This window comes from Haliotis rufescens, unplaced genomic scaffold (assembly GCF_023055435.1).
Source record: "Haliotis rufescens isolate VD_foot unplaced genomic scaffold, xgHalRufe1.0.p SCAF_14, whole genome shotgun sequence".
NCBI lineage: Eukaryota > Metazoa > Mollusca > Gastropoda > Lepetellida > Haliotidae > Haliotis > Haliotis rufescens.
In genome coordinates this window covers 7105403-7249581 of record NW_025963824.1, presented here as the reverse complement: position 1 = coordinate 7249581, position 144179 = coordinate 7105403, and the positions used below count along the sequence as shown (strand labels likewise).

The window sequence follows — 144179 nt, the reverse complement described above, 5'->3', positions numbered from 1 at the left end:
TGACGAGCGAACGCTTTAACCACAAGGCGGCTCCATAGGTAACGCAGTCTTTCAGTGTGTTCTCCTCAGGAAAGTCAGTATGTTGATCAGAACATCGACCTGAAATGCTTTGTGCAACATTGAATGCTATGTATTGCTATTTTAAAGCATACGATATCCCATTTGTCCATGATGAATGTATTGCTATTTTAAAGTATACGATATCCCATTTGTCCATGATAAATGTATTGCTATTTTAAAGCATACGATATCCCATATGTCCATGATGAATGCATATAATAATGTTTTCCTTGTTGAGTTTTAACTCTTAAAGGCATACTAATTGTTTGATTGATGTTTGACTCTGCACAGAGCCATATCCCAGCTATATCACGGCCTGTAAATATTCGACGTTGGACCAGGCAATCCAGTGACTGACATCATGAGTAATGATTTACGCAATTAGGTTGAGATGACATGCATCAACAAAGCCCGACCACCTGATCCGGAACGGTACATGTAACACTATCGTCTCTAAATGATCCATTTTTTCAAAGGTGAACATTTTCCTAATCCTACCAGTTACAAATCGTATTTGTTTCTATACGTAAAAGGCGACTATGCTTGTCGTGAGAGGCGACTAACGGGATCGGGTGGTCAGGCTCGCTGACTTGGTTGATGCATGTTATCGTATCCCAATTGCGTGAATCGAGGTCAATCACTGGATTGTCTGGTTTAGACTCGATTATTTTCAGACCGTTGTCATATAGAGTGTGGTGTTAAACAACAAACAAACAAACACAAATCGTTTAAGCCCGGAAGATCGGTGGGTCGACCCCCTGGCCGCCCGATACCAAAAGACATTAACAGAAGGTACTTGGTATTAAAGGGATAGAAAGGAGTGGTCGGCTCGGAGTCAGTATACTGTGTCTGGGTTGGGTATTAATGTTAAGCTGGGCATCGTGGGTTAACAATACAGAAACAGCACTACTACAAGCAGCAACACACCCTCGTCTCGATATGAGTGCGACGTTAAGCCCCACTTCACTTCATCACACGCCACCGTTCAATGCAGCCAAGGTGCAGTTGGCAATGTGATCACCACCATGAGGTTCAAACGACGACGTGTGCCAACGGAAATGGACCGCCTCCGTGGTCTTGTGGTAGAGTGTCCGCCCGGAGAGCGGAAGGTCCGGGGTTCGATCCCGGGCCGCGTCATACAAAAAGACGTTAAAAGATTGTACTTGTTGTTACCCTGTCTGGCGCTCGGCATTAAGGGGCTAAAACAAGGACTGGTCGGCTCGGAGTCAGTATACTGTGTCTGAGTGGGGTATTCATGTTAAACTGCGGCATGGTATCTCAGTGAGCTAGCACTATAAATCGGCATCAGTCCGGACTAGTACAAGCAGCCACACACACACATACACGTACATGCACGTCGCTATATAAGTGCAATAATCTTGGACGCGACGTTAAACCCAATTTCACCTCACCTCACCTCACCTCACCAACGGAAATGGTCTTATTTTGCTTTGTTATTTACCTTTCATCTTTAGTATGTATATACCGAATAGAACAGGGATCATGCATCATGTTTTGATCTTGTACAAAAGCAATATTTGTAAAAGAATATACTTTTCTTATTTGATAACATCCAAGCTCATTTAAAACTCAAGTGTATATATCGATAGCTGCATACACGTCAGCATACAAGACTCGTGTTCGTTGAGTTAATCAAAGCGGTCGACGTTCGCCATCTGCGCCACTTTGGTCTTTTCCCCAAACAGTAAGCGTGCATCCCTTCATATGACTGACAGCTTGTCGAAAGAGTCATTTCACCTAAAATTCTTATTGATTATCTGCAAAACGTATTGCCCAGAGGGTTGGTATACAGTCGATCCCACACGTGTCTTTTGATATTTGATATATCATCAAGACAAGAGAATGATTATGTATTTGTTATACCAGATTATTCTTCATAATTATTAACAACTACTATTTATCAATTTAGATGATTACCTTGATGACCATCTTGAAATCAACTCGTGAGAAAATAACAAAATGCTTAAACTGAAAACTAATGAAAATGTTTTATAAGAGAAATAAGTTTAAAACAGAAACTTCTTTGTTGGATTTGAACATTAAACCCCATGCCACTTCTCAGGAAAACAGTGTCACCTCCAAAGATGTCGTGTGATGGATCTGTCAGCGTAAGTATCCAGTTTTGAATACTACTGCGTCAAGCCTACTCATGTATATCGGGATTGGATGGTCAGGCTCACTGGATCGATGCGCATGTCAATCACTGGATTGTCTGATCCCGACACGATTATTTACAGACCGCCGTCACATAGCTGGAATTGTTATTAAAACAACGAACAAATCTTATAAATTATCAGTCCCTAGGATAGCAAAGGATTTCCATTTTTCATCACCCGGTTTTATATCAGTTCTTTCTATATATTCCAACTGTGCGCTGCAGGATTTTCAATGCACTTCTACATCTCGGATATGTTCATACAAATCATGATTATTATTTTTATCTGCACCAATATTTTCCTTAATCAGGATTCCAAATAAAAACATATGTTGCAGCACACTCGGAAACATATCCGGTTTTTGTTGTTGAATCATCACCTATCCCCAGTTGCGTGGATTGCTCATGATGTTAATCACTGTATTGTCTGGTCCAGACTAGATTTATTTTCAACCCGTGAAGATCGTGGGGTAGAATAGGTCTTATGCAACCCATGCCTACCTTTAGAATACAGTGACACAAACTTAAAAAACACGTCATAATACCCAATGAGGTAAGTTTGAGAAAGAGCATGCAAAAGACACGGGGTGACCAATGCCCTGTGACGTCAGCCTAGCAACAAGGTTGCTGGGGTCAGTTGGTGCATGTAAGCTCCTCACATTGAAACATCATTCCTATGGGCATATTGAGTGAATTGTAAGAGTCATGTTTGGAGTTTTCATAAAAGTATTATCCAAAATAGCCTGCGGTCGCGCATTGTTTTACAAAGACCGGTTTAAAGTTAAAATGTTTTTCATTTGTTTTAGGTTACTGTGTCTGTTTTTCTTTGTAAAATTAATAAATTGGACTGTTATATGAATTTACTATGTATGTAATAATTTTTTTAAATGTATTTAGTGTTTATTATTTATATTTGTATTAGAATAGAATTTCCAAAAAAAAAATAAAAATTATCAAAACGTCTAAATAAATCATATTCTGTGTTAATTATTTAAATATACCTTTTTAAAAATTAACAACATTTTTTTAGGGAGGGGGGAGAAGTGTTTTATCAGGAGAGGGTGCTTGGTGGGTGCAGGGATTTTTTTTTTTTTTGATTGCTTGCATCAACGTGGTGATTGTTCACACAAATACCATACACTTACAAATGTGAATGAATTTAATTAAACATTCAACAAAAGTAATTGCATTGGCGTTTGGTAAATACCAATCATGGATCTGGACGTCGTTCAGTGGGTGGAGGTAGCAGCAAGAGGCGTGAAAGAAGCAGGCTGAAGTGGAATGGATACAGGTAAGTTTGAGAGCGGATTTTGACGGGAAACCTCTTGAAGAAAAGCATCAAACAAGTCTCCGCCATCCCAAGATAATTTCTCTCTCAAGATATGCTCATTGAGATACGATTCAAAGAGCGACTTGACTTCCATACTTATTCATGGATCGCTTTCACATGAAGCCAAGCACCTTCTATTGTATTTGTATGCGCACCTGTGATGGGGTCTCTGAAGTTCTCGGAGTGGTTGACAGTGGTTGGTTGGTTTGTTGTTTAGCGCCGCACTCAGCAATATTCCAGCTATGTGATGGCGGTCTGTAAATAATCGAGTCTGGACCAGAAAATCCAGTGATTGATAGACGGTTAGATGAGTATAACCCAGATCAGAATCAAGAGGATTGTATGCTTTCCAACAATCAGAAATGATAATTGAACCAGGTAAAATCCTCTGTTTGATTAATGGAATCAAAATGTCAATATCTCGGCGTTCTACTGGTACCATAAAAAATATTGTTTCGGGCCAATCTCTCAACACCTCCGAACACCCACTGGCCCTCAACATAATGACCTTTATGATATTTTCGTTTGCCAAACTTTGATTCCTCAATCTCAACAATAATGCCTGGCCCACCTATCTTTTCCATTCTCTGTAGACCGATTTATCACACACCTCCCGACAAAAGTTGTACCAGTCAGTAGTCGTTGACGAAGAAAAACCATACTCAGTTTGACAATCAAACTCTGAACAGTTCTGACACCAATGAAAAATCAATTTCAAACATTGAGCCATATTGATGCGAGCATCAGTGAACCAGCTTTTAGTTCGAATTGATTTATGACATTGATGCCTAACTCCATCAATCGTTCTACGACAAGTCCATCGAATGCCGTCACTACTCCGATGATTCCCAGTTTCCCTGGCAAGATACGTCGACCTCTTGCACACATCACAGGTGACATGGTTAGCGAGTAACCCACGATTCATGCACCGAGCTAAAGTAGCACGAATAGTAACAAATACGTGAAGCAACAACCAATCATAAGTTATGACCCGTGAAGCCCCCCCCCCCCCCCCCCCCCCCGCAAATCTCTCCCACATGAACTCACCCAAGTAGAGTCGGAACACTGCCTTCAGCCTTCCGTGGAAGTTCCCGGTCCATGTTCCTGATCCTCTGATCCTTACTCCCATGGTCCATGTTCTCCTTACTAACTCCCGTTAGGCACACTTTCTCTTCTATCACAAAATCCTCGAATTAAAAACGAATTATCCATTTATCCTGCCATCTTAAATTGTACGTGTTTGCTCTTTCACAATTCGGATCAACGTGACGCTTAGAATTTCCCGGGCCCGCGAACTTACAACCAACCAGAAATAGATTGACGTAACGCGGTTCCATGGTTACCCTTGTTTATGAATTTTTGGGAATATTTTTCAAGCTTCTGAATAAAATGAGTTGTGTCTTTTATATAACTCGGATATAGACTGACAAACTGTTTGATGTGTTCATCTACGAATTTGCTAATGTTCTCAGTAACTGTTCCATTCCCACTGATGATGGGGCGGGCCAGGTACTGTTCCGGGTGTGAGACATTTATGAATTTTGGGGAGCAAGTAAAATCTACCTGCTTTAGCATTCTCTGGAGTGAGTCCTGAGAAGACTTTGTGTGATATCTCCTCTTTGTACAGGAGATTAGTTAGTTCTGTAGTGACTAAATTAGAGTACTCCTCGGTTGGGTCGTACTGTAATTTACAATAGAATTTGGTATCAGAGAGTTTTCTTTCAGCTTCTCTAATATAGTCCGTAGTATTTTGAATTACTACTGCCGTGCCCTTGTCTGCCTCTTTGATGACAATTTCTTTGATATTTTAGGTAAGAAATGGCAGCAGTTTGGGCGCCGAAAGAAATCATTTGTGACTGCTTTGATAAATGATTCTAGTGTAGGATCATAATTATTTCGAGGTACCCATGTTCTTTTAGGCCCGAAAATTCTATCTAAATGCGCATCTTTATTTTGCGAATTGTTGGTATTTTCCAAATCATGAAAGAAATGGGCTAGTCTTAATTTTCTAAAAAAACTTTTTAGATCAGATAGTGTCTGACTCTTGTCTATAGTTTTGGGAGTGGGACTAAAAGTTAGTCCTTTGGTAAGTAGCTCTAATTCGCAGTTACTTAATTGGTGGTCAGAAAGATTGACAACAAAGCAATCTTCAATATTTTTATTTGAAGAGTTGTTGATGTTCAATGTTCAATTTGAGCAATTGGTTACAGAGATTGGGAGGTTGAGCAGAGTTGTTACTGTCCAAATGTTTGACTAGTAATTTAAGGGCTTTATTCAAGTCCTTGTTGTTGGTACTTCTATCATTACGCCGGCGGGTTGGCTGGTACCGGCGGGGAGGTGGTTGGCGCCGGTTGCAGCATTGGCTGCGGCTTCACCCTCTGCCTTACATCGAAGGGGTCTTCCTTAAGTGATGCTGTTTGTAAGGCGTTCAGTTTTTTATGTTGATTTTCAGACGCTTTCTATCATCTATCCCAATTGCGTGGATTGATGCTCATGATATTAATCACTGAATTGTCTGGTCCAGACTCAATTATTTACAGACCGCCGTCATATAGCTGGAATATTGCTGAGTGCAGCGTTAAACAACAAACCAACCAACCAAACCATGACTCTTTCTCGATGACAGCGTCAATGGCCGTCTTCGTAGTGTTGACCGAGGTTGGGTCAGCTTGGGCTTGGAACCGTTGATTAAGTTCAAGCACTGAAGTGTTCAGAGAGTTAATCTGTTTGGATAACAGCTCAATATGTGAGTGAGTATGGTTTTACGCCGCTTTTAGCAATGTTCCAGCAATATCACGGTGGGGGACACCAGAAATGGGCTTCACACATTGTACCCATGTCGGGAATCGAACCCAGGTCTTCGGCGTGACGAGCGAACGCTTTAACCACTAGGCTACCCGACCACCCCAGCTCAATATGTAGTTTAAAGAGATAAAAACTGCATTCTTTCACAGCTTGGTGGCTGTCTCTAAAGGGTAGGTGGCTTGAATAATAGGTGTGATTATTCTAAAGGTCTCAGGGATGATTTCTGCCTGAACACACGACTTGTAGAATTCTAATTGAACACTTAATCTGGCCAGCTTGCTATTGGCATTACGTAGGTCCCAATATAGAGGCATCAGGTTGTTTTGTTTTCTAACTTCTTGCAGATTTTGCAATTAGGTTCATCAATAAATACTACTATTTTACCACTGATTTGTGCTTTGGGTTCTGGGTAGGTTAAGGAGGCACGTACTCAAAGATCTTTCAGTGTTGGGGACACGGGTGGCCCAGTCGTCAAAGGCGCCGCGATTCGCTGTGCAGAGTTGCGTCCCTTGGGCACGCCAGAAACCTATGATTGTTAATCACGGTTCGCCCCGATTATGTTTCTAGGTTTGTCAGCACCATACCCGTGCTCGTGGGTTTCTCCTAAGTGGTAAACATCTGAGACCTGCATCACTTGGGGCTTTCCTCCCACATTAAGCTGATACGCCGTGATATAACTGGAATACTGTTAAAAGCTGTGTGAAACCCAAATCACTCACTCACTGACTACAGTCCTGTCACCCAAATCACTACCACTCACTACAGACCTGTCAACCAAATCACTACCACTCACTACAGACCTGTATGAACAAACCTGCTGTATGTACAGACCTCACTGAATGTTGTGGCTGTAGGTATCAGGTGTTGGGTCGTGTATGGGGACTCGTCTGTGAGTGACAACCGAGGTAGTGTCGTGGCTGAGAGGTATCAGGTTTTGGGTCGTGTATGGGGACTCATCTGTGCATGACCACCTAGGTAATGTCGTGGCTGTAAGGTATCAGGTGTAGGATTGTGTATGCAGACTTTATGCTTGAGTGACTGTTGAGACAATTTTCCCTTCTTTACAGATTTTGTTAAAGGTGGTAAAATAAGTTTTAACATCTCATTCAAGATTATTTCACTCACATACACACACACACACACACACACACACACACACACACACATATCTCTGAGTATGACTGCTTGTCAGTTATATAGTTCTAGCCCACTGAGATACCAGTTTAACATGGATACCCTATGACAGTGTACTCAATTGCGTGGATCGATGCTAGTCTTCAAAGCAGCGTTCACACTAGCCCATTTCCCAGTTTGCCTTCCAAGTTGTTTGTTTGTTGTTTAACGCCGTACTCAGCGATATTCCAACTAAATGACTCCGGTAAAATAATTGTAAATAATTGAGTCTAGACCAGACAATCCAGTGATTGACATCATGAGCATCGATCCACGCAATTGGCATACAATGACAAACATCATCAACCAAGTGAGTCTGACCACCCGATCCTGTTAAAGACAGGCATAGTCTTCTTCAACTACAAGCATCGGTTGCCGGATCTTCGTGGGTCTCATGCCCTGATGTAGCTGGAATAGTGTTCAAAGCAGCATTCAAAGCAACTCTATTACAATTTCTACCAGTGCCTATTCTGTCTTAAAAAAAGAGAATAACAAAATTGAAGCATTGTTGAAATACAATACAATGTTAAATATCTCTGAAATTAAGAAAATAACTTTTAATGAATCCTGATTTGTTAAATTTTAACTCACTAAATAACAAAACATTTCCCAGTTTGCCTTCCAAGTGTAACCCCAGGTAAACCTTGGAAATCTATTGACGCCATTGTCTATTGATTGAATCATGGACTGGTTCTAAATATAGCCTGTTCATTCAGGTAAGGTATTGCTTTAGTATTGCATCACATGAGGTTATCTTCAGAACAGGTGTGCAGCATTACAGGTACCTCCTTCTCATACTCAAAATAATGGAAAATACTCAGTTTTCAAATTTTAGAATGACTACTGTTGCACCATTAGGTGTTGTGTCCATTGTTTTGGCTGGTTGGTTTTCTCCATCTATCCTGTGTGTGTGCTGAGGTGGACGATTTGATTAAGCTGAGAGGCGAGTAAGCTGTTGTTTAGGGTTTTGGATTATTGTGTGAAGTGAATCGTTTTCATAGCGTTGTGTAAGCAGGTCAACACCACCCTCTGCGGGTGGGATGGATTCGACAAAATCAATATCGCCCCAGAGGAGGCTGCTAGTGTATACCCTGATCAATATACATGTATGTGTGAGAGTAAATATGTCCCACTGTAAATTTGTTCTGGGGGAATTGATTTACCAGAAGTATTGTTCCTGTACAGGTGAACATTATACCTGGGAAAGATCTTCAAAATTCTTCCCGTATATCTATGTACCGGTACCACCCAGACTTAGTGACTTGGTTGATGCTTTTCATCGTATGAGACCTGTGAAGATTCCGAGGTAGAATAGGTCTTCGGCAACCCATGTTTGCCGTAAAAGGCGACTAATAGGATCAGGTGGTCAGGCTTGTTGTCGTGGTTGATGCATGTCATCGATCCAAATTGCGTAGATCGATGCTTATGATATCAATCACTGGATTGTCTGGTCCAGATTCGATCATTGACAGAACGCTGTCATATAGCTGGAATATTGCTGAGTGCAGCGTTAAACAACAAACCAACTAACCAAAATCATCGTATGCATGGAAAGATGCTCTGAATGTCAATCACAGGATTGTCTGGTCCAGACTCGTTTGTTTACAGACCGCTGTCAAATAGCTGGAATATTGCCGAGTATGGTGTTGTTTGTTTGTTGTTTAACGCCGCACTCAGCAATATTTCAGCTTTATGACAGCGGCCTATAAATAATCGAGTCTTGACCAGACAATCCAGTGATTGACATGAGCATCGATCCCATAATTGGTTGGACCGCCTCCGTGGTCTTGTGGTAGAGCGTCCGCCCGGAGAGCGGAAGACCGGGGTTCGATCCCTGGCTGCGTCATACCAAAAGACGTTAAAAGATGGTACTTGTTGTTACCCTGTCTGGCGCTCGGCATTAAGGGGCTAAAACAAGGACTGGTCGGCTTGGAGTCAGTATACTGTGTCTGAGTGGGATATTCATGTTAAACTGTGGCATGATATCTCAGTGTGCTAGCACTATAAATCGGCATCAGTCCGGACTAGTACAAGCAGCCACACACATACACGTGCATGCACGTCGCTATATGAGTGCAATAATCTTGGACGCGACGTTAAACCCCATTTCACCTCACCTCACCTCACAATTGGTTGAATGAGTGAGTATGGATTTACGCCCCTTTTAGCAATATCACGGCGGGGGACACCAGAAATGGGGTTCACACATTGTACCCATGTCGGGAATCAAACCAGGGTCTTTGGCGTGACGAGCGAACACTTTAACCACTAGGCTACCCGACTGTCCCCCCCCACAATCGGGATATGATGACATGCATCAACCAAGTCAGTGAGGTTGACCTGCCGATCCCATTAGTCGCCTCTAACAACATGCATAGTCGCCTTTTACGGCAATCATGGGTTGCTGATGATCTATTCTACCCTGTGACTAACGGGACCATGTGGTCAGACTCGCTGACTTGGTTGATGCATGTCATCGTATTCCAATTTTGGGATCGATGCTCATGATGTCAATCACTGGAGTACGGCACTCAACAACAAACAAACAAAGGAGGCAAAAATGACAGACATTTTACAATGATTTCACTTTGTGTTTCAGCTGCCCTGGTGTGGGTAATCTAACATGACAATGCTGAGCTCCACCATGGGAAAATACACATTAAAGGTGAGACTTGTCTTAATTTCTTCTTTGAACTAGTTTCAGAACATTTCATATAATTAGTTCTCAGGTCAATAGCTCTTATGATATTTGAACCTTTGTTGTACCATTACTCACAATTTTCTTGGGGGCACGGATGGCCCAGTCGTCTAAGGCGCTGCGATTCGCTGTGCAGAGTTGCGTCCCTTGGGCACGCCAGAAACCTATGATTGTGGGTTCGAATCCAGGTTCACCCAGATTATGTTTCTAGGTTTGTCAGCACCATACCCGTGCTCGTGGGTTTCACCGAAGTGATAAACGTCTGAGACCTGCATCACTTTGGGCTTTCCTCCCACATTAAGCTGACACGTCGTGATATAACTGTAATACTGTTAAAAACTCACTCACTCACAATTTTCTTTTACTTGAAATGAAATTCAGTACATCAGACGTTAGTATCATAAAAATTAGATCTTAGTTCTCCCCCATTCAAATGTTTATCCAACGGAAGCGCGAGATAGGCGATATTTTGACGGAATCAGTCGTACAGCCCATAACTGTCATTTAGAATACCCTGTGTTAATGTTTTTGAGGTTGCATGGTTAGAAAACACATTCTGACTGTCACTTTCATGATCTGGTAAGCGACGTCTTGATTGGTCGAATGAAAGGTCGTTCTGGCGTGACCCATAATGGGATCTCCTGAGACCTTTGTTTAGTGATAGCGAGAACTAAGATCTGATCTTAATGAGATTGGCTCAGATTTTTTTGCGATATTTAAAATTTTGACATTTGCACTTTGATCATAGTGAAAGGTCCTTTAAGGTGATAACTCAGAGGTTTTTGTGCAAAATGTAAAATAAAATTTTGTGTCTGTGTCATTAGTAGTGGCGCAACACATGTCCCATTTTTCATTTGAGTTTTGTGAGCGATGGGTAGCCTTGTGGTTAAAGCGTTCGCCAGTCATGGCAAAGACCCGGGTTTGATTCAGGACCTACTTGGATACAATGTGTGAAACCCATTTCAGGTGTCCCCAGCCGTGAAATTGCTGGAATAAAGCTACAAGCGGCATAAAACCATACTCAATGACTCATTTGAGGTTTGAATCTGATTTTCAATATGACTGACATGTTCCAAAAAAACTCTTTTTGGCCATTACTTTTTGGCCATTGACATAATGAACATCGATCCACGCAATTGGGATCGATGACATGCATCAACCAAGTCAGCGAGCCTGACCATCCGATCCCGTTATGAGCATCCATCCATGCAATTGGTTTGGTTTGTTTGTTTGTTTGTTTGTTGTTTAACGCCGCACTCAGCAATATTCGAGCAATATGACGTTGGTCTGTAAATAATAGAGTCTGGACCAGACAATCCAGTGATTAATATCATGAGCATCGATCCACGCAATTGGGATCGATGACATGCATCAACCAAGTCGGCGAGTCTGACCACCCGATCCCGTAAGTCGCCTTTTACGATGGGATCGGGTGGTCAGGCTCGCTGACTTGGTTGATGCTTGTCTTCGATCCAAAATGAGTTTTAATGATATGAAGGTCAGGTGAAATAAAGAAGACAATAAAAGGGTGACATCCATTATTTTTATATTTTTGTAGAAAGAAAGAAATACTTATTTTATTTTAAAAGTGTGACATAATGGGACTATTAGTTAATCTAAAAACCAAGTAATTTATACTAAACCCCTCACATATGTAAACTGAACCCTGAAGATCCAAGTCAGAATAGGTCTTCAGCAACCCAAATCAACATACAAGATCAATGCCCATTATGTCAGATGCTGCATTGTCTGGTCCAGCGAGCGAGTGAGTGAGTTTGGTTTTAACCCTGCTTTTAACATTATTCATGTTATATCATGGCGTGTCAGCTTAATGTGGGAATAAAGCCCCAAGTGATGCAGGTCTCAGACATTTACCACTTCAGTGAAACCCACTAGCATGGGTTTAGTGCTGACAAACCTAGAAACATAATCGGGGCGAACCCATAATCATTGGTGCCTGGCGTGCCCAAGGGATGCAACTCTGCACAGCAAATCATGGCGCCTTAGACGACTGGGCCACCCATGTCCCCGGTCCATACTAGAATATTTACAGAGCTCTGTCATGGAGCTGGAATATTGCTTAGTTAATATTAAACAACTACCTATGCTTGTGGTAAATGGATCCGTTTTTTAGGCTTCGTGATTTGTCAATGTCATGTTATCTTATCCCAGTTGTGACCGCCTCCGTGGTCTTGTGGTAGAGCGTCTGCCCGGAGAGCGGAAGGTCCAGGGTTCGATCCCGGGCCGCGTCATACAAAAAGACGTTAAAAGATGGTACTTGTTGTTACCCTGTCTGGCGCTCGGCATTAAGGGGCTAAAACAAGGACTGGTCAGCTCGGAGTCAGTATACTGTGTCTGAGTGGGGTATTCATGTTAAACTGCGGCATGGTATCTCAGTGAGCTAGCACTATAAATCGGCATCAGTCTGGACTAGTACAAGCAGCCACACACACACATACACGTGCATGCACGTCGCTATATAAGTGCAATAATCTTGGACGCGACGTTAAACCCAATTTCACCTCACCTTATCCCAGTTGTGTGGATCGATGCACATGAAGATCCAGGGTAGAATATGTCATCAGCAACCCATTCTTGACGTAAAAGGCGCCTAACGGGATCGGGTGGTCAGACTCGCTGACTTGGTTGATGTATGTCATCGATTCCAATTGCGTGGATCGATGCTCATGATATTAATCACTGGATTGTCTGGTCCAGACTCGATTATTTACAGACCGCTGTCATATAGCTGGAATATTGCTGAGTGTGGTGTAAAACAAAAAACAAACCAACCAACAATGATCATGATGTAAGACACTCGATTTTCTGGTCCAGACACACATATTGACAGACTTCTGTCATATTGCTTGAATATTGTTGATTGACAAACCAAACTAACTTACTTACAACTGTGTGTTCATTTTCCAGGGAGTATTGGTGTTCCTGGCCCTTGTGGGGCTGGTGGTAGCACCAGCTTCTGTATCCCGTGGATACGGAACAATGTGTGTGGTGGAGGAAGACACAAACAGGGTGTTGATGCAGTATGACGTGATCATGTTCCAAGTACTGATGAGTCGATCATCTATCAGTCTAGAGCAGGAAGTATCACAAAGCTGGTCCAGAATCTCCACGTATGAAGAAGCATCAACACTGCTGAAGCTGCAGAGAAAGCTGGAAGGGGAGAATGTGTTGCAGACTCTCGTTGTCATCAATACACAACCCGAGTTGCTGAATAATGATCTCATACAGAGAGCTCTGTTAAAAGTTCAGACCACATTAGAAGAAGAAGAAGAATTGCTGGAAATGCACTTTGGAAAGAAAACATCACCAAGCAAACATGTTGTGCTGACAAGCGATGCCTTTCAGAGCCTCCGGACACAGCTTCAACGTTCAGCATCTGAAGCTGACGAGGATCAAACTCTGCATTCAGCAGAATCACCAAGCAAACTGGTTGAAGTCAGTGGTCAGTGTGAACCACAATTACAAAACCTGCTTGCAGCTTATGCACAAGCAAGATTGCTGGACCAACAATTACAACTGATGAAGGAAATGGTGAGAAAGTTCGATGGACCACTTGACTTTAACTCCAGAAATGAAGCATCACCAATAAGCAGGGTGGTATTGACAAAGGATGCGTTTCAAAGCCTTCTGAGACAACTAAAACTTGACACAACACCAGATGAAAAAGAAGATGATGAGTCATCTCAGAGTCTAGAGGTGGAAGTGTCCGGAAGCAAACTGGTTTTATCCGAAGACCAAACTGCATCACCTCTCATGCTTCAGAAAGAGATCTTTAGTAAAATGGTATCGCAAACTATGAATGCACTTCATGGACAATCAGGATTCCAGGACCAGCTGAAGATGCTTGAAGGAGTGCTGGACCAGAAATCACAACAGAGTCTAGAGAAGACGGAATCACCAAGCAAACTGATTGCCCCGGTAACATTCCAAAGACAGTTCCTCAGTAAAATGGTATCGCAAACTCTGGATGCACTTTATGGACAATCAGGATTCCAGGACCAGCTGAAGATGCTTGAAGGAGTGCTGGACCAGAAATCACAACAGAGTCTAGAGAAGACGGAATCACCAAGCAAACTGATTGCCCCGGTAACATTCCAAAGACAGTTCCTCAGTAAAATGGTATCGCAAACTCTGGATGCACTTTATGGACAATCAGGATTCCAGGACCAGCTGAAGATGCTTGAAGGAGTGCTGGACCAGAAATCACAACAGAGTCTAGAGAAGACGGAATCACCAAGCAAACTGATTGCCACGGTAACATTCCAAAGACAGTTCCTCAGTAAAATGGTATCGCAAACTCTGGATGCACTTTATGGACAATCAGGATTCCAGGACCAGCTGAAGATGCTTGAAGGAGTGCTGGACCAGAAATCACAACAGAGTCTAGAGAAGACGGAATCACCAAGCAAACTGATTGCCCCGGTAACATTCCAAAGACAGTTCCTCAGTAAAATGGTATCGCAAACTCTGGATGCACTTTATGGACAATCAGGATTCCAGGACCAGCTAAAAATGCTTGATGGAATGCTGGATCGGATGAAATACCCAAGGGAAGCTGCATTTCAGAGCTTTAATGATCTGCATCAGGATGTCTGGTTGAGTAGAGAGGTAAGATTTCTCTTTTATTTTTTTACTTTACAGAAATTTCCCAGATATTTGGGTGGTTAAATGAAATAAGACAAAAAATAAAGAAAGAGTTTTTCCTCTGAGATGGATAGGGTGAAATAAAGACAAATTAAAATGAAAGAAAACTTATTTTGTGGTATATATTTATGGAATTACCTTTATTCCCCTACTTTCAAATTAAAAAATGTATACTAGTATTTGTTTCAAAAAGTTTTATGGCCAGCCAGTCCATAAAGCAATGATTAATAAGGATCAGGGAAAAGAGAAATAGCCACATAATTAAAAAGACTTTTTTTCAAATATTGTTGTAATACTGCTGAAAAAATTAAAAAGTAAGTAAACATGAAGCATCACTCAAATTAGTTTTGTTGTGAAATATGAAAATAAAGCGAAGTGGTTCAACTAATGTTTACCGATAAGAATTCAAGTTCCTCGGTATGACATAACCACTTTTGCAGTCTTTTGGGAGAAACGGTAGCATACATGTGCCTTGAGAGGAGATAAGTGGCATAAATTTAGGAAACTCAGAAAAGTTCATTAAAATTTTGGTGAAGTTTTATTTCGACCAACGACTTGTTCATTTGAAAACCAACAATATTGTAAGTTCAGTTAACAAACTAAAAACATTGAGGAAATATATGCCATATGCTATGATAAGCTAACCATAATTTAATTTTCTCCAGGCAACAAGGGAGAGAACTGTGCAAGGACAGACTTCAGCTGCACAGAACAAGTCAAGTAAGTACTGCAGCGGTTTACCTGTCTTGGTTTAGGGCGGTCGGGTAGCCTAGTGGTTAAAGCGTTTGCTCGTCACGCCGAAGACCTGGGTTCGATTCCCGACATGGGTACAATGTTCGGAGCCTATTTCTGGTGTCCGTCGCTGTGATATTGCTGGAATATTGCTAAAAGCGGTGTAAAACCATACTCAGTCAGTGTCTTGGTTTAACTGGGCGGGGATTTATGTGGGATTTGGACGAAGTTCTCTTGCTAGACTGAGGCAGTTGGTATTATTTTCTGTGTTTCCCATTTCCCGCCACACCTGAATTTTTGTTACGACGTGAAGTAATATAAAGACTTTCCCTGCCACTGTTGAAATTTATGCCCCAATGTTACAAAAAGTCCTACAATTGCATACCATTTGTTTGTTGTTAAACGCTGCACTCAGCAATATTCCATCTATATGACAGAAGTCCAGCTGAAATAAGGACGTTGATCTAGTTGGCGATTTCGGGTTTGAATCAGTATGCTGGTCATTAGAGGGAAGTGAATGGATCAGACTCAGATCAGCATGACATCGTGTCCCAATTGCGTGGATTGATGATGATGTCAGTTAATGGATTGTCTGGTCCATTATTTACAGATCGGTGTCATTTAGCTGGAATATTGCTGACAACAAACAAATGAATCTGAAACTTCACATAAAAATGTCCCACCAATGATGACTCCAAAAATTTGTTAAAGGGTAATTTTTTATCTTGATTTTACCTTTGCATTTTGTCCATGCACACACACACACAAACACACACACATTAATTATCTGGCTGATCCTAGCTTGTCGTAAGAGTCGACTAATGGAATCGGGTGGTCAGGCTCGCTGACTTGGTAGATGTCTGTCATCATATCTCAATTGAGTGGACTGATGCTCATGAAGTCAACCACCGGATTGTCTTGTTCAGACTCGATTATTTACAGACCACCGTCATATAGCTGGAATATAAAAAAATGTTACAGTGCTGTTTTGAGTGCATAAGTAAAAAATAATTGTTAGAAAACAGTCTGGGAAAGTGGATGTTGACCTCACACACACACACACATCTCTGACATCACACATTTCTGGTAATACGACAGCTGCCCCCCCCCCCCCCCCCCCTCCAAACCACACACATGCATGTCACTATACAAATGCAGCTTCTCTTGAACATGACACATATCACCTCACCTCACCTCTTTTTCATTTGGGAGGCACAGGTGGCCCAGTCGTCTGAGGTGTCGCAAATCGCTGTGCAGAGTTGCGTCCCTTGGGCAGGCCAGAAACCTACATTTGTGTGTTCGAATCTCGGTTCGCCCTGATTATGCTTCTAGGCTCGTGTGTTTCACCGAAGTGGTAAACATCTGAGACCTGCATCACTTCGGGCTTTCCTCCCACATTAAGCTGACCCGCCGCGATGTAACATGAATAATGTTAAAAGCGACGTAAAACCCAACTCACTCACTCACTCTTTTTCATTTGAAATTATTCTTTCATTTCCAGCTTCCCTGGACAGCAAGTACAGAGAAACCCTACAAGCCGTCCAGCTCTACACAGACTCGTGCTATAAACGGTCCGGCAGCTTCTCTCAGAGGATGGCTGGGTTGGGGGGCTTGTGGCAAGACATAATAACCTACCATGTATTTAGTGCTGCTTATTCGAACCCGCACAAACTCCACAATAATGATCTCGAAATGTTGGCCATTTGGGTTGCTCTTAAACTATATGGTAAAGGCTGGCAAGGTATGAATATTGAAGCGTATTGCGATAATGAGTCAACCGTTAAATTACTTAATACATATTGTGACGACACATCTTTACATGGTAATACTAGGATTCGAAAACAGAGGAGCAGTAAAATTCAAACTTTTATTATTAATAAAATTAATGAAGAAGTATGTAAGTATAAATTTAGTTTATCTACTGTTCAAATTGGTGGGAAACAAAATTGTCGGGCCGATATGTTGTCAAGACGGGGAATTAAGGAGTTCGCATCTCATCTTCCGCGTGCTGCACGATATTGTGAATATGATGTTGTGGCAGAATTAAACTCCTTCGATCAAAGTCTCGAAAATTCAATTAAGACAATTTAATGAAGTGAGTGGTGGGCGAAAAAGTGGTTGGATGGATGTTTGCGTGTTTGTTTTTTGTTTCATGCCACAGTCAGCAATGTTTCAGCTTCTTGATTGACGGGGTTTGGACCAGATAATCTAGTGGTCGATATTGAGAGTGACGGTCCATACCGTCTTGGTACGATGACACAATTTCAACTAATAAAGCCCCATTCACACGGACACTTTTACTTACGTGAGTATATATACTTACATAAGTAAATTTACTTATGGTGGCATGTGAACGCATTTGCTTACGTGAGTAAACATACTCCAGGAGTAGAGAGGCATGAGTAAAAGTATATTTGCTACACCTGATGAGGTCTAGTAAAAGTATATTTACTCATAAGTATAAATGCTCCTTGAGTATTTCTGGTCATGTGAACAAATTCTCTATTTGCTTACATAAGCATATTAATTCCAAGATACTGATAATCAGGAAAATACAGCTGTAGTTCCTTGCAAAGAACATAACATGTTCATAAAATGTTTCGCGTGTCATGCGAAAGTTATTGATCCACAGTTTATCATCAAATGATTGTTTCCACCAGTGTTGAGAACGTTCTCTCTTCCACAGTTCTCTTTCCTGGCATAATCCTAAGACTAATCCTCTAATAAGAAAGTATGGAAAGTCTCTCTTTCGCCTCTGGTTGACTATCTTCGACAGCGACATGGCCTCAAATGATAAAAGTCCACAATTTATTAATGAAATGATGTTTACTTCTGCCGTGCATAAACTTCATGTGAACGCAATGTAAATATACTTTTGCGTACATGAGTAAATATACTCCATGAGTAAATTTGCTTATATGAGTAAAGTTTGTCCATGTGAATGGGGCTTAAGTCACCAAGACTGTCTGCCCTGATCCACATGGTCGTCCCTCACAACCGATACAGGTTCCTGGGGACCCAATCTCATTAAAATCAGATCTTAGTTCTCGCTACCGCTAAACTAAGATCTAAGGACATCCCATTACGGGTCACATCAGACCAACCTTGAGCAAACTTTGACCGACCAATGGAATGACCAATCAGAAGGCAGCTTTCTCATGCTTTACGGCACTAATTTCAAATTGGTGACTACGCTTTGAAACATTTTGACAAATTCTCATTTACAAATTTGAAACCTGAACCAAAAAAACATTCTGGAATGGCTAATAGATGGTCTAGATTGTAAGGATTCAGTCGTTAAACCCATAACTATTGTTCAGAATACCCTATGTGAAAAGTTTTCGGGGTTGCATGATTAGAAATCGCATTTCGACTGTCACTTTCATAATCTGGTAAGCGACGCTCTGATTGGTCGGATGAAAGGTCGTTCTGATGTGACCCCATATGGGATGTCTTCAGATCTTTGTTTAGTGGTAGCGAGAACTAAGGTCTGATTTCAATGAGATTGCTGCGGACCTAGTGTACCTGGAGTCTCAAGGGGTTATTGTTAGTGGGTGAATGCATTGGGTGTTGTTTGTGAGTGGGTGGGTGGTTGTCATAGGCGGCAACTAATGGAATCGGGTGGACAGGCTTGCGTGGACTGATGCTTATGACGTCAATCACTGGATTGTCTGGTCCAGCTGTTATATAGCTGGGGTATTGCTGACAAACAGTGGGTGGGTGTATTGTTTGCTACTGGGTGGTCGTATTGTTTGTGAGTTACTGGGTTGGTGTATTGTTTGTGAGTGGGTGGGTGGGTATATACTTTGTGTAAAAGTGGGTGGGTGTATTGTTTGTGAGTCACTGGGTGGGTGTACTGTTTGTGAGTCACTGGGTGAGTGTATTGTAAATGAGTGGGTAGGTATATTGTTAGTGAAAAAGTGGGTGGGTGTATTTTTTTGTGAGTGAGTAGGTTGGTGTATTGTTTTTGAGTCGTTGGATTTACCATTTAAGAATGGGTGGGTGGGATGATTTATGATTAGTGCTTTTGTGTGAGTGATTAAGTAGTTGAGATGTGTGTGTATGTTATTGGGCGTGTGTGTGAGAGAGAGTGAGCGATTTGGTGTGTACACAATATCAATAACATCAGCTATTTTATGTTGATACTATGCCTTTCCACCTGAAGAAATTAGAAGGTCGAATCAGGTGAGCAAGCCGCGACAGGTCAATCTAGTGGAAGGATGTGTGGGTTCTTGAGCCAGTCAGATGTCCTCATTTTAAAATAATTGGCTTCCTTCTTTCCCCCCTCCATTCGGAAATTTTGATTTGGAAATTCAAACATGACAAGGTTTAGAAAATATCCACATCATGGCACAGATGTCATGTTTTTTTAGGGTTTGGGCAATAAGGAAATCAGAATGCTAGTCTGCATACATACGATATGTTCTATCCAGACGATGGCGATCTGTAAATAATTGAATCTGGACCAGACAATCCAGTGATTGACATCAGCATCGATCCACGGTGTTTGGACCCGTGAAGATCCGGGGTAGAATAGGTCATCAGCAACCCATGCTTGTCGTAAAAGACGATTATGCTTGTTATCGATCCCAATTGCGTGGATCGATGATCATGATATCAATCACTGGATTGGCAGGTCCAGACTAGACTATTTACAGACCGACGTCATATAGATGTAATATTGCTGAGTGCGGCATAAAACAACAAACCAACCAACCAACCATGATGTTTGGATACAATGACACACAAAACCAAGTCACCAAGCCTGAGCACTCAATTCATTTAGTCAACTCTATCACAAGCATAGTTTGCTGGGAATCTATACCCATGGAGATTCCTTGGTGGACATGGTGGAATAGGTCTTCAGCAACCAATGCTTGCCGTAAAAGGTGACTATGCTTGTCGTAAAAGGCGACTTACGGGATCGGGTGGTCAGGCTCGCTGACTTGGTTGATGCATGTCGTCGATCCCAATTGCGTGGATCAATGTTCATGATATTAATCACTGGATTGTCTGGTCCAGACTCAATTTTTTTACAGACTGCCGTCATATAGCTGGAATATTGCTGAGTGCGGCATTAAACAACAAACCAACCAACCAACCATGACAAAGTTGGGAGACTGCTTTTGTTGTAATTGACTACCACCATTGCCGGTGCTGTTTTCATTGACGCCTACTTAAATATTATTACCACAAGAGATTTTTCTTCCACTGACTTCTAAGTAACTTTTTCAGTATTCTTTTGGCACAGAAGTTCAGGTCACGAGATGAGGAGAAACGTCAAAAATGTTTTTATTTACTTCATTAAACTTTGGACCCGTGAAGATCCGGGGTGGAATAGGTCTTCAGCAACCTAGTCTTGCCGTAAAAGGTGACTATGCTTGTCGTAAAAGACGACTAACAGGAACTGGTGGTCAGGCTCGCTGACATGGTTGATGCATGTCATCGTATCACAATTGCGTGGATCAATGCTCATGATGTCAATCACTGGATTGTCTGGTCCAGATTTGATTAGTTACAGACCGCTGGAATATTGCTGAGTGCGGTGTTAAACGACAAACAAACAAAACAAATTAAACTTAGTATATACCCTCTTTGTGATATCTGCTTGGAAAATGTCTTGGTCAAAGGTCAACATTTAGTTTTTTTGGTGAAACATGGTTATATCACGGTCAGTTTCTGAGACATGATTTCCCCCAAATCCCAGATAAATCCCTTTGTTTCTAAACATCAAAGTGGAGCAGAAATAATAGTATATTGTTTTCTTAACAAAGCAGTCATCAAAGAACAATGTTTCATGGATGCAGTCATAATATCTTTACCATATTGAGATACCTGTAAATATTGTAAATATTTGGCTGAATAAAAGAGTCATACCATTCACAGCAACTTCAACTCACAACTGATATAGAAGTAACAATCTGTATTCTCGTACAAATATAAGAAGCCCTGTGTGCCTAAAAAGCACGAAATGGATCTTCTGTTGGTGCCTTGCCTAACCCTAGCTTCCTCCCTTCATCACTGTACCAGGAGCACCTTGCCTTGCCCTAGCATCTTCCTTGAGACCTCATCCCTTCATTTCTGTACCAGGAGCACGTTGCCTTACCCTAGCTTTCTTCCTTGAGACCTCCTCCCTTCATCACTGTACCAGGAGCACCTTGCCTTACCCTAGCTTTCTCCCTTGAGACTTCCTCCCACACACAACATGACACATGTACTCAACACCTGAACATGACATGTGAACTTGACCGATCTCACCTGTAGAAAACACTTGTACATGACAACTCGTGAAAGTCCGGATCTTCGGGGTAGAATAGGTCCTCAGCAACCCATGCTTGTCGTAAAAGGTGACTATGCTTGTCGTAAAAAGCAACTAACGGGATCGGGTGGTCAGACTCGCTGACTCGGTTGATGCATGTCATCGGATCCCAATTGCCTGGATCGATGGTAATGATGTCAGTAACTGGATTGTCTGGTCCAGACTCGATTATTTAGAGGCCGCTGTCAAAGAGCTGGAATATTGCTGAGTGCGGCGTTATACAACAAACAAACAAACAATCTTTCAACACGACATCTGTACACGGGTGCTGAACATGCCGCCTGTAGTGAGTGAGTGAGTGAGTGAGTGAGTGAGTGAGTGAGTTTATGCTTTATGTCACATCGGCAATATTTCAGCCATATCGTAACGAGAAGTTATACAGTATTTATACATATATTTAAAACAAATAAATACCAGTCAGCGATGGACAGTAAAATTACCAGAATATCAGAGATTTAATGTTTTAAAACTAGCATACAACAATAAAAGATATCACTAAATAGTCATAAAAAGGGCTATAGATCGCCAGCATTTGAAGGTAGATCAACATGCTAGGGTCCATGGGGACTTACAGTACTTTTGCTACCTGCATGGACCCCAGCCGGATTAACATCATCCCCTCAGCTATTGGCGATTATTTCAAAATTTAGACACATTTCAATGAACATATATACTGCGATTAAAAACGTGGCTGAAATAAGTATACTTCGAAAGACGTGGTCTTACATATCCTCTCAGGGAGAAAACATCACGCCTGTACACGACACATGTACAGGACACCTGAATATGAAGCATGCACATGATACTTCCTCATAATCTGGAACTTGAGATTTGTAGACAACATATATATTTGACATTTTACATGGCACCTGTTCATGACATTGTTTTTAATACCTGTACATGACATTTTCCTATGGCACTTTTACAGGGAACGTCAAACAGAACTCGTCGTTGACTGTAGATTCCAAATCCAACACACTGCTGGGGTTTAAATTTGAATCGTTGCGCACTTGCACTTTAGGCCCTGCAAATCTTTTTTACCAAACCAGCAATCTTGCTTGATGACTTTGACCCCAAACAATGCAAAATATTCCGACTGTGTCATAATCATGCCTTTATGAAAAGACGTGCAAAAGTTTGGTAACAGTTGTACATTTATCCGAATTTCGCAATATTCAATGATACTAGATTCTTATTAAATCAATAGTATAAGATTGTGCTAAAAGTGCATGTTTCGCAATGTAATGGGGGAGGGGGGGGGGGGGGGGGGGGGGCTTGTCGTAAGAGGCAACTAACAACTAACGTCATCGGGTGCTCAGGCTCGCTGACTTGGTTGATGCATGTCATCGATCTCAATTGCGTGGATGGATGCTCATGATATTAATCACAGGATTGTCTGGTTCAGACTCGATTATTTACAGACCGCCGTCATATAGCTGGAATATTGCTGAGTGCGGCGTAAAACATCAAACCAAACCATTCACTCACTCATGTGTGAGACGTAACCATGATGCAAGTATGGGCAGTTAAGTGAAAATGGCTAATATGCACGTTTAAGACAGATAATGTGTTTTTTTTCTCCTGGGTATTTCAGAATTTGATATTAAATTACTAACGCATCATTACTTTCCTCAGGTCGAAATGTGAATGAATGAATGGAGCAAAAAGGTAAAGGTCAGGGTTCACAGTCAGCGAATCAAAAAGCCAGAATGACTGAAATGTGACAAGTGTACACATTGCAAATAAATAGAGGTTATCACGCTTGTGTGTTTGGGGATGGTAATAATATCCTGCACTAGGAATAAACATTGTATTTAGCGAGCCTTGTCAAAGGGAAGCTACTCTAACCCTAGTCAATGAGACGTCACGGCCACGTTCAGACGTTGACAGTCCGCCTGTTCTGTCATAAGTGCAGTCAGGTGTACACACAGCGACAAAACAAGGTAACAATTCAAACATATTTCGACGATTCAACTATTTTAATTTGTGGAAAAGGTTTCAAGCCGCAGAGGTCTACAAGCCAAGATATGGCTACTGATCCCGCTTGGCGAGGCCTAGTGTCCTCGGAAAATTGTTTCGAAATTTATATCTCCAAAGTTGCCAAAACTTATAAAATGCCTACATCACAGTTAGACACTGATTTTCAGTATATTAGACTGCTCTTTCGATAATGATAGCAATTATACCTGTAGTTTATCCAGATTCGCGATGGTTAATTCTGACTCGATTGCCGAATGATGAGGGCGACGCCATGTTTGTTTATAACACTGAAAGTAGTCCCTACTTGACCTTTGATATTTGCATCTCTATCCGTATATGACCCCAACGGATATCGTTTATATTCGTTGACTTTATCCTGCCGAGAAACCCACCAACCCACCCATTATATGATACCGACATATGTGTACCGATATGTTTTACCTCTTGGAGACCCAAGACCCGTGAAGATCCGGGGAAGAATAGGTCTTCAGCAACCCATGCTTCCTGTAAAAGGCGACTGTGCATGTCGTAATAAGCGACTAACAGGATCGGGTGGTCAGGCTCGCTGACTTGGTTGATACATGTCATCGTATTCCAATTGCGTGGATCGATGCTCATGATGTCAATCACTGAGTTGTCTGGTTCAGACTGGATTATATTAAACACCGCCGTCATATGGTTGGAAAAGTGCTGAGTCCGGCGTTAAAATATATTTACATCTTGGGTAAAAAAATAATATCCATTGGAAAGGGCATCATACATGACATTTCTCCCGAGCAGGTGCTCAACCTTAAACTTGTACAAGCATCTCTAGAACGTAAACAGACAGCCCATGCTCCCTGTGAAAGGTTTTATTCTTGTGCAAATCTCAAGCAGAAAAGGATAAATATTAATGGAAAGAAAAGTAATGATTGAGTTGGGTTTAACGCCGCTTTTAACATTATTACAGTTATATCACGGCGTGTCAGCTTAATGTGGGAGGAAAGCCCGAAGTGATGCAGGTCTCAGACGTTTACCACTTCGGTGAAACCCACGAGCACGGGTATGGTGCTGACAAACCTAGAAACATAATCGGGGCAAACCGGGATTCGAACCCACAATCATAGGTCTCTGGCGTGCCCAAGGGACGCAACTCTGCACAGCGAATCGCGAGAGAGCATTACCATGATTGCCGAGTAAGCCTTTGGATCAATGTTATCTCGCATAACATATGTATCCGGATGAAAAGTGTCCAAGCTCTTGTGCCACAGCTTTTACTAGACGTTGACACTTACACAACACTGCAATCATTGTGGATATGAAGGAGGGTATTCTTGCGTGACAACGATGGCAAGTCTTTTCCTGGACAGATTTGGTGATGTGATGAATCGCACTCTAGTAGGGCAGCCCATACTTTGAGTCATTTCGGACGAATTGCCACAGGCGATGTGACGAGAATCTATTGTGTAGGTTGAACAGCATCAAGAGTTCAGGATCGATATTAAGTCATCTTCCCGAGGTAAGAGAGTTAACTGACTTTAAAAGTCCAGTTTCCACCCTTGCCGAACTAAGCTGGAATTACTGGGCTGGATCGTAGCGCCACCAGTGGCTTTTAAGCAGTTATGTCCCTTCTAAGCCTACCAATCAGGTTCCACCTCTCGTATCGCTTGCGTTTGCTTCACACAAAATGGTGGCGCCCAGTCAGGACGATCTGCTCGATAATCAGGATCTATATTGTGATAAAACGGGTCTTACAACGCGTGATGCATCAAATCACGTGAGCACCTTGATTAGAAACATGAACAGATTTGGAAAATATCTGCTGACAACGAGTTGGCAGTGCACATGACTTGCAAATCCTGCAATCGATCGAAATCTGCACGACAGTTTAATAACCGGATTTCGATTTCTGTGCGCGATTTTGATTGGACTATGCATAGACTCGTTCGTCCAGCCCAAATGTTACTCCATAATACCAGCCTAGTTTGGCAAGGGTGGAAACTGGACTTTTATAGACAGTTAACTCTCTTGCCTCGGGAAGATGGTATTAAGCCTGTTTGTTAGCTTAATGTTTGAAACTGCATGGATTGCTGTGTTAACTGAGTGTTTCCATGAGTGGGTCGAGAGGCGGCGCCATCATCAGCAGAGTCCATAAGAGCAGTAAGTTGCACCCTTCAACAAAGGAGTCTGACTTCAGGTATGTATAATGATCCTTGTTCTAAATGAAACTAGCATAAAAACGAAAAGCACGACATGTTTAGCTGTACAGATGCTGGGGCTCTTCACAATCCTCCTTATCTTTCTCATCCTGATGAGAGGTATGATGGGAAGGACACCAACAAGGGGAAGTGCTGTGTCTGCTCTCGTCCAAGAAGGCAGTTCTTGAGGCAAATTAACACAGAATCTATGGGTTCTTTCAAGTTGAAGATCAGGAGATGTAGAGTTTCCCACACGCCCAGCTCTCTAGGAAGGACAACAGACAGAGCGTGTGAGGCCAGTCAGTGGATAAAGGTCACCATGGATACCTGTGTACATTAATCCAAAGATTGAACCTTTTCAGTTTGCTCAAAATGTCTTGAATGTGTCCAGTTGGGAGACCAATTTTTGATTGCATTCAGTACTGGTTGTGTTTGATTTTGAGTTTGTTTTGTTGATTTTGAGGATGGCCAGAATGAAATGTGTGCAATTTATATCTTTATGGTATTTGGAAATTTTTTGTCGATCATGAAGTTTTAAGGGTCGGCGACAGCATCATTTCTTCTGATTCTGGGCTAATCAGGTTGTTTTGAAACTTGGAATTGGAGCCTGTTGCTGATAAAGGTTTCCATGTTTTTACAAATATGTGAAGTTAACACGATGGTAATACTTGGATTAAGAAATGGTTTTGCCATTTCTTTGATGTACGTTATAATATGCATATACGATAACTAAATCTTCACAACTTCATTGTTTCTTCGCAATGAAATTGTTTCATGCCTACTAAAATTGGTTTACACATTTTTAAACTTTGGAAATCTCCGGAATGTATTTTTGAATTAAAATAAACTTGGTTTCCACTCCTGCTCAATGATGATCATTTCCATTTATTTAGCATGAATATATATGTCACATCCAACAGATACTAAGATTGTTAATCTTCTCAATTTATCCTGACGCTCATGGGAAATTATCTGTTCTACTATAGTTATTTCAGTAAAGTGAGGTTCGATTCCCCACATGGGTACATGTGTGAAGCCCATTGCTGGTGTTCCCCGCCGTGATATTGCTGGAATATTGCTAAAAGCGGTGTAAAATTACCATACTCACTCACTCAAAAAGGTAAAACTTAAAAATCTTTTTTATATTTTATACATGTTAATGGTTAATAACAGGCCATCGTTATATTACAATCACAAACTTAATTAATTTACAAATAATATATTCATTTCATTATCAGTTTCATCAACATGAACACAATTTGAAGCAAGATCAACTCAATTACCTTGGTCAATATTTTTCAAGATTGCTGTTGACAAGATACCAAGGGAATAATAGCATCTCTGACAGTGGTGGTTGTGTTGTTTCTAGCATGATACAGCTCCCGGTATGGTGAGTTGGCTGGTTCCCAGGATCCAGCAGGTCTCAGAGATTTGGTGATTCTCTGTGGATTATGAATATAAATAAAAATATAAATATTCTGATCAGTTCTAATTATCAATAATTCTTGTGAATACCTCACCTCTATCACATCAGTGCCATAAATTCCTGTTTATGCTGAGAACCACACTATAAATTTTTATAAATTTTCAACAGACGTCCACTACACTGCCAACATATCCATAGTTGTGAGGGAAACCCTATCCCTTGCCAGAGGCGCCACTGCGCATGCGCAAGGCGGGAATCTAGTCACTTCTTTCCTGTGTGTCCAGATGACAACAAGGAAAATATTTTGTTGCACATCCGTACACGTGATTGAGTTCCACACTTACAAAGCACATTAGATCTTCTCAAGCTTCATAGGCTACAAGCAGTGAGCAGTCTACAAGCAGAGAACGGGGGTATAAGAAGATCGGAAGTTCTAGTAAGTAATTAGTTAGAAACGTTTTGTGGGATGAGATCTTCATCTCAAGGACAGACACCCGTCTGTTCAGGCTGTGGGCAACACCAGATACCTGGTGACCCTCACCTCAGATGTCTATCATTCTAGCAACTGCACACAAAAGTCAAGGTGCAGCTATTGCGAGCCTCTGTCAAAGGAGAAAATTGACAAGCTCTACAAGGCATGTATCAACAATCCTGATTACAAAGATTACTAGCGCATCAAGTAAAAACAAGTGATTAAGCTCTTGGTGGCCATATTAATCACGTGGGTTACAAGCGAGTGTCGCGCGAGGGCGCCGTCTCACCTTATGAGGAGAAGAGACCCCGTCGCTCATCCCACTCTCCCAATAATGTTGAGGAGCAGATGCATTTTACCGGTCAAAGAGAAAGTGCCTCTAACTTGCATCCGGCAACGTCTGGTACGGTCGATCATCGAGTTTGGACAGAAACTAACGATTTTCACCCTCTGCCGCGTTCCCCCTTTAACTTAAATGAGTTCGGAATTCAATGTCTGTAATGATGTATAAAGCGTAAAAGCGCGAGTGTCGCGCGAGGGCGCCGTCTCACCTTATGAGAAGAGACCCCGTCGCTCATCCCACTCTCCCAATAATGTTGAGGAGCAGATGCATTTTGCCGGTCAAAGAGAAAGTGCCTCTAATTTGCATCCGGCAACGTCTGGTACGGTCGATCGTCGAGTTTGGACAGAAACTAACGATTTTCACTCTCTGCCGCGTTCCCCCTTTAACTTAAATGAGTTCACGGAAAAAATAACAAAATTCAATGTCTGTTATGATTGACGCACGCATGCAATCTATGACCCGGCTTGACCATACAGGGGTCGATCAGATTGATAAAAGCGCATGCAATCAATGTCTCCGGAAATCTCATATCCAAAAGAATCTGTCGCACAACCCGGGCTTGGCCAACAGGGGTCGATCACGAGATTCAAGAGACCTAAGGATCTCCCAATAAAGTTGAGGAGCAGATGTACCTCACAGGTTTTTAACTAAAGGGATTCGGAGAAATTAACCAACTCAATGTTGTAATTAAACTCTAAAAGAATTGATTGCACAAACCCGGCATGACCAAACGGGGATTGATAAGCACGAGATTAAGTGAGATATAAGGCTGAATATGGCAGTACTTCCTCATACAGCAAACAATGCAAGGCCTACGCTGTATCTGATTATTATGAGGACACAGGAGAACAAAAAAGAGATTACCTCCCTACCACGTACACCATAGGGCAGATCGTGAATCACGGACATTGCATCGTAGTATGCTCAGAAATACACACCATTCTCCCTCTAGCCATAAGATAGACGAACTGACAAAACTCGTGCTAATCAGGATAGAATTCCTAAGCATGCGCCATCTCATACTGCCACACAGTCCAGTTACACGGGCGGAGAAGCGAGGGAGATGTTACGTCACTATCACAGTTATAGAACACGTGATTCCCGCACGGCCAGTCGTAGATCAGACGACCGGGATTACGCTACCCTCAGCCATATGACCCAGTCTCAGCACAGCCCGAGTAGGGGGTGCGGATCTATTGCTAATACTGTTTTTTTTATACAGTGGGGATTCTACTACGGAGGTTAATTATAGACCAAATAATTATGCCATTAACATATCATTGCAGAACTCTATAAATCTAATCCCGCCCTTTAAAACAGATACAAGGACAAAATACAAGATGACCTTGTTAGAACGTGACGGGTAGGAGGTACCGGTCAGTTGATTCTAGAATTCCTTACCCTTCCCTGTTCGTCATATATTGATGACGTCATCAAGAATCGAATATTCATTAAATGCTACTTTCGGCACTTAATGTTAGACTGGGTATGCCTGCCATTAATAAGAGTGATTACACAAGTTGCCCCTGCGCACAGCAGCCGAGCATCGTTGAACTTTTCTACTAACGTCATACCCCGAACAATCAGAACGTAGGCCTACACTTAGACACCCCACGGAGATGACACTACAGCAGACCGGATTCATCAACAGCTCACTGGAACACATTCTGAAGATGCAGGAAGACCTTCAATCAGCAACCGGACTAACGTCAAGAAGCACAGTTCCTGCTAAAGATGATCATCCCACTTCGCAGAGGAGGAAGCAGAAGCAGTCCCCGAAGGGGATACCACCAGAAATGCCTTCAGACCCTACCGACATCACTTGCCCAATGGACAACGATTTAGAACTACAGAAGATCAAAGATACGACCACATCGAATCCAGTCGAACTAGCCGGTCTCACAGACATCGACCCAAGATTACACAAGTTCAGCAAGGGGCTATCAGCACCTTAAAAGAGTCAGAGACCACTCACGGGTTCTACTCCCCAGTATTCCAGGTACCTACGCTTTGCAGTCAACGGTCAGAGATACCAGTTCAGGGTACTACCATTCGGCATATCATTAGCCCCATGGTTATTCACCAGGATCACCAATCCCATCATCGGTTTGCGCCCATATAAGCTCATAAGGCTTCTCGTATATAGACGATTTCCTATTGGCCGATCAGGACAAGCGCAATTAGTTTAAACACAGTGTGCCTCACTACTAACACTCTTAGGTTTCCTGGTTCACCCTCTAAAACAGAGCTAGTACCCACACAGGCATCACCTACATAGGCGCAAGATTTTACTCAACAAGGGCATAGCAGCACCCCCAGAGGACAGATATGCAAGAGTAGAGCACATGATAACAAAGCCCAATCGATCAGGCCGTCAAGTCGAGACGCTGGTGGATGTCTCGCCTATGCCCGCTCACATCTATCCAAGATTTAACCTACAGAGGCACAAGGTCTCAGCCTTTACTGAAGGAGGTTACATGTTTATATGCCTTGGTGAACTCAGTGAGTTGCAAGATCGAAGTAAGACACATTCCGGGGAAGCTGAATATACTAGCAGATTACCTATCCCGGAAAAACAAGATAGTACCCACAGAATGGTCACTACATCCCGAGGTGTTCAAGTGGATAACCCAGATATGGGACACTCCAAACATAGATCTATTCGCCACATGTCTCAACAACAAACTACCAGTCTACGTCAGCCCAGTACCAGACCCACTAGCACTCCAAGTCGATGCGCTCTCCATGGAATGGAAGGGAATGTTTGCTTATGCATTCCCCCATGGGCTCTCCTAGACAGAGTACTGAAGAAAATAGAGGAAACGGACTGTGTCATAATTCTCATAGCCCCGGCTTGGCCCAAAAGGGCTTGGTTTCCGAGACTTCTACAACTCCTGCTAGAAGTACCGCTGAAACTCCCAGTACGTCACGACCTATTGAGACAACCAAAGACGGACATATTTTACGGCCGCCTCGATAACCTCCATCTTCACGCTTGGAAATTATCTCGCATAAGATGCAAGCCGCCGGTTACTCTAAATCAGCTGCACGAAGAGTGACTAGCTCATGGAGACCAGCCTCATCTGCCTTATATAATAACAGATGGGACAAGTTCGTCGAATGGAGAAGAGGGAAACAGTTACATGGAGATATAACGATACCTATAGTAGCCGAATTCTTGACCCATCTCAGAAACGACAAGAAATTACGACACGGCACTATCGAAGGATATAGATCAGCCCTGTCATCAGTATTACAACACGATGACCTATCTATAGGTACCCATCCAGTACTAAATCGACTTATGAAGTCTTTTGACCTGGAAGATATAAAAGTACCACGTACTTTTTCTAAATGGGATCTATCTATAGTATTGTCGGCATTGATGAAAGCACCGTATGAACCCATGGGTAGTGCGACATTACTATCAGTCTCCAAGAAAACTGCTTTTCTCTTAGCCATGGCTACGGCGGCTCGCGTGTCAGAACTACACGCTATTGATATCTCCACTGTAACCCATACCAAAGAATGGAAAGCAGTGTCGTTCAGATCCGTCCCTGAATTTATTGCCAAAAACCAGTCGTCAACCTTCGGCCAACTCGGACATCGGCAATACACAATACCAGCTCTAAGTAAAAGTGTGGACTTCCCGGATAGATTGCTTTGCCCCATAAGAGCCTTGAGATATTTTATCACAGCGACTCAACCCCACAGAAAGCAGAGAAAACGCCTATTTATCTCTTGCAAGCCCTCGTCTGAAAAGGACATCGCAAAGGGCACTGTAGCGGGATGGCTAAAAACAGTTACCACAGATAGCTATAAAACGGCACAAATCTCCACTCCGATTTGGGGTAGCTGCAGACCCCACGAAATCAGAGCACTGGCAACAAGCCTAGCCACATGGAATACTGCATCCATCGAACAAATCGTGGCCAGCTGCCAGTGGAAGTCCCAAAACACTTTTTCAAACTTTTACTTACGAGACATACAGACCGATCTAAATGGACTATACACTCTGGGGCCTTTGGTGGCCGCCCAGGTGATAGTTACCAAGTAAAGTAACCTGTTCCCTCCCTCTTCCAGGAAAGGGAAAAAAGAGGGGTGGGGGGGTGAAGATTTCAGAAGTACCTCAGGAACTCAGGGTAAGTTGTACTTTGCTACTGGACTGCGCTATTGAGTTAGTAAAACAGGGCAAATGTCAACACTGAAATCAGAGATCGAAGGATTAAGTGATATACGGTAATCTACATAATAGGAAGGTTAATGTACTACCACCGGAAGTGACGTCATAGGAGTCATCACACCGGAGAAACGTTAAGATACGTTAAATATCACTATCCAAAAGGGCATAACGGTAAACCACGTCATATGTGATACGGGAGAATAGTGACACCGGAAGTGACGGCACAGATGACGTCATCACCGGAAGTGACGTCACAGATGACGTCATCACAGGAAACGACGTCACTAAAAAGTCTAAGTATCACAAGGGAATATACATATACCCTTCACATGACGCCTTGAAAATTCTATACGTCTAAGTCTTGTAAGTAGACTATTAGACACATCCGTTTAAGACCCCTTTTGGCATATAATCCTTGGTTTTACCACTTCACTAGCCAAATATCTATGGGATGCTAGATACCAGAACCCGCCGGTCCCTCTGGTGTATACTGGCACTGATGTGATAGAGGTGAGGTATTCACAAGAATTATCAAACAATAGTTATCATTGTGAATAATTCTAAGAATACCACCTCTATCACATCAGGAATTAATCCCTCCCACCTCCCCAAATATCTGCATCTAGTTGATGAGAGTATGGGTTGAAAGAAGTGACTAGATTCCCGCCTTGCGCATGCGCAGTGGCGCCTCTGGCAAGGGATAGGGTTTCCCTCACAACTATGGATATGTTGGCAGTGTAGTGGACGTCTGTTGAAAATTTATAAAAATTTATAGTGTGGTTCTCAGCATAAACAGGAATTTATGGCACTGATGTGATAGAGGTGGTATTCTTAGAATTATTCACAATGATAACTATTGTTTGATGTTGGTTGGTTGGTTGGTTTGTTGTTTACCGCCGCACTCAGCAATATTCCAGCTATATGACGGCGGTCTGTAAATAATCGAGTCTGGACCAGACAATCCAGTGAGTGATATCATGAGCATCGATCCATGCAATTGGGATCGATGACATGCATCAACCAAGTCAGCGAGCCTGACCACCCGATCCCGTTAGTCGCCTCTTACGACGAGCAAACAATTATCGCCATTATCAAGGCACTGTACTTCTAATGTCCTTGACAAATATGACAACTAATAACTATTATTACTACTGAACTTGATGAACATTCCGAAACAACAATGCTCTGTGATGCTTTCTAAGCACTACAGCCATTGCACTTCAAATGGATATGCCATTTTCTGGGACCCGTGAAGATCCGGAGAAGAATAGATCTTCAGCAACCCATGCTTGCCGTAAAAGGCGACTATGCTTGTCGTAAAAGGCGACTAACGGGATCGGGTGGTCAGGCTCGCTGACTTGGTTGATGCATGTAATCGATCCCAATTGCGTGGATCGATGCTCATTATATCACTCACCGGATTGTCTGGTCCAGACTCGATTATTCATACAGACCGCCGTCATATAGCTGGACTATTGCTGAGTGCGGCGTTAAAGAACAAACCAACCAACCAAATGTATTCCCTGAAAACGGCACAGATCCGAAATATGAATAAATGACACTGCTTAATGTGGCGTTAAACAAAAAAAACTTACAAACAACATTCAATTGAGTAGATCGATGCTTAGGATGCAAATCACTGCATTGTCTGGTACAGACTCGATTTTTTTTACAGACCGTCTTCGTATAGCTGGAATATTGCCGAGAGCGGCGTTAAACAACAAACAAACAAACAAACAAACCTGCAATATGGCGCCGTTCTCTCTGTAAATGGCCACGAACATCATAACAACAAATGGGATGCAGGGTATGACGGCTAGTGTCCAGCCGATAGAAGCAGCATAGTCAGGATAGACATAGGTGCCATACGTCGGGGGCACGTATTTGGTCAGAGTGGAAATGAAAACAATCTGAAACATCCAAGTAATATATTTATCATAGACTTTATTAACATTTATCAAATAAGATATAGGCATGCCAAGTATTAACTTATGATTTCTTCGGTTTTAGGAGCGGTGAGGTAGAAAAGTGGTTAAAATGTTCGCTCGTCATTCCGGTGCGATTTCCCACATTCTGATTTCCACGCGTACAATGTGTGAAATACATCGGTATCGGAAAGACTCGGTCTTTGAAACAAAACACACTGGGTCTTTGAAACAACTCACACTGGGTCTTTGAAACAACACACACTCGGTTGTGAAAAACAAAAAAAAACTCGGTCTTTGAACAGCACACACTCGGTCTTTGAAACAACACACACTCTGCCTTTGAAACAACACACACTCGATCTTTGAAACAACACACACTCGATCTTTGAAACAACACACACTCGATCTTTGAAACAACACACACTCTGCCTTTGAAACAACACACACTCGATCTTTGAAACAACACACACTTGGTCTTTGAAACAACACCCACTCGATCTTTGAAACAACACACACTCTGCCTTTGAAACAACACCCACTCGATCTTTGAAACAACACACACTCGGTCTTTGAAACAACAGACGCGGGACTATTGTGGGATGTTTGTTTGTTTATTTGTTGTTTAAAGCCGCACACAGCAATATGACGGCGGTATGTAAACAATCGAGTCTGGAACAGTCAATCCAGTAATTGACATCATGAGCATCGATCCACACAATTGGAACACGATGACATGCATCAACCAAGTCAGCGAGCCTGACCACCCGATCCCGTTAGTCGCCTCTTACGACAAGCATTGTCGCCTTTTACGGCAGGGGTGGGTTGCTGAAGACCTATTCCACCCCGGATCTTCACGGGTCTACAACCAGTATAGGTTGCTGGGGACCTAGTGCACCTGGAGTCCCAAGGGTTATTGTTAGTGGGTGAATGCATTGGGTGCTGTTTGGGAGTGGGTGGGTGGTTGTCGTAGGGGGCAACCAATGGGATCAGGTGGACAGGCTTGCGTGGATTGCAAATGTATGAGTTTAACAATTCCGAATACACTTCTGGTCATGCTGGGGGGCACGGGTGGCCCAGTCGTCTAATTGATTCGCTGTGAAGAGTTGCGTCCCTTGGGCACGCCAGAAACCTATGATTGTGGGTTCGAATCCCGGTTCGCCCCGATTATGTTTCAAGGTTTGTCAGCACTATACCCGTGCTCGTGGGTTTCACCGAAGTGGTAAACGTCTGAGACCTGCATCACTTCGGGCTTTCCTCCCACATTAAGCTGACACGCCGTGATATAACTGGAATACTGCTAAAAGCGGCGTAAAACCCAACCCACTAACTCACTCTGGCCATGCTGAGACTCACCAGAAGGAGAGTGGGTGTGACATAACGCCATGTGAGTCTGAAGAACCACGGGACTGGTCTACCTATCATCAGCTCGATGTCTGCGCTGAGACGATTCACTCCTGATACAAATACAAGCACATCATGAAAGAAATAATCATTTGTAAATATATCATTGATATAACAAAATGTGTATGTGAAAAACATTGTAAGATCGCTGCGATAAAGAAAAGTATAAACATGCCAAACGAAATGAGAGTGAGTGAGTGTGTGAGTCTACGCTTTACGTCACATCCGTAATTTTTCAATTTTGACGAGTGTGAGTGAGTATGGTTTTACGCCGCTTTTAGCAATATTCCAGCAATATCACGGCGAGGGACACCAGAAATGGGCTTCACACATTGTACCCATGTCGGGAATCGAACCCGGGTCTTCGGCGTGACGAGCGAACGCTTTAACCACTAGGCTACCCGACCGCCCCATATCGTGACGAGAAATTATACATTATTTCTACATGTATCTGAACTAAATAAAAACCTGTCATCGATGGATAGTAAAATTACTAGAATGTCACAGATTAATATTTTAAACGAGCATACAACTATAAAAAAGATACCACTATATGAAACACTACAATAAAAACAGGCTATAGATCACCAGCAGCTGAAGGTAGATCACCATGCTAGGGTCCATGGGGACTTGAAGTACTTTTGCTACCTGCATGGACCCCAGCCGGACTTACATCATCCCCTCAGCTGTTGGCGATTATTGACAAATTTAGCCCAAATTAAAGGAACATATATACTACGATTAAAAACGTGGCAGAAATAAACATACTTTGAAAGACGTGGTCTTACATACCCTCTCAGGGGGACAATAATTTTATACTACTTCAACCCCCTTCGAGGATACATCCACTAATAATCTCAGTTATTGATTCATACTACCAATGATAAAAGTTATTCATTTATTTACAAAATATAGCAATCAAAATTTATGAATTAATTCAATTTCCTTTAAAAAAACAAGAATAAAATGAGTCTTTGAAAAAGACCTTCAAAATTTCTTATTTCAGTGTGCATTTCGCTGATCATGGTCGAGTTATGTAGCTGATTGCAAAATATATAAATTATATCACTGTATTACCCTGTATTGGTTGGTTGGTTGGGTTTTTTGTTAACGCCGCACTCAGCAATATTCCAGCTATATGACGGCGGTTTGTAAATAATCGAGTCTGGACCAGACAATCCAGTGATTGACATCATGAGCATCGATCCACCCAATTGGGATCGATGACATGCATCAACCAAGTCAGCGAACCTGACCACCCGATCCCGTTAGTCGCCTTTTACGACAAGCATAGTCGCCTTTTATGGCAAGCATATACTGCATTGGGTTTCTGACTACCCCGGGTAAACTTAGTTACCAGCTCATCTTCCAAACCCAAGTTTCAATCGGTTCTCTTCCAAACCTTGGTTTTGAAATGGGTCTATTCTAAACCTGCTTTGAGGTTTTACATTTCAATTGTGATACCTTGGTTTTACAGTTAACGTTTCATAAACTTGCCTCTTGGTTGTGAACACAATTCTTTAAGATGACTGGTTGAAATTTTTTCACATGAAATTTGCAGGTCGAGAATCGAACCTGCAACCTCACATATCGTGTTAAGTTTTGTAAACGACTGTTTTCCGGCTGAGCTACCGAAGCAGGTGATGAAAAGTTGTTTAATGTATCATGCCGTGACTCCAGTTAGTGCATGCTGAACGTGTGTTTTTTCTCTCGCACGCGTTTGGCGTATTGTTTCACGATAAGGTATGTCGATTTTTTCTGGTATTTCTTAGATTCAGACGGTTCATAAATTGGATAAAACACGCTTCCGAGGTTTTGGTTGAAAATGTAAAAACGCGAGCAAACGAAAAGCCAAAGGGATCGGTTTTACATTTTCAACCAAAACCTCGGAGGCGTATTTTATCCTATACATAAGGAATGTTGCGTCGTTTTGATTTGAAATACAAATATGTTAAGGAATAAAAAGTTTAAAAAAATAAAATTTCTGATCAAAGAGTCTTGAAAAGCTGACATTCTCAACACACTGCACGCAAACTCGATGCAGTGGTCGTTCAGGTAGCCTCTTCTTGAAAAAAACTTAGTCTGGGCCAATATGATATGACACTTTTATCATCATCATCATTATCATTATTATTATTGTTGTAGTTCAACAACGATGACGATTCTACTAATACTGATAGGAATAATAGCTATACCATATATCCACCCAAGTACGATGCATTCCAGAAATCCAGCAAAGATGAGGAATATGGAGGCAATATACCAGTCGGTCAGTTGAAACAGATACATCCCACCCTGAAACGACATTCGGAAGAAATCAACCAAAATTGTCAAGGCAGTATAGAAGCGATATTAAATTGTCGTTAATTTGTTCATATATTTCATAGAACGATCTACAATATTAATTCATCCACGCAATAAATCATATTCTTGTAAAGAAATAAACAACTGTTCAATGCAGACCTCAGTGGTGAATATAATTCCCATCAGAAAGGAGACGATGCAGTAACCAAGAGCAATAGAGCTTCTCCATTTCATCAGGAAGGGATACTCATCCAGGATGACAGATAAAGCAGTTTCAACCATTGAAAACTACAAAAGTAAAAAAAAAATCACTTTAGTTGCATTTTGTGCAAGTCAATAAAGGACAAGGGCCAAACACATTCAATTAAAGATACCATCAATCTATTTCATAATAATTAAAAACGCATCTGTGTATCTATCATGATGTGAGTGAGTGAGTTTGGTTTAACGCCGCTTTTAACAGTATTCCAGTTAAATCGCGGCGTGTCAGCTTAATGTGGGAGGAAAGCCCCAAGTGATGCAGGTCTCAGACGTTTACCACTTCGGTGAAACGCACGAGCACGGGTATGGTGCTGACAAACCTAGAAACATAATCGGGGCGAACCGGGATTCGAACCCTCAATAATAGGCCGAATCGCGGCGCCTTAGACGACTGGGCCACGCGTGCCCCCTATCTTGATGTAATTAGATGGGGAGGTGATCTCAACATCCACATATCATTTCATGCCGTTTCTTACTGCAGTTCGTAAAAGGCGACTATGCTTGTCGTAAGAGGCGATTAACGGGATCGGGTGGTCAGGCACGCTGACTTGGTTGATACATGTCATCTATCCCAATTGCGTGGATCGATGCTCATGATGTCAATCACTGGATTCTGTGGTCCAGACTCGATTATTTACAGACCGCCGTCATAAAGCTGGAATATTGCTGAGTGCGGCGTTAAACAACACACAAACAAACAAACTAACTGCAGTTCTCTCGCCCATGATTTGCTTGGACTTTAGCATTGTCATTCGAATCGGATTCAAAACGATGCTAGCAAATGGGCCCTCGTTATTTATTAAAATAATACTGAGATGTAAAACACTGGATACTTGAGAATTTAATTATTGATGTCAGAGATATGTCTCTTTACTCACCAGTGTATCCAATACCAACAACATGAGCATAAGAAAGAAGAGAAAACTCCATAGTTGAGGGACAGGAAATTGTGCCAAGGCTTCTGGGTAGACAACAAATCCTAACCCAGGGCCTGGAACAAATATTGATGTCATGGTTTGCATTGGAAGATGAATTAAAAGAAGCATTTATAGACAGTGTCCATCAATAATAGAAAAAAATCTCAATTTGTTTATCCCAAAAGGCGTAATCCCCTCTCAATGACATTACCAATTTGGTTGTGTGATATTGATAACTTGATTACCGTATTCGACGTAATAAGCGCCCCGCTCTAATAAGCGCCCACGGCGATATTTCTTAATATAATCAGCACCCCTTCCGATTTATCAATTTACAAAATATTTATTCATTCGCGTATAATATGCACTTGTGAGTTATATGCATCCTGGATTATGGGTAATTAAATTCTGGAAAAATATATATGTCGTATATAAACATTTCAGGCTGTCAGCATTAACCACGAAATTTATCTTTCAACTCTGTTTTTTTTCACCAAAATAATATTTTAATAAGAGCCTCCTATTTCTAATTTTGAGAGCGCCCTGGGCGCTTGTTACGTCGAATACAGTATGTGTTAGTCACAATTACCTGAAGCCGCAACCGCTGTGATTGGCACGCCTGCTTCATGGGCTATGAATCCAAGAACAGAGAAGACAACCAATCCGGCAAACAAACTGGTTCCTCCACAAACGAACGTACAGATGACTGCATTCCTTTCCAAAAATGTCAATATGTGATAGCCATAGGAACTAAAGTACTGGCAGTACGCCAAAGTTAATACTGTTTGAAGCCCTTCAATCAAGCATCGATGGTTTCATCTTAATCATTCTATATTTCTGTTGTATATATATTGAGTCTGCATTGATGAAGATCCGGGGTAGAATAAGTCTTCAGCAACCCATGCTTGCCGTAAAAGGCGTCTGTGCTTGTCGTAAGAGGCGGCTAACGGGATCGGGTGGTCAGCCTCGCTGACTTGGTTGAAGCATGTCATCGATCCAAATTGCGTTGATCGATGCTCACTGTATCAATCACTAGATTGTCTGGTCCAGACTCGATTATTTACAGACCGCCGTCATATAGTTGGAATATTGCTGAGTGCGACGTTAAACAACAGATCAACCAACCAACATTTAGTTATCAGCAAACAAAATACATAAGACTTGAAGCTAAAGGATGTGTCTGTCAACACAGGACACATTTTACCTGAGGCAATCAGCATGAAAGGTGTTGTAGCTAGCGAGTGTAATGACGCCTCCCCATCCTGGGCCAAGAGAGAAGAACACCTGAGCACAGGCTCCAAGCCATACCTGGATCGAAATAAAACCATTTTGCTTCACATTGGGGTCAATGACATGCATCAACCAAGTCAGCGAGCCTGACCAACCGATCCCGTTGGTCGCCTTTTACGCTAAGCATGGGTTGCTGAAGACCTATTCTACCCCGGAATCTTCACGGGTCGCAACTGGGATCAATGACATGAATCAACCAAGTCAGCGAGCCTGACCACCCGATCCCGTTATTCGCCTTTTACGACAAGCATAGTCACTTTTTACGGCAAGCATGGGTTGCTGAAGACCTATTCTACCCCGGAATCTTCACGGGTCGCAACTGGGATCAATGACATGAATCAACCAAGTCAGCGAGTCTGACCACCTGATCCCGTTAGTCGCCTTTTACGACAAGTATAGTCACCTTTTACGCTAAGCATCGGTTGCTGAAGACCTATTCTACCCCGGATCTTCACGGGTCGCAATTGGGATCAATGACATGAATCAACCAAGTCAGCGAGCCTGACCACCCGATCCCGTTAGCCGCCTTTTACGACAAGCATAGTCACTTTTTACGGGAAGCATGGGTTGCTGAAGACCTACTCTACCCCTCAATCTGGTCATGATCTCATAATACAATTTCGTAATGTAAGTTGTGTGTAATGCAACAATGTTCCAATCTATTCTTGCAGAGGTAGGACCATTTTTGACATTATTTATTGTTTGATATTTGTTAACGCTTTTGTTAACAGTTACAGTGATGACGGGCTATTGTGTTCAATGTACACCGCCCGACAGGAACGATGCCCGCATTGAGCCCCTTTGATTGACCATTGCTTACATTTGTGAATACTTTTGTTTCTAGTAAGTGAGTATGGTTTTACGCCGCTTTTAGCAATATCCCAGCAATATCACGGCGGGGGACACCAGAAATGGGCTTCACACATTGTACCCATGTCGGGAATCGAAACCAGGTCTTCGGCATGACGAGCGAACGCTTTGACCACTAGGCTACCCGACCGCCCCTACTTTGTTTCTAATGCATGTGCGTACATTAATAATTGAAAAGGATTGAGAAAACATTAATGTGAAATAAAAATATTTTGATATTACGTTTCGTAGAGTGACAACTTGTGACTGATTGAGTGGATTAGCCAAAGGTCGTACCATCAAGATGAATGTTGTGCTAAATCGCTCGGCTCCAAATTACAATAAGAGGTATCTAACTCTACAGTGGGACTACATCAAATTTCAAAACACAGTAGATTTATCTCCTAAATGATCAGCAATAAGTTGACTTAAAACACTGGTTAACCAAAGCTAGGCCACCTCATTGGGGATCATGGGGACTTACAGTACCTCTGCTTCCTGCATGATACCCTAGCAGGATTTACGTCATCACTTTAGCCACTGATGGTTGTGCACAATGCTAGCCAATATTAAAATAATACTCATCAATGAGTTGGCTTAAAAACACTGCTTGGTGATAGGAATTACATGTCACACGGGGGAAATCAGTTTACGATAATTTAACCTCCTGGGGAGAACCTTCAAAATCTCTGTTCATAAAAGCGTCACTTCAATTTTTAAAACAAGCAATTAGTTATTCATATACTTATTTATAATGTATGATACAGAACATTTCCTTTCATGATGAGGATGAGGTGCCCGCGCACATGGGAAAATCGCCAGCACACAAACTAGGTGCCTCACTCTGGCAGTGTGGGTTCGAATCCCGGGCGGGACTCAACTAAAAAGGTACGAGAATCTGTACTTTACTAAGAAAGTGTTATCCCAAATATAACATTTGTTTCTCCCATAGGGTAATCTCAACAATACTAAGTAGTTTTATAATTCATGTACATCAATCTGTTACCTTGCCCGTGAAGATCCGGGGTAGAATAGGTCTTCAGCAACCCATGTTTGCCGTTAAAGGCGACTTTGCTTTTCGTAAAAGGAGACTAACCGGATCGGGTGGTCAGGCTCGCTGACTTGGTTGATGCATGTCATCGATCCCAATTGCGTGGATCGATGATAATGATGTCAATCACTGGAATGTCTGGTCCAGACTCGATTATTTACAGACCGCCGTCATATAGCTGGAAGACTGCTGAGTGCGGCGTTAAACAACACACAAACCAAACCAACTGTACGTCAATGATTGCTAGCATGTCCCATTGAAATGACATGACTATGTCCTTTGGTGTATTCAGGGTTTTAATTGTGTTTTATGACATTTCCTTCGGCTTTTCAAGCCGTCAAAACAGCATCAAGAACTTATCATAATGTACCTGTATGTCCTGTAATTTGCTGAAGTCGGGGGTTAGGTAGAAGAGAGCACCGCTGGGTCCCCCTGGTAACGTCAAGCCACGGATAAGCAGGATGAAAAGGAAAATATACGGCAGTGTTGCTGTCACGTATACAACCTGCAAAAAGATGATGTTTACCAGAATTATTTTTGTGTCTTGATTTGTGAACACACGTGAGCCACACATGTGGTTCCTGAACAATCACCTTTCTGATATACAGTGAGCTTGTTCCGACGATCCATTTTGGTGAGGTGAGATGAAATGGGGTTTAACGTAGCGTCCAAGATTATTGCACTTATATAGCGACGTGCATGCACGTGTGTGTGTGGCTGCTTGTACTAGTCCCGACTGATGCCGATTTATAGTGCTAGCCCTATGAGATACCGTGCCGTAGTTTAACATGAATACCCCACTCAGACACAGTATACTGACTCCGAGCCGACCAGTCCTTGTTTTAGGCCCTTAATGCCGAGCGCCAGACAGGGTAACAACAAGTACCATCTTTTAACGTCTTTTGGTCTGACGCGGCCGGGGATCGAACCCCGGACCTTCCGCTCTCCGGGCGGACGCTTTACCACAAGACCACGGAGGCGGTCTGATCCATTTTGATAAGTATGGGAGCATGTAATGTTTGATTCTGACTAAAAGCATCATTTTCGATCAAATTGAAAAGAGAGTTCACACTTTCTATTTTTATTCTAATAATAATTATATACTGAACCGTTAAAGAAACGTCACCAAAGTAACATTGCATTAAAAGTTGTCATTTAAATATCTGGGTAATATTTGTCAAAGTTTCTACAATTTAACATCACTTTGTCCGAAAAAGGAAATTTGATCATAAAAAAACAAAGCAGATGACAATAAAGCCGATCGCCAAACGCAACACGGCAACGGCCATGGTAACCCGATGCACTGAGTTCCGTGCAAATTGAATTGTACACGCGTTCCCCCATTTCGTCATTCAACATTCATTCGGTATTGAATTGCTACCACATGCCAAGGTTGACAAGAAATCAGCGACACCAAGCCCTTTGACGATTGCATGCTGGACAAACCGCCCGGCAAGTAGCCAATGCATTTCAAGTCCACGTAAGGACCATATGCAGGCTGCAGCAACGGTACCAGACCACCAACACTACAGATGACCGACCACGTAGTGGAAGACCAAGGGTCACCACCTGACAGGATCGTCAGATTGAGCGAGAGTTTGATAAGATCGCTTTGTTACTGCTGTGGAAACTGCTCGACAGACCATGGGGATACACCAGCGACACATTGGCGCGGACACCGTGCGTCAAGATTGACGAGCAGACACCCCTACTGTCACAGGCAACGCCGAGGACCCATTCTGACACCACTTCATCGCCGGGGCTGTCTTCAGTGGGCAACACAGCACCAGTATTGGCGCCATCAGCAGTGGAGAAGAGTCCTCTTCTAACACGTGACCCGTTACTGTATCTCAACAGCAAATGGCCGGGGATCTGGCGACGCCGTGGGAAACGTTATTCGGATGCTTGTGTTGTTGAGACTCGTGGGGTGGTCCGAGCATCATGGTTTGGGGTGGAATCGGTCTTGCACAGAGGGTCGACCCTGTGGTCTTCCAGAACATCGGTCCAGGGTGTGGCAATTGTGTCACAGCAGCTCGGTACATTGATCAAGTCTTGAGACCACACGCCATACCTCATTTGGCACGTCGCCGCAACCACGAGTTTATGCATGATAACGCCCGTGCCCACACTGCGAGAGCAACAAGAGACCTCCTCCAGCAGAATGGCGTCAGAACCATGCAGTGGCCTGCCCTCAGTCCCGATTTAAATCCCAATTGAGCACCTGTGAGACGAGATTCAAAGAAGGCTAAATGACGTCTAACCAAGGCCGACAACTGCAGCTGAACTGCGTCAGGCGGTCCTCAAAGCGTGGGCTCAAGTGCCTGTGGCCTTCATCAACCGCCTCATCCATTCCATGTCATCAATGCAAATTGCGGAGACACGAAATACTGACTTGTGATGCCATTTTCTCAGCGACAAGTGTTGTCTTCCACTTTAGGAACATGTGACACTTTAATTTCACCCTTGATGATCAGTTTGGCCAAGTTTCATCTTTTTAATATGTCTCAAAGTATGTTTACAGTGCTTGGACAAATAAGGTTTCTCATATATCTATCCATGGTGACGTTTCTTTTGCGGTTGAGTATATCCTAAGATTGAAAACATCTCATCATTTTCGATCAAACTGAAATGACAGTTCACACTTTCTTTAATATAAATTACTTATCTGTTTTAAGATTGAAAACATCTCATGTTTATGTCAACAATTGTCTCACCTTTCCGACAGTCCTGACACCTTTAAAAACGCATCCAAAAATGAGAACCCATGAGGCCAAGAGACACAGTAGCAGCTCCCACTTGATGCTGCCCAGGTGTTCCAGGCCTGGGGTGATACCGAGGACCTTGTGTCTAAACACAGAAATCACCCCAGGTAGATTCCGCATTTTTCATCAATATCTACTATCAAATTAAGACCCGTGAAGATCCGGGGTAGAATAGGTCTTCAGCAACCCATGCTTATCGTAAAAGGCGACTATGCTTGTCGTAAGAGGCGACTAACGGGATCGGGTGGTCAGGATCGCTGGCTTGGTTGATGCATGTCATCGATCCCAGTTGCGATGTTTATGATGTAAATCACTGGATTGTCTGGTCCAGACTCGATTATTTATAGACCGCCGTCATATAGCTGGAATATTGTTGAGTGCGGCGTTAAACAACAAATAAACAAACCTATAATCGGCAATCAAAATGTACCTACTGCCAGAACTCTTCAGCTGCCGTGTGAGCTTGTGTTGAATTCTCCCACCCTCGGAAAGCAAAACCTCTGGTCCGGTTGATTGGTACCAGCGTGGAATTAATCTCGCTACCCTTCAACACTGTAGAGGTGATGGCTGCATATGAACAGTTGGTATTCGTTATGCCCATACCTTTCAAAGCCGATTGATGTCTGGTCCATACTCGATTATTTACTGCCCGCCGTCATATAGATGGTATAATGCTGATTGTGGCGTTTAAATGACAAACAAACAAATCAAACAAAAACAAAACTTTTTATCTTTTGATATTTGAAATTAACAAATCATGAGCAATGATGACTGCAAAAGGGGTGTCAATCATTGGATTGTCTGGTCCAGACTCTATTATTTACAGACCGCCGTCATATAGCTGGAATATGCTGAGTGCGGCGTTAAACAAGAAACAAACAAATTGCATGAAATTGTAACATCACTGGGACCGGGAAATGACGGTTTGGTTAACTTACTATTTTTCCTGGCGATGTATAAAGCCCGAAAATTATGTTGGTATATATCCTACCACTTGGTTCAAACGTAAATTTGTGATGTTAGTTATCATAATGTCCTTTGATGACATTACTAGCTATGATGTCTTAGTTTCCGTATACGGTGTCATATTAGGTTAGCTGAAACTTATTGGGCGAGGCGTGACACCGTATACGACAACTAAAGACACCATAACGAATTGATTATGCCGAAAAGTTTACACTCTGCGGTGTCCATATCGCACGTGTCATGTCAAAATGAACACTTGACACTTTCAACCCTACGTTGACGTGAAGGGTCAAAGGGAGACAACTCTTCAAACCTTAGAGGCCAAACCTTGTTGAAAATTTTAACTATAATCTTTATCAATAACGTCACGAACGTGATCTAAAAACATATTAATGTCCTTGCACATCATAACTAATGATAGTAAAACACAAAACAGTGTCACATAACGAATATCGATACCAGAATATCCATGTGAAACATGTGAGGTGGGTGTTGGAAAATCCAAGATGGCTGTTACTGACGGTATACGGTCTCATATTAGGTCGGTATCAACCATCTTGGATTTTTACTAACGGTATACGGGCTGGTCTGGGGTCAGTAGATCTGCTCTCTGATTGGTCAATCTCACTTTGAGGCATAATAAGTTTATTTATGGTGTAAATGTATAATATGTTCAAGCCACAATATTGCAAGCAGCACTCAGTATTTTGGCGGAGTCTCGATCGCGTTGATGACCTCCGTGAAAGGTCACAGTGTCTTGAGGTCCGACTATTGATACATGGTTCAAACTGCATGAAGTTTCGGTTTATTCATGAGAAGTCTAAGCATTAAGACTGACCCTCAACAGTTAAACCAATACATGTCTTGTATCATGGTTGTCAATGGTAATTCATATATGAAATGACTTGTAAATAATTTTATTTAAATGTGTGATTTTTGTTTGTTGTTTAACGACTTATACGGCCAACATGGGTTGCTGAAGACCTATTCTACTCCGGATCGTCACGGACAAGTTTCATTTTAGAAACATCATTGGTAAGGAATGGAGACTTTGTAACAAGTACTGTTCTCGCATGTGATTGGCAGTAGAGGTCCCAAGCATCTTGTATTCTGACAATATATTGAGTATTTACGATTGGAATTTGCCATAATTTTATATTCATGATCTCAAGCAGGCAGTTCCTTGCTGAGGCTGAAGGTTAAGGTCATTTAACCGGAAATGATTTTATCAACCGGAAGTGCTAAAAAATTGTCTATTAAATTTGTCTATTAAAGTAGCAAGATGCCAGGACATTGTGTTTCAAAACTGTACTTATTTGGGCATGCCACAAGGTAGAATAGGTCTTCAGCAACCCTTGCTTGCCGTAAAAGGCGACTATGCTTGTCGTAAAAGGCGACTAACGGGATCGGGTGGTCAGGCTCGCTGACTTGGTTGATGAATGTCATCGATCCCAATTGCTTGGATCGATGCTCATGATAATAATCACTGGATTCGATTATTTACAGACTACCGTCATATAGCTGGAATATTGCTGAGTGCGGCGTTAAACAACAAACCAATCAGATGTGGTAAAGTCAAAATGGTTCATGAAACATGTTTCTGGTGAGAAAGTTTTTATGTTTTTTTTGGGTTTTTTTTGTTGGTTTTAGGTGGTGGTGTGTGTGTGTGGGGGGGGGGGGGGGGGGGGGGGGGGTTCAGGAAATGCTGAGGCTGAGGATGCTTCTGTTTTTGCATGTGATGTAAAGACCTTTTTTAGTCTTCACTGTCTAGACGTGACGCAGAACAATACGCCGCATCACTCAATTATCCACCTGCGCAAATGCAAATTTTCACCAGTATTTCTGTGTAAAAAGGCGTGCGGAGAAAGCCTATATGACTTTAGTGAAAAGAAATGCACATGTATGCTGACATACCAAGGGCCAGAATTAGGCCAAAACTAGCATTCAAGCGGACCGACCTCTATAAGGGACACAGGGGTCACGGGTGGCACGGGTGGCCAAGTCGTCTAAGGCGCCGCGATTGGCTGTGCAGAGTTGCGTCCCTAAGGCACGCCAGAAACCTATGATTGTGGGTTCGAATCCCGGTTCACCCCGATTATGTTTCTAGGTTTGTCAGCACCATACCCGTGCTCGTTGGTTTCACCGAAGTGGTAAACGTCTGAGGCCTGCATCACTTCGGGCTTTCCTCCAACATTAGGCTGACACGCCGTGATATAACTGGAATACTGTTCAAAGCGGCGTTAAACCCAACTCACTCACTCACTCTATACGGGGCGCATTGCGTGCTTAAGACGACGGGCGAGTGCCCTCATAATAATTTCTTGCTGACTGAATGGCATCTGCACTAAGCCCAACCTGTGCTTACCTTTTAGAGATTTTATACTTTGGAAACACTGTTCAGAGTTCCAGGAGCGTGTGCAGTCTGTCCAGGGTAGGATTGTTCTACAGGAGAAGACAGCGTAGTAGAGAGTCCAGGCACAGAACACAGTGTATACTGCCACGCCGATACCAGAGATAGTCATCATGCCAATTCCAAGACCTAGTGGATAAAGTAAAGTAAACAAGGATTCCAAACTGCGTTGTAGAGAGTCAAGGCGCAGAACACAGGGAATACCAGAGATAGTCAACATGCCAATTCCAACACCTGGTGGATAAAGTTGTTGGTTGGTTTGTTGTTTAACGCCGCACTCAGCAATATTCCAGCTATATGACGGCGATCTGTAAATAACCGAGTTTGGACCAGACAATCCAGTGATTAATATCATCGATCTACGCAATTGGGACCGATGACATGCATGAACCATATATATATAACGAGACCACAAGGTCAATATGGAACCACAAAGGTCTAAAATTGTTCGTTTGTTGAGCAATATTCCAGCTATAATGACGTCCGTCTGGAAATAATCGAGCATGGACCAGAAAAAAACAAGTCTGCGAGCCTGAGCACACGATTTCGTTTGTCGCCTCTGATTTAACCCATCTTCCCTAGGCAAGGGAATTAACTGACTATGAAAGTCCAGTTTCCACCCTTGCCGAACTAGGCTGCTATTATAGAGTTACATTTTGACTGGACTAACGAGTCTATGCATAGTCCAATCATAATCGCGCAACGAAATCGAAATCCGGTTCGTAAAATGTCGTGCAGATTTCGGTCGATTGCAGGATTTGCAATGCATGTGCACCGCTAACTCGTTGTCAACAGATATTTTCCAAATCTTTTCATGTTTTTAATCAAGGTGCTCGCGTGATTTGATGCACTTCGCGATGTAAGACCCGTTTTTTATCATCCAAAACTGGCTCCCACAGGAGATATCGCTTGAATGAGATCAAGCGATATCTACACTGTAGATATTGCTGCAATGAAATTACATCACAATGCTTTGCAGACCATTGTGACGTCACTGGTTACATGACGTCACAATCAAATGACATCACTAACGGCTCTGCTACTGAAGCTATTAGCAGTACTTTTTACACTGAAGACGCTGCTGATATCTGTCTACAAATTGAAAAAGTTGGAAGAATGATGTTGGATGATAAACAAAATCTCACCAGCGTGACTTTTGATATCAAATATATCAACACTCGTTATTTTTCCACTTTTATCAACTCGTGTTGATATATTTGATATCAAAAGACACTCGGGTGAGATTCTCTATACCACAATATAGATGTTGATTATCGATCAGATCGTCTTGACAGGGCGCCGCCATTGTGTCTGAAACAATTGCAAGTGATACGAGAAGTGGAATCTGATTGGTCATAGGAGAGGCTTAGAAGGGACATAACTCGTAACACCCCTGGTGGCGCTATGATCGAGCCCAGGAATTCCAGCCTTGTTCGGCAAGGGTTGAAACTAGACTTTTAAAGTCCAGGGATGTGGGCAGGTTTTCCCGAAAAAAAAGAGGAAAAGTCTAGGGGGGTCTGGGGGCATTTTAAGCAATTTCATGCAGTTTGGACAACATTCACACCAAGAAAAGTCAATGGCAAAAGTCACTAAGTCAGATAAAGAAGATGGCAGATGCAGCAAGATTTCGAAGTTAAATCAATACTTTTAAAAAATCGGGCATAGCTTCCGCGCACCTGGCTACCCTCAAGGTCTGGGAGCAATACTGCCATAAACTAAAATCCTCCATCCCCCAGACACAAGGACAACTGTCACAAGTGTGCAAATGTCTGACCCTTTCCCCATGTTGAAGTATATTGAAAACATCTTACCTTGTACTTACTTACCTTACCTTACTTACCTTGAAAAAAACAAAACTCCATTGCAAACATAAGACATTAATACAACATATATCCCCATGTTATGGGTTTTTGGACGCTGAAGAAACATTCATAGTTTTCTCGCTACTCACATGAAAAACAGTAACACATCTCATTCACTTACAGGCTAAAAGACGACTTTATCTTAAAAACAAGCCATCATCTGACTGAGTATTTACAATTTATGTGTGACGCCACACCCCACATTAAAGTGCAAGTGTTCGTGATAGAAAACGTATGATGTCCGAAAACCTATGCTGCAGAAAGCTCTGATCGAAAACAGGACAATTCGCGAAGGTTGTCCGGTTTTCGATCATATTTTTCGGAGTGTATTTCTTTTTTTTAATCTATGAATATATTTTTACGCGGAAGATGATTTTATCCGAGGACTACTCTTTTAAAAAACGCGATTTTCCGCGTTTCCACGGAGATTTCACATGCCTGAAAGTCAGTTAAGTTTCTTGCCTCGAGAAGATGATTAAACCCGGATCTTCATGGGTCACAGGTCTAAGAAGCCTACCTTTCATTAGTGGGCAGACAACCCAAACGTGGACTGCACTCTTCCCACAGAACTGACCAATGGCGACTTCCAGGAAGAACAGAGGCAGGCCACACAACACCAGGCACACGATGAATGGAATGAGGAAAGCACCTAGATGGAAAAGACAAGTTTCCAATAATGTTCTGGAAGGTTTTAATGGTAGTTTACAAAACCAGATATGTATTCGTTATTAAAACTTGGAGCCTAACTATTTTAATATAACCCCAAAACACCGTGCTCGAATGTAATCTTTTCAATAAAATCCCAGACAGTCCGCCCCAAAATATGAAATGGTTGGTCCTTAGAGCATGTATACACATGGATGTTTTATTTAAGTATAGTTAGGAATAACTCATAAAGAGAGAATCTCACCCGAGGGTCTTTTCAGATATCAAATATCTCCGAGGAAATATCTCTAGACCTCACCCAAGCGATATCTCCTTTTGAAGCAAGTTGTGGGTGACAAATGCTATATTGTTTCACTATTGCGACCCGTGAAGATCCGGGGTAGAATAGGTCTTCAGCAACCCCAGCTTGCCCTTTTTAAAAGGCGACCATGCTTGTCGTAAGAGGCGACTAACGGGATCGGGTGGTCAGGCTCGCTGACTTGGTCGATGCATGTCGTTGATCCCAATTGCGTGGATCGATGCTCATGATATCAATCACTGGATTGTCTGGTCCAGACTCGATTATTTACAGACCGCCGTCATGAAGCTGGAATATTGCTCTTGAGAGTTTTATGAAAATTTTGAATGAACAGCAATTACCTCCGCCGTTTTGACTGCACATATAAGGAAAGCGGAGCACGTTTGTGAGGCTAACAGAATAACCAATCACAGACAACAGGTAATCCATTTGCGAACTCCACTTCCCTCTGTCCTTCCTTTCATTGTCATTATCGTTGTTTGGGAGCACATCGGAGACGGGGACGCATTCAATTTCACCAAATTCTTCTTCGTTGTGCATCTCTTCAAAACGACAAAGAAACAAGCCAGATATCAACAGAGAACGAGGCATTACCTACCCAGCATGTACTCTACTGTGCTTTAAACGGTTATAACCCTCAAATGGACACCGACCCGGGGTAGAATAGGTCTTCAGCATCCCACTTAAACTATTAAATGTTCTCTTGCCGTGCGCACGTGTTTGCTTCTTTTCAGGTGTGATCGACCCGTGAGGATCCGGGGTAGAATAGGTCTTCAATAACCCATGCTTGCCCTAAAAGGCGACTATGCTTGTCGTAAGAGGCGACAAACGGGATCGGGTGGTCAGACTCGCTGACTTGGTTGATGCATGTCATCGTATCCCAGCTGCGCAGATCGATGCTCATGATGTCAATCACTGGATTGTGTGGTCGAGATTTGATTTTTGTTTACACATTGCCTTCATACAGCTGGAATATTGCTGAGTGCGGCGTTAAACAACAAACAAAGTTGTCACAACTACACCAGAATTTGTAAATGCAAATTGAGTGGAGGGTGCTGAGGGTAGGATACGAAACCCTGGTGTGATCACTGATTTCCAGTCATGCATTCATATAATTTTTACCGCTATTTTGCCTTTTAGGCCCAATGGAATCTGTTTTGTTTGATAGTCGAGTGTGTGTGTGTTCTTATTGCCAGTGATGCCAGACCCTGATAGTATTCAGGCGAACAGGACATACAGTAACTGTTCTTCAACGTGCATCAGGCGTACACAGGTGGCAACAGAAATGAGCTTAACACATACATTTAGTGCTGCACCCTGGAATTCTAACCGTTAATGGGCGGTTTCTAAAGTTCAGATATCACTTTGAACACACATGATTGGTTGGTTTGTTGTTTAACGCCGCACTCAGCAATATTCAAGCTATATGAAGGCGGTCTGTAAATAATCGAGTCTGGACCAGACAATCCAGTGATTAATATCATGAGCATCAACCAAGTCAGCGAGCTTGACCACCCGATCCCGTAAGTCGCCTTTTACGACAAGCATAGTCTCCTTTTACGGCAAGCATGGGTTGCCGAAGACCTGTTCTACCCCAGAATCTTCACAGGTCGAACACACATGAATACACAATGCCATTAAGAGAGTTATGAACACAAGTAAGACCTCACAGTGTTAGGTGCCTCACCTTGGCAGCGTGGATTCGAATCCTGGGTGGGACTCGAAAAGTACCAGCATCTGTACTGTACTAAGAAAGTGTTATCCCAAATATTACATTTGTTTCATTTGACCTCTTTCTAAATGGCACTGTGTGCGTTCATAGCTTTTGGCCACAGGAGCCGTGCCAATTTACACTTGTCAGAGGGGTACACAAAGTACGTGATCCAGACTACCAGTTGTCGCACTTCCATTGTTGTGGAAGCCTCGGTGGCTGGAAGCCTAGATCACTGAATTTGTGTGCTGGTGATTAGGTGCCTCACTCTGGCAGTGTGGGTTCGAATCCCAGATGGGACTCCATCCAAAAAGTACAAGATTCTGTATTTTACTAAGTGTTATCCCAAATTTAGCATTTGTTACATTTGAACGCAATTCTAAACAAAATGGTTACATTCTTGGGAGATTAATACTCACTTATTTTGGTCTCTCTCCTAGCTTTCCAAACACTTTGACGGATGGTGTCCTTCCTCTTTACCGTGGACAAGCTTGTGCATTCAGTTTCAGACTTGAATATTAACATAAACTCAATGTATAGGATTTCATAATGTAAACCAAATACTTAAAAACAAAAATCATTATCCTGTAGATGAGAAATCACCATACAAATAGGAAAACATGTAAGCAAATGGTTCGTTGAATAATAAACTGTTTTGTCGCATTTATTTACTTGCTATATTCCTATGACAGCTAACAGCTAAAGGCAATCATATGCTGTTGTTTTGATGAAAGATAAATACGATGTAAATGTAAACACGATATAGGGATGTGTCAACATGGAAAAATCTCGTCTCAAGAGACCCGTGAAGATCCGGGGTAGAGCGATGTTCAACGATGTTGCTGATTGCTGGTAGATACATGAACTGATTATTAAGACTTTTTAATGTCACCCTGCAATCAATGTTATAAAAATGTACATGGGATTACACATTTAAGTTGGTTGGTTTGTTGTTTAACGCCGTACTCAGCAATATTCCAGCCATATGACGGCGGTCTGTAAATAATCGAGTCTGGACCAGACAATCCAGTGATTGATATCATGAGCATCGATCCACGAAATTGGGATAGATGACATGCATCAACCAAGTCAGCGAGCCAGACCACCCGATCCCGTTAGTCGCCTATTACGACAAGCATAGTCACCTTTTACGGCAAGCATGGGTTGTTAGTGCGGCGTTAAACAACCAACCAACCAACCAACTGGCATGTTGCTAAAAGCGGCGTAAACACTCACTCACTCACTCACTCACTCACTCACTCAAATTTTAAACAGAGGACATGAAACAAAATCCTTGTTCAGAGATTTCAGTAAAAGAACCTCCACTGCCTGCGACAGCACGGCCATGAGTATATACATGCTAAAGGTCACTTAATTGATTATTCATATTATTCATTCATATTCATATTGTCACAGATGGTGTATTTATACACATATACATATATACATGTAAACGTGAATGTGTGTCTTGATTACATGTCCATAAACAGCTCTACATATTCAACGGATTCCTTACATAAGAGAAATCGACAATCGTCATGTTTGTTTGTTGTTTAACGCCGCACTTACCAATATTCCAGCTATATGACGGCTCTCTGTAAATAATCGAGTCCAGGACAGACAATCCGGTGATTGGCATCATGAGCCATCATGAAATTAGGATACGATGACATGCGTCATCCAAGTCAGCGAGCCTGACCACCCGATACCGTTAGTCGCCTCTTATGGCAAGCTTGGGTTGCTGAAGACCTATTCTACCCCGGATCTTCAGGGGTTCAAATACTACTAGTCACTGAGGACTACCATAACTTGTCATCGGTACATAAAAATCTAATTTCTGGGATTAATGACGGTTTTTTTTTACATTCTCCTGAATCGAGTATACATCTGACAGAGCTCCAGATAAGCTGCGTATCTGCGTGAAATACGCATCAGAAATGCAGAAATACGCAGTAAAATAAAATCCAAGCGTATCAAATACGCAACGAACATTACAGATACGCTACAAAAATAAAACTTGTGCGTATCATCAAAATATTGTGAAGTAATCCTGCGTATTCGATTAGCAGATCAGCAACTTATTTTGAAATTATAAACGGGCATTCCATCAACTTTGTCAAACTTCACGATGACATTTACATCATGATCATTCGCCATCACACTTTCTTGTGGAAGTATCGTGGTATTTTTGAGTCCTATAAAGCTCCTGAACCCACACGCCACCAGTTTGCAGGGACTTGATGAATAGTGTTTTTAAATATTTAACTTAGATACCCACATGTGTAAAAAAATTGTGGGTAACAGAAATTTGAATACCCAGATAGAATTACTGATATATAAAATTATAAAATGCATGGGTAAAATACCCACAACACCTAAAGCTTATCTGGAGCTCTGAACTGATGACCACTACCACGGCTTCGTTAACATCTCTGTCTATAACTGTAAGCACATGTAGGCTAATCAAGTGGCAGCTTGGGACCTATTCCCTCCATACGTGACAGGACATATATTTTTACTGAGCCGGTGTACATGTAGGAGGCTCAAATGACTCCCCAGGCTCAAATGACTCTAGAGTATTTGAGCCTAGGGTCAGATGACTCCCCTTAGGCCAAAACGCCTGCCTCGTCGTAGGGTCAAATGACTCCCCAGGCTCAAATGACTCTAGAGTATTTGAGCCTAGGGTCAGATGACTCCCCTTAGGCCAAAACGCCTGCCTCGTCGTAGGGTCAAATGACTCCCCAGGCTCAAATGACTCTAGAGTATTTGAGCCTAGGGTCAGATGACTCCCCTTAGGCCAAAACGCCTGCCTCGTCGTAGGCTCAAATGACTCCCCAGGCTCAAACGACTCTAGAGTATTTGAGCCTAGGGTCAGATGACTCCCCTTAGGCCAAAACGCCTGCCTCGTCGTAGGGTCAAATGACTCCCCAGGCTCAAATGACTCTAGAGTATTTGAGCCTAGGGTCAGATGACTCCCCTTAGGCCAAAACGCCTGCCTCGTCGTAGGGTCAAATGACTCCCCAGGCTCAAATGACTCTAGAGTATTTGAGCCTAGGGTCAGATGACTCCCCTTAGGCCAAAACGCCTGCCTCGTCGTAGGGTCAAATGACTCCCCAGGCTCAAATGACTCTAGAGTATTTGAGCCTAGGGTCAAATGACTCCCCTTAGGCCAAAACGCCTGCCTCGTCGTAGGGTCAAATGACTCCCCAGGCTCAAATGACTCTAGAGTATTTGAGCCTAGGGTCAGATGACTCCCCTTAGGCCAAAACGCCTGCCTCGTCGTAGGGTCAAATGACTCCGCAGCCTCAAATGACTCTAGAGTATTTGAGCCTAGGGTCAGATGACTCCCCTTAGGCCCAAACGCCTGCCTCGTCGTAGGGTCAAATGACTCCCCAGGCTCAAATGACTCTAGAGTATTTGAGCCTAGGGTCAAATGACTCCCCTTAGGCCAAAACGCCTGCCTCGTCGTAGGGTCAAATGACTCCCCAGGCTCAAATGACTCTAGAGTATTTGAGCCTAGGGTCAGATGACTCCCCTTAGGCCAAAACGCCTGCCTCGTCGTAGGGTCAAATGACTCCCCAGGCTCAAATGACTCTAGAGTATTTGAGCCTAGGGTCAGATGACTCCCCTTAGGCCAAAACGCCTGCCTCGTCGTAGGGTCAAATGACTCCCCAGGCTCAAATGACTCTAGAGTATTTGAGCCTAGGGTCAGATGTCTCCCCTTAGGCCAAAACGCCTGCCTCGTCGTAGGGTCAAATGACTCCCCAGGCTCAAACGACTCTAGAGTATTTGAGCCTAGGGTCAGATGACTCCCCTTAGGCCAAAACGCCTGCCTCGTCGTAGGGTCAAATGACTCCCCAGGCTCAAATGACTCTAGAGTATTTGAGCCTAGGGTCAGATGACTCCCCTTAGGCCAAAACGCCTGCCTCGTCGTAGGGTCAAATGACTCCCCAGGCTCAAATGACTCTAGAGTATTTGAGCCTAGGGTCAGATGACTCCCCTTAGGCCCAAACGCCTGCCTCGTCGTAGGGTCAAATGACTCCCCAGGCTCAAATGACTCTAGAGTATTTGAGCCTAGGGTCAGATGACTCCCCTTAGGCCCAAACGCCTGCCTCGTCGTAGGGTCAAATGACTCCCCAGGCTCAAATGACTCTAGAGTATTTGAGCCTAGGGTCAGATGACTCCCCTTAGGCCAAAACGCCTGCCTCGTCGTAGGGTCAAATGACTCCCCGGGCTCAAATGACTCTAGAGTATTTGAGCCTAGGGTCAGATGACTCCCCTTAGGCCAAAACGCCTGCCTCGTCGTAGGGTCAAATGACTCCCCAGGCTCAAATGACTCTAGAGTATTTGAGCCTAGGGTCAGATGACTCCCCTTAGGCCAAAACGCCTGCCTCGTCGTAGGGTCAAATGACTCCCCAGGCTCAAATGACTCTAGAGTATTTGAGCCTAGGGTCAGATGACTCCCCTTAGGCCAAAACGCCTGCCTCGTCGTAGGGTCAAATGACTCCCCAGGCTCAAATGACTCTAGAGTATTTGAGCCTAGGGTCAGATGACTCCCCTTAGGCCAAAACGCCTGCCTCGTCGTAGGGTCAAATGACTCCCCAGGCTCAAATGACTCTAGAGTATTTGAGCCTAGGGTCAGATGACTCCCCTTAGGCCAAAACGCCTGCCTCGTCGTAGGGTCAAATGACTCCGCAGCCTCAAATGACTCTAGAGTATTTGAGCCTAGGGTCAGATGACTCCCCTTAGGCCAAAACGCCTGCCTCGTCGTAGGGTCAAATGACTCCCCAGGCTCAAATGACTCTAGAGTATTTGAGCCTAGGGTCAAATGACTCCCCTTAGGCCAAAACGCCTGCCTCGTCGTAGGGTCAAATGACTCCCCAGGCTCAAATGACTCTAGAGTATTTGAGCCTAGGGTCAGATGACTCCCCTTAGGCCAAAACGCCTGCCTCGTCGTAGGGTCAAATGACTCCGCAGCCTCAAATGACTCTAGAGTATTTGAGCCTAGGGTCAGATGACTCCCCTTAGGCCCAAACGCCTGCCTCGTCGTAGGGTCAAATGACTCCCCAGGCTCAAATGACTCTAGAGTATTTGAGCCTAGGGTCAAATGACTCCCCTTAGGCCAAAACGCCTGCCTCGTCGTAGGGTCAAATGACTCCCCAGGCTCAAATGACTCTAGAGTATTTGAGCCTAGGGTCAGATGACTCCCCTTAGGCCAAAACGCCTGCCTCGTCGTAGGGTCAAATGACTCCCCAGGCTCAAATGACTCTAGAGTATTTGAGCCTAGGGTCAGATGACTCCCCTTAGGCCAAAACGCCTGCCTCGTCGTAGGGTCAAATGACTCCCCAGGCTCAAATGACTCTAGAGTATTTGAGCCTAGGGTCAGATGTCTCCCCTTAGGCCAAAACGCCTGCCTCGTCGTAGGGTCAAATGACTCCCCAGGCTCAAACGACTCTAGAGTATTTGAGCCTAGGGTCAGATGACTCCCCTTAGGCCAAAACGCCTGCCTCGTCGTAGGGTCAAATGACTCCCCAGGCTCAAATGACTCTAGAGTATTTGAGCCTAGGGTCAGATGACTCCCCTTAGGCCAAAACGCCTGCCTCGTCGTAGGGTCAAATGACTCCCCAGGCTCAAATGACTCTAGAGTATTTGAGCCTAGGGTCAGATGACTCCCCTTAGGCCCAAACGCCTGCCTCGTCGTAGGGTCAAATGACTCCCCAGGCTCAAATGACTCTAGAGTATTTGAGCCTAGGGTCAGATGACTCCCCTTAGGCCCAAACGCCTGCCTCGTCGTAGGGTCAAATGACTCCCCAGGCTCAAATGACTCTAGAGTATTTGAGCCTAGGGTCAGATGACTCCCCTTAGGCCAAAACGCCTGCCTCGTCGTAGGGTCAAATGACTCCCCGGGCTCAAATGACTCTAGAGTATTTGAGCCTAGGGTCAGATGACTCCCCTTAGGCCAAAACGCCTGCCTCGTCGTAGGGTCAAATGACTCCCCAGGCTCAAATGACTCTAGAGTATTTGAGCCTAGGGTCAGATGACTCCCCTTAGGCCAAAACGCCTGCCTCGTCGTAGGGTCAAATGACTCCCCAGGCTCAAATGACTCTAGAGTATTTGAGCCTAGGGTCAGATGACTCCCCTTAGGCCAAAACGCCTGCCTCGTCGTAGGGTCAAATGACTCCCCAGGCTCAAATGACTCTAGAGTATTTGAGCCTAGGGTCAGATGACTCCCCTTAGGCCAAAACGCCTGCCTCGTCGTAGGGTCAAATGACTCCCCAGGCTCAAATGACTCTAGAGTATTTGAGCCTAGGGTCAGATGACTCCCCTTAGGCCAAAACGCCTGCCTCGTCGTAGGGTCAAATGACTCCGCAGCCTCAAATGACTCTAGAGTATTTGAGCCTAGGGTCAGATGACTCCCCTTAGGCCAAAACGCCTGCCTCGTCGTAGGGTCAAATGACTCCCCAGGCTCAAATGACTCTAGAGTATTTGAGCCTAGGGTCAGATGACTCCCCTTAGGCCAAAACGCCTGCCTCGTCGTAGGGTCAAATGACTCCCCAGGCTCAAATGACTCTAGAGTATTTGAGCCTAGGGTCAGATGACTCCCCTTAGGCCAAAACGCCTGCCTCGTCGTAGGGTCAAATGACTCCCCAGGCTCAAATGACTCTAGAGTATTTGAGCCTAGGGTCAGATGACTCCCCTTAGGCCAAAACGCCTGCCTCGTCGTAGGGTCAAATGACTCCCCAGGCTCAAATGACTCTAGAGTATTTGAGCCTAGGGTCAGATGTCTCCCCTTAGGCCAAAACGCCTGCCTCGTCGTAGGGTCAAATGACTCCCCAGGCTCAAACGACTCTAGAGTATTTGAGCCTAGGGTCAGATGACTCCCCTTAGGCCAAAACGCCTGCCTCGTCGTAGGGTCAAATGACTCCCCAGGCTCAAATGACTCTAGAGTATTTGAGCCTAGGGTCAGATGACTCCCCTTAGGCCAAAACGCCTGCCTCGTCGTAGGGTCAAATGACTCCCCAGGCTCAAATGACTCTAGAGTATTTGAGCCTAGGGTCAGATGACTCCCCTTAGGCCCAAACGCCTGCCTCGTCGTAGGGTCAAATGACTCCCCAGGCTCAAATGACTCTAGAGTATTTGAGCCTAGGGTCAGATGACTCCCCTTAGGCCAAAACGCCTGCCTCGTCGTAGGGTCAAATGACTCCCCAGGCTCAAATGACTCTAGAGTATTTGAGCCTAGGGTCAGATGACTCCCCTTAGGCCCAAACGCCTGCCTCGTCGTAGGGTCAAATGACTCCCCGGGCTCAAATGACTCTAGAGTATTTGAGCCTAGGGTCAGATGACTCCCCTTAGGCCAAAACGCCTGCCTCGTCGTAGGGTCAAATGACTCCCCAGGCTCAAATGACTCTAGAGTATTTGAGCCTAGAGTCAGATGACTCCCCTTAGGCCAAAACGCCTGCCTCGTCGTAGGGTCAAATGACTCCCCAGGCTCAAATGACTCTAGAGTATTTGAGCCTAGGGTCAGATGACTCCCCTTAGGCCAAAACGCCTGCCTCGTCGTAGGGTCAAATGACTCCCCAGGCTCAAATGACTCTAGAGTATTTGAGCCTAGGGTCAGATGACTCCCCTTAGGCCAAAACGCCTGCCTCGTCGTAGGGTCAAATGACTCCCCAGGCTCAAATGACTCTAGAGTATTTGAGCCTAGGGTCAGATGACTCCCCTTAGGCCAAAACGCCTGCCTCGTCGTAGGGTCAAATGACTCCCCAGGCTCAAACGACTCTAGAGTATTTGAGCCTAGGGTCAGATGACTCCCCTTAGGCCAAAACGCCTGCCTCGTCGTAGGGTCAAATGACTCCCCAGGCTCAAATGACTCTAGAGTATTTGAGCCTAGGGTCAGATGACTCCCCTTAGGCCAAAACGCCTGCCTCGTCGTAGGGTCAAATGACTCCCCAGGCTCAAATGACTCTAGAGTATTTGAGCCTAGGGTCAGATGACTCCCCTTAGGCCAAAACGCCTGCCTCGTCGTAGGGTCAAATGACTCCCCAGGCTCAAACGACTCTAGAGTATTTGAGCCTAGGGTCAGATGACTCCCCTTAGGCCAAAACGCCTGCCTCGTCGTAGGGTCAAATGACTCCCCAGGCTCAAATGACTCTAGAGTATTTGAGCCTAGGGTCAGATGACTCCCCTTAGGCCAAAACGCCTGCCTCGTCGTAGGGTCAAATGACTCCCCAGGCTCAAATGACTCTAGAGTATTTGAGCCTAGGGTCAGATGACTCCCCTTAGGCCAAAACGCCTGCCTCGTCGTAGGGTCAAATGACTCCCCAGGCTCAAACGACTCTAGAGTATTTGAGCCTAGGGTCAGATGACTCCCCTTAGGCCAAAACGCCTGCCTCGTCGTAGGGTCAAATGACTCCCCAGGCTCAAATGACTCTAGAGTATTTGAGCCTAGGGTCAGATGACTCCCCTTAGGCCAAAACGCCTGCCTCGTCGTAGGGTCAAATGACTCCCCAGGCTCAAATGACTCTAGAGTATTTGAGCCTAGGGTCAGATGACTCCCCTTAGGCCCAAACGCCTGCCTCGTCGTAGGGTCAAATGACTCCCCAGGCTCAAATGACTCTAGAGTATTTGAGCCTAGGGTCAGATGACTCCCCTTAGGCCAAAACGCCTGCCTCGTCGTAGGGTCAAATGACTCCCCAGGCTCAAATGACTCTAGAGTATTTGAGCCTAGGGTCAGATGACTCCCCTTAGGCCCAAACGCCTGCCTCGTCGTAGGGTCAAATGACTCCCCGGGCTCAAATGACTCTAGAGTATTTGAGCCTAGGGTCAGATGACTCCCCTTAGGCCAAAACGCCTGCCTCGTCGTAGGGTCAAATGACTCCCCAGGCTCAAATGACTCTAGAGTATTTGAGCCTAGAGTCAGATGACTCCCCTTAGGCCAAAACGCCTGCCTCGTCGTAGGGTCAAATGACTCCCCAGGCTCAAATGACTCTAGAGTATTTGAGCCTAGGGTCAGATGACTCCCCTTAGGCCAAAACGCCTGCCTCGTCGTAGGGTCAAATGACTCCCCAGGCTCAAATGACTCTAGAGTATTTGAGCCTAGGGTCAGATGACTCCCCTTAGGCCAAAACGCCTGCCTCGTCGTAGGGTCAAATGACTCCCCAGGCTCAAATGACTCTAGAGTATTTGAGCCTAGGGTCAGATGACTCCCCTTAGGCCAAAACGCCTGCCTCGTCGTAGGGTCAAATGACTCCCCAGGCTCAAACGACTCTAGAGTATTTGAGCCTAGGGTCAGATGACTCCCCTTAGGCCAAAACGCCTGCCTCGTCGTAGGGTCAAATGACTCCCCAGGCTCAAATGACTCTAGAGTATTTGAGCCTAGGGTCAGATGACTCCCCTTAGGCCAAAACGCCTGCCTCGTCGTAGGGTCAAATGACTCCCCAGGCTCAAATGACTCTAGAGTATTTGAGCCTAGGGTCAGATGACTCCCCTTAGGCCAAAACGCCTGCCTCGTCGTAGGGTCAAATGACTCCCCAGGCTCAAACGACTCTAGAGTATTTGAGCCTAGGGTCAGATGACTCCCCTTAGGCCAAAACGCCTGCCTCGTCGTAGGGTCAAATGACTCCCCAGGCTCAAATGACTCTAGAGTATTTGAGCCTAGGGTCAGATGACTCCCCTTAGGCCAAAACGCCTGCCTCGTCGTAGGGTCAAATGACTCCCCAGGCTCAAATGACTCTAGAGTATTTGAGCCTAGGGTCAGATGACTCCCCTTAGGCCAAAACGCCTGCCTCGTCGTAGGGTCAAATGACTCCCCAGGCTCAAATGACTCTAGAGTATTTGAGCCTAGGGTCAGATGACTCCCCTTAGGCCAAAACGCCTGCCTCGTCGTAGGGTCAAATGACTCCCCAGGCTCAAATGACTCTAGAGTATTTGAGCCTAGGGTCAGATGACTCCCCTTAGGCCAAAACGCCTGCCTCGTCGTAGGGTCAAATGACTCCCCAGGCTCAAACGACTCTAGAGTATTTGAGCCTAGGGTCAGATGACTCCCCTTAGGCCAAAACGCCTGCCTCGTCGTAGGGTCAAATGACTCCCCAGGCTCAAACGACTCTAGAGTATTTGAGCCTAGGGTCAGATGACTCCCCTTAGGCCCAAACGCCTGCCTCGTCGTAGGGTCAAATGACTCCCCAGGCTCAAACGACTCTAGAGTATTTGAGCCTAGGGTCAGATGACTCCCCTTAGGCCAAAACGCCTGCCTCGTCGTAGGGTCAAATGACTCCCCAGGCTCAAATGACTCTAGAGTATTTGAGCCTAGGGTCAGATGACTCCCCTTAGGCCAAAACGCCTGCCTCGTCGTAGGCTCAAATGACTCCCCAGGCTCAAACGACTCTAGAGTATTTGAGCCTAGGGTCAGATGACTCCCCTTAGGCCAAAACGCCTGCCTCGTCGTAGGGTCAAATGACTCCCCAGGCTCAAACGACTCTAGAGTATTTGAGCCTAGGGTCAGATGACTCCCCTTAGGCCAAAACGCCTGCCTCGTCGTAGGGTCAAATGACTCCCCAGGCTCAAATGACTCTAGAGTATTTGAGCCTAGGGTCAGATGACTCCCCTTAGGCCCAAACGCCTGCCTCGTCGTAGGGTCAAATGACTCCCCAGGCTCAAATGACTCTAGAGTATTTGAGCCTAGGGTCAGATGACTCCCCTTAGGCCCAAACGCCTGCCTCGTCGTAGGGTCAAATGACTCCCCAGGCTCAAATGACTCTAGAGTATTTGAGCCTAGGGTCAGATGACTCCCCTTAGGCCAAAACGCCTGCCTCGTCGTAGGGTCAAATGACTCCCCAGGCTCAAATGACTCTAGAGTATTTGAGCCTAGGGTCAGATGACTCCCCTTAGGCCAAAACGCCTGCCTCGTCGTAGGGTCAAATGACTCCCCAGGCTCAAACGACTCTAGATTATTTGAGCCTAGGGTCAGATGACTCCCCTTAGGCCAAAACGCCTGCCTCGTCGTAGGGTCAAATGACTCCCCAGGCTCAAATGACTCTAGAGTATTTGAGCCTAGGGTCAGATGACTCCCCTTAGGCCAAAACGCCTGCCTCGTCGTAGGGTCAAATGACTCCCCAGGCTCAAACGACTCTAGAGTATTTGAGCCTAGGGTCAGATGACTCCCCTTAGGCCAAAACGCCTGCCTCGTCGTAGGGTCAAATGACTCCCCAGGCTCAAATGACTCTCCTTTTGTTTTAAAGAATACAATTGTTTTGACACTAATTGCGCAACAGTCTGTGAATGTCGTACACGAAAAATATATTTTCGATGATACAGCACAGTACTTTCGATTATTGCACCCATTTATTTTACATATTGTAAAATTATCAGCTTTTTGCATAATAAGATTTTATGTGATGAATTTTAAGGACATCATCAAGTCATTTCGTTTAAACTTTTTAAATACTGTTACACATTAGCAACTTTATTTTCTGACATAATGGCTGGATATGATGTGATATTGACCTTTACTGCAATATGTGTTTAACTGAGAAAAGATTTGTGTTCATTATTCTGTTTGATTTACTAACTTTGTATTTCAAATAATACTGCACCTGATGTTTGATTGTAATGTCTGTAATATTTTTAGAAAGATAATTATATTGGCACTATGACCTGTTTGGCAGTTATATTTCTTCATGTAAAACGTTGATATGCATGCACGATCATTATGTAACAAAATTAATGGAAATCTATATTGTTTATAACATACTTTACCCAATGAGATATGTTAATAACTTTCCTTTTTGAGGTTATTTTTATCGTCAAATTACCTTAAAGTGAAGTTGAAGTGTGCTTTGTGTTCAGAAATTATTTCTTTGTGTATGAAGTCGGCGCGGTTATTGTTTTGTTAAGTGGTTGATACACTTATGTCTCTTTATACACGGAATTTATATACATCTTGTAAATTATAAAATATTATGGGTTTTATTAATGTTACCTACTGATTTTAATGCAGCGACTCGCCATTTACAAAACACTAAATCTCGGTTTACTGGTATATGCTTACTCTCAATTCTGTTGTCTACTGTTACTTCCTGTGGTAGCTAAAATGTCCTACAGAGGAAATGAAATGATTAGTGACACTAAATCTTTGTTCAGAAATGTAAGTAAAAGAATCACCACTGTCTCCGACAAGACGGCCATCGAGTATATGCAAACTAAATGTACACCAACCAAATCTATTTACACAACTATCACATGCATATGCACTTTTCAAAAAAAGAAGACCGCCTCCGTGGTCTAGTGGTAGAGCGTCCGCCCGGAGAGCGGAAGGTCCGGGGTTCGATCCCCGGCCGCGTCATACCAAAAGACATTAAAAGATGGTACTTGTTGTTACCCTGTCTGGCGCTCGGCATTAAGGGGCTAAAACAAGGACTGGTCGGCTCGGAGTCAGTATACTGTGTCTGAGTGGGGTATTCATGTTAAACTGCGGCATGGTATCTCAGTGAGCTAGCACTATAAATCGGCATCAGTCCGGACTAGTACAAGCAGCCATACAAACACACACGTACATGCACGTCGCTATATAAGTGCAATAATCTTGGACGCGACGTTAAACCCCATTTCACCTCACCTCACCTAAAAAAAAGAAACGCGCAGGTAATAATGTAGTTCATTGAACCTGACTTCACAAAAAATATATTTTGGATATATGTTATTGGAAAATGTTGGTGGCCTGATATTCGACAAACGGTGCGTCAAAACGCAGCCATTGTCGATTTGCAATACCTTAAACGGCATTGGAGGAAAACAGTAAAGCAAAATGCACGTGCAAGTTATGGCTCTCATAACTCGTGGAAATGGCTATAAGAAGGCAGGCATAAGCCAATAATTTGTCATTTATTTGTCAACATTTTTCAAGTTCGAAAATGCCGAAACTGCCGATCGGAACTTCGCAATAGGACGTATCCAAAGAGGGGAATCGCAGTCTTCTGTTGCACGCCACTTCAAAGTCCACCACAGCACCATTTGCCACCTTTGGGACCGATACACACAGTTCAATTCCACTGCAGACCGTCCGAGAACCAGCCGACCAAGAGTTACCACACTTGTAAAGGATCGCTACATTCGGCTGTTCCACCTACGTCATCGCAGTGTCACAGCTACAGAGACTGCAGGACGCATACCTGGTTTGAGGAGGATATCGGACCCGACTGTCAGGAACCATCTTCGCGAGGCTGGAATCTGACCCAGAAGACCAGTTGTGGTCCTGGTTTGCAACAGATCCATCGACAGCGACGTTTGTGTTGGTGCCATACCTTACAGCCTTGGAAAATGAGAAACTGGAGACGAGTGTGGTTAAGCGATGAATCACGATTTCCTCTTCACCGGCGTGTCGCAACATGAATCAAATTCTTTATTTTCACCTTCGTCCAATCATTGACCGCCAGAGTGAGCTAGGTCAACAGAACAACGCCCCACCGCACACAGCTCGGTAGACCACCTCCATAATGCCAACATCAACGTCTCCAGATCTCAACCCAATCGAACACCTCTGGGATGAACTCGATCGACGTGTACGTCAACGTCCGAACACGCCAAAAACACTCCCACAACTGGCCAACGCGTTACAAGTAGAATGGCGCAGAATTCCGCAGGATAGAATTCGTACACTTATCCAGCCATTGCCGAGGAGATGCAGAGCCGTGATTGCTGCCCAAGGCGGTCACACGAGTTCAGCGCTACCTTGTGGCCTTATGTGACATGACATTTTGTGACAGTTTTCAATGCCTTTGTACAACGACAACATGTGACTATCGAGCTCCAAAATTTCATATTTGTATCTATGATATTAAATTCAATATATCGACTTATTTAGGTAGAATAAATTTACTAAAAATCTACCTGTGGGTTTATTATTTTGAAGAGTGTATATCACTGATAGCACCCTTTGCGTCCCATGCATGGTTGCTATACACATATGACAAATTCATGAAATTCCTAGGTGGGCACGGGTGGCCCAGTCGTCGAAGGCGCTACGATTCGCTGAGCACACCAGAAACCTATGATTGTGGGTTCGAATCCCGGTTCGCCCTGATTATGTTTCTAGGTTTGTCAGCACCATACCCGTGCTCGTGGGTTTCACCGAAGTGGTAAACGTCTGAGACCTGTATCACTTCGGGCAAATGTGAGCGTATCCTGCCTCGTCAAAGACACATGGGAAGGCAGGTCAATTGTTCACCCGAATTAAAGGAACATATGGAACGAAACAAAATGGGCTTGCAGCGAACATAATATTTGTCACTGCTGTGTCAAATTTTAAAATCTACATGTCAACCATATTTCTTTTTGAGAGCTTTGCGGAGACCTTAAATGGTGTCACCTTAGTCAAACAACTTTGGAGCAAGTGTCGCTCTTTGAAATCTTGGTAGAAAGAGCATGCTCGATAGTATCTCAAAAGTCGTGAAATGTTAACATTAAGGGATGGAGCGGCGGGAGTATTGCTCCACATCCAGTGAAAGTTTACTAATAGAAAGATGAAGTCATCACTCTTTCATATATTTCGTCACTCTTAATATTTAAGCATAAATCAACGACATTTTGTCACCCAGATTGAGACATTTTATTTCGATGAAATAAGCATCTTGGAAAAAGACAATCTCCCGTGGTCACAAAAAGATGTAATTTGTGGGGCTGATTTAGTTGATTAAAATATTACTTCGATTACATTGTTGTCACCCGGGTGATGTTGAAAGGAATATCAACATGCTTGTCAACCGATATGGATGAGGTTGAATGAGTCGTCGATACACTTGACCACTCTCTGACCATTGACGTACCACTCAGGGATGCAGCCTTCACAAGCATTGCTCCTGCAAACAGAGGACGTCTTTCGTCATCTTTGTTTGTTTGTTTGTTTGTTTGTTGTCGTAAAGAGGGAATCTTATGTCTCATGAAGGAAATCTTTAGTCATCTTTGTTTGTTTGTTTGTTTGTTTGTTTGTTTGTTTGTTGTCGTAAAGAGGGAATCTTATGTCTCATAAAGGAAATCTTTAGTCATCTTTGTTTGTTTGTTTGTTGTCGCAACGAGGGAATGTTGTCTCATCAAGGAAATCTTTAGTCATCTTTGTTTGTTTGTTTGTTGTCGCAACGAGGGAATGTTGTCTCATCAAGGAAATCTTTTGTCATCTTTCTTTGTTTGTTTGTTGTCGCAACGAGGGAATGTTAGGTCTCATGAAGGATACGTTGGTCATCTTTGTTTGTTTGTTGTCGTAAAGAGGGAATCTTATGTCTCATGAAGGAAATCTTTAGTCATCTTTGTTTGTTTGTTTGTTTGTTTGTTTGTTGTCGTAAAGAGGGAATCTTATGTCTCATGAAGGAAATCTTTAGTCATCTTTGTTTGTTTGTTGTCCCAACAAGGGAATGTTGTCTCATCAAGTACATCTTTAGTCATCTTTGTTTGTTGTCGCAACGAGGGAATGTTATGTCTCATCAAGGAAATCGTTGGTCATGTTTGTTTGTTTGTTTGTTTGTTGTCGCAACGAGGGAATGTTATGTCTCATCAAGGAAATCGTTGGTCATGTTTGTTTGTTTGTTTGTTTGTTGTCGCAACGAGGGAATGTTGTCTCATGAAGGAAATCTTTAGCCATCTTTGTGTGTTTGTTTGTTTGTTTGTTTGTTTGTTGTCGTAAAGAGGGAATCTTATGTCTCATGAAGGAAATCTTTAGTCATCTTTGTTTGTTTGTTTGTTGTCGTAAAGAGGGAATCTTATGTCTCATGAAGAAAATCTTTAGTCATCTTTGTTTGTTTGTTTGTTGTCGCAACGAGGGAATCTTATGTCTCATGAAGGAAATCTTTAGCCATCTTTGTTTGTTTGTTTGTTGTCGCAACGAGGGAATCTTATGTCTCATGAAGGAAATCTTTAGCCATCTTTGTTTGTTTGTTTGTTGTCGCAACGAGGGAATCTTATGTCTCATCAAGGAAATCGTTGGTCATGTTTGTTTGTTTGTTTGTTTGTTGTCGCAACGAGGGAATGTTATGTCTCATCAAGGAAATCGTTGGTCATGTTTGTTTGTTTGTTTGTTTGTTGTCGCAACGAGGGAATGTTGTCTCATCAAGGAAATCTTTAGTCATCTTTGTTTGTTTGTTTGTTGTCGCAACGAGGGAATGTTATGTCTCATGAAGGAAATCTTTAGCCATCTTTGTGTGTTTGTTTGTTTGTTTGTTTGTTTGTTTACGTAAAGAGGGAATCTTATGTCTCATGAAGAAAATCTTTAGTCATCTTTGTTTGTTTGTTTGTTGTCGCAACGAGGGAATCTTATGTCTCATCAAGGAAATCTTTAGTCATCTTTGTTTGTTTGTTTGTTGTCGCAACAAGGGAATCTTATGTCTCATGAAGGAAATCTTTAGTCATCTTTGTTTGTTTGTTTGTTGTCGTAAAGAGGGAATCTTATGTCTCATGAAGGAAATCTTTAGCCATCTTTGTTTGTTTGTTTGTTGTCGCAACGAGGGAATCTTATGTCTCATCAAGGAAATCTTTAGCCATCTTTGTTTGTTTGTTTGTTGTCGCAACGAGGGAATCTTATGTCTCATCAAGGAAATCGTTGGTCATGTTTGTTTGTTTGTTGTCGTAAAAAGGGAATGTTATGTCTCATCTAGGAAATCTTTGATCATCTTTGTTGTCGCAACGAGGGAATGTTATATCTCATCAAGGAAATCTTTAGCCATCTTTGTTTGTTTTTTTGTTGTCGTAAAGAGGGAATCTTATGTCTCATCAAGGAAATCTTTAGCCATATTTGTTTGTTTGTTTGTTGTCGTAAAGAGGGAATGTTATGTCTCATCAAGGAAATCGTTGGTCATCTTTGTTTGTTTGTTTGTTTGTTGTCGCAACGAGGTAATGTTAGGTCTCATCAAGGAAATCTTTAGTCATCTTTGTTTGTTTGTTTGTTTGTTGTCGTAAAGAGGGAATGTTGTCTCATCAAGGAAATCGTTAGCCATCTTTGTTTGTTTGTTTGTTTGTTTTATCAAGGCAATCTTAAGACAGTATTGATGGTTTGACGAGGGAATGTCATGTCTCATCAAGGAAATCGTTAGTCATCTTTCTTTGTTTGTTTGTTTGTTTCATCAAGGCAATCTTAAGACAGTATTGATGGTTTGACGAGGGAATGTCATGTCTCATCACGGCCGTCTTTACTCATCAGCTATGGAGGGGCGGCTGTGTCATGTGCCTGGGTTAAAGTGAGGGGACAGCATCTCAATGTCATACTCTGTAACAAGCATTCATGTAAAGAATCATCGTAATTGTTAAAATAGTTTCTGTTAAAACAGATTGCACGCGAATTGGTATATTCCCGATTAATTTTTTAAACTCTTAATAAATACGATCGGATAGATCTGTTCGTAATCAATGAAGTTGATGGTAATTGTTTTGTATTTGATTGGAATATGATTGGTTTGTATTCAATGGGTGTCCCCAGCGTATTCTATAATGATACAGTGATTTATAGTTACCGACACTCTGCCGTTGGGTGTAGCAGACATCCTCCAGCAGCCTTCGCCATCATACAAGGGTCCTGTCGACATCTATACAAGCACTCTGAAACGCAACACAAGTCAGGTTTCTTAATACAAGGGATGGGGTCACGGGTGGCCCAGTCGTCTAAGGCGCCGCGATTCGCTGTGCAGAGTTGCGTCCCTTGGGCACGCAAGAAACCTATGATTTTGGGTTCGAATCCCGGTTCGCCCCGAATATGTTTCTAGGTTTGTCAGTACCATACCCGTGCTCGTGGGTTTCACCGAAGTGGTAAACGTCTTAGACCTGCATCACTTCGGGCTTTCCTCCCACATTAAGCTGACACGCCGTGATGTAACTGTAATACTGTTAAAAGCGGCGTTAAACCCAACTCACTCACTCACTAATAGAAGAGATAAAACCATTTTCATAATCCAAAAGCCATTGTACGATTCCGACTATGTTCATGAGTTACTATCACAAAGTGATGACACCAGGTGTTCACGAAAGGTGAGCGTATCCTGCCCCACCAGTGGCACCATCACAAACGCATGCAAAGGCAAGTCAATTGTTCACATGAAAAAACAGTTCTTATCTCAACCAGGTAGAGAAACAACAATTGTTTATTCATAGTGAGTGAGTGAGTTGGGTTTAACGCCGCTTTTAACAATATTCCAGTTATATCGCGGCGTGTCAGCTTAATGTGGGAGGAAAGCCCGAAGTAATGCAGGTCTCAGACGTTTACCACTTCGGTGAAACCCACGAGCACGGGTATGGTGCTGACAAACCTAGAAACATAATCGGAGCGAACCGTGATTCGAACCCACAATCATAGGTTTCTGGCGTGCCCAAGGTACGCAACTCTGCACAGCGAATCGCGGCGCCTTAGACGACTGGGCCACCCGTGTCCCCTGTTTATTCATAAGCATGGTACCAGCAGGCTCAGCGATAAAAATAAAACGACCCGGCACTATCCTGGTTGATTGGTTGGTTGATTTGTTGTTTAACGCCGCACTCAGCAATATTACAGCTACATGACGGCGGTCTGTAAATAATCGAGTCTGGATCAGAAAATGCAGTGATTAATATCATGAGCATCGATCCACGCAATTGGGATCGATGACATGCATCAACCAAGTCAGCGAGCCTGACCACCCGATCCCGTTAGTCGCCTTTTACGGCAAGCATAGTCACCTTTTACGGCAAGCATGGGTTGCTGAAGACCTATTCTACCCCGGAATCTTCACGGGTCCAGCACTATCCTGCCCAGAGTTGCAGTCACATGAAAACCTCCGCCTCTGACGATTCATCACATCTTTCCCATTCAATTAAACACATTACTTATGATTCTCATCTGTGATTTCAGAATAAACGCATTTATAAACAATCCGGTCACATGATAAGCAAATTAGCTTCTGGCGTTGTCATGTTCAGTCATCACTGATCCAGTGTTCTTCCCGTATTTATCGGCGAATCGTAAAACCTTGGAGGTTAAGACTGTATGGAATGGTGTTTATATATTTGATATCAAAAGACAAGTTGATAAGACAATGACTACATGGATACAATACTGCATTCTACCGATCGCCACACACATACACACACACAACACGTGAAGATCCGGGGAGTAAAAGGTCTTCAGCAACACATGCTTGCAGTAAAAGGCTACTATGCTTGTCAAGAGACGACTAACGGGATCAGGTGGTCAGGCTCGCTGACTTGGTGGATGCATGTCGCTTGGATATTTGCTGATTGCTGAGTAACACACACAAACACAAACACACACATTTTATGTTCATAAGTTGCATTTATTATTTGTGTGCAGAAAAATATACGCGTTTGAGGTACCTGAATATAAAAAAGATAGACCCGGGAACATCCGGGTTTTAATAGGTCTTCAGCAACACATGCATGTGGTAAAAGGCGACTCACGTGATCGGGTGGTCAGGCTCGCTGACTTGGTTGATGATGCATGTCATCGTATCCCAATTGCGTGTCGATGCTCATGATATCAATCACAGGATTGTCTGGACTCGATTATTTACACATCGCCGTCATATAGCTGGAATATTGCTGAGTGCGGCGTTAAACAAACAAACACATCTAAAACAAACACACACAAAATACATACCGTCGGCTGTACCAAGTCCACAGAGGAGGGTTATTGCGACCAGAGTCAGAAAGGAGACACGTTTGGCAGGCATGGCGACAGAGGCTGAACTATCGGGGCACGGGAGGTGCTTGTATGGAGGCAGCGAATCCATCACCTCGATAGGTATCAGGTTAGGCGAGGAGAGGACAAAACTGTTTCATGGTCACGAACATACAGATGTTGATGAGGTTTAACTTTGAAGTTCGTTTATATGATTTCTTTTGAAGAAAGATAATTAGTTTCTCCAAACTACTTGAAAACGTTTCACACCGAAATATTGTACTCCAACGTCCGGCTCCTTTCAGAATGTATGTCTTGACTTAGTGGCCGATAAAATGCGCACACATAAGCTCACGCGCACGTTTGTGTAGTTAAAAGATGATACTTGTTGTTTCCCTGCCTGGCGGTCGGCATAAAGGGGATATAACAAGGACTGGTCGGCCCGGTGTCAGTATACTGTGTCTGAGTGGGGCATTCATGTTAAACTGCGGCATCTCACTGGACTAGCACTATAAAATCAGCATTAGTCTGGACAAGTACATGCAGCCCCACGCACGCACGCACACACACACACACACACACACACACACACAAACACACACAAACACACATACACACAAACATACACACGTCGCTATATAAGTGCAATTATCTTGAACGCGACGTTAAACCCCATTTCACCTCACCTAACCAGAAATGAATGAAAATGTGTATTGTTTCACACCCATTTTTAGTTAAACGATGACACTTGTTGTTTCCCTGCCTCCTTTCGGCATTTAGGGGATAGAACTAGGACTGGAATGGAGTTGGTATACTGTGTCTGAGTTGGGTATCCATGTTAAACAGTGGCATATTTTATCAATGGGCTAGCATTTTAAAACAGGCAATAGTCCGCACACGCACATACACACGCGCACGCACACACGCGCACACACACGCACACACGCACACACGCACACACATGCACGGTCACTATATAAATGCAATAATCTTAAACCTGACGTTAACCCCATTTCACTCCTTACATCATATATACAATGTAAATTGATTAAACCATGTTCCAGGTCACCAAGACTCCCGAGCCAAGTCTCCATGGAATTTAAGGAGCGGTCGGGTAGCCTCTTGGTTAAAGCGTTCGCTCGTCCACCAAAGACCCGGGTTCGATTCCCCACATGGGTACAATATGTGAAGCCCATTTCTGGTGTCCCCCGACGTGATATTGCTGGAATATTGCTAAAAGCGGCGTAAAACCATACTCACTCCATGGAATTTAAACGTTCTTTTGGCAGTATCACAAGCAAGGGTTATTTTTTATCGAAGCCAATTGACCATTTTTCTGAACGTAGGCGGGTTATTAAGACACGGGAAACAATGAATGGCTGCACTTGTGCTCGTGGGTTTCACCGAAGTGGTAAACGTCTGAGACCTGCATCACTTCGGGCTTTCCTCCCACATTAACCTGACACACCGTGATATAACTGGAATACTGTTAAAAGCGGCGTTAAACCCAACTCACTCACTCACTCACTCACTCTGAACGTAGGCGGGTCATTCAGACACAGGAAACAATGAATGGCTGTACTTGGCCTTGGGCCATCAGATATTGAGGCGATTCTGCCGGGCATTTGGACATGGCGCATACATGATGATATGTTTGATAATGAGAAGGCTTGTCAGTGAATGGGTGGGTTCATGTCCTTATGTGACAGTTATTGACATAGCAGATGTCGATATGTCCCAGCGAATATAATAATATACTGATATCAAATAGATGAAGTGGATTGATATTTTTACGCATTTGGCAGTCCAAGATACAATCAAAATACCCTTCTAAGATTGTGTTTGTTTGTTTGTTGTTTAACGCCGCACTCAGCAATATTCAAGCTGTAAACCGACTTTAAAAGTCCAGTTTCCACCCTTGCCGAACTAGGCTGGAATTACTGGGCCTTATCGTAGCGCCACCAGTGGCTATTACGAGTTTTGCCCCTTCTATGTTCCGCCTGTTGACCAATCAGATTCCACCTCTCATATCACTTGCATTTGCTTCAAGACGATCTTATCGATAATCAAGATCTATATTGTAAAAAACGAGTCTTACCCCGCGAAATGCATCAAACCTCTTGATCATCGTGATTAAGAACATGAAAAGATTTGCAAAATATCTGTCGACGCCCTGTTGACGGTACACATGCTTTTCAAATCCTGCAGTCGAGAGAAATTGGCACGTTCAAATCCATGTTGTTTACGAATGTCTAGTGGATGGATATTTTTACGCATTTGCCAGTAAAAGGTACACTCAAAATATCCTTCTAAGATTGTGTTTGTTTGTTTGTTGTTTAACGCCGCACTCAGCAATATTCAAGCTGTAAATCATCGAGTCTGGACCAGACAGTCCAGTGATTGACATCACGATCATCGATCAATTGGGATACGATGACTTGCATCAACCAAGTCTGCGAGCGTAACCACCCAAAGACCTTTCTTACCCGGATTTTCACGGGTCGTGCGTGCGTGCGTGCGTGCGTGCATGCGTGCGTGCATGCGTGGTAGAATGCAGTAAGTTGCTGAAGATCAAATTGAACCCGGAGTTCACGGGTCATTTCTGGAAGTAACCTCGGCTTAAGAAATGACAGATTACTTTGATACGTACGATACATACGTATGTTCGTGTCACGTGCGTTGACACCTACATGGACGTGAGTGACTAAACGTAAACATAAACATCAAAGTATATTCAGAAAAGAGTCCGGACATTACAAACCTTGTGGTCATCTCTCTCCCTCAGAATATTCCGTTTCGCCTTTGATTTTTTTGTTTTGTTTGTTGTTTAACGCCGCACTCAGCGATATTCCAGCTATATGACGGCGGTCTGTAAATAATCGAGTCTGGACCAGACAATCCAGTGATTAATATCATGAGCATCGATCCATGCAATTGGGATCGATGACATGCATCAACCAAGTCAGCGAGCCTGGCCACCCGATCTTGTTAGTCGCCTCTCACGTCAAGCATAGTCGCCTTTTACGGCTAGCATGGGTTGCTGAAGACCTATTCTACCCCGGATCTTCACGGGTCGTTTCGCCTTTGAAAGAACGACCCACCCGTAACTACCAGAGCTATTCAAATGTTGTTTAACAAGAAAGATGTGGCTTTTGAAAAATAATTTGGCTACAGCACGGTATTGAATCGTTAAACGGCAGATCTGAATCACACCCTCCATCTTGAAACGGATGACACCCGAAAAGAAGGAAACACGTGCGTACGGCTAGTGAACATTTCATAATTTTAGTAGAAAAATAGCAAAATATATAGAGGATATATCGAGTGAAATATCATGTTCCTCTCATTGAGTGACGGGGGGCACGGGTGTCCCAGTCGTCTAAGGCGCCGCGATTCGCTGTGCAGAGTTGCGTACCTTGGCCACGCCAGAAACCTGTGATTGTGGGTTTGAATCCAGGTTCGCCCCGATTATGTTTCTAGGTTTGTCAGCACCATACCCGTGCTCGTGGATTTCACCGAAATGGTAAACGTCTGAGATCTGCATCACTCCGGGCTTTCCTCCCACGCCGTGACATAACTGGAATACTGTTTAAATCGGCGTTAAACCCAACTCACTCACTCACTCATCGAGTGCCAAGTAGAAAGGAGATATTTTCACGAGTGGCGTATTTGCATCATATTTATTTTATACTTTTTGTGTTGTTGTCTTCCGGAAAATTAAATATTTCATTACAAATGTAAAACCTTGAAACGTAAATTCACCCTATTTGGCACAATGAAAATATCCCTTTTCTCAACTTCAGAAAACTCAGTCTTTCACACTGAAGTATATAATAAACCAACTAAATTGTGCACACTAGAGTGAGTGAGTGAGTTTGGTTTAACGCCGCTTTTAACAGTATTCCAGTTATATCACAGCGTGTCAGCTCAATGTGGGAGGAAAGCCTGAAGTGATGCAGGTCTCCGACGTTTACCACTTCGGTGAAACCCACGAGCACAGGTATGGTGCTGACAAACCTAGAAACATAATCGGGGCGAACCGGGATTCGAACCCACAATCATAGGTTTCTGGCTCGCCTAAGGGACGCAACTCTGCACAGCGAATCGCGGCGCCTTAGACGACTGGGCCACCCGTGTCCCCTCTTGCACACTAGAAGAGTATATGCGTAGTGTACCACCACGACAATTCTGTACACATACGACTGCCAATACCGATAATGTGTTGTTTAATGTCAGTTTGTTTTTTATGACTGAATATCAGTTGGTCTTCTCCCTACAGGGGCGGTCGGGTAGCCTAGTGGTTAAAGCTTTCGCTCGTCATGCCGAGGACCCGGGTTCGATTCCCGACATGGGTACAATGTGTGAAGCCCATTTCTGGTGTCCCCCGCCGTGATATTGCTGGAATATTGCTAAGAGCGGCGTAAAACCAAACTCACTCACTCACTCTTCTCCCTACAGGATTTGTGTCTGGAGTCAATCATCTGTACCTTGGCAACAGACAGTCAACTCAGTAACAAAATTTAGTATTTTTATTGATGTAACATTTTGTCATAGATATGACTGATGAACAATGTACAAAGCATGAGTGTACGATAAGTTGATAACAATGATATTCATTCATAATGTTCCATCGTCAGACATTTTCTTCAAGTACCTTTTGTTTAACACAGGTCATCAGCCAGCGGCAGGCAACAAGTTCAGAACGTCCACATAGCGGCGTTCAAGAACTACACTGGCCGCTGGACTAATGACGAATGAAATGAAAATCATGATCATAAATCCAAATTGTCCAATTTCTAAAGAAAATCGTTTAATTTTGATTAACATTAATATAAACACAGAAAATAAAAACATATTTATGAAAAAAGCGTGAAAATTGCTGTGTTGGCTACAGCAGATTTTCTGCAATTCATTTCTGTGCCACTTGTTGCAAGCCTAAATTGGTATACCGTATTCAACGTAATAAGTGCCCAGGGCGCTCTCAAAATTAGAAATAGGGGGCTCTTATTAGAATATCATTTTGGTTAAAAAAAACTGAAAGTTGAAAGATCGTAAATTTCGGGGTTTATGCTGACAGGCTGAGATGTTTATACACGACAGATATATTTTTCCAGACTTAATTGCCCATAATTAAGGGTGCATAAAACACACAAGTGCGTATTATACACGAATAAATAAGTCGTGTGTACACTGCTCAATCGGAAGGGGTGCTAATTGGGATTGTTTACTAGCCAATATTGCTATCATTGCCGTGGGCGCTTATAAGAGCGGGGCGCTAATTACGTCGAATATGGTATTTGTTAAACCTAGTTTGAACAACTGTCAATTTCCGATCCCTGTTTGGATCCCAAAGGACAACTGTTTTCCAGGCGGACACACACAGACCTGTGTTTAACATTAAATCCTGCCAAACAAAATGCAAATGTCACAACTTAAATCTTGGTTGACAACAAACTGATAACATATCAGATCTTAAGTTAAAACAATAACTTGCTAACTCAGCAGTGAACAAACTGATGAAAGAATGACTGCTAGTACACCACTACCACAATGAATGACAAACAACACAAACAAACAAACAAACAAACAAAATGGCTTCAGGAAATAGAGGTCAACGAGGTGACCAATGAAAAAATATATATCAAATTTAATCAATTATGGATTCATTTGAGCATATATCATCTTAGCCAAATGAGGGAGTGAGTGAGAGAGATAGATTTATGCCGCTTTTTGCAATATTCCAGCAATATCACGGACACCAGAAATTGGCTTCACACATTGTATCCATTGGAATCAAACCCAGGCATTAAGCGTGATGAGAGAACGCATTATCCTGGAGGCTACCCCACTTCCCAGCACAGTTTGAAACAATCACCATCCTTTTCCTAAATAACAGATTGTCATTCAAAGAGAATAATAAGCAGGTTGTCAAATATCATTATTGAATAAGTCTATTTCTTTTATAATTTTTTTTAGAATTCTCATTTGATGTCACACTTGTCACAGGACTAGGTGTCAGGCATCTAAACATTCATTGCCTGATTTTTGTTTTGTTACTATTTACGCCGTGTGATGGTGGCTGGGGCCTTTTAACCATTGTTACAGATTACGCAGTGAGTAAGGTTTTACGCTGCTTTTAGCAATATTCCAGCAATATCACGGCGGGGGACACCAAAAATGGGCTTCACAATTTGTACCCATGTCGAGGATCAAACCCGAGTCTTTGTGACGAGCGAACGCTTTAACACTAGGCTACCCGCCCCACAGATTATGTAGACATCCAGTTACTGTTATATCAGTAAATGCAACAGAAGGCTTGAACAGTCTGTTTAAGAAAAATAAAATACAACATTAAATTGGCTCCCTCCACACACATGATCAGACATACAACAAAACAGTCTTCTCGCCCAGAATAGCATCACCTTCACCATAGGGCTTCAAGCCAGAAGACTATCTTCATCTCGTTACCATGACAACCTTGGAACCATCTTCAATTAAGTCGTCATGTAACTGCGAATCAATACTCCATAACTCTGATGCACCCGAATATGTGGCCTTTGATACGATACATAGTCCTGTGTATCACGATACATGATGATACAAAATACTTATTTTTATTTTAATGAAAGAATAACCCCAAAGAAATAGGAGAGAGTGAGTTAATGTTTAGTGTCACATCGGCAATATTTCAGCCTTATCGCGAAGACCAAAGATATAGGAATAAATGTGAGCTGAAAAGGCATCCTCGTCCTTCATATCAGCTGTTTGGGATCATTTCGGGACTTTTTGGGACAGACCCAGAACAGTTAAAAAGAAGATACAGTCTGTCTTCAACTTTTCACCCATCTGTAATACATGAGCATTTAATGACGAGAATTTCAGTTCAGGACTTTTTTCATGTGTATCGAGATATGTATCGTATCATGACTAGTGTATCAAGGTAGGTATCGTATCATGGCCTTCCGTATCATTACGCACCTATTCTCCGGTATTTCCATCCTTGAATCGTTAAAGGGATATCATTCTAACAAGGAAGAGATACACAGCTTTTCTTCCCAAACCACCATATTTCAAACTTTTTTTAAAATGTAATTCAAATCAAATGATTTCTCTCCTTGACTTTTCCTACAACTAAAGGAAAGAGCACTAGGCTCTGGCAAATTTTAAGTTCTAGCAAGTGTGATTCAAGTTGTTCAATGAAGACAGTTAACTCCCTTACTCTTCCAATACAACATTTGAGTACAAGTCATTGATGAAGGTACAATCATTGTATGGAAACATTACACTGAAAGAACAAAGACGTCCACCCAGTCTTCACGGATGCTATAGCTTCTAAATGCCACTTAATATGTGTTCTTCAAGCACTACTAAGTTTTCCATCTTCCCGAGGCAAGGGAGTTATCTGACAATAAAAGTCCAGTTTCCACCCTTGCCGAACTAGACTACGCTTGAATGTCTGGACTTGATCGTAGCGCCACCATTGGATATTATGACTTACGTCCCTTCAATGTCTCTCCTATTGACCAATCAGATTCTACCTCTCATATCACTTGCATTTGCTTCAAACAAAAAGTCAAGAGGACCTGAGTGATAATCAAGATCTATATTGTAATAAAACTGGTCTTACATTGTGAATTGCACCATGAGTAAAAACGAAAAAAGATTTGGAAAATTAATGTTCATGGCATTTTAATAGTACACATGCTTTACAAATCCATAATCGACCGAAATCTGCACAGCAGTTGATGAACCGGATGTTGATTTTGTTACACGATTTTGACTGGACTGCACAGACTCGTCAATAACGCCAAAATATAACTCCATAATTCCAACCTAGTTTGGAAGGGATGGAAACTGGACTTTCATAGTCAGTTAATTCCCTTGCCTCAAGAAGATGTCATTTTTTTGCTTACTCTAACTTTAGGGTCATATTGCAAGGTCTCTCCCATTAGTCACACATGCCATTTGTCACACACTCCGATGTTGCCATTTGTCACACAGTGAATATGGTGGTCAAGTTAGACAACACCTACTTTAGTGACCTGTGAAGATCCTGTAGAATAGGTCTTCAGCAACCCATGCTTGCCGTGAAAGGAGACTATGCTTGTCGTCAGAGGCGACTAACGGGATCGGGAGGTCAGGCTCGCTGACTTGGTTGATGCATGTCATCGATCCCAATTGTGTGGATCGATGCTCATGTTGTCAATCACTGGATTGTCTGGTCCAGACTCCATTATTTACAGGAAGCCGTCATATTGCTGGAATATTGTAATGGCATAATCCCACTTACTAATAAGACTGCACCAGATGCCTAAAAGAGGAGAGGTGAGGTGAAATTGGGTTTAACGTCCTGCCAAGATTATTGCACTTATATAGCGACGTGCATGTGTGTGTGTGGCTGCTTGTACTAGTCTGGACTGATGCCGAGATACCATGCCGCAGTTTAACATGAATACCCCACTCAGACACAGTATACGGACTCCGAGCCGACCAGTCCTTGTTTTAGCCCCTAATGCCAAGTGCCAGACAGGGTAACAACAAGTACCATCTTTTTACGTCTTTTTGTATGACGCGGCCGGCGATCAAACCCTGGACATTCTGTTCTCCAGGCGGACGCTCTACCACAAGACCACGGAGGCGGTCAGATGCCTAAAAGACCTGCTCCAGTACTAGGATGCTTTTGGTCATCTGCTTAACCCAGACAGACAAAAAAATGTAACACGTCACTGTATATCAATATTCAAGTATTGTAAAATAATATAGTGATGAATAGTGATGAATTAGCCCACATGATCTGCAATTATGTAATATGTAACTGCATTTCAATATTCAACATATTGTAATATATGTATAGTGATGAATTGATAAACATATAAAGATGCTCTTAACAATCTGGTTCTTGTTTGTTGTTTAACGCCGCACTCATCAATATTCAAGCTATATGACAGAGGTCTGTAAATAACCAAGTCTGGACAAACAATCTAGTGTGTTTTGTCTGGATTATGGTATTTTAACAGTGAGTGAGTGAGTGACTTGGGTTTAACGCCACTTTTAACATTATTCCAGTTATATCATGGCGTGTCAGCTTGATGTGGGAGGAAAGCCCGAAATAATGCAGGTCTTGGATGTTTACCACTTTGGTGAAACCCACAAGCAAGGATATGGTCCTGACAAACCTAGAAACATAATCAGGGCGAACCGGGATTCAAACCACAATCATAGGTTTCTGGCGTGCCCAAGGGACACAACTCTGCACAGCGAATCGCGGCGCCTTAGAGACTGGGCCACCCTTGCCCCCTCTACACTAACAGTCCGGTTAGAGCTAGGGGATTGTCCGTTTTGTCAACCCGGTCCTTTGTAGTTTTAAGGTTTGTGTGACAAATAGCGCGTGACAAATAGCATGTGTAGCAATGGGAGGACACCTCTGGCAAAACATACGTCAAATACGTTAAATATTTACCCATTCACACTAACGTCATGATGTGTATCAATCAAGCAAGCAGTTCATGATTACTCAAACTTAAGATTAAACATAAAATTTCCAATCCAGGCTGTCGATAACAAGTCATGTAGCAGCATTGTTGAACATAGAAACGGTTACATCCACACACGCCTCAACGAGATGAAATAACTGGTGATTGGCTGATGAGGTCACGTGATCATTCTCGATGTATCAACACGAAGATCCCAAGACATGCTAAAATAGCATACTGAAAGAAGAAGAAAGGAATATCATGACATGAACATCATCTCAAAATGACATCAACATGATCATCAGTGACCATCAAGCAATGTTTTAGGGACATTAAACACAAAACAGGGGTCAATTTAACTGCTTCCCATTGGCAAGTAAAATTATGAGTGAGTGAGTGAGTTGGGTTTAACGCCGCTTTTAACAGTATTCCAGTTATATCACGGCGTGTCAGCTTCATGTGGGAGGAAAGCCTGAAGTGATGCAGGTCTCAGACGTTAACCACTTCGGTGAAACCCACGAGCACTGGTATGGTGCTGACAAACCTTGAAACATAATCGGGGTGAACCAGGATTCGAACCCACAATCATAGGTTTCTGGCGTGTTCAAGGGACGCAACTCTGCACAGCAAATGCAGCGCCTTAGACGACTGGGCCACCCGTGGCCCCGTAAAATTACGAAAGGCTTGCTGAAACAAAAAGCAGAAGGCCTGTCTGGCTTGTCAAAATTTCTCCCCTTCTTTGTGTTTGTTTATTTTTTAATTTTGGCACTGCTCGTTAATCATGTAATTTCGATGAGAAAATGATTGGGGGGATGAGTTGTGTGAGCTGTAAACTCAAAGATCATCTTGGCTTTTTTTGTTAGTTTGTTTTTTGTTTAACACCGCACTCAGCGATATTCCTGCTATGTGACGGTGGTCTGTAAGTAATTGAGTCTGGACCAGACAATCCAGTGATTGACAACATGAACATCGATCCACGCAATTGGGATCGATGACATGCATCAACCAGGTCAGCAAGCGTGACCACCCGATCCCGTTAGTCGCCTCTTACGACAAGCATTGTTGCCTTTTATGGCAAGCATGGGTTGCTGAAGACCTATTCTACCCCGGATCTTCACGGGCTTCATCTAGGTGGAAATTGCCACAAAATGAGGTGAGGTGAAATGGGGTGTGTGGCTGCTTGTATCAGTCCGGACTGATGCCGAGCTAGTGCTAGCTCACTGAGATACCATGCCGCAGTTTAACATGAATACCCCACTCAGACACAGTATACTGACTCCGAGCCGACCAGTCCTTGTTTTAGCCCCTTCATGCCGAGCGCCAGACAGGGTAACAACAAGTACCATCTTTAACATCTTTTGGTATGACACAGCTGGGGATTGAACCCCAGACCTTCCGCTCACCTGGCGGACGCTCTACCACTAGACCATGGAGGCGGTCGCCACAAAATGAAGCATATGGAAGCCAAGATATATCTCAGAGTGCAATCTCCCTGGGTAACTCGGTCATGGCCTCTAGCATCTAGTTTCGGGTCAGTTAGTTTGTTGAAAGGAGCAAGCACTGCTGGCTACCAATCTCATTACAATCAGATCTTAGTTCTCGCTGCCGCTCAACAAAGATCTGAGGACTTGCCATTACGGGTCACGTCAGACCGCCTTTCGCGAACTCTGACCGACCAATGGAATTACTGGCAAGAAGTCGACCTTAGCCAATCAGAAGGCAGCTTTCTCGTGCTTTAAGGCACTAATTTCAAATTGGCGACTACGCTTCGAAACATATTTTGACAAATTCTCGTTTAAAAATATTTAAACCTGAACAAAAGAACATTCTCGAATGGCTAATATATGGTCTAGATTGTATAGATTCAGTCGTTAAGCCCGTAACTATCTTCCATAAAGTTTTCGAGGTTGCATGATTAGAAATCATATTCTGACTGTCACTTTCATGATCTGGTAAGTGACGTTCTGATTGGTCGGATGAAAGGTTGTTCTGACATGACCCCTAATGGGATGTCCTCAGATCTTTTTTAGCGGTTGCTAGAACTAAGATCTGATTTTACTGAGATTGTGCTGGCTACATACAAATGTGTTGTTAAATCTACCCCTGCATAACCTGTAAAACCTCTGGACAATTTCTTTTCCACCATTTTTGTTAACAGATCCCTCCTCTCTTCTATTACAACAGTTGACTCTTAATCTGTTACATAAGTGAGTGAAGATTGTTTTGCGCCACAATTTCCAATATTCCAGCTTAAATAACAACTGTAATTTTGTTTGCCCGGCCAAACCATAAATTGTACAGCATCGAAACACTGTATTTGTTTGCCCGGCCAGTGGATCAGTCTGCACTTGGTTTTTCATTCTCAGCTCCCTGGGGAGTATACAACCCAAACTGCCTGAGGCAGGTTAACAGTACAGTCACATCCTACCGGGTACCCATCTACTGCTGGGTGAACAGAGGCAGATTTCCAACAAAATCACTTGCTTAAGGAGACACCAAGCAAGGCTACACGTGCTTCATTGTAGGGCAGGACCGAAGCCCTAGAAACTCTCAGGAGCCAAGCAAGTATTTGTAAATTAAGTATCTCTTTTCACAATTCTGTGTCTTATACATACCTTAAATTTTGGATAATCGTTCATCAATATTGTTACTATGCCGACGTACGGCACAAATCTGAAACAAAGAAACAGCGCATGAACTTCAATGTTGAGTGAAAGTGGGACAAGGAATGAAAAGGCTTTCCTTCATTGAAGCCAAGATCTATCTTCCCGAGGCAAGGGAGCTAACTGACTATAAATGTTCAGTTTCCACACTTGCCGAGCTAGGCTGGAATTTCCAAGCTCAATCGAAGCACCACAAGTAGCTATGACAAATTTTTAAGACTGTAATAATAATAATAATAATAATAATAATAATAATAATAATTATAATAATAATTGTGCATTTATAATATGCCAGATTCCATTCACCAAGTCAATGGATCAGTGAGCACTCGATTTTCATTCTCAGCTCCCTGGGGAGTATACAACCCAAGCTGCCTGTGAGGCGCTAGAAGGTTGACAGCCACATTACCATCTCATCCTACCGGGTACCCACTCGCTGCTGGGTGAACAGAGGCACATTTCGAACAAAGTCACTTGCCTAAGTAGACACCACATGTGGTACATGTGCTTAAGTGGGGCAGGACAGTCAAGCTGCTGAACGTGGTCACCCATCCAACTACTCTCCGAGACCGACTTTGCTTAACTTCATCTGACTTGTTGCCTGTGCGCAATATACTGTGTCTGAGTGGGGTATTCATGTTAAACTGTGGCATGGTATCTCAGTGAGCTAGCACTATCAATCGGCATCAGTCCGGACTAGTACAAGCAGCCACACACACCACACCACACACCACACCACACCACACCACACCACACCACACCACACACACACACACGCACATGGCTATATAAGTGCAATAATCTTGGACGCGACGTTAAACCCCATTCCACCTCACCTCACCTTATTTCACGAGATCATTCAGTGACGTGAACTCACCCTCGGGCTCGGCCCACCACGTCCTTCTTCTCCAACCACAGCTGTCCCGGGGCGTACAGGCCTCGGTCATCCACCGAGTTGTTGTCTCCCTTGGTCAAGAACCTCACTGTGCCGTCTTGTCTGATAACAACAAACATGTTAGTGTGACAACGTGTTGACTCAAAAGCGATACATATATTTACATTTAACGTTTTTTTCTATTTCTATCATGTGAAGATCCTGGTCTTCAGCAACCCATGCTTGCTGTAAAAGGCGACTATGCTTGTCGTAAGAGGCGACAAACGGGATCGGGTGGTCAGGCTCGCTGACTTGTTTGATGAATGATAACGCATCTCAATTGCATTGGAAGATTGGGGTAGAATAGGTCTTCAGCAACCCATGCTTGCCGTAAAAGGCGACTATGCTTGTCGATAGGGGGCAACTAACAGGATAGGGTGGTCAGGCTCGCTGACTCCATTGATGCAAGTCATCGTATACAAATTGCGTGGATCGATGCTCATGGTGTTAATCACTGGATTGTCTGGTCCAGACTTGATTATTTACAGACCACTGTCATCTAGCTGGAATATTGCTGAGTGCGGCGTTAAACAACAAACAAACAAGACATATGTCAGCATTGCCCTTTAATCGAACCCTATAGAAATGTTTTCAGTGTAACATAACGACGACATTCCAACAGGTAATGTTGAACTCTTTCAGGCGTGAATTGCTGCATTTGTCACACAAAGGGGATACTCCTAATTATAACTCAAATGGATAGAATTACCATTATACCGCCCGCATGTTATCGGAAATGAGCAGGTCACTGTAACTTGATAATGCCCCTATATTGCTTGACGGCCATTATAGAGCCATGGGGATAGGAAAAGGTGACGTCAGGTTCAATAGATACGTCATCTGGTTTGTTCTATGACGTTTCCATAAAGTGGGTCAGTGAAATTTGTGTTGATCGCAGTAACTGTTTCCAAACCAATATGGTTGTTTAGCTTTTTTTGATAACAAATTCCATCCATTTTAGTTATAATAACGGTAATGCTATTTTTCAGGCCCTTGATCTTTTCAACTGCCCTCATTCGTCGGGTGGTTAATGGAAGACCTCAGACTTCTGCAAATGATAATGCCCTGAAAAGTGAGTGAGTGACTGAGTGAGCATAGTTTTACGTGGCCTTAAGCAATATTTCAGCAATATCTCAGGTCTTCGGCATGACAAGCGAATGCTTTAACCACTAGGCTGCCCGACCACCCTGTAGGCGTTAAGTGCAGAGTGACCAAAACAAAATCTAGTTCAAACAACTTCATTAAATCTCTTATGACAACAAATTTTACAGTTTTGTTTAACAGAATATACAACCGACATCCCACAAATGTCCTAATTTGACAAGAGATACATCCCCTTATTCAGTGAGCTGAGATGCCAACCCTAATTGAATCTTTGGAGTAAACACTAAACAGTCACTTTGAGAATCTCTGATGTAGGTATTTGCCTTGACATTTTCATTAGGCCCAGATGGACATTTATGCTTTTGTACAAATGCACATGAAAAGTTTCCAAAACTCAATACCGTATTCGACGTAAAAAGCGCCCAGGGTGCTCTCAAAATTAGTGAGTGGGTTTGGTTTTAACACCGCTTTTAACAGTATTCAAGTCATATCACAGCGTGTCAGCTTAATGTGGGAGGAAAGCCCGAAGTGATGCCGGTCTAAGACGTTTACCACTTCGGAGTGAGTGAGTGAGTGAGTGAGTTGGGTTTAACGCCACTTTTAACAGTATTCCAGTTATATCACAGCGTGTCAGCTTAATGTGGGAGGAAAGCCCGAAGTGATGCAGGTCTCAGACGTTTACCACTTCAGAGAAACCATGAGCACGGGTATGGTGCTGACAAACCTAGAAACATAATCGAACCGGGAGTTGAACCCACAATCATAGGTTTCTGGCGTGTCCAAGGGGTGCAACTCTGCACAGCGAATCATGGCGCCTTAGATGACTGGGCCAACTGTGCCCCCTCTCAAAATTAGAAACGGGGGGGCTCTTATTAGAATAAAATTTTGGTGAAAGATCGCAAATTTTGTGGTTTATGTTTACAGCCTGAAATGATACAAAAGAGAAATCTGTGCGTATTATACACGACATATATTTTTCCTGAATTTAATTGCCCGTAATTAAGAGTGCATATAACACACGGTTTGTATTATACACAAATAAATAAGTCTTGTCTACATTGATCAATCAGAAGGGTACTAATTGGGATTGTTCACTAGCCAATATATTAGCAAATATCGACGTGGGCGCTTATTACGTCGAATATGGTAGTCTAACAACACCAAATTTATCTTTATTCACCATTTGAATGCAGGCATCACAAATACATGAATTTACTGCAGTAAATCATACACAGAGAAGGTGCTCCGTCTTGCTTACTGTTAATTTTACCATGTATATCGCTGTTGTTAGTTTATGCACTATGCAACACACTTCAGGCCTCAAAGTTTAAATTTTTACCAAGTAGCCATATGGCTACAAGTATTTTTTTTTCCAGGTAACCAGTGGTTAAATTAAGAAGTCAAGCCAATATTGTAGGTAGCCAAAAGCATTTGAAATTATCTTTTATCAAATAACTATTAGATGTACAAGTCATAGCATTAGTCTTGGAATTGTATATCAGTGGAAAATGTACTTGAGTTTTGTTACTTGTGACACGAACAATGAGTGAGTGAGTGAGTGTGTATGGTTTTACGCCACTTTTAGCAATATTCCAGCAATATCATGGCGGAGGACACCAGAAATGGGCTTCACACATTGTACCCATGTCGGGAATCGAACCCGGGTCTTCGGTGTGACCAGCGAACGCTTTAACCACTAGGCTACCCGACCTCCCCCACTAACAATGACACAGTTAATGTTACTAGATTATATTAGAACCTTGCTTATCCAATAAACTATCAACTAAAAAGCAATAAAATACAATACTAATTACATTAATATTTGTGCATTTCGGTTCATTTCTGACTTTAGGAGGAATTATTTGCAGGTACAATTAGTAGCAGAAATGTATATTTTTGTGTCTACATATGTGTAGCAATGGAATTTAGTCGCCAGATATTTTTCAAGGTAGTCATTTGGCTACCCCCAATCTCATTAAAATCGGATCTTAGTTCTCGCTGCCGTTAAACAAAGATCTGAGGACATCCCATTACGGGTCACGTCAGAACGACCTTCCGCGAACTTTGACCGACCAATGTAATGACTAACAAGAAGTCGACATCAGCTAATTAGAAAGCAGCTTTCTCAAGCTTTACTGCACTCGTTTCAACCTGGCGACTTCCATTTCAGACTACGCTTGAAAACTAGGTTGACACAGTTCTCGATTAAAATTTTGAAAACTGAACAAACGAACATAGCGGAATGTCTAATATATGGTTGAGATTGCATGGCAGTGTTTCCCACATACTGTGCAAAGCCTCCTCCGTTCAAATGTTTATCCCACGGAAGCAAGAGACAGACGATAATTTTGACGGAATCAGTCGTACAGGCTGTAACTGTAACTCTTTGTTCAGAATAACTTTGAGGCTTGCACACTTAGGGCAGTATACCAACAGATATAAATTACAAGTCACTTGAAACAACATTATAAGCAGAATTATTGAGGAAAATGTTTTGTCATTAGTGTAAAGGTATATTGAGCGAGTGAGTGAGTTGGGTTTAACGCTGCTTATAACATTTTTCCAGTTAGTTTAATGTGGGAGGAAAGCCCAAAGTGATGCAGGTCTCAGACGTTTACCACTTCAGAGAAACCCATGAGCACGGGTATGGTGCTGACAAACCTAGAAACATAATCGGGGCGAACCGGGATTCGAACCCACAATCATAGGTTTCTGGCGTGTCCAAGGGACGCAACTCTGCACAGCGAATCACGGCGCCACCCATGCCCCCTAAAGGTATATTGAACACTTTCACTACCCAGTGTGACTGATAACATGTGAGTAAATGATCAATGCTCAAAAAAAATCTTGATCCCTGTACATTTTGGAGGATGAAGAAGGACCAGCATCACTTACCTTTCGTGCACTTTCAGGACTCTGTGTACGATGGGGATGTCTCGGCCCTCCACCTTGAACACCACGATCTCCCCCACACGGATGGGCTCCTCCTTGTAGTTGGTGAGGAACAGCAGGTCACCTCGGTGGAACGCCGGCTCCATACTCCCACTGCAGGAACACCACAATAACATCAGTCCAAGGAACACCACAATAACATCAGTCCAAGGAACACCACAATAACATCAGTCCAAGGAACACCACAATAACATCAGTCCAAAGAACACCACAATAACATCAGTCCAAGGAACACCACAATAACATCAGTCCAAGGAACACCACAATAACATCAATGTCCAAGGTTGTTGGTTTGTTGTTTAATGCCGCACTCAGCAATATTCCAGCTATATGACGGCGGTCTGTAAATAATCGAGTCTGGACCAGACAATCCAGTGCTTCACACAAAATGGTGGCGCCCGGTCAGGACGATCTGATCGATAATCAAGATCTATATTGTGATAAAACGGGTCTTACATCGCGAAATGCATCAAATCACGTGAGCACCTTGATTAAAAACATGATAAGATTTGGAAATATCTGCTGACAACAAGTTGGTGGTGCACATGCTTTGCAAATCCTGCAATCGACCGAAATCTGCACGATAGTTTACGAACCGGATTTCGATTTCGGTGCGCGATTTTGATTAGACTATGCAAAGACTCGTTAGTCCAGCCAAAAGGTATCTCAATAATACCAGCCTAGTTCGGCAAGGGTGGAAACTGGACTTTTAAAGTTGGTTAACTCTCTTGCCTCGAGAAGATGGGAAATTTACTGTACGCCATCTTGAACTACAAAGTTCACAGGTCAAGGTTGTTCTGGTAACAGAGGCGGTCGGGTAGCCTAGTGGTTAAAGTGTTCGCTCATCACGCTGAAGCCCTGGGTTCGATTCCCGACATGGGTACAATGTGTGAAGCCCATTTCTGGTGTCCCCCGCCGTGATATTGCTGGAATATTGCTAAACATGCTAAAAGCGGTGTAAAACCATACTCACTCACTCACTCACTCACTCACTCTGGTGTAACAATGCTACTAGTGGTACAACTAACAATAACCGCTGAAAGACTCACTCACCTGAGAACGACAACGATGGGACTTTCACTGCCAGTCACAACCATCAAACCCTTCCAGATCATCAGGGCCGAGGACACTATCATACCAAAATTGAGAATCTGGTAGTACAGCTGAAACAAAAAACAGATGTATGAGACAATGTGAAACAAAATTAGATAATGCAGTGAGTGGGTTGGGCTCATTGCCTCCTTCAGCAGTATTTCTTGTTTGTTGTTTAACGCTGCACTCAGAAACATTCCAACTACATGATGGCAGTCTGTAAATAATCGAGTCTAGACCAGACAATCCAGTGATTGACATCATGAGCATTGTTCCATGCAATTTAGATCGATGACATGCATCAACTAAGTCTGCGAGCCTGACTACCCAATCCTGTTAGTCGCATCTTATGACAAGCATGGGTTACTGAAGACCTATTCTACCCCGGATCTTCATGGTTGGTTGTAATTGTAAACTTCTTGTTTGTTTGTTTGTTTGTTGTTTAACGCCGCACTCAGCAATATTCCAGCTGTATGACGGCGGTCTGTAAATAATCGAGTCTGGAGCAGACAATTCAGTGACTGACATCATGAACAACGATCCACAAATTTGGGATACGATGACATGCATCAACCAAGTCAGCGAGCCTGACCACCCGATCCCAAAAGTTTCCTCTAACGACAAGCATAGTCACATTTTACGGCAAGCATGAAGACCTATTCTAACCCGGATCTTTACGGGTCTTGATTCTAATGAGGACACTTTTAACTGTTTTTATTGTGACACAATAATTCAGTTTGTGGTCTTCCTTTTTCTGTGTGGCGATTTTTACTTTCTTCAACAAGTTCATGGCCGCTTTCATTTTGACTTTGGCCGTTTTGACTTTACTCTATATATAGATAATATTAGATAATATATTCACAGCTTCTATTCATTTATGATTCTGTAGTGTTTATCACCAAAAGATTTGCATTAACCATGAAACATACATAAATAATTTCAAACAGATATTCATCACGTTCATACAGGCTTAGGCTGGGAAAAGGTGAATTCGTAGCCACTAGCAACGCTAGACACAATATGGTGAATTTGTAAACAAACCGGGAGTGAATTTGTAGACCCATTTTATATATTCATGATATTGGAATTGAATGATGATAATTACTATTTTACTCCACTATTATTTTGATTTGATAGAAAAGGATTAGGAAAGAGTTATCAAACATAGGACACCCCCTCCTAATAACAGTGAGTGAGTGAGTTGGGTTTAACGCCGTTTTAACAGTATTCCAGTTATATCACGGCGTGTCAGCTTAATGTCGGAGGAAAGCCCGAAGTGATGCAGGTCTTAGACGTTTACCACTTCGGTGAAACCCACGAGCACAGGTATGGTGCTGACAAACCTGGAAACATAATCGGGGCGAACCGGGATTCGAACCCACAATCATAGGTTTCTGGCGTGCCCAAGGGACGCAACTCTGCACAGCGAATCGCGGCGCCTTAGACGACTTGGCCACCCGTGCCCCCCCCCCCCCTCCTCATAACAAATAAATACATCATCAGTCAGTCCAAGTCGAGAAGGACAGATGGTGAGTGGAGTAAGGCATTACCCATAGATCCAAGTTGAGAAGTAGATTTATAAGAGCTTCTGCATCTATCTTTATAAAAGATGACTGGCAGAACTTGCATATCACACCATGCAATGTCATAATGCAGCAAATTATAATTTGCTGCGTAATAAAGCAATATTTATATGTAATCAGTAATAAATCATTATTCAGTTCTATTTCTTAATTGTATTTGTTTTGTCTACAGAAGTAGGGAGTGGCTACAAAGTCTCCATGGCTATGAATTGGTTTCGTTTATGAATTCACCTACAGCGAGGCCTAGTTTACTTTTTGCTTTTGTTTGTGTGTTGTTTAACACCGCATTCAGCAATATTCAAGCTATATGGCGGCAGTCTGTAAATAATCAGACAATCCAGTGATTGACATGAGCATCGATCGATGCAATTGGGATACGATGACATGCATCAACCAAGTCAGCGAGCCTGACCACCTGATCCCGTTAGCCGCCTTTTACAACAAGCATAGTCGCCTTATACGGCAAGCATGGGTTGCTGTAGACCTATTCTTCCCCGGATCTTCACGGGTCTTGTGCAAATGGGCTTGGGGAAAGGAATACATCGCGCTCTTAGTGCATGTAGTGATACCTAATGGACGTCGCGTGTTAGAATTCTTCACTTCACTCTTCACGGCACAGCATTTGGCGAAAACGGCTACTATGTGACGGGCGAAAACGGCACCTCTGTTTTTAATAACAATAAAATCGATTTATGTTGCCAGAGTCACCAGGGACTTCCTCCAGCAGCACAACATCCAAATCATGCCTTGGCCTGCCCTCAGTCCAGATTTGAATCCCCCGTGACGAACAGGTCTGGTTGTTGATGAAATATATATAGAGATAGCTAAATTGACAGATTCTTTATTCATGCACCGATTGTCTTTAAATGTGATATCCTGTTATGTATGACTGTTTAATAATCTCCTACCAACTTTGACTGGAGTAGGTCCGATAGTAAGTCAGATATTGTAGTAAATGTCAGTACCTTAAATGTCTTTCCAGACTATATATAGTTCTTCACAGTTTTCATCTTCATCACAGTTTACAATATCGGCCCATGTACCACCGAGCATTGTGATAGTAGCTGACTCAGGGGGCTTATTTCTAATGTAAACTTTTCACAATTATTGGTGTTTGTAAGAGACCATGTGAGTTTAATTTCATTTATTTTACTTCAAGGCATGTTATGTTTTCACAATAAGTTGAGTTGCGTACATAGGTTAAGTAGGAATATAGTTGTAGTAGAGGCTAATTTCTAATGTAAACCGTTTTTGCCAGGCAATAGTAGTCGTTTTTGCTTGAAGCAAGGCTACGTTTCGCCAATCGGTGCCATTTTCGCCAGGTGCCGTTTTAGCTATAACCCGAATAGATCAGTATCACAGTGTTCAGTATGTCAAGGTGTTTAGTGTTCAGTGTAAGCAATAAGATTTACAATGCCAAATCACTTCATAAACAAATCTTAATGACTATCTGCATGATCTGAGCCATTTTAATTAAGATTTCAACTTCCCTGTCCATCTGCTTTAGGTGACATATGTTTCTAAAACTCCAAATTTGAACTTCGCTTCGTTCCAAATCACAATCAGCTTACATTCATAAACCATATGCATTTCACCATTACTGTTCAATGACATAACAGCGACAGAAAATCTTAACATATGTAAAGTTTCACCAAAATTCGGCCATATGTTTGTATATATGCCAATCCGTGTGTTACACGTGTGTGAAGGGACAGATGCCGGTTTGTGTGGAGTTGATGCACCTACAAATACCACCCAGATCATACTAATGTCACAGGAGTGCGTAGCCCTTGTAATTAATTACGATGTAAACAAACCTGTCTCTTATTCATGCGTCGGACATCGTCCAAAAAGTCCATTTCGAAGAGACCACCCATTTTTCTTGTTGTGTGCAAGTACACTGACTGCTACTTCCGCCAGCAGGTGTCTCGAACTGGTTATGTTGGTATCCGCGCTGTTAATATTGCGCTTCTCAGTGATTTAATTAGACGGTACCTAGTTCTTGTTTGCCGGCGTCCGTTGTACTCTCTCCTCTGCGTGCTAACTGCTTTACATTGAGAAGGTATAAGGCAAGCGAGTGGTGCCATCTCTGTATGGAGCCTGGTGTGTATCACGTCACTTTTAAAGAGACACTTCGTGCAACATAATTTTTATGAAGGTATATGTAGTAAATTAAAGTTATTTGCGAGAGAGAGAGAGAGAGAGAGAGAGAGAGAGAGAGAGAGAGATTTTAGTAACTGACATTAGTCATAGGAGGCCATTTAAACCAAACTGCCCAATATAGTTAAGGTATCATATAAGAACTATTAGAAATTTGCCATTTAAAGGGTTTTGCTATTTGTTATCATTATAAGGACTAGTGGACTAAAAATATTAGTTTCTACTGCTGTATCGGTATATATGGTCGATCTCTGGATATAGTCACAGACTGGACCGAAAGTTTTGCAATTTGCATAATTTTGAAATATATTTATCATACTTACAGAGACCATATAATAGATTATATATGATCTGTTACAAACAACTCATAGGCAACGAGATAACTCATTCCGTCTGGTGGTGAGGTGAAATTGGGTTTAACGTCGCGTCCAAGATTATTTCACTTATATATCGATGTGCATGCACGTGTGTGTGTGCGTGTGGCTGCTTGTACTAGTCTGGACTATTTATACACTGAGATACCATGCCGCAGTTTAACATGGATACCCCACTCAGACACAGTATACTGACTCTGAGCCAACCAGTCCTTGTTTTAGCCCCTTAATGCCGAGCGCCAGACAGGGTAACAACAAGTACCATCTTTTACCGTCTTTTGGTATGACGCCGCCGGGGATCGAACCCCGGATCTTCCGCTCTACTGACGGCGCTCTACCACTAGACTACGGAGGCTGTCCATTTCCGTTATGGATGTCATCGTACCCCGCCGGTGACGTTGTATTGCTCATAATATCAATCATGCGACTATTTACGGGCCGTCGCCGTTGAGTTGGATTACTGCCGTGTGCGTCATTAATAAACAAACAATAACACTTATTCCTATACAACAGAAACATGACACAGGACAGCTAGTGTACCGACAAATAGAAGGTAGGGGTATGCCAGATATCTCATAATTCCATGAATGTCATTTAACCCGTGAAGATCCGAGATAGATTTGGCCCTCTGCAATCCGACCATGCTTGTAAGAGGCGACTAACGGGATCGGGTGTCAGGCTCGTTGACTTGGTTAATGCGTGTCATCGTGTCCCGATTGCGTGGATCGATGATCATAATATCAATGACTGGATCATCTGGTCCAGACTCGATTATTTACAGACAGCTTTCTTATAACTTGAATATTGCTGTGGGTAGCGTTAAACAAACAAACAAATATAAATGTCAATTTCATTGTTAAACCAAGGAAATTGGTCAAGTCAAATGTACGTATACTTTCTGTTATCAGATTGTATAGAGGACTACAAATTATTTGAGAGTAGGGCAGGGACGAGTCCAAATTTACTACCCGGGTACCCACACCCCTATTACCCGACCCTACCCGGGTACCCGCTGTTGGTGTCAAGAGATAGGTACAAAATATCCGATTGGGAATAGTTTGACAGTAGCCCTGGCAGAATGTTTTTAGATATATGTATAAAACGATGTGGTCATGCATACACTGAAGTTGACTGAGGTTTTAGCTTTGTTCAAACATATTTAAGTCAGAAGGAACGTGTTCATAGTCATAAAGAAATGCGAACAGTATAGAGACTTAAAATTATCGTGTAACCATGTAGTTATAATTATAGTGATTTTTTTGTCATGAAACAATATATCACGTGACTAACCACGGGTCCGGGTAGTCCTGTGGGTACCCGAGTCCTACTCAGTACCCACCCGACCCGGGTACCCAAGTTACCGTCCCCGCCCTATTTGAGAGTGAACTGTTTTGAAAATATAAGTAAAATATGGTTTACTTTTGAGTAGTCAGCTTTCTACTGCAGCGATGTTGAGAGTTTTGAATATTTGTTTACTCAAAAGACGTATACATCTCTATACGTCTTTGGTTTACTAAATTATTGGTAGTAATCGTTAAACTACTAGAGCTATTGGTACCTATATCTACCTACTGCCAACAAATCTTGTAATTCATCATATTCAATTAAATGTAGCTGCAAGCTTAACTGGTGATGCACCCTGAAACAATTTTGACTCAGCACAAAAGTGACGTTTTACTAAGAAATTCAATGTTGAACAACAAACAGAAAATTAATTCTGAGCTGGTTGGAAGCTCTATACATTGCTGTGAAAACCAAGATATTTGCATCTGTAAGGAGCTTGTGGAAATATGGCTTTTGGCCAATAGAAGGTCAGTTGATATCTATTGTTAACCAATCATATTGTTCGTCTTATACTAGGACCAGTTTCAAACATTGTTTACAAGATGGCGATGGTTTGATGATTTTACTGAGTCAGATTTGTGGATATTTTCTCTGACCAAGACGCAGTTGTCGCTTGTCACTCGGTGAGTAGTGTCATATTGGTATCGCAGGCGTAACAGTGTTAAAATTCCCGCCGATCTAAACCTTTGATCCCATTAATCTCCATGAAACCGATTGACAGTGCGGTAAAAATAGAACGTGTTAGAACACGAATGTACGCTTCGATAAATGTCTGCAATATTTATGAAACATTATCAGGGATACGGTTTTGTTGAAGATGGCATATTTGAACTGTAAGAGAAACATTTGCTCTTCTTGTGTTGATGGTGGTACATGTTTTTGTTAGATATGTTTTTTCATGTTTGTTATTGTGTCTGCTTGGTCTGAACAGCCGACGACAGTCGATGCATGGATAGTCTGGGATCTAGGCCGATTCTATTGAATGGGAATAAGATGTCAGTGTTGAAAAAAACAACCAACCAACCAGTGTGTTACGAACCGATTGCTTGTTGATTTAACCTTGATATGTCACAAGTGAAAACACTGTTTCACAATTATAAAATCAGCATCAGTCATGTTCATAAAATTATACTATGATTTATCAATCTTATTTATCACAACTGTTCATGTAACTAATACTGTTACCAATTATTTATGTATCAATGAAAAATTCCCAATTAACCAGTATCTATAAAAACAATTTGAAGTCCTCCGTTCCCAAATGATTTTGGACATCATCAGCAGCTGATCACCTGAGATCTGTCTGCAGAATCTGCTGTCAATGCTAGAGATGCAGTGATGTCCTGTGATGTACTCCTCCACTCTTGGGTGGTGGGCTAGCCTAGTGGTTAAAGCGTTCACTCATCACGCCGAAGACCCGGGTTCGATTGCCCACATTGGTACAAAGTGTGAAGCCCATTTCTGGTGTCCCCCACCATGATATTGCTGGAATATTGCTAAAAGTGGCGTAAAACTATACTCTTACTATCTGAAATCTACTGGTCACTAATCAGTTCTTACATATAGCTGCAATTCACTCCTTGATACCATTCTCAGAGATGTATCCAGGATTCTAGACTATGCATCTAAATGCCTCTGGCAGGCAAATTGTGAAAAAGTGAAATTGTGATTTTTTTAAAGTTTTTGTTTTCTTAAATTCAGGGGTATTTTGACGTATTTTAATATTGCGTTCAATGCAGTTATATAAAACTAAGATTTTAAAACTTCCTATTTAATGGTCCTTTTATTAATGAGATATGTGCTTTCTCATGTTCTCTACCATCTACAAATCAATAAACTTAGTTATTTTATATGTATAAAAATGACTTGGGACGTCTTTAGTTCAAATTAGGAATATCTAATCAATGCTAATGACATTTGCTGCAGACATGGGACTGCATATCATGGCATATTGGTCTCTGAGCAGGTCTGTTTAAATCCCTGCATTCTACTAAAGTCCAGAGTTCTTTCTGAGTGCAGATGAAACAATGTCATAGATTTTTAAAAAATAGAAAAGATTTTATACCGTATGGTTCCTAACCCATTTGTCATTTGAAAATGTATTTTGTCAAAAAGTATGAAATTGTAATCATGAAAGGGATGAATAAACTCAACAGTTCTTTAAAATTGTATTTTGGGGTAATACTAGATCGGGAGGGAACGTGTGTACAGCTGATAGCTGTTGCAAGCTTAGTTCAATTGTGAACACATTAAACTTGGTCTCGTCGCTATATGGCTGAAATAATGCTGATGCGACATTAAATTTTAACTCACTCCCGGCTTAGTTTATGAGAAAATACACATGGTAATCTTAATCTCTGCATATAAAACAATGCCCAGCAGAACAGGAAATACAATTTAAATGGTAACTCATGATGTCTAGTGATATTTTACCTCAAATTACACCTGTTAGTTTACCTGAATTTGCTGAAGGGATGTGATGTAATTCATTTTTGCGTATACATAATACTTGAATTTTGAAACCGCAGAAGACTCGTTTTTATTGCAATATTGGGGATTGCATATGCATTGATGATGTACTTCATCTCGGATCGCATTACAGATAATTTTATACATTAGCATCAATTTTGAAGGCTTTTAGGGGGGCATCTTATATGCAAGGTCGCTTTATAGACAGCGATACATTTTACTCAACATGCTCAACTTGGTGGTATTAGACTCATAACTCTATAAAACTACACTTTAAAAAGAAAGGTTTGTCTGTATTATAGCTGAATGGTTTGGGAACAAGGGGGTTAACTAAAAACATATCCCGATATTCTGTAATTCTGGAAGATGGAGAAACAGCAAGAAAATGTGAACACTTTCATATTCCTTTTGCAGCTGGAAAGTAATTAAACATGCTTACCGTATTCGACGTAATAAGCGCCCAGGGCGCTCTCAAAATAAGAAATAGGGGCCGCTTATCATGCTTAATAGAATATTATTTTGAGTTGAGTTTAGGCTAACGGCTTGAAATGTTTACATACGACAGATATATTTATCAAGAATTTAATTGCCCATAATTAAGGGTGATATAACACTCGAGTGCGTATTAACATGAATAAATAAGTCTTGTGTACATTGATCAATCGGAAGGGGTGCTGATTGGGATTGTTCACTAGCCAGTATATAAGCAAATATAGCCGTGGGCGCTTATTAGAGCGGGGCGCTTATTACATTGTATACGGTAATATGTTGAAATCATTTGGTTCTAAAATTAAGGGCATTATTGCTAAAAGTGAAATTACGCATCTCACTTACTGTAACAGAGCTCCAGATAAGCTGCATATCCACGTAAAATATGCATCAGAAATGCAGGCAGTAAAATAAAATCCTAGCGTAGCAAATACGCAACGAACATTACAGATACGCTACAAAAATGAAACTTGTGCGTATCATCAAAACATTGTGAAGTAACCACGCATATTTGATTATCTTAGTTTGAAATTATAAACAGGCATTCCGTCAACCTTTGCCAAACTCCACGATGACAGTTACATCCTGATCATTTGCCATCACACTTTCTTGTGGAAGTATCGTGGTATTTTTGAGTTCTATAAAGCTCTCAAACCCACACGACAGCAGTTTGCAGGGACTAGATGAATAGTGTTTTTAAATATTTAACATAAATATGTGTAAAATCTAGTGGGTAACAGAAATTTGAATACCCAGATAGAATTACTGATACCCAATGATTTTAAAATGCATGGGTAAAATACCAACAACGCCAAAAGCTTATCTGGAGCATTGATATGCTGAAATCATTTGGTTCTAAAGTTAAGGACAATAAAGCTAAACATGCTAAAAGTAAAATTACGCATCTTTCTTACTGTAAAAGAAAAGGATATACCGTATTCGACATACTAAGTGCACAGGGCGCTCTCAAAATTAGAAATAGGGGGCTCTTATTAGAATATATATTTTTGAGTTCAAAGAGCGTAAATTTTGTTGTTTATGCTGAAATGTTTATAAACGACAGATATATTTTTCTGGAATTTAATTGCCCATAATTAAGGGTGCATATAACGTATTATGCATGAATAAATAGCCTTGTGTACATTTATCAATCGGAAGGGGTGCTAATTAGGATTGTTCACTAGCCAGTATATTAACATGATTAACAAATATCGCCGTGGGTGCTTATTAGAGCGGTGCGCTTATTACGTCGAATACGGTATTCATGATTTTTCTTTTCTACTTGCAGTACTCTTATCAACAAATATGATGTCAGACAGTGGAGAAAGCCTTCCCCATCTGCCCCCCGACTCGCCAGGCAGTTCTGTGTCGTCAAGGTTACAGGTAAGTGCTGTCATATAACAGAGATACCGTAATCGACGATTTAGGTGCCCTCGGAACATTTGTAGACCAATCTGTAAGGGATCCTTCTAAGCATGCGTAAGGTTGAAAATTAAAAAATTGGTCGTTATTTTCTTGTGTGTATTACAGAAAAAAGCAGAGTAGGTGGATGTAATTGCCTAGTCACTATTATCAATAAAGCCATTAAAGTTTCATTGATGTTTAAACTGTTTGCTAGATCTCTTCCAACAAACTTAACTTTCTGTGTATCATTGTACCATGTTTACTAACACCCCCACACACACCACCCACACACACCCCAACACACCCACATATATACTTCAGTGTGAAAGACCCAGTTTTCTGAAGTTGAGAATTGTTATTTTCGCTTGACCATTGTGTATTCTTTCGCTTCCAACAGCGGCCTTCTAGTTTTGAAGAATATTTTTGTTAATTAAGGTTGATTTTGTTTTTTATCATATCTAAATGTATGATAAAGAATTTTCGTGACCCTAAATATGTTTTGATAATTTTGTTTATATTGTTGAAGAGTGTGCAAACACGGAACTACTTTTTAAGTCGCAATTACAAGGGGTGGTGAACTGTCCATGTGCATGATGTGTGTTCGATAGGAAGGATTTACATTTCAGGGTTTTACATTTGAAATGAACAAGATGAAATAATTACATTTTCCGGTAGACACCTACACAAAAAGAATATGATAAATAGGCTATTTCATACATCTAGCCTAGTTTCTCCCTTTAAGTGACGTGGCTAAAGCAGATATTTTCACGAGTGAATATCTCCTTTTCCCCTACGTCACTCGATGAGAGAAACATGATAATATATTGATATTTCACTCGACACATGAAATATTCTCTATATATCTTGGACATGTTGCCTTTATTCTGTGAATTCTGTCACAAGTATATGAGACCCGTGAAGATTCCGGGGTAGAATAGGTCTTCAGCAACCCATGCTTGCCGTTAAAGGCGACTATGCTTGTCGTAAGCGATTAACGGGATCGGGTGGTCAGGCTCGCTGACATGGTTGATGCATGTCATCGATACCAATTGTGTGGATCAATGCTCATGATGTCAATCACGGGATTGTCTGGTCCAGACTCGATTATTTACAGACCACCATCACATAGCTGGAATATTGCTGAGTGCGGCGTAAAACAACAAACAAACAAACAAACAAACAAACACAAGAATAGGTAGTTGCAGCCATTCTTGACCATGTTACCACATCAGTTTGAGTTGGGAAACAGCCACACACATCCCAGCAGTCATCTTTAAACCCGACTCACTAACCCGGCATCTCTCTTCAGGAGGAGTACGATGAGCTGCTGAAGTATGCCGTCGTCTTGCCCAACTACGACCCCAAGAAAACCCGACTGACCATCACCGACGCCCACTCCTCCTTCCCCCAGGCCCCAACCGGACGGGGCATCGCCATCAACACCCTCCCCACAAGGACCTCAGGGCAAGGTGGGTGTGGCTGTAGGCTGTCAACATTGCATATGAATAATGACATGACATTACTTATGCGGAAACGCTCCTTAGGTCTCCCAAGTACTAACAAATCAATTACATTTTTAACAAAGCATTTGATTTTTAATTGATTGGTTTACAAGACCCTATGTTCCGTATGTAACAGTCCTATAAGTTACACTTTTTTTTGTTATGGAGTAAAGCGGCTCCTAACATGAATAATTTTGGAGCCAACATTTCAGAAAACATTATCAGCTGATCACCGCAATCACGTAACACCGGAAATACCAGTCAACAAATCTGAACTGAAGTACGCAATTTAATCCTCTTATCATGATTATTATAATATCTTGTAATAAAAAAATGTTCATTGTTTATCCGGACTAATGTTTGCAATATTTTTAAAAAATTATATTCATTATTTCATTCAATAATTATTATAATGTTTACAATAATTCAGGCAAAATTGTATGCGAAGTGATCGGTAGGCTGGATTGCACAACTCACCGTTATTTACAGCAACCACGGTCAGATTACCGCTATTGACGCCTTGAAACGAACTTTAATTGTAACTAATGTGATGGCTTTGTAGACGTGACTTATATTTCACGTAGGTCAATGTCAAGGTCTTGTCTTGCAGGTTTATAAATTTAAATATCCAGCACCTACAGGTAAAATCTTCGTCTTTAAAGTAGTATTGTTTCCAAACATTGGTGTTCATCTCTGCCAAAATGTTTCAGCCGATCTTGAAATGGACAAAGGTCAACCAGAATTAGGGCTCAAGGGCATTCCAGGAGGGTCACAGGTCAGATCCAACATGCCTGACTTCGGACAGAGTCCAATCGGCTCCAGAGATGGGGACAATGTTGATGAGGATGACTTTGAACTGGAACAGCCAGGTATGTGATGACAAGAAGGATGCACGCTACTGTTTCCAGAGTATTTTAGTAAGGCTAAAACAAAAAATAGTCTTGGTTCTCAGTCACAACCCGCATCATCATAAAGTCTGCCAATGTTTTGTTTTTATATCCATTTTAAAAAAAATATTAAAATCCTTATTCCCTATTCGACGTAATAAGCGCCCCACACTAATTAGCGCCCATGGCAATATTTGCTAATATATTGGCAAGTGAACAATCCCAATTAGCATCCCTTCCGATTGATCAATGTACACAAGACTTATTCATTCGTGTATAATTCGCACTCATGTGTTATATGCACCCTTAATTATGGGCAATTAAATTCTGAAAAAATATATATGTCGTAATAAACATTTCATAAACATACAAGGTACAGTGAACTACGTTTATAACAAACATGCTTGTGACATGTTTAACGAACTGACATATTTTTCAGAACTGTTTTTTTTTTGTACTACCCATTTGCTGTATATACCATAATCGACGTAATAAGCGCCCAGGGCACTCTCAAAATTAGAAATAGGAGGCTCTTATTAGAATATTATTTTGGGGGGAAAAAACAGAGTTGAAAGATAAATTTCGTGGTTTATGCTGACACACTGAAATATTTATATGCGACAGATACATTTTTCCAGAATTTAATTGCCCATAATTAAGGTGCATATAACACACGAGTGCCTATTATACGTGAATAAATATGTCGTGTATATCTGATGGGATATATCATTTGTAACTGGTGGATATATCATTTATCACTGATGGGATATATCATTTGTAACTGGTGGATATATCATTTATCACTGATGGGATATATCATTTGTAACTGGTGGATATATCATTTATCACTGATGGGATATATCATTTGTAACTGGTGGATATATCATTTATCACTGATGGGATATATCATTTGTAGCTGGTGGATATATCATTTATCACTGATGGGATATATCATTTGTAACTGGTGGATATATCATTTAGCACTGATGGGATATATCATTTGTAACTGGTGGATATATCATTTATCGCTAATGGGATATATCGTTTGTAGCTGGTGGATATATCATTTATCACTGATGGCATATATCATTTGTAACTGGTGGATATATCATTCACCACTGATGGCATATATCATTTTTACCTGATGGCATACATCATTTGTAACTGGGGGATATATCATTTATTACTAATTGGATATATCATTTGTAGCTGTGGATATATCATTTATTGAAAATGATATATATTGTTTGTAACTGGTGGATATATCAATTGTAACTGATGGGATATATCATTTGTAACTGATGGCATATATCATTTATCCTGATTGGATATATCTTTTGTAACTAGGGGATATATCATTCGTAACTGGTGGTTATATCATTTATCACTGACAGGATATATCGAACCCCACTGCATTGTGTCATCACTCGGCTATCACAAGTCTGTATTTGTGACTCAAGACACTGCTATTCCATTAAACATGCCCACTTATACCCTCAGTTCTTAAATGAATCTTATTTGATTCCCAAACATTCGTACAGTTCGCGGGAGTTCGTCGAATCGGCGAGAAAGTTTTTGTTTGTCAAAATTGCAATTTCGTGGCTGTATCGTAATCGATTCATAATTAATTCCTATGTTCCGTAACAGCTTCACAGTCGATTCTTTTGCATTCTTGGCTATTCTTATGGATTCGTGGCCCCCAAAATTTCTTGTCCTCAACCCGAAAACATCCAGAAACAGCCACGAATGTCCCGAGTCAACTACGAATCATGCAAGAAGAATTTAGCAAGAACAACATTCGGCATATTTGTAACTAAGTCGTAGGTGATTCTAACAATTTGTGAATGATCCGTACATGAATCTTTGAATTTGTACATGTTTCTTAACCCATTCCATATTTTTCAACCAGGTTAGCCACGAAAGTTTGCATTATTGGCCGAATCATCACAAATTTTGAAAGTTTCCGATTCGGGATATTTGTGGTCGTAGTGAAAGGGGGGCATTAGGGGTAGGCCAATTCTACGTACAAACTCCTGACTCTGTGAAGTGAGGTGAGGTGAAATGGGGTTTAACGTCGCGTCCAAGATTGTTGCACTTATATAGCGACGTGTATGTACGTGTGTGTGTGTGGCTGCTTGTACTAGTCTGGACTGATGCCGATTTATAGTGCTAGCTCACTGAGATACCATGCCGCAGTTTAACACTCAGACACAGTATACTGACTCCAAGCCGACCAGTCCTTGTTTTAGCCCCTTAATGCCAAGCGCCAGACAGGGTAACAACAAGTACCATCTTTTAACGTATTTTGGTATGACGCCGACGCCGACGCTCTCCGGGCGGACGCTCTACCACTAGACCACGGAGGCGGTCTTCTGACTCTGTGAGTTTGTTTCATCTTCATCACTTTGCTGCAGACAAGTCAACTCCACGTGTGTCAAGTCAGTACTCCGCACCAAGACAGACGTACTTCCCCGACCCCGAGATGGAGAGAGAGGAGGAGCGAGTGATAGAAGAGACCGTTTATACCTCCACTGTAGATCCGGATGTTGCCCGGATGGAGAACGTTCTCGACCAGTGGACGCTTGACCTCAAAAGAAATGTGCTTGTAAGTTGGTCGGATGTTTCATATTTAAATTCACGGAATCACTTGCAATTTATTTATGATGCAATGGAATCCAGGATAATCTTTTTATTGTTCGTTATAATTGTAGTTTACTGTAATAAAAAATCAAATGCCCAAGTTTAAAATGTAATTGATTTGTCAGCATGATCACAGGCCTCAAAGTTTGAATTTATCCACTGTCTAAAATTCAGGGGTAGCCAAATGACTACCTTGAAAAATATCTTGTGGTGACTAAATTCTATTGCTACTGATCTATAGGCACAAACATATATGACAGCTGATCTTGGAAAACATGTCTGCTAATAATTGTACTCGCAAATAATTCGACACTAAAAATGTCGACAATGAACCGAAATACATAAATATTAATGTAATAACTATTTTGTTTTAGTTGACAATAATATACCTATATCATGTATATGATCTAGTAACATAAATTTACTCATTGTTTGAGTCATAAAAAACAAAAATCAAGTACAGTTTCCACTAATATACATTTTCATGTCCTGTGCATATCATAATAGTTATTTGATAAAAGATAATTTCAAATGCTTTTGGCTACCTACAATATTGGCTTGACTTCTTGATTTTACCAATGGCTACCTGGACAAAAAATACTTAAACTTTACTCACTCACACTGTGTCCTTAACCATGTTTAGAAATGCTTGTGTTTAAACACTCCCTGTTCAGCTGACCTGTAATTTCACTTTCTCATTGTGTTATTTGTGTCTTGCAGGCTGAATTTGGTCAGTCCAAGATCCGGATTGTTGAGAGGAGCAGACTGGAACTGCAGAAGGAGAGGGAAAGGTACTGAGAGCATTTGTGTTATAGGACAGCCTTTATTGTTTGCATTCGGAACTGCCCGTTTATGTTTATATGTAGCACTTTATAATCAGTGTCAGAAACCAAAGGGGCAAGGGTGGCCCACATATCAAGGCACCATGATTTGTTGTACAGAGTTGCCTTCCTTAGCTGTGCCAGGAACCTATGCTCATGGGTTCAAATCCCAGATTTGATGTGATTTGTGTTTCTTTTTGTTTGTTTGTTTGTTTGTTTGTTGTTTAATGCAGAATTCGGCATTATTTCAGCTGTATGACAGCGGTCTGTAAATAATCAAGTCCGAACCAGACAACCCAGTGATTGACATCATGAGCATCATGCCCAGAAATTCTATCCTAGGTTGGAACAGGACTTTTACAGTCAGTTAACTCCTTTGAATCGGGAAGATGGTGTTGAAATAAGCATATGAACAGAAAGACTTCCAAGGGTTTAATAAAGTTATTCCAATCTGGGCAATGAGAGCCGTTATATCTTGTCCTGTCCGTATTTAAGGTTTGTGTCGGACAAGAACCAGATGATGAATGAGATCGATAAGCTGAAGGAGCTGCTTCACACGTACGAGCAGTCCATCGAGCGGAAGGACCAGGTGATCTCCAACCTCACCCACGCCCTGCACAAACAGAGGGAGAAGTTCGACATGCTCAAGAAGTTCACCGAGTGGAAGCTCCGCCACAATGACCTGAAGCGAGAGGTGAGCATCAGGGATGTGAAATCTCTGCGGAAACGTGGAAAATCCCGTTTTTTAAAACAGTAGTCCTCGGAAAAAATCATCTTCCGCGTAAAAATTTAATAAAGTTTAAAAAAAAAATATGATCGAAAACCGGACAACCGTCGCGGATTGTCCTGTTTTCGATCAGAGCTTTCACTAGCATAGGTTTTCGGACACCATCCGTTTTCTATCACGAATACTTGCAATATAACATAGTGTGTGGTGGTACACAGAAATTGTAAATACTTAGAGCGACACGATGGCTTAAGATAAAGTTGTCTTTTAGCCTGTAAGTGAATGAGATGTTTTACAGTTGTTCATGTGATTAGTTAGAAAACTATGGATGTTTCTTTAGCATCCAAAATCCCATGACATGGGGATATATGTTGTATTAATGTCTTATGTTTGCAATGGAGTTTTGTTTTTTTCATCAAAAGGTAAGTAAGTACAAGGTAAGTTTTTTTCAATATGCTTCAACATGGGGAAAGGGTCAGACATTGCACGCTTGTGACAGTTGTCCTTGTGTCTGGGGGATGGGGGTTTAAGTTTATGGCAGTATTGCTCCCAGACCTGGCGGGTAGCCAGGTGCGCGAAAGCTATGCCCGATTTAAGTACTGATTTAACTTCGAAATTTTACTGCATCTGCCATCTTGTTTATTTGACTTATTGAATTTTGCCATTGACTTATTACATTTCTTGGTGTAAATGTTGTCCAAACTGCACGAATCATGGAATCATGAGCATCGATTTACGCAATTATGATATGATCACATTCATCAAACGATTCAGCGAGCCTGACCACCCGATCTCGCTAGTCGCCTCTTACGACAAGCATGGGTTTTGTTTGTTTGGTTTTTCTTTAACGCTGCACTCAGCAATTTCCCAGCTGTATGACCGCGGTCTGTAAATAATCAAGACTTGACCAGACAACCCAGTGATTGACATCATCAGCATCAATCCACGCAATTGGAATCGATGACATGCATCAACCAAGTCATCAACCAATCACCCGATCCCGTTAGTCGCCTCTTACGACAAGCATAGTCGTCTTTTACGACAAGCATGGGTTGCTAGAGACCTAATCTAACACGGAATCTTCACTATACCCTGGGCGTTGTGGATTATTTCGCTTACCTCAAGGAAAAGCAAAGAATTAAACAGTTAGCTAATTTAGTTTGTCTGTTGTTTGACGCCGCACTCAGCAACATTCCAGCTATATGATGTCTGTCTGTAAATATTCCAGACTGGTCCAGACAGTCCAGTGATTGACATCATGAGCATCAATCTATGTCTAGGACACATTAGTATACTGTGCAGGGTTAGAAACTAACCGTTATAGTCCACTAGTTCTTATAATGATAACTTATAGCTAAACCCTTAAAATTGGCAAGTTGCTAGTCCTCATGATACCTTAACTGTCGGACGGACTGACAAGGACTATAGGACTAGTGCCAATTTCTAACACTGCTGGGACTGAGTTGGGTATCCATGTTAAAACTGCAGCATGGTATCTAAGTGGGCTCGTACAATACAACCGTCATTCGTCCATGCACTCAATGGAATATTGTTGAAAGCATTGAAAACCCTATTCCACCTCACCTGTCAAGAGTACAGTTCACCACAGCTTACTCTTGTTCAATCTCATTAAAATCAGATCAAAGTTTTAACTTCCGCTAAACAAAGATCTGAGGACATCCCATTACGGGTCACGTCAGAACAACCTTTTGCGAATTTTGACCGAGCAATGAAATGTAATCCACATTAGCCAATCAGAAGGCAGCTTTCTTGAGCTTTACGACACCAGTTTCAAACTGGCGACTACGCTTCGAAACATATTTTGACGTATTCTCAGTTAAAAATTTTAAAACTGATAAGAAGAACATTCTGGAATGGCTTATAGATGGCCTAGATTGTATGGATATAATCATAAAACCCGTAACTGTCGTGCGGAATACCCCGTGTTAAAAAAATATCGTGGTTGCATGATTAGAAAACACATTCCGACTGTCACTTTCATGATCTGGTAAGCAACGCTCTGATTGGTTGGATGAAAGGTAGTTCTGACGTGACCCTTAATGGGATATTTGTTTAGCGATAGCCAGAACTAAGATCTGGTTATAATGAGATTGACTCGCTCCCATTTCAGGCATTTGCCAGTAACCTGGCCAGGAAGCACTACGAGAGAAGTCTGTCGGCTAAGGTATGGGCAGCCTGGCACTCAGTCATAGAAACAAAGTGGCGTCATCGCGTGGAGAAGGCGTGTCAGTCCAAGGCGCAGGACGTGTGTCTGCAACTCACCAATGAATACGAAGCCAAAATCAGACAGGTTAGTGGTCAATGGCGCAGAGTTCCTTGGGACAATTGCAGTAGTTTCTAATACAAATGATTCTTGTTTTTTAGGTTCTATGTCTTTTTGTATCCTTGTAGTTTTGTGTCCCAATAGGGTCGTTACTCTCAGATTGTTTCATTCCCCGGAATGCTTACTGTATAGAATCATATATTTGTTCTTTACAATTATGCAGATATAGTTGCATAATAAACTTACATTGATTTATTATAAATTATTGGTTGGTTGGTTGGTTTGTTGTTTTATGCCGCACTCAGCAATATTCCAGCTATATGAAGGCGGTCTGTAAATAATCGAGTCTGGACCAGACAATCCAGTGATTGATATCATGAGCATCGATCCAAGCAATTGGGATCGACGCCATGCACCAACTAAGTCAGCGAGCCTGACCACCCGATCCCGTTAGTCGCCTTTTACGACAAGCATAGTCACCTTTTACGGCCAGTACGGGTTGCTGAAGACCTATTCTACCCCGGGTCTTCACGGGTCTATGAATTATTGGAGGCAAGTTCAATGTTAAATATGTTACTACTAGTATCTGCCTACTAGAACATGATAGATACTGTTCCTTTTTTTGCTAATGGTAACAGGGTTAAAAAGGCCTTGATTCTTAAGGTCCCTCTGGAAAAGCCTTGATTTCTTTGTGTTATTCTTGAAAAGCCTTGAAAATCAACAAAATACTTTGAAAAGCCTTGAATTTGTACAAAATGACATATTTACTTAATAAAAGTGCCAAAGGGCCCAAAAATATGTACCAAGGATGTTTAAGTGAGATTTATGACAGTGATAAATTTGTGTGCCAAACATCCTAGATAATTCACGACAGACTTTCTATTTTTTTGTTGGGTTAAAAATAAATCTTGTGATTGTCATACTGCTTTTTTTGTCTTTGGTCTAATGTTTGGTATGCTTATGTATAGTATGCCAGATTTAATAAAATATTGACTGACTGAGACTAATAACCTAACTAAAAAAGCTTTGAAAATAACAGTGGGCAGCCTTGAAAAGCCTTGAAAAGACCTTGAATTTTGGTGTTCCATATCTGTAGGAAGTTTGTGTTACTGTTAACATTATATGAATCTCTTGGTATTTTGTACTCAAACAAGGACATATATTATCAGGTGCTATCCGAAATTCTATCCTTGAAAAAGGCCTTATTCCGAACAACTTGGTTACAAAACGACACAATGGAAAACAAAAATACCCGATTACAAAATGGTACAAGGGATATAAAACCTGACCTGTTAACCATTTTAACCTAAATGTGTATTGGTTTATGTTATTACCCATAGGGTTAGAAATAAATGAGTTAAAAAAATCGTATGTGCACCAGTTCCATCCATTATGACTTCACGCACACCAATGTATTGTTTACGTCATGTGGACGGCATTGTTGACGTCACTCAAATCATATTGTGGACGGTGGTCGTGATAAGTGCATTTTGTTAAAGGGGAGCTCAAAATGATAAAGAAATAATGGGTAGTAAAGAAATCGTCAGTCGCTTTTGTGTCATCCTGATTTTACGAAACACGCTCTCGCTCGGGAAATACAAGAATCTGACACTCATTTCGTAAAATCAGTATGTCACACATGCTCGTATCATAATCTCTACGTGTAAACTTCAGTCAACAGCTTTACTTGCCCGCATGTTAAGAGAGAGATGTATGAGCCAGTTCACTTGGTCCAAGTGTGGGGACCCTCGCTAATACCTCGTTGGGGTTCAGGCTGACAACTGTACCCAGAAAACCTGACAGCAACTGTCTGAACACTGGCTATATTTCTTATCCGAACAGAAATATCAGAATAATCTGACATACATGCCACAATGTTATTAGCTCTGTGCCAAAATCCAAACTTGTCATCTTCCCGAGGCAAGGGAATTAACTGACTATAAAAGTCCAGTTTCCACCTTTGCCGAACTAGGCTGGAATTCCTGGGATCGATTGTAGCGCCACCAGTGGTTATTTGAGTTATGTCCTTTCTATGCCTCTCCTATGGACCAATCAGATTCCACCTCTCGTATCACTTGCGTTTGTTTCAAACAAAAAGGCGGCACCCAGACAAGACGATCTGATTGACTATCAAGATCTATATTGTGATAAAACGGGTCTTACATCACGAAGTGCATCAAATCACGTAAGCACCTTGATTAAAAACTTGAAAAGATTTAGAAAATATCTGTTGACAACGAGTTGGCGATGCACATGCTTTGCAAATCCTGCAATCAACTGAACTCTGCATGACACTTTTCCAACCTGATTTCGATTTCAGTTTGCGATTTTGATTGGACTATGCATAGACTCTTTAGTCCAGCCAAAATGTAACTCCATAATACCAGCCTAGTTCGGCAAGGGCAGAAACTGGACTTTTACAGTCAGTTAACTCCCTTGCCTCTTGAAGATGAAACTTGTTTGTATCCAGTGGGAATTGCAGTGGATATTATTTTCAACTTTAACGTGTAAGGATGCAATATCAAGTTAAGACTTGTGAGGTGCAGTGTTGCTTCACTTGCAGCTGAACGAGGAGCTGGAGGCTGCACATGTAAAGATCGGGCGGATGAACGTGGAGCGGGAGCACTATGAGGAGGCAATGAAGAAGGCGTTCATGAGAGGAGTGTGTGCCCTCAACCTGGAGGCCATGACCATGTTCCACGGGGAGGAGGAGGGGGAGGAGGGACAAGGTAGACCTCACACACACACACACACACACACACACACACACACACACACACACACACACACACACACACACACACACACACACACACACACACACACACACACACACACATCACACACACACACACACACACATACACACACACACACACACACACCTAACACATCACATACACACACACACCACACCACACACATCATATATACACACCACACACACACCACACACACACACATCACACACACCACACACACACACACACACACACACACACACACACACACACACACACACACACAACCTGGAGGCCATGACCATGTTCCACGGGGATGAGGGACAAGGTAGACCTCACTCACACACACACACACACACACACACACACACACCACACACCACACACATCACATACACATCACATACACACACACACACATCACACACACACACACCACACACACACACAACCTGGAGGCCATGACCATATTCCACGGGGAGGAGGGACAAGGTAGACCTCACTCACACACACACACACACACACACACACACACACACACACACACACACACACACACACACACACACACACACATCACATACACATCACACACACACATCACACACACACACACACACACACATCACACACACACACACACACACACACATCACACACACACACACACACACACACACACACACACACACACACACACACACATACCACACACACACCACACACACACGCAGTTATCCAACCAGGGGTAGAAACTAACATTTTTAGTCCACTAAGCCTTATAATGATAGCGTAAAGCCAAACCCTTATAAACTGCCAATTTCTACTTGTCCTTATGACACCTTAACTATTGGGCAGTTTGGTAAGGACTACAGGACTAGTGCCAATTTCTAACGCTGCCAACATTGGTTACTTTGATGTGTAAATTAAATATATATTGTCACGCAACTTACTGTCACAGTTGGAGTAGCATATCTATACAATACTTGCATAAGTCATTCGTCACCACTTGCCCCTTTCCGTAACCTGCAAGAAGATTCGTCCCCCTATCGATGAATGTTATGTGCGAAAATACGACAAACCAATCAGAATGCGCGTATGATTTCAAGTTCTTCGTCAAAGAATACCACAGAAATAATTTTTGATTTTGCATATGTCTTGCTTCTAAAAATATACCAAAGACACAGTTAAATGTGTTCAATCATACTGTATAATTACGCACCTCCAGATGTGCTTTAATTGCTTCTGAAATATATATAATATATGGGTAAATATATGTGAACCATTACGCAACGAGTGGACAATTGTTTTAGGTATGCCTGTTAGCGCTAAGACAGAACCTGGTCGCAAAAATGGACATGAGAGGGGCACGAGTCGCTATTCGGCTTGTCCCGGAATAACACGAGTTGGTCACGAATGTTGCATTAGTGCGTTCTATTCTTATTTCTGAAAAAGCGTGTTTGTTTACAAACAAGAGAAACGTCTGGTAATGTGATATGCAAATTAGCCTGTTGCAGTGGTGTTATGCTAAATCACCACTGCACCGAAGTGTGTGTGTGTGTCTCTCTCTCTCTCTCTCTCTCTCTCTCTCTCTCTCTCTCTCACCATGATTTTGGTTTGTTTTCAGCTTCTACTGGGAAGCGTGTTTCCCCTGATGATATAGCAGACAATCTGGACAGTTATGCCCTGGACAAAGCTTACGGTCACTCCAAGACAATACCGCAGGAGGCTGTCTACATGTCTAAACCGTCCGACCCCGCCCCGCCTCGTATAGTCACCAGCCAGGGGTCACGTACATCAACAGTGTCACAGCCTAGATCAAGTGTGAGTAGGTCTATATCATGTCTCCCACCCCGCCTCGTATAGTCACCAGCCAGGGGTCACGTACATCAACAGTGTCACAGCCTAGATCAAGTGTGAGTAGGTCTATATCATGTCTCCCACCCCACCTCGTATAGTCACCAGCCAGGGGTCACGTACATCAACAGTGTCACAGCCTAGATCAAGTGTGAGTAGGTCTATATCATGTCTCCCACCCCGCCTCGTATAGTCACCAGCCAGGGGTCTCGTACATCAACAGTGTCACAGCCTAGATCAAGTGTGAGTAGGTCTATATCATGTCTCCCACCCCGCCTCGTATAGTCACCAGCCAGGGGTCACGTACATCAACAGTGTCACAGCCTAGATCAAGTGTGAGTAGGTCTATATCATGTCTCCCACCCCACCTCGTATAGTCACCAGCCAGGGGTCACGTACATCAACAGTGTCACAGCCTAGATCAAGTGTGAGTAGGTCTATATCATGTCTCCCACCCCACCTCGTATAGTCACCAGCCAGGGGTCACGTACATCAACAGTGTCACAGCCTAGATCAAGTGTGAGTAGGTCTATATCATGTCTCCCACCCTTAACTCGTATAGTCACCAGCCAGGGGTCACGTACATCAACAGTGTCACAGCCTAGATCAAGTGTGAGTAGGTCTATATCATGTCTCCCACCCCGCCTCGTATAGTCACCAGCAAGGGGTCACGTACATCAACAGTGTCACAGCCTAGATCAAGTGTGAGTAGGTCTATATCATGTCTCCCACCCCGCCTCGTATAGTCACCAGCCAGGGATCACGTACATCAACAGTGTCACAGCCTAGATCAAGTGTGAGTAGGTCTATATCATGTCTCCCACCCCGCCTCGTATAGTCACCAGCAAGGGGTCACGTACATCAACAGTGTCACAGCCTAGATCAAGTGTGAGTAGGTCTATATCATGTCTCCCACCCCGCCTCGTATAGTCACCAGCCAGGGATCACGTACATCAACAGTGTCACAGCCTAGATCAAGTACCAATTAGTTTGTTGTTTAACGCCACACTCAGCAATATTCCAGCTATATGACGGTGGTTTGTAAATAATCAAGTCTGGACAAGACAATCCAGTGATCAATGCCATGAGCATCGATCCACACAATTCGGATACGATGACATGTGTCAACCAAGTCAGCGACCCTGACCACCCGATCCTGTAAGTCGCCTCTTACGACAAGCATAGTCGTCTTTTACGGCAAGCATGGGTTGCTGAAGATCTATTCTACCTCATGTTTGGATGAGTCGGAGCGTTATCTATTAACAGCATTTCTAATTCTCTGTCTACGCATCTATCTATTCAAGTCGTTCAGCCAATCAGAAAAAATCTGGGAATTTATCAAAGCCCTCCGATTTGCCATCCACATAACTTGGAGTCACTCTCCTACCCAGAGTTCCATGCGGCCGGCAGCCAGCTGGCATAGTACCTCTGCCACAGGCCAGCGCCATGTGACGATTCGTCACATCTTTCACAGTCCATTCAAGATATTGCATATGCTTTTCATCCGTTTCATGTTTGACAAGTCTACACATTTTCATAAACAAATGTCAAAGAATGGTTAACTTTCATTGAGAAAGTATGCAAATACGTAAAAATCTACTTGTTTTTGCCTAGTTATCCTATGTTTACACTGGTTGTACGGCTCCACGTGCTGTCATCGAAGCCCAACGGAGAGCTAGCGACACGGTCACTTTGATGCATAAATATATATTGTCATGCAACTCACTGTCGCAGTTGTAGTAGCATATCTATATAGTTATGCAAAACAATATGTAAAGCGCCCCCAAATACTTGCATTAGTCCATTCTATACTGATTTCTGAAAAAGCGCGTTTGTTTACAAACAAGAGAAAAGTCCGGTCACATGATATGCAAATTAGCCTGTGGCAGTGGTGTTATGCTGAGTCACCACTGCGACGGAGTGTGAACTTGGAGCGTCTCTGTAACTTGGAGCGTCTAACTTGGAGCGTCTCTGTAACTTGGAGCGTCTCTGTAACTTGGAGTGTCTCTGTAATTTGGAGCGTCTCTGTAACTTGGTGTGTCTCTGTAACTTGGAGCGTCTCTGTAACTTGGAGTGTCTCTGTAACTTGGAGCGTCTCTGTAACTTGGAGTGTCTCTGTAACTTGGAGTGTCTCTGTAACTTGGAGCGTCTCTGTAACTTGAGCGTCTCTGTAACTTGGAGTGTCTCTGTAACTTGGAGCGTCTCTGTAACTTGGAGCGTCTAACTTGGAGTGTCTCTGTTACTTGGAGTGTCTCTGTAACTTGGAGCGTCTCTGTAACTTGGTGTGTCTCTGTAACTTGGAGTGTCTCTGTAACTTGGAGTGTCTCTGTAACTTGGAGTGTCTCTGTAACTTTGAGTGTCTCTGTAACTTGGAGTGTCTCTGTAACTTGAAGCGTCTCTGTAACTTGGAGTGTCTCTGTAACTTGGTGTGTCTCTGTAACTTGGAGTGTCTCTGTAACTTGGAGTGTCTCTGTAACTTGGAGCATCTCTGTAACTTGGAGTGTCTCTGTAACTTGGAGTGTCTCTGTAACTTGGAGTGTCTCTGTAACTTGGTGTGTCTCTGTAACTTGGTGTGTCTCTGTAACTTGGTGTGTCTCTGTAACTTGGAGCGTCTCTGTAACTTGAGCGTCTCTGTAACTTGGAGTGTCTCTGTAACTTGGAGCGTCTCTGTAACTTGGAGCGTCTAACTTGGAGCGTCGCTGTAACTTGGAGTGTCTCTGTAACTTGGAGTGTCTCTGTAACTTGGAGTGTCTCTGTAACTTGGTGTGTCTCTGTAACTTGGAGTGTTTCTGTAACTTGGAGCGTCTCTGTAACTTGGAGCGTCTCTGTAACTTGGAGCGTCGCTGTAACTTGGAGCGTCTCTGTAACTTGGAGCGTCTCTGTAACTTGGTGTGTCTCTGTAACTTGGAGCGTCGCTGTAACTTGGAGTGTCTCTGTAACTTGGAGCGTCTCTGTAACTTGGAGCGTCTCTGTAACTTGAGCGTCTCTGTAACTTGGTGTGTCTCTGTAACTTGGTGTGTCTCTGTAACTTGGAGCGTCTAACTTGGAGCGTCTCTGTAACTTGGTGTGTCTCTGTAACTTGGAGTGTCTCTGTAACTTGGTGTGTCTCTGTAACTTGGAGTGTCTCTGTAACTTGGAGTGTCTGTAACTTGGTGTGTCTCTGTAACTCTGAGTGTCTCTGTAACTTGGAGCGTCTCTGTAACTTGGAGTGTCTCTGTAACTTGGAGCGTCGCTGTAACTTGGAGTGTCTCTGTAACTTGGAGTGTCTGTAACTTGGTGTGTCTCTGTAACTTGGAGTGTCTCTGTAACTTGGTGTGTCTCTGTAACTTGGAGCGTCTCTGTAACTTGGAGCGTCTCTGTAACTTGGAGCGTCGCTGTAACTTGGAGCGTCTCTGTAACTTGGAGCGTCTCTGTAACTTGGTGTGTCTCTGTAACTTGGAGCGTCGCTGTAACTTGGAGTGTCTCTGTAACTTGGAGCGTCTCTGTAACTTGGAGCGTCTCTGTAACTTGAGCGTCTCTGTAACTTGGTGTGTCTCTGTAACTTGGTGTGTCTCTGTAACTTGGAGCGTCTAACTTGGAGCGTCTCTGTAACTTGGTGTGTCTCTGTAACTTGGAGTGTCTCTGTAACTTGGTGTGTCTCTGTAACTTGGAGTGTCTCTGTAACTTGGAGTGTCTGTAACTTGGTGTGTCTCTGTAACTTGGAGTGTCTCTGTAACTTGGAGCGTCTCTGTAACTTGGAGTGTCTCTGTAACTTGGAGCGTCGCTGTAACTTGGAGTGTCTCTGTAACTTGGAGTGTCTGTAACTTGGTGTGTCTCTGTAACTTGGAGTGTCTCTGTAACTTGGTGTGTCTCTGTAACTTGGAGTGTCTCTGTAACTTGGAGTGTCTCTGTAACTTGGTGTGTCTCTGTAACTTGGAGTGTCTCTGTAACTTGGTGTGTCTCTGTAACTTGGAGTGTCTCTGTAACTTAGTGTCTCTGTAACTTGGAGTGTCTCTGTAACTTGGTGTGTCTCTGTAACTTGGAGCGTCTCTGTAACTTGGTGTGTCTCTGTAACTGGGAGTGTCTGTAACTTGGTGTCTCTGTAACTTGGAGCGTCTCTGTAACTTGGTGTGTCTCTGTAACTTGGTGTGTCTCTGTAACTTGGAGCGTCTCTGTAACTTGGAGCGTCTCTGTAACTTGGAGCGTCTCTGTAATTTGGAGTGTCTCTGTAACTTGGAGTGTCTCTGTAACTTGGTGTGTCTCTGTAACTTGGAGTGTCTCTGTAACTTGGTGTGTCTCTGTTACTTGGAGTGTCTCTGTAACTTGGTGTCTCTGTAACTTGGAGTGTCTCTGTAACTTGGAGTGTCTGTAACTTGGAGTGTCTCTGTAACTTGGTGTGTCTCTGTAACTTGGAGTGTCTCTGTAACTTGGAGCGTCTCTGTAACTTGGAGTGTCTCTGTAACTTGGAGTGTCTCTGTAACTTGGAGTGTCTCTGTAACTTGGAGCGTCTCTGTAACTTGGTGTGTCTCTGTAACTTGGAGTGTCTGTAACTTGGTGTGTCTCTGTAACTTGGAGCGTCTCTGTAACTTGGTGTGTCTCTGTAACTTGGAGTGTCTCTGTAACTTGGAGTGTCTCTGTAACTTGGAGTGTTTGATAATGGCAAGCTGTGTTTACCATCATTAATTGACACGCTGATGACACTGAGTTAGTCTAACTAGGCTGAGTTTCTCATTAACAGGAGAGCAAAATAGTAATCAGACAACAAAGTGTTAAGATCAATAGGATTACATGCAGAATGAGAGAGGCCACTAATGGGATCGGGTGCTCAGGCTCGCTGACTTGGTTGATGCATGTCATCGTATCCCAATTGCGTGGATCGATGCCCATGATGTCAATCACTGGATTGTCTAGTCCAGACTCGATTATTTACAGACCACCGTCATATAGCTGGAATATTGATGAGTGCGGCGTTAAACAACAAACCAACAAACAAACAAAACATGCATGATTAGCATTGTTGTTTTAGCCGACAATGATTGAGCTTATTTCAAAGTGAGAGAACGTCTGGTTTGGTCCAGGCCGATTAAGACGGCTTAATTTCGATAGTAAATTGGTTGTTGGGACTGTAATTATCGTCCGAATGTAAAAGTTTATAAATGAGTTGTAGGTCACTGTGAGTAATGATAATTTATTAAGGAACTGGGGGGATCGGAGGACGGATAATCTGAAATCGCGAGAACCAAGGGATAGGATCCAGTGGGTAGTGTAGTTTTACTGAAATGTGAGCCCTGGACCCACTTGCACAAAACGATCTTAGCGCTAAGGTGATCGTAAGTCCCATACTTTAACATAGGCTTACGGTCATCATAGCGCTAAGATCGCTTTGTGCAAGTGGGTCCAGGGCCCCGTTCCTCAAAGAGATCTTAGCGCTAAGGTGATTGTAAGTCCCATACTTTAACATAGGCTTACGGTCATCGTAGCGCTAAGATCGCTTTGAGGAACGGGGCCCTGAACCCACTTACACAAAACCATCTTAGCGCTAAGGTGATCGTAAGTCCCATACTTTAACATAGGCTTACGGTCATCGTAGCGCTAAGATCGCTTTGAGGAACGGGGCCCTGGACCCACTTGCACAAAACGATCTTAGCGCTAAGGTGATCGTAAGTCCCATACTTTAACATAGGCTTACGGTCATCGTAGCGCTAAGATCTGTTTGAGGAACGGGGCCCTGGACCCACATGCACAAAGCGATCTTAGCGCAAAGACTATCGTAAGCCTATGTTAAAGAATGGGAGTTACGATCATCTTAGCGCTTTGTGCAAGTGGACCCTGGAGATGTAGAGGATAAAGCTCTAAGGGCACACTTAAGCATGAGCTCTATGGTCGTGTGGAAAGACTGTTGCAGTCAGGGCATAGAACAATGTCCAATGATCCCTCAGTCCTTGATGCATGGTAGGTGAGTTTAATCTACCTGACAATGTATCTGGTAGTCAGTTCCAGTGTTTCCTTGTAGGTGTCATCTCGTCCCACCAGCGCCACATCATCTTCACATCGCGGCAAGGTCATCACTGCTAAGGTCACTGCCAAGGTCGATTCGGGAAAGTCAACTCGTGGTCAGACAGCATCAGGCGCCACCTTAGCTCCTCCCATGGCATCTGTCATCGTTGAGAGGCATCAGCCTGTCACCAAGGTAACTGATGAACAGATTCAAATGTCATTAATAACCAGTGTTAAAAATATTTTGAAAACCCAACAGGTCAGTCGGGCAGGTGACCCATAAGTGTTGCCTACCATCTCTCAGAGGGCAACAAAGCACCAGCTTTGGCGCCACCAGCAACGGAGAAGAGTCCTCTTCTCAGACGAGAGCCGTTACTGTATCTCAACAGCAGATGGCAGAGAGAGTCTGGTGACGCCGTGGGGAACATAATTTGGATGCTTGTGTTGTTGAGAGAGACTCGTGGGCAGGTCCGAGTGTCATGGTGTGGGGTGGAATTGGTCTTGCACAGAGGGTCGGCCCTGTGGTCTTCCAGAACATCGGTCCAGGGAAAGGCAATGGTGTTACAGCATCTCTGTACATTGATCAAGTCTTGAGCCCACACGCCATACCTTATTTGGCACGTCACCACAACCACGAGTTTCAGCATGATAACGCCCGTGCCCACACTGCGAGGCAACAAGAGACTTCCTCCAGCAGAATGGCATCAGAACCATGCAGTGGCCTGCACTCAATCCTGATTTAAATCCCATTGGGCACCTGTGGGACGAGATTCAAAGACGGCTGAATGACGTCCGATCAAGGCCGAAAACAGCAGCTGAACTGCATCAGGCGTTCCTTAGAGTGTGGGCTCAAGTGCCTATGGCCTTCATCAACCGCCTCATCCATTCCATGTATCGACATTGCATGGCAGTCATCAATGCACATGGCGGACACACGAGATACTGACTTATGATGCCATTTTCTCAGAGACTAGTGTTGTGTTTCACTTTAAGAACATCTGACACTTTTATTTCAATCTTGATGATCAGTTTTGCAAGTTTCATCTTTTTAATATGTCTTGAAGTATGTTTACAGTGTTTGGACAAATAAGATTTCTCATAAATCTATCCATGGTGATGTTTCTTTTGCAGTTCAGTATACATGATAAAACTGAATATGTAAGTAGTCATACATTTATCTGCCAGTCAGGCAGGTGAAGGAAAATTTCATGCAGCCCAAGAGAAAAGTTATCAGTGAGTTCGGGCACTGGTTATCACCAACCCTGAAATTCAGAACTCTGGAAAAAATTACTTCTTTTCCCTTACTAGCCAGATAATTATACTTATGAAGAAAAGTCACAAACTGTTTCCCTGCCTGAGGTAGTTGGTCCATGCTGTATGACCTGTAATTGTTTGCACAAATAATATCATATCTTTAACCATGGGGACCTAAGGAAAATAAAGGAAGACTTAAGGACAAAAAGGGTTGATCGTTCATGCCTTGTGGGTGGATAGTTTTCAGATCAAATATCCAATTAAGTTCCGTTTCGCCCCGATTATGTTTCTAGGTTTGTCAGCACCGTACCCGTGCTCATGGGTTTCACCGAAGTGGTAAATGTCTGAGACCTGCATCACTTCGGGCTTTCCTCCCACATTAAGCTGACACGCCGCGATATAACTGGAATACTGTTAAAAGTGGCATTAAACCCAACACACTCACTCACTGTAACCTGAATCCCGGGAGCCCCTATCGATGACTAGGGATGAATATCTGTTTTTGTTTCCTTGAAAGTTTAATGTTTAAATTTGTCGTTTTTTTCAGCAAACAATTGGGAAAGCAGCAGCCAGCAAGTTCCCATCACAGCAAGGAGGTCAGATCTTCAAGAGGTTAGCAGGTCAAGGGTCACCGGTCGTGCTCTCACCACACATCCAGTCGGTCAAGGTCGTGGACTGACACTGGAGAATGTACAAGCGAAACGGCTGTGCTGAGATAAATTCACAGAACTGGACAGTGAAAGTGATTGTGATGACTTTGACAATACAGCTTAAAAGATTGGTTCATCTTATATGCACAACAAACAATTTTGTCATGAAGCATGATTTGATTTGTGGTCACTTCAAGTCATTTTCTTCAATTTTCAAGATGCTGCACATTGCATCAGATCTGAAGACTTTGTTTTAATTCGAATATACAGAAATGATGAGGAACTCTAGCACAGGTCTGATATTGATGACATTAACATGAGATTTCCAGGAATCGCCAATTCTACAGGTTTTTCCTTTCAGAAATACAGCATTACATTCCAGATATCACAGAAATACTTATGGTTGCGTATTTGTTAAGGTAATGTTGAACATGTCGTTCTCAAGTATATTACCGGTAGAAATAGACACAGTAAACAATCTTGTCTGGTTCAAGCAGGATTAGGTACAAATTAGGGACTATTGATAATCGATTTCCACTCATCTTTAAAGAAACAAATTTGTAAGGCTTAGCAACACGGTACTGACATTTTCCAGTGATACGCTCGTTCAATAGCTTTTCAAAGTTAGCCCAGTGGTTTAAAGTGCCACAATTCACTCAAGAGTTGCTTCCCTTTCATGTGTGAGAATCCAAGATCCTCACAGCGATAGCCCGTTCGCGGAGCTCTCTATACTATCGCTGCCACCAGTCAAAACTCCACACTGGGAATAGATGGCCACAACCATGCTTGGAGTTGAACTCACAACTGAATGACCGTTATGTTTACAAACAAGCGACAACTGTCGTGACGCCGAATACACTTATCGCTGCTAAATTACTTTCTTCGTTTGTCAATTTGAATTTCTGTTTCATTAAAACTATCGTGTTATTGATATAGTAAGAATATAAGGGAGAAGTTGGTTGATTTTCCGTTAGTCTGCAATCTCAAAGTAATCTGATTATACAAACAACAAAGTAAATTCATCTGGAAAACATGGTCAGTCGTAAAACTTTTCAAAATGAAATATGATGGCATTCCCAAAGACATAAACAAAAGTATCAACGTTACTACGTACGGGGTTAGAGGGCAAATTTCAAGATTCTTGTAATGGCCGCGCCCACACTGATGTTACCGAGAGTGTAACGAAGGTGTCGCGCGCTGGGAAGGAGCTTGTGTGAGGATCTACTGATGTATGATCCTTGTTTTCGCTCGTTAAAAGCCGCAATTTACTCAAGAGTTGCTTCCCTTTCATGTGCAAGGATCTACTTGTTTTCCTTCAGACCATTCCTGCTTGTTGGTTTCACAAAAATGGTAACGATTTCCATTACTTTGGCTTTTCTTCAATATCACGCTGACCAGTGTGATACTACTTTAATACTGGTCAAAGTTGTGCTAAATCCTCCTTTCTCTCCAAATGAAGATGCCATCTTTCCAGATATTTACTCATCCTCAGAATTCTGACAACTGATTTGAAACTGCATGCTCTTTTGTCTTATTAGATAATTTGTCGCGCATCAAACCCCTTTACTTGTCTAAATATATGCTCCTTGTAACTGACCCGAGTGGTCAGTGGGGCTGGTCAGGGGGATTGGTCAGGGTCATATTTTGCCCTCCTCCCCTCCCCTAGTTTTTGTGACTGCCTCCGTGGTCCAGAGGCAGAGCATTTGCCCGGAGAGAGGAAGGTCCGTGTTTCGATCCCCAGCCGCGTCATCACCTGAAAGACATAAGAAGATGGTACTGGTGGTTACCATGCCTAGCGCTCAGCATTAAGAGGCTAAGGACTGGTGGGCTCGGAGTCAGTATACTGTGTCAGAGTGGAGTATTTATGTTTAAACTGCGGTGGTATCTCAGTGAGCTAGCACTCTAAAATAGACATTTGTCTGGACTTGTACAGGCAGCCATACACACACATACACACACTTGCATGCACGTCGCTATATAAGAGCAATCATCTTGGACGCGATGTTAAACCCAATTTCACCTCACCCCACCTATCTTATGTGACAGTTTTTCATTCCCATGAATGACCAGTCCCTAGACAATGTTTAAATTTAGGAATTTTTTATTTGACTAAATATTGCTGTCCCCCCCCCCCCCCGAGAGTTTTGATAAGTTTGAGTGAGTGAGTGAGTAAGTGAGTGAGTGGGAGGGTGGGTGGTTGGGTGAGTGAGTATGGTTTTACGCCGCTTTTAGCAATATTCCAGCAATACCATGGCGGAGGACACCAGAAATGGGCTTCACACATTGTACCCAGGTCGAGAATTGAACCTGGATCTTTGGCGTGACGAGCGAACGCTTTAACCACGCGGCTACCCGACCGCCCTCATATATTTTGGTAACACCCCTCTTTCCCTGTTTCAATTTTTCATGACACCCCTTATCTCTCTTCCCTAAGGGATGTGAAGTGTGTGATTGAGACTGTCCTGTATTGGCGGAAGTATATAACAGCTTGCTGTGACTTGGGGCATGGTGTAGAGAGGAACACTGTCAATGTCCGACTTTTTAACACTTGGTTAAGAATCAGCCGACTCCCCAAATGTGAACAAATAAAATGAAAAGCAGTTGGGGCGACCATAAATAAGAAAAACATCGAAAGAATTAACTTGTTTACTGTTGCTAATAATATGAATAAATTATTTATATACTTTAATTAATACCTGTTGAAAATGTATATAATTATTACATAAATATTTGAAATGAGACTTTTTATTGTTTAATTTTGTTTTGACCCACCAACCTGTTACCAGTGAAATTGTTGGGATGAACAATATGATTGTTTGTTGAAGTAGACGCAATTTACCGTATTCGACGTAATAAGCGGCCTGCTCTAATTGCCCACAACGATATTTGCTAACATATTGGCTATTTAACAATACCAATTAGCACCCCTTCTGATTGATCAATGTACACAACACTTATTTATTCGCGTATAGTACGCACTCGGGTGTTATATGCACCCTTAATTATGGGCAATTAAATTCTGGAAAAATGTATCTCGCGTATATAAACATTTCTGGCTGTCAGCATCAATCACAAAATTTATCTTTCAACTCTGTTTTTGTCACCAAAATAATATTCTAATAAGAGCCCCCTATTTCTTATTTTGAGAGCGCCCTGGGCGCTTATTACGTTGAATACGATATATATAACAACTTCATACTATTAAAGCGATAGACTGGCATAGATACTAATAGTTGTCAAGCAAATCCCTCCATACATTGTGTCTACTTCGTCATCTGTTAACTTCTAAGAAATTTGATTTGTATGTGGAACATTAAGCAATGCACCTACATAATATATAGAGCTGTAAGAAGTGTGAAGTCCTAAAAAGCAGTGTCACTGTGTGTATATGTATATATATCTATCATTCATCTCTGTAAAAACAAATAAATTATTTTAATGAATTTGTGTCCATGTATTTTAATTGAACCAGATTTAAGGCAGAAAAAACTTGAGTTTGTTGTTTGAGGACACACTCAATATTCTCTCTATACTGGGCAAAAAAAGTTAGGGATCATAAATCTGGGGATATTTTCATAAAATTGACTTCACTATCCCAAAAATATTCACTATCCCTAACTTCTTTTGCACAGTATGTGATGATGGTGTGTACATAATTCAGTCTGGACAAAGCGAACCAGTGATATGTGCCATGTCCCATAGTTCAGTGGGTGAGTGAGTTGGGTTTAACGCCGCTTTTAACAGTATTCCAGTTATATCACGGTGTGTCAGCTTAATGTGGAAGGAAAGCTCCAAGTGATGCAGGTCTCGGACTTTTACCACTTCGGTGAAACCCACCACCTAAGGGTATGGTGCGGACAAATCTAGAAACATAATTGGGGCGAACCAGGATTCAATCCACAATCATAGGTTTCTGGTGTGGCCAAGGGACGCAACTCTGCACAGCGAATTTCTTTGGTGGTGGTAAAATGTAGTAACCAGACATATCACGGGACTTTTATACATTGCAACTCTATTTTGACAAGGAATTTGGTCCAACATGAGGCTTCATGTTCAGTGGTTTATTCATATGGTTTTCACGTCCATTTTGCCCTTTACGCCAAATGGTAATGTTTCTGCGGATAATGAAGACTAGTTATTTGTACACTTGTATTGACTATTGCTATTTGAACTCATGAACTGCCACACATCGTAAGAGCCGAACATTTGTATATTATCCGTTCTTTCTCTTTCTCTTTCCAACCAAACGGAAACTGTTTACTGGATGTCATGATAGGAATTGTGTTGGTCGGCTCATCCTCAGTGAGTGAATATGGTTTTACTCCGCTTTTAGCAATATTCCAGCAATATCATGGTGGGGAACACCGGAAATAGGCTTCACACATGTAACCCTTCATCATCACAACTGACGTATCTCAAACTATAATAGGGTACATATTAGGCCAACTTGATTCTCATGGCATAACTTGAAATGATGCTGTTAATTCACGTCTTTTGACCACACAAGAATCGTCCGGTTCTGTTTTTAGCAACAAACAAACAAACAATTGGTAACATTTCTCTTGCTCGTCAGTTTCCAAGTAAGGGTATATGATGCTTAATGGTCATTTCCCATCAGAGTCAACATCTGTTATGGCCTCTTGAAATGGAAGATTTGAAATGATTATTAAAAAAAAGGGCTAGAGGCATACTGTCTCTCAGTAAAAAAATATTGCTTTGCTCACAAGATATTCCGTATTGATGAGGATGGCCATATTGTGGTCGAGACTTTTTATTTAGGCTGAGTTATTTTTTTACGAGCAGCTGCAGACTGAGCTTTTTATTTACACAAATCTACGAACTGTAATTTGTTTTCCCCACCCCCTCTAGAAATCAAATGGTCAGGCAGGTATGCTGCAGAGCCTTGTGGCTCCAGTTAGCCTCTTGGCCTCCACAACCTCCATGACGAGATGTGTTTCTGAAATGTATTTCTTAAATATTTTGAGGATTGCAGAAGAGTATCAAAATTCATCACTTGGAAATGTTTCATTGTAGAACATCTTACTTGCGTGACAGCCTTCTCGTCAGAATTTAATAGCACTGTAGCACTGTATGCTGGAACTCTCTTGGTTTGAATTGTACTGATCAGCACGTGTGTGTTATGTCAGCATCCCGCTTATCTATCTACGAATAAATCAATATACATTTCCATGTAACAGATTTAGGATAACACTTTCTCAGTAAAGTACAGATTCTCGTACTTTTGGGGGTTTAGTCCCGTCCGGGATTCAAACCAACACTGCCAGAGTGAGGCACCTAATCACCAGCACTCAATGTCAGCGATCTAACCCAATCAGCCATCGAGTCTTTCACAAAATGGAAGTTAGACGACTGTACTTTACTGAGAAAGTGTTATCCAAAATATAACATCTGTTACATTTGACCACTTCCTTAAGGGCATTGTGTGTTCATACATTTTCATGGTCCCGAGGACTATGACACGTTAAGGACCTGAAAATACCTGATGTTTGCAATGCGTTTCTGCGTTCCAAATTCTCAAAAGTAAGAAAACAATTATAGTACAAAATTTTATAATCAGACGTTTCAAAGTTATGAAAATTGATACTCTTGACTGCGCCCCAACAATCTTAAAAAATATTTTCAAGAACATATCTTGAAAGTTATAACAGTACCACATAATTAACACAACAGTATGGCAACTTTAATAGCCAATCATGGACCTAATAAAGTGATTATTAAGGACGTTGGTTCATTTTGTGGGAGTCAAAACTTGAATATTCGGAGTTCTTGAAACTTTGAACCAACTGCTGTATTTGAGAAAAAATGTAAAAGAGAGATATTATAAGGCTGCCCTTGTAACTACTAAATAAATCTTTGCGAATGCATTCTGGAACCTTATTTGATCACAGACACTGGAATTACACCAACCAAAGAAGAATGGACCCTTATTTAATCACAGACACTGGAATTACGGCAACCAAAAATGAATGGACCCTTATTTGATCACATACACTGGAATTACGCCAACCAAAGAAGAATCGAACCTTATTTGATCACAGCCACTGGAATTACGCCAACCAAAGAAGAATGGAATCTTATTTGATCACAGCCACTGGAATTACGCCAACCAAAGAAGAATTGAACCTTATTTAATCACAGACACTGGAATTACGCCAACCAAATGAAGAATTGAACCTTATTTGATCACAAGACACTGGAATTACGCTAACCAATGAAGAATGTACCTTTATATCCCAAGTACATGACCATGGGTACAGATACTTTTGAGTAGTTAGCGTGTTTAGCAATATTCCAGAAAAATATATATCTTGCCTACTCATTCTTTACAAGTGATAATGACTGGGTTGGCTTACCTTGACCTTTACAGTTGTAATTACTGGCCACCATGGTTTTATTGATGGAATAATGTCAAGTGTGGTGTAAAACAAAATTCACTCATCTTCACACATTGTAGGTGAAGAAAAACACCACCAACGGTAGCACAATCCCAATAGCATTACAAAATAAAAAATAATTACAAAATAAAAGTGAATATATTTTCCTCTGAACCATTGAATGGTACCTTAGGGTTAGTCTCTTCACCTCTTGTAATAATTGTCGTTTTATCCACTCTATAACTATATAGATACACAGGTTATAGCATTCACCTCTCAAACTTTATACAGATAAAAATATTACACACAGTGGACTTACGACAACCTGTTTGTTTTGTGAATGCAGCACTTCTTCTAATCATACATAGTGGTATTTGTTAAACCTATGCAGTCTGGAGCCTTATTGAACCATAACTCGTAAATGTGTATGGATACTTTGGAGTAGTGAGCGTGTATGAATGAGTATAGTGTTATGCTTCCTTTAGCACTATTCCGGCAGGAATTACGCCAACAGGTTCATAGGCCCTTGCCGATTGTGTGTATCATCGTGGTTCGTTAAGAGTGGTGACAACTGGTTTGCCTTTGCCCTGGCTTACCTTAATGCAATAGCTGCTAAAGCTGAAGTTGTTATAAACAGTATCGACTTACTCCTTCATCTTCATACTTCCTATATTGAAAGTGAAGAAGACCATGTAATCGATATAACTCCAGCCTCAGTCCCCAATTCTTCCCCAAGTGGCGTTACGATTTGGCAGAATGCTTTCTATATCGCACCTTTGTTGTTTGTTTGTTTCTTGAACTCAGTAATATTCCAGCTCTATGACAAGCATAGTCGCCTTTTAAGGCAAGCATGGGTTGCTGAAGACTATTCTATCCCAGATCTTCACAGGTCTACATCCAAGACAAGCATAGTCGCCTTTTACGGTAAGCATGGGTTGCCGAAGATCTTTTCTACCCCAGTAAATAAATGCTTTATTTACGTTTCCATGACGGAATAAAAACGAATTACGCCGCTTTTTACAGTATTCCAGTTATATCACGGCGTGTCAGCTTAATGTGGGAGGAAAGCCCGAAGTGATGCAGGTCTCAGACGTTTACCACTTCGGTGAAACCCACGAGCATGGGTATGGTGCTGACAAATCTAGAAACTCAATCGGGGCGATTCGAACCCACAATCATAGGTTTGTGGTCCAAGGGACGCAACTCTGCACAGCGAATCACGGCGCCTTAGACGACTGGGCCACCCGTGCCCCCGCTGAGGGTACGATTTAACATACCCAACCAAAGTGACCATCAGCTCTATTTAGTTGTCCCATAGGTTGCTGTGGCCTCTTCTAACCCAGAATTATATGATGTATGATATTTGATGTGCATGCAAAGTCGCATGAAGAAATATTGAAGGGTCTATGAGTTCTACAACCTGTAGCTGTTGACACGTAAAACCTAAACATTATTATAAAAGTGAAAAGCCCACTGTTTTTGCCATGGAAACAAATTTTATATAAATAAAACTACTCCTGAATAGCAACATGCACGAGTTAAGCCTGTGTCTGGTGTCTGTTTAAAGTGTAATGTGTTGGATGGAAGGGTAAATAAGAAAGGGATAATACATATCCAAGATCTTTTCATGTTCATTCGGATGTTGATGCACGTCTCCATACTCTGCCTTTCACTGAATGTTGATACTCTTTATTTGAACGCCTTCATCAACTGTGATTTTCGTGATGGGCAAATATTTCTTTGGGGCGTGGTGAGTGAACACCTTGATGCCATCTACAAGTACCTAAAACAGATATGATACACAACATACATCAAATCGCAGGAAGTGTCAGGTGATACCTTGCTTCACTATGCTACTAGTCATTTTGCCAGGAAAACAAAGTACACATGACAGATTAGAATTTCGTATGCTTCTTTGCATGTCTTTATTTCATTTAATTTTAAGGAATGCTTGAACTTGATGATCAATCAGAGGTTTCATTTACCATCAAAATGCCCCTGTTTAAGTAGTGAGCGAGTGAGTTGGGTTTAACACCGCTTTTAACAGTATTCCAGTTATATCGCGGCGTGTCAACTTAATGTTGGAGGAAACCCCGAAGTGATGCAGGTCTAGGACGCTTATCACTTTGGTGAAACCCACGAGCACTGGTATGGTGCTGACAAATCTAGAAACATAATCGGGCTGATATACAAATAGAAGTCAGAATTACATGTCAAACTTTCGCTCTACTTTAAGCTAGGAATTAGGGTTTGTTTCAACAGACAGATTATAAAACCTTGATCTGACATTATTGATGCATTACCGGGGCGGCCGGGTAGCCTAGTGGTTAAAGCGTTCGCTCGTCACGCCGAAGACCCGGGTTCGATTCCCGACCTGGGTACAATGTGTGATGCCCATTTCTGGTGTCCCCCGCCGTGATATTGCTGGAATATTGCTAAAAGCGGCGTAAAACCAAAAAGATGCTGGCTAGACAGTATAGTCCAATGAGGTATATATTGATCGAAAATAAGACATCAATAAAACCAATCGTCTTCAAAACACAAAGCAGTAACGTTTGAATAGCTTTGACTGGTCTTCTTTCAGTACAACATGATTGCCATTTGATTTGGAACAAATATAACAATATAATTTGCATATTTTATGAACAAGCTATAAAGCAATTTTGATTTCTTCTTTGTAAGTTTCATTGTTATTTAATCTTAATGAATTTCTGAGCTAGATCATATATCCCCGGGCCTTCAGGGTGTAAACATTCTTTTTCATTGTAAATATAGTTGTAATGCCCCAGGACATACAAATCATTTCCATTTCAATAATGAGTCTCTGCTCAACGCAAAACACAAGTGACAGAACCCTTTCCATAATCCTACACAGCCATCGTACGATTCCAACTGCATGTATATCATTAGCATGCATTTATGAATCACTATGAAATGGCGATGATACGATGTGTTCGCGAAAATGTGAGAGTGTCCTGTCATATCGGTGGATGATCGTTTCGGTGGTGTCTTAATCGCTTCAGCGCCATGTCACTATAGATCACATGAATATGAGCAAATTTCTTATTAATTCAAGAAGAAGTAAAGCATTTTACAATCATTTAGTACAGACTTACAGAGTACTTGTCATTTGTCATGGTTGTGTCAATTGTCACTCGTGAAATGACTTGTTAACAGTTTAATTCAAGAACCATTGCCAGTCATCTATGCATGAAAGGTAACACCACCTAAGTCAGTTGTCGAGGCGAGAGTGTTTAAATCTTGTCGATTATCAAGATTTATGCTGTCTTACCTCAAATCATTTCAAATCATTTGATTATAAACGTGAAAAGATTTTGAAAATATCTGTCGAGGCCCAGTTGACAGTACACATGTTTTGCACGTCAAGGTCACTCAGTGTTTAGAAGGGAGGTATGGGTGGCCCAGTCGCCTAAGGCGCCGCGATTCGTTGTGCAGAGTTGCGTCCCTTAGGCACGCCAGAAACCTATGATTGTGGGTTGCTCTGATTATGTTTCTAGGTCTGTTGGCACCATACCCATGCTCGTGGGTTTCACGTGGTAAACGTCTGAGACCTGCATGACTTCGGGCTTTCCTCCCACATTAAGATGACACGCCGTGATATAACTGTAAAAATGTCACTCACTCAGTATCGAGGCCCAGTTGACAGTGCACATGTTTTGTACGTCAAGGTCACTCAGTGTTTAGAAGGGGGGGTATATGGGTGGCCCAGTCGTTTAAGGCGCCGCGATTCGCTGTGCAGAGTTGCGTCCCTTAGGCACGCCAGAAACCTATGACTATGGGTTCGAATCACCGTTTGCTCCGATTATCTTTCTAGGTTTGTGGTAAACGTCTGAGACCTGCATGACTTCGGGCTTTCCTCCCACATTAAGCTGACATGCCGTGATATAAGTGGAATAATGTCAAAAGCGGCGTTAAACCAAACTCACTCACTCACTCAGTGTCAAGAAGATATCCCCCAGTGTCTGTACGCAACGTATTGAGCAACATAACTGGAATCTGACAAAAACGTCATGCAGGACTTCATGGTTGGGGTCATATTTTGAGAATATTCTCAATTGACTCCAATGAAGTTCAAGGTCATCATAAAAATTGAAAATGCATTACTATTCTGGTGGCATGTAAATAATCAAATACGATCCAGGTAAACTGGTAACTGACAGGAAGAAGACAACTACGACTTGTCGACACCAAGAACAATGTTCCACTTTAACACCCTTACTGTTCAACATACTGACAGTCCTCTGCCTACAGGTCATATGCAGCCTTCGGTGTTTTTCGGAGCAGCAGGAAATAATGTTTCCAAAGAACAATTGTTACTGAGGATAGACTGTGTATTTTTTGGGGTTCATTTAGGTATGAATCGAAAAACCGATGTGCAAACTGTCTGAATCCACGAAGGTCGATTTCTTTCTATTTTATCAGTGGGTAAATGTCAACTGTGTGGTACTTACAGAGATACTCAGATGAAACTGACGAGTCATATTTTCAGGTACAGAATCTTAAGAGCAGAAATCATCCAGCCCATTGATCACCATTTCGCGAAAACAAAAGACAGAGAAAAAAGGCAAACAAGAAGACCAAACAGATGGATGGGATATTGTCAGATACTAATGCAAAGAAATACATCATTCCACATAAACCTCCAGTGTCCAAGCCACTGCTTCTCCTTGCTATATATTCACAAACTGCTTGTGCCTGGACAAGATCATGTGGGTGCGTGCATCCACACCTCGATCTGGCTTCAATTATTGTCTGAATCAGGTATCACCATTGAAACATCAGAGGTTCAGCAGTTTCCAGACTGTGGTTTGGTAGAATAAAAATCTGGAATTGGAAGCTAACTATAAACTTATGGTGTCAATGCATTGTATATCCATGAATACAATACTGACATTAATGTATTTATCGACGAATACTCCTTTCATAACATTAGATATGAACATATTCAGAGCTACCTATCTGAACATCTTCACGACATCAAAACACCGTGAACCTATAGGGATCAGTCGTCTTTGGTGTTAACATTTCAAAGACAAAGGTACATTTGAAAGTGTAATTTAACTACTGCAAAGATACACTTACTGGAACAGTATCACAATAGCTTAGCACTATTGCGATGCCCATAATATAGTTTACTGTCCCAAATGGACACCAGAACCTTCAAGTTCAGAATCGAAACATCTTGTTCCACAATGAAATGTAGCTGCTTCTGAAACAATATTTCAATAGAATATTTTATTTTAATTAGAATAATGTCCCTTACAGTATTCCATACTTTTGGCCTAAAAAAACTCCTGTGGCATTTCTGCAAACCCTTTCAGAGGCAATGAAGAAATGAATTAGCGTTACATACTAATATATGTTGATTACATCATATTCCCGAAAACCTGTTTGGAACATTTGAGTCACCTCAAGACAGCATTCCAAAAGATCAAAGAAGCAGGACTCACTCTAAAACCAAGCAAATGTAAATTTGCCACAAAACAAGTCAGCTACTTTGGGCATATCTTCGGCAAAGATGGCATCCATGTCGATATATTTCAAAAATAGATTCAGTCACAGAGATCCCACCCTCTAAAAATGTCCGTGACGTGTGGCATTTCTTAGATTTGGTCTGGTATTATCACAAATTTGTACCCGCCATGATATTGCTGGAATATTGCTAAAAGCAACCTAGAACCAAAGTCACTCACTCACTCATAAGTTTGTAGCAAAGCTTTCTGGCATCACCTCCCTTCTATACAACCTTCTGAAACCGAATGGTCCAACAATTGCCAACAGGCATTCAAAAAGCTCAAGCAAGCCCTTGCAACAGCGCCCGTCCTTGCATATCCCGACCAATACTAAACCTTCATCATCACAACTGATGCATCTAAAACTACAATTCGTACATTTTAGCCCAACTTGATTCTCATGGCGGAACTTGAAATGTTAATTCATGTCTTTTGACCACACAAGAATCCTGTTCTGTTTTTAGCAACCAACAAACAAACAATTGGTAACATTTCTCTTGCTCGTCAGATTCCAAGTAAGGGTATATGATGCTTAATGGTCATTTCCCACCAGAGTCAACATCTGTTATGGCCTCTCGAAATGGAAGATTTGAAATAATTATTATTAAATAAGGGTTAGAGGCATACTGTCTCTCAATAAAAAAATATGGCTTTGCTCACAAAATATTCTGTATTGATGAGGATGGCCATATTGTGGTCGAGACTTTTTATTGAGGCTGACTTATTTTTTTACGAGCAGATGGAGACTGAGCTTTTTATTTACACAAAACTACGAACTGTTATTTGTTTTCCCCATCCCCTCTAGAAATCAAATGGTCCGCCCCTAAGTCAGGCAGGTATGCTGCAGAGCCTTGTGGCTCCAGTTAGCCTCTTGGCCTCCACAACCTCCATGACGAGATGTGTTTCTGAATTGTATTTCTTAAATATTTTGAGGATTGCAGAAGAGTATCAAAATTCATCACTTGGAAATGTTTCATTGTAGAACTTCTTACTTGCGTGACAGCTTGCTCGTCAGAATTTAATAGCACTGTAGCATTGTATACTGGAACTGTCTGGGTTTGAATTGTACTGATCAGCACGTGTGTGTTATGTCAGCATCCCTCTTATCTATCTACGAATAAATCAATATACATTTCCATGTAACAGATTTAGGATAACACTTTCTCAGTAAAGTACAGATTCTCGTACTTTTGGGGGTTTAGTCCCGTCCGGGATTCAAACCAACACTGCCAGAGTGAGGCACCTAATCACCAGCACACAATGTCAGCGATCTAACCCACTCAGCCATCGAGGCTTTCACAAAATGAGGGTCAGACGACTGTACTTTACTGAGAAAGTGTTATCCATAATATAACATCTGTTACATTTGACCACTTTCTTAAGGGCATTGTGTGTTCATACATTTTCATGGTTCCGAGGACCATGATACGTTAAGGACCTAAGAACTCCTGATGTTTGCAATGCCTTTTTGCGTTCCAAATTCACAAAAGTAAGAAAACAATTATAGTAAAATTTTCTATAATCAGACGTTTCAAAGTTATGAAAATTGATACTCTTGACTGCGCCTCAACAATCTTAAAAAATATTTTCAAGAACATATCTTGAAAGTTATAACAGTACCACATAATTAACACAACAGTATGGCAACTGTAATAGCCAATCATGGACCTAATGAAGTGATTATTAAGGACGTTGGTTCATTTTGTGGGAGTCAAAACTTGAATATTCGGAGTTCTTGAAACTTTGAACCAACTGCTGTATTTGAGAAAAAATGTAAAAGAGAGATATTATAAGGCTGCCCTTGTAACTACTAAATAAATCTTTGCGAATGCATTCTGGAACCTTATTTGATCACAGACACTGGAATTACGCCAACTAAAGAAGAATGGACCCTAATTTAATCACAGACACTGGAATTACGGCAACCCAAAATGAATGGACCCTTATTTGATCACATACACTGGAATTACGCCAACCAAAGAAGAATTGAACCTTATTTGATCACAGACACTGGAATTACGCCAACCAAAGAAGAATGGAACCTTATTTGATCACAGACACTGGAATTACGCCAACCAAAGAAGAATGGACCCTTATTTGATCACAGACACTGGAATTACGCCAACCAAAGAAGAATGGACCCTTATTTGATCACAGACACTGGAATTACGCCAACCAAATGAAGAATTGAACCTTATTTGATCACAGCCACTGGAATTACGCCAACCAAAGAAGAATTGAACCTTATTTGATCACAGACACTGGAATTACGCTAACCAATGAAGAATGTACCTTTATATCCCAAGTACATGACTATGGGTACAGATACCTTTGAGTAGTTAGCGTGTTTAGCAATATTCCAGAAAAATATATATCTTGCCTACTCGTTCTTTACAAGTGATAATGACTGGGTTGGCTTACCTTGACCTTTACAGTTGTAATTACAGGCCACCATGGTTTTATTGATGGAATGATGTCAGGTGTGGTGTAAAACAAAATTCACTCATCTTCACAGATTGAAGGTGAAGAAAAACACCACCAACGGTAGCTCAATCCCAATAACATGTTAGAAAATCACAAAATATAAGTGAATATATTTTCCTCTGAACCGTTGAATGGTACCTGAGGGTTCACCTCTCAAGCTTTATACATATAAAAAAAATTACACACATGGGACTTACGTCAACCTGTTTGTTTTGTGAATGCAGCACTTCTTCTGATCATACATAGTGGTATTTGTTAAACCTATGCAGTCTGGAGCCTTATTGAACCATAACTCGTAAATGTGTATGGATACTTTGGAGTAGTGAGCGTGTATGAATGAGTATAGTGTTAAGCTTCCTTTAGCACTATTCCGGCAGGAATTACGCCAACAGGTTCATAGGCCCTTGCCGATTGTGTGTATCATCGTGGTTCGTTAAGAGTGGTGACAACTGGTTTGCCTTTGCCCTGGCTTACCTTAATGCAATAGCTGCTAAAGCTGAAGTTGTTATAAACAGTATCGACTTACTCCTTCGTCTTCATACTTCCTATATTGAAGGTGAAGAAGACCATGTAATCGATATAACTCCAGCCTCAGTACCCAATTCTTCCCCAAGTGGCGTTACGATTTGGCAGAATGCTTTCTATATCGCACCTTTGTTGTTTGTTTGTTTCTTGAACTCAGTAATATTCCAGCTCTATGACAAGCATAGTCGCCTTTTAAGGCAAGCATGGGTTGCTGAAGACTATTCTATCCCAGATCTTCACAGGTCTACATCCAAGACAAGCATAGTCGCCTTTTACGGTAAGCATGGGTTGCCGAAGATCTTTTCTACCCCAGTAAATAAATGCTTTATTTACGTTTCCATGACGGAATAAAAAACGAATTACGCCGCTTTTTACAGTATTCCAGTTATATCACGGCGTGTCAGCTTAATGTGGGAGGAAAGCGCGAAGTGATGCAGGTCTCAGACGTTTACCACTTCGGTGAAACCCTAGAGCACGGGTATGGTGCTGACAAATCTAGAAACTCAATCTGGGCGATTCGAACCCACAATTATTGGTTTCTGGCGTGCCCAAGGGACGCAACTCTGCACAGCGAATCGCGGCGCCTTAGACGACTGGGCCCCCCAGGCCCCCGGTGAGGGTACGATGTAACATACCCAACCATGTCACAAAGTGACCATCAGCTCTATTAAGTTGTCCCATAGGTTGCTGTGGCCTCTTCTAACCCAGAATTATATGATGTATGATATTTGATGTGCATGCGAAGTCGCATGAAGAAATATTGAAGGGTCTATGAGTTCTACAACCTGTAGCCTTGGACACGTAAAACCTAAACATTATTGAAAAGCGAAAAGTCCATTTTATAAATGCAAATACTCCTGAAGAGCAACATGCACGAGTTTAGCCTGGGACTGGTGTCTATTTAAAGTGTAATGTGTTGGATGGGAGGGTAAATGAGAAAGGGATAATAAATATCCAAGATCTTTTCATGTTCATTCGGATGTTGATGCACGTCTCCATACTCTGCCTTTCACTGAATGTTGATACTCTTTATTTGAACGCCTTCATCAACTGTGATTTTCGTGATGGGCAAATTTTTTTTGGGGGCGTGGTGAGTGAACACCTTGATGCCATCTACAAGTACCTAAAACAGATATGATACACAACATACATCAAATCGCAGGAAGTGTCAGGTGATACCTTGCTTCATTATGCTACTAGTCATTTTGCCAGGAAAACAAAGTACACATGACAGATTAGAATTTCGTATGCTTCTTTGCATGTCTTTATTTCATTTTTTTTTAAGGAATGCTTGAACTTGATGATCAATCAGAGGTTTCATTTACCATCAAAATGCCCCTGTTTAAGTAGTGAGTGAGTGAGTTGTGTTTAATGCTGCTTATAATAGTATTCCAGTTATATCACGGCGTGTCAACTTAATGTTGGAGGAAACCCCGAAGTGATGCAGGTCTAGGACGCTTATCACTTTGGTGAAACCCACGAGCACTGGTATGGTGCTGACAAATCTAGAAACATAATCGGGCTGATATACAAATAGAAGACAGAATTACATGTCAAACTTTCGCTCTACTTTAAGCTAGGAATTAGGGTTTGTTTCAACAGACAGAGTATAAAACCTTGATCTGACATTACTGATGCATTACCGCGGCGGTCGGGTAGCCTAGTGGTTTAAGCGTTTGCTCGTCACGCCGAAGACCCGGGTTCGATTCCCGACATGGGTACAATGTGTAATGCCCATTTCTGGTGTCCCTCGCCGTGATATTGCTGGAATATTGCTAAAAGCGGCGTAAAACCAAACAGATGCTGCCTAGACAGTATAGTCCAATGAGGTATATATTGATCGAAAATGAGACATCAATAAAACCAATCATCTTCAAAACACAAAGCAGTAACGTTTGGATAGCTTTGACTGGTCTTCTTTCAGTACAACATGATTGCCATTTGATTTGGAACAAATATAACAATATAATTTGCATATTTTATGAACAAGCTATAAAGCAATTTTGATTTCTTCTTTGTAAGTTTCATTGTTATTTAATTTTAATGAATCTCTGAGCTAGATCATATATCCCCGGGCCTTCAGGGTGTAAACATTCTTTTGCATTGTAAATATAGTTGTAATGCCCCAGGACATACAAATCATTTCCATTTCAATAATGAGTCTCTGCTCAACGCAAAACACAAGTGACAAAACCCTTTCCATAATCCTTCACAGGCATCGTACGATTCCAACTGCATGTATATCATTAGCATGCATTTATGAATCACTATAAAATGGCGATGATACGATGTGTTCGCGAAAATGTGAGAGTATCCTGTCATATCGGTGGATGTACTTTTCGGTGGTGTCTTAATCGCTTCAGCGCCATGTCACTATAGATCACATGAATGTGAGCAAATTTCTTATTAATTCAAGAAAAGGTGAAGCATTTTACAATCATTTAGTACAGACTTACAGAGTACTTGTCATTTGTCATGGTTGTGTCAATTGTCACTCGTGAAATGACTTGTTAACAATTAATTCAAGAACCATTGCCAGTCACCTATGCATGAAGGGTAACACCAACTAAGTCAGTTGTCGAGGCGAGAGTGTTTGAATCTTGTCGATTATCAAGATCTATGCTGTCTTACCTCGCGAAGTGCATCAAATCATTTCAAATCATTTGATTATAAACGTGAAAAGATTTGGAAAATATCTGTCGAGGCCCAGTTGACAGTACACATGTTTTGCACGTCAAGGTCACTCAGTGTTTAGAAGGGAGGTATGGGTGGCCCAGTCGTCTAAGGCGCCGCGATTCGTTGTGCAGAGTTGCGTCCCTTGGGCACGCCAGAAACCTATGATTGTGGGTTGCTCTGATTATGTTTCTAGGTCTGTTGGCACCATACCCATGCTCGTGGGTTTCACGTGGTAAACGTCTGAGACCTGCATGACTTCGGGCTTTCCTCCCACATTAAGATGACACGCCGTGATATAACTGTAAAAATGTCAAAAGCGGCGTTAAGCCCAACTCACTCACTCACTCAGTATCGAGGCCCAGTTGACAGTACACATGTTTTGTACGTCAAGGTCACTCAGTGTTTAGAAGGGGGGTATATGGGTGGCCCAGTCGTTTAAGGCGCCGCGATTCGCTGTGCAGAGTTGCGTCCCTTAGGCACGCCAGAAACCTATGATTATGGGTTCGAATCCCCGTTTGCTCCGATTATCTTTCTAGGTTTGTGGTAAACGTCTGAGACCTGCATGACTTCGGGCTTTCCTCCCACATTAAGCTGACATGCCCTGATATAAGTGGAATAATGTCAAAAGCGGCGTTAAACCAAACTCACTCACTCACTCAGTGTCAAGTAGATATTCCCCAGTGTCTGTACGCAACGTATTGAGCAACATAACTGGAATCTGACAAAAACGTCATGCAGGACTTCATGGTTGGGGTCATATTTTGAGAATATTCTCAATTGACTCCAATGAAGTTCAAGGTCATCATAAAAATTGAAAATGCATTACTATTCTGGTGGCATGTAAATAATCAAATACGATCCAGGTAAACTGGTAACTGACAGGAAGAAGACAACTACGACTTGTCGACACCAAGAACAATGTTCCACTTTAACACCCTTACTGTTCAACATACTGACAGTCCTCTGCCTACAGGTCATATGCAGCCTTCGGTGTTTTTCGGAGCAGCAGGAAATAATGTTTCCAAAGAACAATTGTTACTGAGGATAGACTGTGTATTTTTTGGGGTTCATTTAGGTATGAATCGAAAAACCGATGTGCAAACTGTCTGAATCCACGAAGGTCGATTTCTTTCTATTTTATCAGTGGGTAAATGTCAACTGTGTGGTACTTACAGAGAATCATTCAGATGAAACTGACGAGTCATATTTTCAGGTACAGAATCTTAAGAGCAGAAATCATCCAGCCCATTGATCACCATTTCGCGAAAACAAAAGACAGAGAAAAAAGGCAAACAAGAAGACCAAACAGATGGATGGGATATTGTCAGATACTAATGCAAAGAAATACATCATTCCACATAAACCTCCAGTGTCCAAGCCACTGCTTCTCCTTGCCATATATTCACAAACTGCTTGTGCATGGACAAGATCATGTACGTGCGTGCGTGCGTGCGTGCGTGCGTGCGTGCGTGCGTGCGTGCGTGCATCCACACCTCGATCTGGCTTCAATTATTTACTGAATCAGGTATTACCATTGAAACATCAGAGGTTCAGCAGTTTCCAGTCGATGGTTTGGTAGAATAAAAATCTGGAATTGGAAGTTAACTATAAACTTATAATGTCATTTGGCCTTAAGTTATAGCAATAAGATGAAGCAATGCATTGTATATCTATGAATACAATACTGACAATAATGTATTTATCGACGAATACTCCTTTCATAACATTAGATATGAACATATTCAGAGTTACCTATCTGAACATCTTCACGACGTCAAAACACTATGACCCTATAGGGATCAGTCGTCTTTGGTGTTAACATTTCAAAGACAAAGGTACATTTGAAAGTGTAATTTAACTACTGCAAAGATACACTTACTGGAACAGTATCACAATAGCTTAGCACTATTGCGATGCCCATAATATAGTTTACTGTCCCAAATGGACACCAGAACCTTCAAGTTCAGAATCGAAACATCTTGTTCCACAATGAAATGTAGCTGCTTCTGAAACAATATTTCAATAGAATATTTTAACAAGAAAGAAACGTTAGAATTTGTCTGAAACGTTTCTAGGATCTTGTCCAGGAACTTGTTTAGGAACTTTTCTAGGATCCATAGGAACTTGTTTAGGAACTTGTCCAGCCCTCTGGTGTCATTTACGTTTACAAAATACATATTCCACTTTTCATTGTGTCTCAAGCTAAATGTAAGCAAGACAGCTCTTGATCAATAAAGGAGCAACAACTCAAGTTACAAAACCACAAACAATGTGTTTGCACGTCGCTATATAAGTGAGACGAGATGAAATGGTGTTTATTGGTTGATCTCAATATTTTACAGCAAGGCGAAGTTACATGTGTGTTTGGCTGCTTGTACTTGTCCAGACTAATTATAATACATGTAAAACATTATTCTTTTATAATTCAAGTGTAAACATAAATATTCATATTAAAATTGTGAATAGGATTTATTTTTAGATTTCAAGGGACTATGGTCTCGAAAGATTTGTCAGTGGGACATACAGATCTACTTATTGTATATGGTCAAAAACTATTAATACAAATATAGACATAGGCGTTAAGTTTCAAAATCGTGTAATGCTTGTGAAACATTTTACCTTCTTACTCATATTGACTACAGCGAAATCTCAGAAACTCAGAGTCCTTGGAACTATTAAAATTATATCAAGTACAAGAAGAGGAATACAGATCAGGATTGTGTCATCTTAAAGACAAATCGAATTATAGTATGTGCAGTTTACAATGCTACATTGCATTCCATGTTGATATCCTGAAATATATTAATTAATGTAAATTGACTTTAATTGGACGTCTCCTGTCACTGTGAGTGTGTTCATTGTCTCCGTCTGGAATTCCTTGGGGACTTCATGATTGAATAGCACATTGCCATCAACAGACACCTGAAATTACGAATTCAATCTTAACATCGATTGGTAAAAAGTAACGTTGATACACTTAAAATCTAAATGTTGGCACCTCCATGACGCTATGAATGTATCAGCATGTTTCAAAAATCTGTCAAGAAAATCAACTTTGGTCAATGATTTGTTCATGTTCAAAGTTTAGAAACACCTCACAATAGTCACACATCTTCCTCTACATTTGTTGCTCTGATAAGACTTAAACATAGACGTGTCCAACTACTCCTTTGCTTTTAACACACCTCATTATTTTTAAGATGTTTTCTTAATCTATAAAATTTTATATTATTCAGATCTTCAAATGGACAAATTAGCCTTAATAAAAGTAGTAAATACTATTATTTTGCAGGACTGTATTGAATAATAAATTGACATTCTCTATTGTTTGCGTAAAGGTACTTGATTTATCTTCTAAATCAAGGTCTATCCCTCGACACCACTACCGGAGGTGAGAGAGAAGGATTCCAAAACATCATGGCAGAAGTACAGAAAAATGACACTGAAGCGGATACAGGAATAGAACTAGCAAAGACAATGTATATAAACAATCACCAACACCTCCAGTCGTACGTGTGAAGCACTCCGTTGTGCAGTACACTTTAACAGTTTGCCTATTTCCTAAATTCATTAACATTTACCAGTTTTCTATTACAGTGCTCATAATTCAAAATAGAGTTTGTTTTGAGACGAACCAAACAAGTAAAAAGAAGTAATAACAGAACAATGGCAATTTTCCAATGTGGCTGCCTCAAATTGAGTTATGTAATAATTGTCAAATGTCGTCGTAGCTGCTATCACCTGACAATCATTTTGCTTCATAGGTAGCGTCGTTTCACTAATAATTATGGACATTATGTACAGGTGTTTCTTTCTTTGAATGCTTTAAGGTCTCTTAGTTATAATGCATGACCCGGGTTTCTCATTTTCCGGCTCCATTATGCTCACCAAAACGCGGAAATGGACCCCGTATTGTGTATGATTATGTAAAACGTCCGTGTTGAACCTGAAAGTCATTCTCCCCCAACACCACTTCTAACGTAAATGTCCTGTTTGCTAGATTAGGGCATCTTTCTGCAGTATTCCAGTATGAGCTAGTTCCTCCTTTTCTGCTGTTATACTCCATGTGTTGGAGAGGAATTCCATCCTCAGTTTCTTCTACAGATATGTACAATGAGGCGATTTCGGGATTTTCCACGGTGATGCCAAACCTTCAAATTGAACACTTACAAATTAAGGTGAGCTGAACAATAAAGAACTTGTAGGGATGTTAACTTTCAAAAAGGGTCAAACGGAAAATGCTTGAAAAATTAAGTTATTTTGAAATAGTTATTTATTTTTAGTTATATCATCTGAAGTTGCACAGCAGTTCACTCCCGAGCCCTGAA

The 144179-nt window shown here is 42.1% G+C and overlaps 6 protein-coding genes across 7 annotated transcripts; 2 read left to right on the top strand and 4 right to left on the bottom strand.

Moving 5' to 3' along the window:
* The first annotated feature begins 8293 nt into the window (after positions 1 to 8293).
* LOC124112899 lies at positions 8294 to 18343 on the top strand. The gene is made up of 5 exons (XM_048395592.1): positions 8294 to 8325; positions 10144 to 10209; positions 13171 to 14871; positions 15573 to 15627; positions 18300 to 18343. The coding sequence occupies exons 2-5, from the start codon at positions 10168 to 10170 to the stop codon at positions 18341 to 18343; spliced, it is 1842 nt and encodes a 613-aa protein (XP_048251549.1). The 5' UTR covers positions 8294 to 8325; positions 10144 to 10167.
* Positions 18344 to 27294: 8951 nt separating this feature from the next.
* Positions 27295 to 39446, bottom strand: LOC124112886 (sodium- and chloride-dependent glycine transporter 1-like). Its single transcript, XM_046473057.2, has 6 exons — positions 39312 to 39446; positions 38332 to 38460; positions 38064 to 38163; positions 35821 to 35921; positions 34282 to 34449; positions 27295 to 27557 (listed from the first exon to the last, which is right to left on the bottom strand). The coding sequence occupies exons 1-6, from the start codon at positions 39444 to 39446 to the stop codon at positions 27414 to 27416; spliced, it is 777 nt and encodes a 258-aa protein (XP_046329013.2). The 3' UTR covers positions 27295 to 27413.
* A 3431-nt stretch (positions 39447 to 42877) lies between these two features.
* On the bottom strand, positions 42878 to 45422 carry LOC125379311 (sodium- and chloride-dependent GABA transporter 3-like). Its single transcript, XM_048395591.1, has 2 exons — positions 45255 to 45422; positions 42878 to 43045 (listed from the first exon to the last, which is right to left on the bottom strand). The coding sequence occupies exons 1-2, from the start codon at positions 45420 to 45422 to the stop codon at positions 42878 to 42880; spliced, it is 336 nt and encodes a 111-aa protein (XP_048251548.1).
* Positions 45423 to 45705: 283 nt separating this feature from the next.
* On the bottom strand, positions 45706 to 52044 carry LOC124112885 (sodium- and chloride-dependent neutral and basic amino acid transporter B(0+)-like). Its single transcript, XM_048395590.1, has 4 exons — positions 51846 to 52044; positions 51058 to 51189; positions 48634 to 48807; positions 45706 to 45869 (listed from the first exon to the last, which is right to left on the bottom strand). Exons 1-4 carry the CDS (start codon positions 52042 to 52044, stop codon positions 45733 to 45735), a joined length of 642 nt encoding a protein of 213 aa, XP_048251547.1. The 3' UTR covers positions 45706 to 45732.
* A 30003-nt stretch (positions 52045 to 82047) lies between these two features.
* LOC124112898 (signal peptidase complex catalytic subunit SEC11A) lies at positions 82048 to 94596 on the bottom strand. The gene is made up of 6 exons (XM_046473078.2): positions 94476 to 94596; positions 91037 to 91146; positions 89927 to 90076; positions 85871 to 85990; positions 84946 to 85003; positions 82048 to 82567 (listed from the first exon to the last, which is right to left on the bottom strand). Exons 1-6 carry the CDS (start codon positions 94533 to 94535, stop codon positions 82517 to 82519), a joined length of 549 nt encoding a protein of 182 aa, XP_046329034.1. The 5' UTR covers positions 94536 to 94596; the 3' UTR covers positions 82048 to 82516.
* A 2450-nt stretch (positions 94597 to 97046) lies between these two features.
* Positions 97047 to 122367, top strand: LOC124112897 (centrosomal protein POC5-like). 2 transcript variants are annotated; one of them, XM_046473077.2, is made up of 12 exons: positions 97047 to 97159; positions 100783 to 100877; positions 102208 to 102367; positions 103111 to 103269; positions 105702 to 105892; positions 106648 to 106718; positions 107244 to 107442; positions 109607 to 109786; positions 112323 to 112488; positions 114128 to 114324; positions 120350 to 120526; positions 122135 to 122367. In XM_046473077.2, the coding sequence occupies exons 2-12, from the start codon at positions 100800 to 100802 to the stop codon at positions 122264 to 122266; spliced, it is 1710 nt and encodes a 569-aa protein (XP_046329033.2). In that variant the 5' UTR covers positions 97047 to 97159; positions 100783 to 100799; the 3' UTR covers positions 122267 to 122367. The 2 variants fall into 2 exon arrangements, with proteins under 2 accessions (XP_046329033.2, XP_046329032.2); XM_046473076.2 differs by lacking the exon at positions 97047 to 97159 and adding an exon at positions 97243 to 97369.
* Positions 122368 to 144179: the final 21812 nt, after the last annotated feature.

Excerpts from the sequence above, each read along its gene's own strand:
- LOC124112885 (XM_048395590.1), bottom strand. The coding sequence starts at position 52,044 with ATGCACAACGAAGAAGAATTTGGTGAAATTGAATGCGTCCCCGTCTCC. Across the intron at positions 51,190-51,845 it reads GTGCAGTCAAAACGGCGGAG|GTGCTTTCCTCATTCCATTC; the intron begins GTAATTGCTGTT and ends TTTTCCATCTAG. Across the intron at positions 45,870-48,633 it reads AAGTATAAAATCTCTAAAAG|CCATCACCTCTACAGTGTTG; the intron begins GTAAGCACAGGT and ends GTTCATATGCAG.
- LOC124112899 (XM_048395592.1), top strand. The coding sequence starts at position 10,168 with ATGACAATGCTGAGCTCCACCATGGGAAAATACACATTAAAG. Across the intron at positions 14,872-15,572 it reads ATGTCTGGTTGAGTAGAGAG|GCAACAAGGGAGAGAACTGT; the intron begins GTAAGATTTCTC and ends AATTTTCTCCAG. Across the intron at positions 15,628-18,299 it reads AGCTGCACAGAACAAGTCAA|TGTTGAGAACGTTCTCTCTT; the intron begins GTAAGTACTGCA and ends TGTTTCCACCAG.
- LOC124112886 (XM_046473057.2), bottom strand. The coding sequence starts at position 39,446 with ATGACATCAATATTTGTTCCAGGCCCTGGGTTAGGATTTGTTGTCTAC. Across the intron at positions 38,461-39,311 it reads TGTTGGTATTGGATACACTG|TTTTCAATGGTTGAAACTGC; the intron begins GTGAGTAAAGAG and ends TTACTTTTGTAG. Across the intron at positions 35,922-38,063 it reads CGTACTTGGGTGGATATATG|GAGTGAATCGTCTCAGCGCA; the intron begins GTATAGCTATTA and ends TATTTGTATCAG.
- LOC125379311 (XM_048395591.1), bottom strand. The coding sequence starts at position 45,422 with ATGCGGAATCTACCTGGGGTGATTTCTGTGTTTAGACACAAGGTCCTC. Across the intron at positions 43,046-45,254 it reads GTGTCAGGACTGTCGGAAAG|GTTGTATACGTGACAGCAAC; the intron begins GTGAGACAATTG and ends ATCTTTTTGCAG.
- LOC124112897 (XM_046473076.2), top strand. Across the intron at positions 100,878-102,207 it reads CTGTGTCGTCAAGGTTACAG|GAGGAGTACGATGAGCTGCT; the intron begins GTAAGTGCTGTC and ends ATCTCTCTTCAG. Across the intron at positions 103,270-105,701 it reads CTTTGAACTGGAACAGCCAG|ACAAGTCAACTCCACGTGTG; the intron begins GTATGTGATGAC and ends ACTTTGCTGCAG.
- LOC124112898 (XM_046473078.2), bottom strand. The coding sequence starts at position 94,535 with ATGGGTGGTCTCTTCGAAATGGACTTTTTGGACGATGTCCGACGCATG. Across the intron at positions 90,077-91,036 it reads CCCATCGTTGTCGTTCTCAG|TGGGAGTATGGAGCCGGCGT; the intron begins GTGAGTGAGTCT and ends GTGTTCCTGCAG. Across the intron at positions 82,568-84,945 it reads ACGATTATCCAAAATTTAAG|TATGCTATTTTAGCATGTCT; the intron begins GTATGTATAAGA and ends TTCTTCTTTCAG.